Raw genomic sequence first — 144,179 nt, 5'->3', positions numbered from 1 at the left:
AAGATCAAATTTTTCAGGTCTAACAATGGAGGAGAATTTACTTCAAATGAATTCACTGACTTTTGCAAGGATGTTTGAATCAATAAGGCGACCATCGTACCTTATAAACTTTAACAAAATGTTGGAAGCTTCAAGAAATAAAGGTACTTTTGTTGGTTATTGTGAAAATTATAAAACTTATATAATATATGTATCTGGTCAAATGAATATAGAGTTTAGCATGGATGTGACATTTGACAAATATGCTACTCTTGGGAAAACAAGAGACACTCCTCCCCTACCAATGTTAAGAGAAAGGATGATTCCATGGATGTACAAGAAGAGCCTCCTATGCCTGCGCCTAAACTTGATCTTGTTGATGACCCCTTAGAACGTATGGACCCCTTGGATCCCCCTTTGTGTGATCCTTACTCTACAAGAAAGAGACCATTATGTCTTCATGACACCTTGAAAAATGTTGAGAGACATGCTGCTACAAGAGGAACCTTTAGAGAAAGAAAGAATCCATGTCAATATCAAGGATATGTTTTAGTTATGAGCAACATTATACAAGCTAAACCATGCACTTTTGAAGAAGCAGTGAAGGAACAAATATGGAAGGATACTATGGCTGAAGAATATGTGTCCATCATGAAGAGCGATGTGTGGGAAGTGGTTCCGAGACTCAAAGGGAAGTATGTCGTGACTTCTAAATGGATATACAAAATTAAGCATGGTGTGGATGGAAGTATTGAGAACTACAAAGCAAGATTTGTTGCTAGAGGATTCTCCTAGAAAGAGGGAGAGGACTATGATGATATTTTTGAACCTATTTCCCTATATACTACCATTCGATATATCGTTGCTCTTGTTGATAGCTAGGGATGGACACTTCATCAGATGGATGTGGATACTTCCTTTCTACATGGAATTCTTAAGGAAGAGGTATACTTGGAGCAACCACATGGATTTGAGGAGCATAACAGTTAGACTCATGTATGCAGGTTGAAGAAATCTCTTTATGGATTGAAGCAAGCACCTAGGACTTGGTATGATCGCATTGATAACTATCTGATGAAGCTTGGATTTACGAGAAGAAATGTTGATCCAAATATCTACTTCAAATACATCCAAGGTATACTTTTGATTCTTTTATTATATGTTGATGATTTATTCTTGACAGCTGGGGAACCCCTTATTCTCCAATGTAAGATGGAACTAGGCTCTGAGTTTGAGATTAAAGACCTTTGTTTGATGCACTACTTTCTGAGCTTAGAGGTGTGGCTAAGGCCATGTGATATTTTCCTTTCTCAATGGAAATATGTTCTCAAGTTGTTGGAAAGATTTGGAATGGTGGAATGCAAGTCCATGGCCACACTAATGGAGATGAATTTTAAGAATTTATGTGGTGAAGTTGTTGGACCTTACTTGGAAAGTCCTTCTAAGTATCGTCAGATGATTGGGGCACTCATGTTCTTAGTGAACACCAGACCATACATATGTTCTGTGGTCAACACGTTGAGTCAATTTAAGATGGAGCCACTACATGCACACCGGTTTGTTTCTAAGCATGTGTTGAGATACCTGCATGGGACTATTAATCATGGATTGAGATACATTGTTGGAGACATGAGACTTCATGGATACACTGATGTTTATTGGGATGGAAATGTTATTAATAGGAATAGCACATTCAGGTGTTGCTTTATCTTGTGGTATGCAATGATATCTTGTATTAGTAGGAAGAAAAAGTTCGTTTCCCTTAGCATAGCTGAGGTTGAGTATGATTGTTATTAGCATGGCTAGCTGTGAGGTCGTATGGTTGAGGAAGTTTTTTGGAGATCTATTTGAGCAGGTACTGGATACAACTATGATATATTGTTACAACAAGAGTGGGATCTGAATTTCAGAGAATCCCATGTTTCACGATAGGTCCAAGCACATTGAGATTATATATCACTATATCCAGGATATGGTGCAAAGAGGACTTGTAAGGCTCCATCACATTTCGAGTGATGAGAATATAACCAACATTCTTACCAAGCCTTTGTTGAAAGGGAAGTTCTTTATCTTCAGAGAGTAGCTTAGACTGGTGGATGTGACCCTTCTGGGAAGGGGTCATGACTGATTAAAAAAATTGTGCTATGCTCTTCCCCCTTGTCTTTTGAATTCCATTAATTTGTGGTGGGGGGGAGGGGGATGGAGCCAGGGATCTCTTGGGGTTGTCGGAACTCATGGAAAATAGGATGTGTATGATCCTTACTAGAAATTGTAAGTGGTATCTTTCCTATTGTCACAGTAGGATGTGGTTGATCCTTACCCCTCATGGTAAGTGGTATCTCCCCTACTGTCGAGTATACCCTAGTATGCATCTACCCACAAGCTCGACTTGTTGAGATTTCCACCCATCTATCCAATGGGTGAGGAGACTTGGGATGTGTATGATCCTTAACTCTCATGATATGTGGTATCTCCCCCAAGTTAGTGGATGCAGGTGTTCTACCACTTGATTCTTGAGGATCAAGGTGGGAAGATCAATAGACAATAGGATGTGTTTGATCCTTACCTCTCATGGTAAGTGGTATCTCCCCTATTTTCATTAGATATTGGGTTGGAGATTGATCTCTCCTATGATGATTATTCTTCTTTGGATCGAGACATCATTGTTCTGAGATGATAAGAGATGAGCATAAATGAGATGTGAGATGATGCAACGATGTTGAGACATGTACTTACAAGATGACAGTTATGATGCAGTCGGAAATTCCTCCCTAACTGAGAGGGAGTGTTGAAAATTAACAGTTGAGAGATAAATTCCCTCATTGGAGAAGCCCAACAGGCCCTAAGGAGACCTCTCTTGTACTTGGAAAAATTAAATTTGCTCATGGAAAAATATTATTTTTAAAGTCAACACAAATTTGTCAAGTCAACCTAGAAGAGAAATTCGACCTCCTAAATGACATATAAATTGACTAATGTTGACTTTAGTTGGAGGCATCTCATCTCACATCACATCTTCTTCATTTGGTTTGATCTCTTCTAAAAATTGTATGGCATGTGCGAGAGAAGGAGAGAGAAGTTTTGTTGACCTATTTTGGGATTGCTTTAACTTGCTTTGACTTTGCTTGAATTGAGCTAGTTTGGCCGAATTTTGATCTGATTTTTGGAGACCAAATTTAGGGAGATCTTTGACCGAAGTTCTGGACATGTGTTGACTGACTTTACCATAACTTTGTTTAGGGTTTGACCACTTGTCTGACCATAGGCTTTCTCTCTCCTTTGACTGAGTTTATGTTACTGCGTTGACTAGGTTTGATTGAGGAAATAAGGCCACATTTATTGTTGTGTTGACCAAATTCATTGGAGATGATTTGACTCTTGAATTTGGTTGGCTAGGGTTGCGTTGATTGCTATTGACTGAACTTTGATAGGGCCAAAATTTACAGACTGGTACTTTTACCAGATTTGACTTTATCTCTCATATTATGATTAGATATTGGATTGGTTGACTTGAAAGTCAAGGCTTTAACTTTGACTATTGTTATTGGATGTACTTGGACTATGTATCCCTGCTAAAGATTTGATGAATGTCCAATAGAAGAAGAATCTGGTTGAGTTTTCTCCCTTGTGGGGTTTTCGTTGGTCTTTAACCTAAATCTTTATGTCTCATTGATCTTGTTTATCTTCTATTGTGCATATTGTTTACTATTCTATCTACAATTGCTTACTTTTATTGGGTGATTGAAAATAAATTGGAAAAGTGATTGTTATTGAAAAAATAAATTGTCTAAGAGATTGTTACAACATAGAACATTGAAAATTTAACATGGTATCATAGATGAGGTGAAGACAAGCCCAAGGGAATTAGAGAAATCACCCCTTTGAAGAGATCTTACCTGTTGAAGTTAATTTGACTTAAGTCAAGATGTCTACCTCATACTTCAAGATTGAGGAGAAGTTGAATGACTCCTCCAATTTTTCTCCATGGGGGGCTAGGCTACATTTGACTTTGGAAGAGAATAAAGTTATGGAATATGTTGAAGCCAAATTACCTAACCCTCCAAAGAATGCAACTGTTGTTGTCAAGTCCAATTACAAGAAAGGTGAGACCAAAACTAAAATAATCATTATTGATTCATTGAATGATCATTTGATTACTTATGTATATAATATGAAGAAGTCCAAGGAAATGTATGATAAGTTGATTGGGATGTATGAGGTCAACAAATTGAGCCACGTTCTTGCCTCGAAGAATCAACTCAAGGACATCAAAATGAAAAAGGGTGAGAATATTCAAGCATACTTCATGAGGATATCTCATCTCAATGATCAACTTTTGACTGCCAGTGAGATTGTATCTAATAGAGAGTTGGTGTTGATCACCCTTGTAGGTCTTCCTAGGATGTGGGAGACATTTATTACATCCATTAGCAATAATGATGAGTTTCCCTCATTTGATGAGCTACTAGGCAAATGCACTCAAGAGGAGTCCACGATGATCTCTAGAGGAACAATTCAAAAGCATGAAGACGAAGAACCCACTACTTATTATGTCCAAGCCAAGAAGAGGAAAGGAAGAGGAGGACCATCTACTTCAAGTAATCTTGCTCCAAAATCCAAGGACTCCAATAGAAGATATAGAAGGGACTTATCAAAATTTAATGCTACAATTTCCATAAGCATGGTGACTATGCCCGAGATTGTCTGGAAAATAGAAGTGCTCCAAGGTCCAATTACAACAACTGCGGAAACAACGACAACAAATATAATAATAGAAGAAGAAGAGAAGCTTATGCTTCCCATGAACAAGGTCACCGTCCTCAAAAAGAGATCAAGGAATCCAAGGTATGATAATAATGTAACTTAAACTCAATCTGAACATTACTTATTTCTTCTCTTTCTAGTTCCTCTCCTCTGTATTCTTTAAAAACTTGGTTATAGATAGTGGGGCTTCTAGACAATTAACTGGTTATCGTGAAGTCATCTCAATCATGGGTGAGAGGGAGTCTGATTTGAAGGTCATTGTTGGAGATAATACTACATATATTATTAAGAGGTCTAGGTTTGTTTCTTTTCATTTGGATTTTGGTCAAATTGTACATCCACGAGATATTTTATATGTGTTAGGATTGAAAAATAATCGTGTATCTATATCAACCATGGAAGACAAATGATACAAATTTTTTTTCATAAATGGAAAGGTCCTTGCTTTTCCAAGGAAGTCTAGCTTGAGAGATGCATTTAATCTTGGATCTATAATTGAAGGGATTTACAAAGTCAATGGAAGACTGAGATGAGCATTGGTCAATGATAGTACTCATCAATGTGAATTGTGGCATCATAGATTTTCACATCTTCATTACAGAGCTCTACCTAGTCTGACAAGGATTGTTTTAGGGATGCCTGAGATTCGAATAAAGCATGAAGGTGTCTATCAAGGTTGTGCAAATGGGAAACATGTGTAGGGACCATTTCCTTCTAGTAGCGACAAGTCTAATGGAATACTTCAACTCATACAGTTTGATCTTTGTGGACCCCTGCCTGTGAGATATCTTGGTGGCTATTTTTATTGTATAACCTTTGTGGATAACTTTTCTCACAAGACATGGATTTTATTCTTAAAGAAAAAGGACCTAGGATTTGACATGTTTAAGGACTTCAACGCACTGGTGGAAAATAAAACTAGAAAGAATATCAAAATTTTCAGTTCTGACAATGGAGGGGAATTTACTTCAAATGAATTCACTGACTTTTTCAAGGAACCCGAAATCAAGAACGATACCATCATAGCTTATAATCCCTAACAAAATGGTGTATCTGAAAGGAAGAAAATGACTATCATGGAAGTAACTAGAGCTATGTTGCATGATCAAAAGCAACCAAAGTTTCTTTGGGGAGAATCTGCGAACACTATTGTCTATGTTCAAAATAGGAGTCCTCACCGAGTCTCAGGTGACAAGACTCCTGAAGAAGTTTTTATAGGTGTGAAGCATGATATTGGACATTTGAGGATCTTTGGATACCCTGTCTATTTTCAGGTGCTGAAGGAGAAGAGGACCAAGTTGGAAGCTTCATTAAAGAAAATTACTTTTGTTGGTTATTGTGAAAATTCTAAATCTTATAGAATATACGTACATGGTCAAATGAATATCAAGTTTAGCAGGGATGTGACATTTGACGAAGATTTTGCTCTTAGGAAAGCAAGGGACACTCCTCCTCCTACTAATGTTAAGAGAAAGGATGATGCCATGGATGTACAAGAAGAGCCTCCTATGTCTGAGCCTAAGCCCGCTCTTGCTAATGATCCCTTGGAACCTAGGGACCCTTTGCATCCCCCTCAGTGTGATCCTACCTCTACTAGAAATAGACCATTATGGCTTTGTGACACCTTACAAGATGCTGATAGACATGCTTCTACAAGAGGAACCTTTAGATAAAGCAAGAAGCCATGTTGATATTAGGGATATGTTGTAGCTATGAGCAAAATTATACAGGATGAACCATGCACTTTTGAAGAATCAGTGAAGGAAAAAGTGTGGAAGGATGTTATGGCTGAAGAATATGAATCTATAATGAAGACCAATGTGTGGGAAGTGGTTATGAGATGCCAAGGGAAGTCTGTCATGAATTCTAAATGGATATACAAAATTAAGCATGGTGTGGATGGAAGTATCAAGAAGTACAAAGCAAGATTTGTGGCTATAGGATTCTCCCAGAAAGAGGGAGAGGACTATGATGAGATTTTTGCACCTGTTGCCTGATATAATACCATCTGATCTATCATTTCTCTTGCTTCTAGCTATGGATAGACGCTTCATCCGATGGATGTGAAGATTGCATTTCTTCATGGAATTCTCAAGGAAGAGGTATACTTGGAGCAACCACAAGGGTTTGAGGAGCATGATAGGAAGACTCATGTGTGTAGGTTGAAGAAATCTCTTTATGGATTGATGCAAGCCCTTAGGGATTGGTATGCCTGCATTGATAGTTATCTGATGAAGCTTGGATTTACGAGAAGCAATGTCGATCCAAATATCTACTTCAAGGCCATCCAAGGTATGCCTTTAATTATGATATTATATATTGATGATTTATTCTTGACAAGTGGGGAACCTCTTATTCTCCAATGTAAGAGGGAGTTGTGATCTGAGTTTGAGATGAAAAACCTTGGCTTGTGCACTACTTCTTGGTCTTAGAGGTGTGGCAGAGACCTAGTGAAATTTTCCTTTCTGAAAGGAAATATATTGACAAGTTGTTGGAAAGATTTGGAATGGTAGAATGCAAGTCCATGGCCACACTAATGGAGATAAATTTTAAGAAGTTGCGTGGTGAATATTTTGGACCTGACCTAGAAAATCCTTTTGAGTATCGACAATTGATTGTGGCATTGATGTTCTTAGTGAACACTAGACCAGACATATGTTTTGTTGTCAACATTTTGAGTCAATGTATGATGGATCCACTACATGCACACTGGGTTGTTATTAAGCATGGGCTGGGATACTTGCATGGGACTATTAATCATGGACTGAGATACAATGTTGGAGATGTGAGACTTAATGGATACATTGATGCTAATTTGATTAGAAAATTACTGACATGAAGAGCACATCCGAGTGTTGATTTAGCTTGGGGTTTTCCATGATATCCTGGATGAGAAAGAATTAGAATTTTATTTCCCTTAACATGGCTGAGGTTGAGTACATTGATGATAGCATGGCTAGTTGTGAGGAAATATGGTTGAGGAAGCTCTTTGGAGAGTTGTTTGAGCAGGTATTAGATACGATTGTGATATACTGCAGCAACAAGAGTGGGATCTGACTTTTCGAGAATCTCGTGTTCCATGACAAGTCCAAGAACATTAATATTAGATACCACTATATCCAGGATATGGTGCAGAGAGGAGTTGTAGGGCTCCATCACATTTCAACTGACGAGTAGATAACCGACATCCTTACCAAGCCTTTATTAAAAGGGAAGTTCTTGGTCTTTAGAGAGTGGCTTGGACTAGTGGATGTGACCGTTTCGAGAAGGGGTCACGACTTATCAAGAACACTGAGATATGTTCTTCTCCCTTGTATTTTGACTTCCATTAATTGGGGGGGGGAACGAAGCCATGGATCTCTTGGGGTTGAGGGAACTCATGGACAATAGGATGTGTCTCATCCTTATCATAAGTGGTAAGTGGTATCTCCACTATTGTCATAGTAGGATGTGTCTGATCCTTACCTCTCATGGTAAGTGGTATCTCCCCTACTGTCGCATATACCCTGGTATGCATCCTACCCACAAGCTAGGCTTGTTGGGATTGCCACCCATCTGGCCAATGGGTGATAAGACTTGGGACATGTATGATCCTTACCTCCCATGGTTAGTGGTTTCTCCCCCAAGTGACTTAGGATGTGTCTGATCCTTACCTTTCATGGTAAGTGTTATCTCCCCCAAGTGACTTGGGATGTGTTTGATCCTTACCTCTCATTGTAACTGGTATCTCCCCCAAGTTAGTGGATGCAGGTGTTCTACCACTTGATTCTTGATTATTGAGGATTGAGGTGGGACGATCAACGAACAATAGGACATGTTTGATCCTCACCTCTCATGGTAAGTGGTATCTCGCCTATTGTAATTGGATATAGGGTTGGAGATTCGTCTCCCTTATGATGATTCTTATTCTTTAAATTGAGACATCATTGTTCCGAGATGAGCAGAGATGAGATGAGATATGATGCAGTGATGTTGAGACATGTGCATCTGAGATGAGACTTATGATGCAGTTGGAAATTCCTCCCTAGTTGAGAGGAAGTGTTGAAATTTGATAACTAATGTATCAATTCCCTCCTTGGACAAGCCCAACAAACACTAAGGAGACCCCTCTTGCACTTGGAAAGATTATTTTTTCTCATGGAAAATTTTATTATCAAAGTCAACATAAATTTGTCAAGTTAGCCTAGAAGAGAAATTTGACCTCCTAAACCATATTTAAGTTGACCAAGGTTGACTTCACTTGGAGGAATCTCATCTCACATCACATCTTATTCATTTGGTTTGAGCTATTCTAAAAATTGCAGGGTTGAGTTCACACATGAGGAGGAGGAAGAAGTTTTGTTGACCAAGTTTGATTTCTGTTTTGGAACTGCTTTGACTTCGCTTGACTTGAGCTACTTTAACCGAATTCAAATCTGATTTTTGGAGGCCGAATTTAGGGAGAATTTTGACTGATGTTCTGGGCATGCGTTGACTAGTTTTACTGCAGATCAGTTAAGGGTTTCATCGTAGGTATTGTAGAAAATTTGTGATAGGTTAACCCGATAATGAAATATAAATCAAAGCAGAATATTATAACCTACTTCTACTATCAATTTTCGGAAGCTTAAAGATCGAGCTGAACAATATAACCAGAAGAGGAAGAATCAATGACACAATACACATGAAAATATTCTTGGCGAAATCCTCAGATAAAAACCCCACACTATTGTATTATCATACATGGTGGAAATACATAGGAATTATACAAAGCCTTAGCTCTCACGGCTAGCCAGCTCTTAGTATAATCCTCACAGATGCTCACAGGCAATCTTGGCTTCTCTCTAGCCTTCCTCTCTGCCCTCCAAGCTCCTATTTCCTTGCGTTGTTCCTTGTGGATGATTTTCCTATTACCAAGTGGAAAACCAAGCCTTCAAAACCGCGCAATCCTCAAGGAAGAATCCTTGACTGCATGCATGAGTTTTCTCCATGAAAAAACACATGCAACTGATAGTACACTGTCCTTGAACATTATTCTCAACTGGGTCTTTCTCAGAATAGACATGCATGACTTTCTGATGAGGGAATCTTCAGTTAACTGGAATAGCACTAGTTGAGTGCATTAATGCATCAACTGACTGTTAACTCACTATTAGTTCCTCAAATAGTTTGGAACTAATTTAACTTAACTTAACTCAGTAAACCGAGTTAACTAATTACAACTTAAATATAACTCAATCTTATCTCCTTAACTTAAGGGATAACTCTTGCATGACTCCAGAAAGACTTCTAACTTGAATTTCTCCAACTAATTAATTTAAAATAAATTAATTAATTATTTCCAAGTAGTTGTTAAGACTAAATTCGATTTTAATTCACAATTTAATTCAAGGACAAATTAAATTGGAATATTCTTGTTGCCATATTTCAATACTCCCTCTCAACAAGAAAGGGATTATCTGCCACCCCGATCCTGTCTCTATGGAACTCGAATTTACACTTTGACAATGCCTTTGTCAAAATGTCAGCATCTTGCTCCTCTGTCAAAATATACTACAACAACATGATCCTCTTGACCTGTGAAAAGCCACGGGAAAAAAATCTTTCCTTATGCTTCTCCACACTACCATCAGTAGCTTGCTTTACCTTGTAAAGCCAACAGGAACTCACAATTGACTTGTTCTCCGGTCTCGGAACCACGTCCCAAACAGTGTTACGAACTATGGAGTCATACTCCTCCACCATAGCATCAACCCAAATTGGTTGTTGCATTGCTTCCTCAAAGGAAGATTGCTCGGTCTCAACACATTTCCCAGCAAGGGCCATGTATCTAGTGTACCTCTAAGGTGACCTCCTCTTTCTGCGTTGAGAAGATGGTGCTCCCACATTCTCTCTTGCGTCCTCCAATGATCTGTCAGCTTCTCTTGTGCGCTTTCGTCCATCTCTGGAAGACTCTGCTTGAGTGGATGTCTCCACTCTTGGAACCTCTGCATGCGGCTGCTCTGCATCAGTCTAAGGCTCCTCCTCCTTAGGAACCAAAAGTTCCTCCATAGCCTGTAGTTGGAGCTCCCTCTCAAGGGAAACTCGCATGGTCTTCTGCTCATCAAACTTGAGATCTCTGTGAACCACTGTCCTCTAACTGGTAGGCAAGTACACCCGATAGTTGTGAGGTGTATCAGTGTACCCCACAAATATCCCCAACTCTGTTGTCAGCTCAAGCTTCTTCCGTGCATCCTTTGTCACATGGCAATATACCGATGAGCCAAAGATCTTGAAGTGACCCACATCTGGTCTCTTACCGGAGAAAGCTTCCTCTGGTGTCTTCATCCCAAGTATGTGATGTGGGCTTCTATTCTGCAAATAGACCGTTGCGTTGTATGCCTCAGCCCACAAGTGAAGTGGTTGGCCTTGGTCATGCAACATTGCCCATGCTACCCCTACAATAGTTCTGTTCTTCCTCTCGGCCACCCCATTCTGTTGTGCATTATGAGGTGCCATCAACTCTCGTTTAATTCCTTCCGCTGCACAAAAGTCCTTAAAATCTTGAGAGAAATATTCTCCATTGTTTCCACTCCTCAAGGCCTTGATCTTGTTCCCTGACTCTTTCTCGACCAAAGCTTTGAACTCACAAAAATTTGTGAAGGTTTGGTCCTTCTTCTGCATGAAATAAATCCAGCATTTATGAGAATAGTCATCAATGAAAATCACATAATACCTTTGCTTCGCTGTGGATGCCATCGAGAATGGTCCACACAAATCAGTATGAACTCGCTCTAAGATAGCCTCTGCTCAACTGTCTCGATCATGAAAGGAAGAATTGGTGTACTTTCCCAAGGTACAACCTTTTCATGTGTCAACTTGATGAAGTTTACCTTTGGGAAGTCCTGTAGATATCTGATGCATTATCTTCAAAGCCCCATGATGCAAATGGCCCAATCGCCTGTGCCACAACTCACCAATGTCTTGGATTTGCACAAATTCTTCTTTCGTACTCAATGCTGCACAACCATCTACCTCTAGTTTATAGTGATTCTTCACCCGAATCCCTATCCTCTTGGTCTGACCCATGGCTATGTGTCTTAGGAACGCCTTTCTTTTACTGAAGACAACATTGTAGCCTTTGTCCTCCAACATTGCGACCAATACCAAGTTCTTCTTCAGTCCAAGCACATACATCACATCTGTCAAGGTGAGAGGAGCTCCATGCTCCCTCTGAAAAGCAACTGTGCCTACTCCTGAAACATTATACCTTCCATCGTCACCCATCTCTATGCGCATCTTGAGGTCTTTCTCCTCCAAGGCACTGAATACATTTTTATCACCGGTCATGTGGAATGAGGCTCCACTATCAAGATACCAGACACAACCCATCATCGATGACACCATGCATGCAATGAGGGTAAAGTCCATTTCTAACTGAGAGGCTAATGCCTCACCTTCCGATCCTTCCGAGGATTCCTTCTTGGACTTCTTTGATGGGAAATTAGTCACATAATGTCCCATCTTGTGACAATTAAAGCATCTTACTTTAGACATGTCACCCTTCTTCCCTCCATGAGGAGAATTTGATTTGAAATGGGAAGCCTTCCCCTTCCCTTTCCTTTCCTGACTTGCTAAGGCCAGATTTTCTTCATCATCATTCTTGGATGAAGAACCATCTCGTGTGCTCCTCTTGATCTCCTCCTGCATAAGATCCGACCACAGTCGTTCCCAATTCAACAGTTTCTCCCTTCCATTCACAGAGTCCTGGTAGCTATTCCAACTCTTTAGAAGGCCGAGAGCGAGGCTCACCATATCATCATCGGCAGTAGTTATTCCCACACTGCCAAGCTCATCTCTACAGGTGGTGAGCTTGTTCAAATATGTGGAAATAATATTGCCCTTCTCCATCTTGATTCTTCGAAGCTTATCCTTAAGCGCCAATTTCCTCTGGTCACTAATGTTCTGGTAGAGGTCCTTCAATGTCTTCCACATTGAAAATGGAGTATCCTTCCCATGGAGACTCAAGACAATATGGTCTTGAACTCCCTCAAGGATGATCCATCTCACCTTCGCCACACACTTCTTCCACTTAGCCAAATCTTGTGCATTATTTGAAGCTAGCTTTGGGATTTCTTGGTCAATGAATTCCTTCAAGTCATTGCCTTCTAATATAGCCTCCATTCTATCTTTCCATGCTATGTAATTTGAGCTACCTTCCAAGGCATACTCGAGTCTCAAGCCATAGAATGCCATTGACCAACCTTGAAGTGTGATATGAATTCGATTTGCACCTGCAACCCCGAACTTTAAACTTCCAATTCTCTTCTTAGTATATTGTTCACAGCTCCGATACCATGTAGAAAATATGTGATAGGTTAACCCGATAATGCAATATAAATCAAAGGAGAATACTATAACCTACTTCTACTATCAATTTACAGAAGCTTAAAGATTGAGTTGAACAATATAACCAGAAGAAGAAGAATCAATGGCACAATACACATGAAAATACTTTTGGGGAAATCCTTAGATAAAAACCCCACACTATTGTATTATCATACATGGTGGAAATACATAGGAATTATACAAAGCCTTAGCTCTCATAGCTAGCCAGCTCTCAGTACAATTCTCACAGATGCTCACAGGCAATCTTGGCTTCTCTCCAACCTTCCTCTCTGCCCTCCAAGCTCCTATTTCCTTGCGTCGTTCCTTGTGGATTATTTTCCTATTGCCAAGTGGAAAACCAAGCCTTCAAAACAATCCTCAAGGATGAATCCTTGACTGCATGCATGAGTTTTCTCCATGAGAAAACACATGCAACTGATAGTACACTGTCCTTGAACATTAATATCAACTGGGTCATTCTCAAAATAGACATGCATGACTTTCTGATGAGGGAATCTTCAGTTAACTGGAGTAGCACTAGTTGAGTGCATTAATGCATCAACTGACTGTTAACTCACTATTAGTTACTCAAACAGTTTGGAACTAATTTAACTAGACTTAACTTAGTAAACTGAGTTAACTAATTAAAACTCAAATATAACTCAATATTATCTCCTTAATTTAAGGGCTAACTCTTGCATGAATTTAGAAAGACTTCTAACTTTTCTTTTGTTGTTTTGATTGGGTTTGACTGAGGAAAGAAGGCCACATTTATTGTTGGGTTGACCAAATTATTTGGAGTTGATTTGACTATTCGAGTTGATTGGCTAGTGCTGCATTGATTGTTGTTGACTAAACTTTGACAGGGCCGAAATTTGCAGACTAGTACTTTGACCATATTTGATTTAATCTCTCATATTTTCATTGGATATTCGATTGGTTGACTTGAAAGTTAAGGCTTTGACTTTGAATATTGTTACTAGATGTACTTTGACTATGTATATTTTCTAAACGTTTGATGAACATCTAATAGAAGAAGAATATGGTTGGGTTTTCCTCCTTATGGGGTTTTTCCCTGGTCTTTGACCTAAATCTTTGTGTCTCACTGATCTTGTTTATATTCTACTATGCATCTTGTTTATTGATCTATCTACAAGTTTCTTACTATTATTGGGTGATTGAAAATAATTTGGAAAATTGATTGCTATTGAAAGAAGAAATTGTCTAAGTGATTGTTACAGCGTAAAACATTGAAAATTTAACTAAAGAAGCATTTGTTCAAGGAAGGAACAAGCTATGAATTAGATGGAGCAGATAGAGACATAACAAGGGGAACGAAGGTGAAATTATATGACATGAAAAGAAATGATCAAGGCTAAAGAGTCAAAGTATGATTTTATATCTTTAGTAGCAGACAGAGCTCTCTGCTGAGGAAGTCTTCTAAGGTTGTAAGGGTTGGGCATACTTTCCTTTTATTTATGGTTCACTACAAAGACAGGACAAGTTTTTTTGAACAATAAGAGTAATAGAATAGGCCTTTTTTTGTTTGGAAGTATTCTTAGAATCTGTTCTATAGGGCTGCAACCCTAGAAGAAGGTCAAAGAAGTCAGATTTGTGAATAGACTAGACTGAGAGGAATCAAGAGTAGGCCACAGTATGTTCTGTGATAAGGAGATAACTCTAGGAGAGGGCCGAGGGCCTCAACTGATGTGAATAGGAGGGTTGAAGTACCACGGGCCTGTGGAAAGACTAGCAGAGGTAGTAAGGAGGTCGTTGTTATGAGATAGGGTGATATGTTGAGTTATGTAGGGTTGAAATAAGTGAAGCTTGTTGAACAAACAAGGAGTTGATAGCAGAAGGAAAGGAGTTGATATTTGTGTGATAATTGGAGACAAAGGATATTTAGGGATAGTGGAATCTAAATATGACTATATGAATGTTTGACGCAAACGGAACACAAGTTGGAGCTTGAGAAAAAAAGGGTTGTATCCTCCTTCCTATTGTTGTAGGAAAACCTAAGGGAGTTGGTGCTCCTTATTAGTTGTACCTGAAAAAATCCTAGGAGGTTGTAGCCTCCATTGAGTTGAATCTCATAAATTTGAAGATCGTTCTCTCCTCATGCATATGTAATTAATTATGGTTTTATCAATACAATCTCATTATTGAGTTTCCATGTATATTTTGATGTATTCTTGTTGATGATTTCTTGCAGACTAGTTTATTGATTTTTAATGAAGTAAAATATTCTAAAGGTGCTCAATACTGATTCACCCCCCCTCTTAGTATTGTTGATATTTCCAACAATTGGTATCTTTGCAAGTTACCCTCAAAATATTATAATCTCTAGAGGGAAGATCGTGAATAAATACAGATCAAATGGAAATCATCTCTTGAATAACAAGTCAAGTATTTAAGTATTTGATGGAAATGATTATGAATTATGGAGCAATAGCATGGAAACCTACTTAAAGGCTTTAGGAGTGGATGTTTGGCTCTCTATTATTAATGGTTATAAAATCCCAAAAAATGCTCCCCCTGATCCTGATGAGAATAAAGTGTTTAGCTGTAATTCAAAGGCTCATCATGCCATCACAAGTGGATTGTCAAGAACCATTAATATCAAGGTGATGATGTGCACCACAACTAAAGAGGTTTGGGATAAGCTTAAAAGTGGCTATGAAGGTGATGTTAAAGTAAAACATGTCAAACTTCAACGATATAGAGCACCGTTTAAAAATATAAAAAATGGATGAAATAGAAAACATTACAAACTATTTACTCAGAGTAGACGAAGTTTTCAATGCCTTCAAAGGATTAGGATAAAAAGTCAAAGAATATTGTGTCATACAAAAGGTGCTAAGATTGATTCCTTTGAGATACGATGCCAAGATATCTGCCATAGAAGAAACCAAGGATTTGAACAATATAAAAATGGATGAATTACATGGCACCCTTGCAACATACAGAATGAGAACATATACAGAAGTTGGACAGTTAAATAAAGAAGCAAATTTTAAAGCCACAAAGAGGAAAATAAACAAAGAACTCAAGGAAGAATGAATATTATGCGATGAATAAGATGAATAAGAAGCAAATTTTGACAGAAAGCTCAAGAGGGGAACTTGAAAACACAAAGGTGAATTACCCTTTGAAAGCTTCAATTACGGAGGAATAGGTCATTATGATAAAATATGTCCTTTTGGGGAAAAGAAAAGCTTCCACAAGAAAAATCTTTATTCTAAAGAAGACAACAACTCTTCAAATTAGAGTGATATAGAAGAAGGGGAAGCAAGATAATTTCTCTTTATAACTCAAGAAACCCAAAATAATGTTCATGATGTTAATATTAACAAAGAGGTCATTTATCTAGATGAAGAAATAAAAGAACCAAACATGAAAATATATTGTTTTTGGGGACTCAGAAATGATACAAAAACTGAACAAGAAGATGAAGATGTTAAGAAAAATTGAATAAAAAAGAAAAGTAAAATGGAAATCTTAGAAACAAAAATAGAGAATTGAAAAGGCTACTTAAAAAATATGATGAAGAAAATATCTCTTTAAAAGTCCAACTTGAAGAAGAGAAAAGAGTTGAGGAAGTAATGAAGATCCAGATGGTGGAGAAAGAAGAAGATTGTAAGAAGTTTCAAAAAGAAGTTGTGTCATTGAGGGTTGAAGTTGACAAGCTCTACAAGAACTTGAAGAGCATGAAAGCGTTGGATGGAATTCTAAATTGTCAAAGATCACCATGCGATAAAATATATCTTGGCTATATAGGTGCATATTCAAGCAAAAGAGGACACAAGTTCCAAGCCTCTAAAGGGAGATACTGAGAAAGAATTTAGAAATGTTTCCCATCACAAAGAAGATAGCAATGAAATCAAGGACAAATATCAACAATGGATTGAACCTCCTCCAAGGAAGAACAATTTTAGAAGATCATCATGGCAATCCTACTTTCCAAGGTATGAAACTATTTTCTTGGACATTGTTACTCTTGTAGAAATTTCGAGCATAAAACAATTCATTGTAAAATCAATACAATATGCAACTATACAAGAAGAAAGAATGATTATGGATATGCAAGAAATTACCATAGATTAGGAAAAGTTTGTGGATCTACTAATAGAAACTACAAGCCATTTGAACCACTGATGAATCAAAACATTGTATTTTACAAATGCAATAATCTTGGTCACAAAGCACAGGATTGTTGGAAAAAAATGTTGAAAAGGTTGAGAAACTAGGTTCAGACACGGGGGAAAACAAAGGGTCCTCATAGTCTAGTGTAACGCCAACATTTTCACCTTACTCCAGAAGAGTAAAGCATCTCACTTGAGGCATTCCACGACCTTACTTAGTTGAGGGGTTGGAACCAAGCATCAGGAGAAATCATAGGAAAGCGACCAATACTCATTAAACCAAGAACCAAGACATTGAATATACAATCATAACAACTTAAGCATTCAAAAGGACATGTAATATGCATATGCATTCATAACAAAATTTTTTGAAGGGGGAACATAAAGTCACACAAGAAGATTCTTAAACATCCATGCAACTTATTATTTTATTAGTCTGATATCATTACATCAGTACATTCGGATCCAAGCCCTCATTGATAGAATAAAGATTAGCAATATGAGATAATATATGACCAAGAAAATATAAAATCGAGTGGGCTCAAGAGGCTCTACAATATCCTTTCAGTACTCTTCTCTCTCCCCCCCTTGCTCTAGCTTTTCCTTCGACATTTCAAACACTGTGCTTGCCTGAACTGCTGCTTTCCTCCTCAGATGCTACATCTGTCTCTTTTCAGCTGCCTCTATTACTTGGTTGTGAATGCTTCCTCGGCTGTTAGTGAATGTTTGGGATTGACTGTGGCTACATGTAACTTGATTTCTCTGGCCGATCCTTTGTAACTGTCAGTCTTTGGCAGGTTCCTTCTCCTTCGTTGGTTGTCTTCTCTGCAAATTTCCAACGATCATCTTTGGTCAAAATGTGGTCAACGAAAAAGCATGAAAAAACTTAATTCCTCAAAATGAAGGACCCAACAGGCCTCAACCATAGTTCATTGACTCATCCCCAAGTCAATCATTTGATGGTGTTGCTAGTGCGGTGCCCGTACTAGTGCTTCTCCATCTTGCCTTGTTCCTTCAAATGAAGGACCTAACTATAGAATAGACTCAATGGTTGTGTTCTTAAACTTTGTGCATTTAGCAAGTGCCATGTGCCATGAACCTGTGAGGGTGCTTGCTTGATCGAGGAACTGTGTTGTGAGGTCAATTGTTGGTTGGGAAGGACGTGTCATCAAGAGGGTGTTCCATTGAGTTTTTCCCTTGTCACTGATTTGTTGTAGCTTTTGAAAGTGACCCTGTGAGGGTGGCTTGAGATCCTCAAGCAAAACCTTAGTCTTGCTCGATTCATCCTCGATTTGTTGAATATGACTCTCAAGGGCATTAGCATGTGCTAGGAGCTCCTATTTTTGGATGTGGTCTTTGGTCACCATGGCTTTATTGAAGAACTAATTAGCATTTTGGTGCAAGGGGTAAACCGGTTGATTTTTATTTTCTAGGTAGCCTAACCAGTCTCGAACTCATGCTAAAATTACTTTAGCTTTTATCACAGCCTGAATGATAGAGGCTTTCATACAAGCTACTTCGGTGATTTTTAGCTCGATCTCGTTGGAATACTAGGATTTTGTATCTGGCAATGCCCTTTGAGTGTCAACAATAGTTCTTTTGAGCTCTTTGTTTGTCAAGACGAGGTCGATGCAAGTTTCTTTGATGTGATCACAAAATTCTAAGAGAGTGCAGGCTAAAAAATCTTTTAGCGCACCTATGAATATCTCGACAACCGAGGGCTAGAGATCTTGGAACTTTGCGCTTATTTCGTCAACCGGGTTCTGTAGAGTCTGCTTCTCTTGAAGAATGTGATCTCATTCTGCTACAAGCGAAATAAGTTTTTGTTGTTGCTAATCATGTTCTACTGTCAAATTGTTGTGCAACGCCTCCACTTGCCGTGGAACTAGTTGAATGAAATTAAACAATTGAGACAAAGACCATCTCTGGAGGCCATTGGGGGTCATAGTAGTGGGTGTAGGGAACTGACTTTGTAATGTTGTCCATTGGAAACTGATTTCTTAGATTTCCATTGGGTTGATGCTTCTTGCTACGACGGCTCGGTGCGGTGAGGACTGGTATGGTTCGGGTTGGATGGCGGTGGTGGAAGCGAGGTAGGGTTGGAAGTTAGGGCCAAGGTGTGTAGGGATTTTTTGCCCGACTTCTCAGGACTAATAGGCTTATCATTTTCCATGAATGTTCCATGTGATAGTAATAGAGATATTAGAGATGTAGTAACAGACTTTGTGCCTGTAAGGGGAATTGGGAGTTCCTCATTGGTAGTGCCTGTGTTGGACTGGGTTATGGAGGCTACCTCCATTTCTACATTGACACTGAGAATATTTCCATATGGGGGAATGTCAGAGATGGTGGCAAAGGTGGAGGTTGTTCGGGGTGATGGATTGTGTGACATTGGGAATACAGAGGATGTGGGCGGTGAATTTTCTTCAATGATGGGTGTGCGGGCATGAGATTGGGGTTCCTCGACAATAAGATCAATTACTAGAGTAGAGGTAGTTCTAATCGGTTTCTTGGGGATTGATGGTGGCTTGGTTGTAAGTGGGCAAGTATTCCTAATGGTGGATTCAATATGATAATGGGGGCCCACCAGTGGAATTGAAGCAATGGCTGAGCTACAAGTCAAGGAAGTGATTGGCGTAATACTGACAAATTCAAAAAAGGAAGGGAAATGAGTTACTGATGCCCCAAGATCCTCAGAAGTGTTGCGGAAGGATATCATCTTTCTCTCGAGCTTCTTGATGACTGGATTCCGTTTTTCTTTAGTCAGTCACTTCTGAAATGTGTATGGGTTGATGCACTTAGGCTGAACCCAAGTGCTTCCATGGCTAACTCCAAACCATATATCTTTCAAATACTCATCTAGGAGTGACGGTGGGATCCTTGGCCTAACGTTGGAGACAACCAAAATTTTCTGGTACCAACCAACAAAAGAAGCTTTGTTAATTTCCTTACTGCTGAGATCCCCGGAAGTCTGCCATGGTGAATATCTTGTAGGTTTAACCCTGTATAGAAATTACCTGCAAACAAATTCTTTAAATAGAAAAATAAACAATGGCGAGAATCAAAAACAAATATAGATAGAGATTTTCCCCTGTATCCCTAAACTGGGACTACCAAATTGATTTTTCATTATATTCCTTTCAATGTTACAATATGTATATATACATGTCGAAGCATTCATAAACCCCAATCCATTAACCATGGATTAGAACATAACCGTAGTTCCCTTGAACGGATCTACAAAATACCATGGGAAGAAAAACATCATGCTCAAAACCATGTGAAAAATCCATGAACAAAACCATGGGTAGGTCCGCCCACCATCTTTAGGTCTGGTCCCCATCCTTGGGTCCTCCCAGCTATTATTGGGTTTGCTTAAAAAAAAAAATTCTCGAGGCACTGCCCCAGACCCCATGCAGGGGGGTGGTCCACCTCCTGCAAACCCCCTGATAGGGGGGTCTACCAGCCCCCCCGCTACACCCGATGAAATGTACAACCCTTGGGGCTAGTCGTGGAAATAATATAACACATACCCAACATATATGAGTGCAAGGGCTGATCCTCAACAACCAGTGCCATTTCTTTGCCTTCCTGATGGGAACCACTTCCACACAGCTAAAGTGAAAATATGATATCCATATTTAAAATAAGTTTCCCTCATGTAGACATCTTCGGAGGCTTTAAAGAGCTCATTTAACAAAAAACTGCACCAATTTAACTGTGCGCCTTGTACACAAGCTTCCGCAACTGAGATAATGTCCATTGTGCATTTGCCCCTTTAGAAATGGTGCATGAGATTTCCAACAATAGTATAGTAGGAAAACTTAATGGTGGGCTTGTTAATTGGTTCAATAAGGGCTCCTTTACCTCCACACTGAGTCTCATACCTGTTGTAATAGTTTTCATCGCCCATCTTCTTTCTTTGTTTTGAAGTATTTTGGGATGTAGTTGACACCACAACTCCTACAGCAGACAACATTGTGAGTCTGTGAATGCCAATGACATGGATTGGGTATTCCTTATCAAGCCATAGAGACCCTCCAGGCATTATGTTGATGTGGAATTTGGTACATTGCATTGTTGCTCTCGTAGTGTCGAACACTGGTGGGCTTCATAAATTTATTAGCATTGACCTCTGAAGCCCTCTTTAATTCTTCACAACTGACTTCCATCTGATTTAGCAATAGCTTCTGTATAAAATTCACACTTGAGCATTGGAAAATGGAAGGATTATGAAATATCATTATCCACGAGTGCAAGCTTGTCATATTTGCAATAGAGAGGCTCAATTTTAGTGATTTTGGAGTCGATTTCAGGTGCTAGAACAAAGACTATGGTCTTATTCATGGTTGTAGTTCAACAATGATACACAATATGTACAGGGTGTTTGAATTTGGGTTGGGGACAGGGGAATTCGACACAAAATCCAAATTGGGCAATTCAACCACCTCGACTTTTCTACTAAAGAACTTATTGTTTCCATGCAAACTAAATATAAAAGAGTTGACACGATGTTTTATTAGATCATATAACTAATTAATAGGAAAAAATCCTATACTTGATTGAAATTGTGGCAATAACAGTGGTCGTGATTTAGACCTGACTCGGATGGCGTGAAAAATGAAAAGGAGGGTGGGGATGATGGGTAATTATCATGATATGATGGAAAGTTCCTAGAAGTTGATGAACGAATTGTGTCAGGGGTATTACAGGAGAGATTTAGCCCAAATTCAAACTAATGCAGGGAATTATTACTAATTATTATGGATAAGATGACTGACACGTGTGACTCCCCAACCACAAGAAGTTGCAGATGGGTGCACTTGAATGATGCTACAAAAATGACTAACAGAAATTTATTCTTAGTCGACTCGACTAAAACAATTGGCTGAACTAAAATAACTAATGAAACTGAAATAACTGATTGACTCTACCTAGATCTAACTATGATCCCCTTCTGGAGATAAAATCATTTTTATGTAGAAGTGGTTGTGTCGTGGAAGGGCTTCATGCGTGCACCATTAACCCAGCTAGACAATAAGAATCCATCCATTTGTGCAAGCTTGAAAACTCCTAATTCATTTACTTCTGCAACAGTGAATGGTCCTAACCAATGCATTCTTAACTTTCCAAGATGTTTTGAGAACTTACTGCTGTATAGGAAGTCCTGATCTTCAACTACAAAGGATTTCCTCTTTATGTGTCGGTCGTGCCATGCTTTCTACCTCTCCTTCTCGATAGTTTGGTGGAAATTGGCTAGAAATCTAGCTTTGTCCAACTCCTAGAGTTCATCCAATCGTTTTGTAATTGATTCATCTTTTGTCATGTGTGTAGCCTGTGTAATGAAGAGGTTGGGGATGATAAATTTGGTGGGTACTATAGATTCTCATGCATAAACAAGTTGGAAGGGTGTATTCTTTTGCAGGAACTTGATAGTTGTATGATAAGCCCATAACGTGGTTGGCACTCATTCATCCGAGTCGATTTTGTGAGGCCCCTCTCTAGGATTTTGTAGAAAGCTTCACAGTACCATTTGCTTGAGGGTGGTATGGGTTTCTCTTATGGTGTTGGATCATAAAGTTCTGCAGCAATGAAGCGACTGTCTCATTAATGAAGTGGGTCCCCTGGTCACTTGTGAGGCTTTGGGGGCATCCAAACTGAGTGATAATATTCAAAGATGAACTTGGCAGTAGTGTCTACAATGCAATCAATACCTAACGTAAATTCATCCCATCTAGTAAGGTAATCTGTGGCAGTGATAATGTACCTTGAATGGGAGTGATGCGCCGGAGGATTAATGGGTCTCACAAAATCGATTGCCCACTTCTAAAATTCTTGTAGTGCATGTAATAGTTGTAAGGGAATCTCATCATAATGTGATGGCTGCCCCACTCATTGGAAAATATCGCATTTATGAGCGTATTCCTTCACTTCTCTAAAAAGTGTAGGCTGCTAGAGTCCTTCCTACAACACTTTCCTTGCGATGGCCTTCCAACCCATATGTCCACCCACAACTCCCGAATGGAATTCCCACACTACATCCTATTTCTCATGATCAAGAACACACCTTCATAATATCTGGTCAAGGCCCATCTTTTACAACTAACCGAAAATCAATTGGTAGTCTGGAGCTCAAACCACCATATGCCTCCTTTGCATCACTATGTACTCCTTCGGGAATTTACCTATGGATAAGAATAATTAAATGTCCTCTAATTACTTTGGTATGGTCTCAACTCGGAATAGGTTGGCATCTGGAAATTAATCATCTACTGATCCCCTGGCTTTACCTGACTCTAGCAGGGAAATATGATCAGCGCCCACATTCAACTTTCCTAACTTGACAATTACTTTGAATGTGAATTCTTGGAATAGAAAAACCCATGTACAAATCCTTTCTTCGAGTACAGGCCTGTTCACTAAGTACTTCTGGGCAAAATGATCAGTAAAGAACTTGAACGGCTTCCCTAGAAGATAATGTTAGAATTTTTGTAGCAAATACACCATCGTATGTGCTTCGTTCTCAGTTGTGGTATAATTCCATTCCACCGTGGACAATTTTCTTCTAGCAAAGTAGATTAGGTGATCAAGTTTTCCATCTCTGGGTTGAGCTAAAATAACTCCCAAGGTGATTCCCGATGTGTCAATATGGACATGAAATTTCTTGTTCCAATCAAGATAGACTAGGATTGGTGCACTTACCACTTTTTCCTTCAGCACATTGAAAGCAACTTCACATTCATTAGGGGATTTTTGAGGTCTAAAATGGGCCTCCTAAGGAAATTATAAAATAATATTGGAAATAATAAAATAAGATTATATTACATCATCAAATTCTAAAGGAAAAAAAAAATATATATATATATATATATATATATATATATATATATATATATATATATATATATATTGAACTCGTATTTTCATCTTATCTCCCTATGGGTTTACTCAAATTTCTAGTGGCAACACTCGTTGGATGCAAAATTTTATTCCTCATCCAAGGAGTACCCATGTTGCATACTTTTGATGGACCCTGCTACATGAAAAATGAGAAATACACGAAATATGTGATTGCAATCATATTTTTTCACGTATTTCTCATTTTTCGTGTAGCAGGGTCCATCAAAAGTATGAAACATGGGTACTCCTTGAATGAGAAATTAATTTTTGCATCCAACGAGTACTCTCACTCAAAATTTGAGTAAAAGCGTAGGGATATAAGTTGAAAATAAGAGTTGAAAAAATAGCTTTATTATTTTATTATTTTTAAATATTTTTCCTTTTTTACTCCAAAAATGATGAATCATCCCCCATGGTAGACATCATCATCTTGAATCCTACTGGTTCTTAAAATTTTTATTTTGGTTGTACATTTTTCTTAGGAGGCCCATTTTAGACCTCAAAATTCCTTTAATGCATCAAACCATGCAAACCTTTCAAATTTCTTCAATAACTTTTCCAGTGGTGCAGTGACCGAGGCGTAGTTGTGGATGAATCTATGGTAATATCCAATATGGCAGAGGGTGGATCTCAACTTCTTAACACTTGTCACTGGGGGCATATTCATGATTACTACAACTTTAGTGGGAACAACACAGATTCCCTCTTTACAGACTATATGGCCTAGAAGCGTTTTGAAAGGAATGATGAATATGCACTTCTTCAAGTTTAAAGATATGTGTAGTTGTATACAATGGTCAAACATCACTCAGAGAAAACTGGAATGTCCTTTTAGAAAACTGTAGATGGTCCAATCATCCATGTAAACCTCCAAAAACCTGTGAATATAATCCTGGAAGGCAACGATCACAATCCTCGAGAACACTGCCTGTGCATTCTTGAGTCCAAAAGGCATGACATGGTAAGCATAGGATCCCCATTCAATTGTGAATGTGGTTTTCTTCTTATCCTCTTCCGTAATATGGACTTGGTGGTAACCAGAGAATCCATCTATAAAAGAATAAGCTTTATTTCCTGCCACATTGTCTAGAACCTCATCACTGAAAGGGGTGGGGAAAGGGTCATGAACACAGGTATTGTTCAAACTCTGGTAATCCACAAAGGCCCATATTTCTTTAGAGTTTTTTTTTTTTTTTGTATAAAAATTGGACTGACCTACTCTGCCTCATCAACTAGGAAGATAAGCTCTTCTGGCAACATTTTTTTAATTTCCTTCTTCACCTTCTCTTTAACTCTCAGGTTCATTCTATACAGTCAAAGTTTCACTAGATTTGCATAAGGATTAAGCACAATTTTCATCTCCCCTATATCCCCTTTAATCCCCTTAATCTTCGCAAAAGACGAAGGGAATAGGTCTTCGTATTCCCTTAGGAGATCAAATATTTCCTTGGTACTCTGCTCATCCCATTAATCTCCAATCAAAGCTACTTTAAGCTTCTCATCAATACTGATATCATGCTTTCACAACTTCAGAGGTAGTCGTTACAGACTATTGGTTATAGGCCCATTGTTGACACTCCTCTCCCCTTCATATTCCTCAAATGTCAAATTCCTTAGTTCCTCTAAATCATCCCCATCATGTTCTAGGTCTATCTTTCCACAGGCCATGTCTTCATGGAATCCTGACTTGTATATTTGATCCAAGGCATTCTAATCTAGGTAGCCCTCAGTCAGTGGTCCTACCAAGAACAATACCCTTTTGATAGCTTGTAGACTAGTTGTTATCCTCTTGTTGTCATCGGTGAAGGAAAAATTGTTGATAAACTGAGCTGCCATACAGTCCCATTCACTGGTATGTCTTCTTATTTCTTCATTCACATACCATGCTTGTAGAAATTTCCCTAGAGTATGGACAAAGCTATGCACCCATAAGTTTTCCATAATTCCTTCTTTGATCCATTTTTCCTTACAGTTTTGTAGATGTTATTGAGGGTTAGTTTTCCCTCGATACTTGGTGACATTGGGTGGGCAGTCCTTCGAATACCCAAACCTAGTCACCAATGTTGTATTAACCTCTTTCCACTCTCTAATATGGTTACGGTGAGAGCCCCACCACCTTGTTGGCGTCGCTTGGAGGGTAACATCTAGTAAGGGTACTTTGTGTAATTCTGGGATAGTTGAATCAACTTCATTAATAAAATCAGTGATAGAACCCATACCATTAAAAGCGGGAAATTATCATACCTCAGTACCAACCCAGTGAATACGGTGGATCGTGGCACAATGCCTAGTGTCAATCTCATGTCTTCTCTGCTACCAGTCATCCCACGTAGCCTCAGATCCGACTTTAGAGCTTTGAACACCTCTCCAGATGATTGATCCTCCTGCTGTAGGATTAATATAGTCTTCCCATTTTCCCACTGTCATCTGATATAGCTGGTCCAACAATTCAGGTTCTTCTCTGCCATCCGTTGGCTCTATGAACCTCGACCCTTGATATGGATCCAGGGGCTAGATTACCCTAACTCCCTCAACCTCAAAGGTCATTGTCTCCTTCTTAAAATTAGTTACTACATAATTTTGAAAGTCCTAGTCTATTCCTAGCAATGTCGGATAAGGGTCTTTAATAACTCTTTATATCCCATAATATCTATTACTTCAAAGTTAGCATAAGTCTTTACCCTTGCTATGTCAACCTCTACATCCTCTAGATGTCCAACAGGGAGTATATGATATTGGTTCTCCATGCACAACTGAATTGGAGAGAACACCAACTTAGGCCTTCCTAAGGCTTCCCAAGTTTTCCTCGGCAAGATATTCACATTTGAGCCTAGGTCTAGCATTGTATCCTTGATCTAAAAGCCTACTATCTGTCCATCAATCCAGAACTTCCTCCTCATTCTCTTGTTTTTCCTGTGCACCTGTCTGGAGTGTCTTTCAGGTAGATTGGTGGAAATTATTCCTTCCCTGTCCATCCCATCTTTAATGACAACTTTAAGATTTTCCCTCAATTGTCTGAGCATTTGTTCATCGCTCACAATCTTCAGAAACAACTTGAACCATTCAGCTATAGGTTTGGAGTTATTTTGAAAGGGGTTCGGGCTTCTAGCTTTTGAAGGCTCTAGTTGTTCTCCTTGGAGCTCAAAAGCTAGAGTCAATTTGATAAAAAAATTCGAGGCCTCTTTGTAATACTTCTTTTGCTGGTTGGAGTCATAGAAGTGCTTTAGTGAGGTTGAATTTATAATTCTTGGTTGTTCAATGGTTCCCAAGTCAGATATGGTCTTCTTCCCTCCCCAGGTGACTATATTAATGTTTGAAAAGAGAGTTGTCTCGATTTCCCTTGGTTCGACATTAATTAAATTTTCTCCCCATTGGTGGTTGCGATCTTCCCATCTGGAGATAAGCTCTGGATAGTCTTCTGTTGCGTGTGTGTTGACCCTGCACTAAGAGCACCAGGGTCTTCTGGACAACAAACAATCTCTTACAACATGCCCTTCTTGATCACAATTGTAACAATAGATCAGACCTCTACCTCTTGTTCTTCCCCCCTTGTTCCTCTGCCTCCTCGTCCTCGAGGATCTTCATTGATCCTGTAAAAAGAATAGTCTAGCCGGTCAACTAAGTCATCTAATGGCCTACACTGATAAGTGTGGTGAGTAGGCGATCCATAGAACTCACATAAGACATTGTTTGGGACATTTGAATACTTCTGTAAAAGTGGACAGAGGCAAGGGAGATGGCCATATGTCCTACAAATTTCACAATATTCAGTTGGAGCTACAACCTGTTGATTAGGAAAAGTGTGGAACTGCATGCGACCTACATATAACCCTTGCGTACCAACTTGTGCAACTCCAATGACGGGTAAATATGTAGAGGGCCCCGCAGGTATGGAGGGAGTGCTCAGGCCTCTCAATCGTGGGCACTCTGTGGCATGATGCCCCTCGACATGGAATTTGGAACACAATATGTGCAGTCACGATAGTCACACTAGCTGCATGTCCCTTAACTTCTCTGTCAGATCAACAATTTGATGCTACAATCCTATTAGAGTAGGATCGTGGGAGACCATTCCACCTTGATGTTCATGTGGGTATCCTGCCATGGCCTCAATTCATGTCACCTATTCTAGGGCATCCTACAAAGTATCAATCTTCTGTTGAGTAAGTGAGGTGCAGGTGAGTGGTAGTAGCACCTTGATAAACCAATCCCACTGATGGTTGGGGTCAATAGGGTAGCTTAGCTTGCCAATGGAATGCTTAAATATTTGCATCATCTCCTAGGAAGTTTCACCCTCCCTCTACTTAACTTCTCATAATTATAAACCCCTTGATGGTTAGTTTGAGGGAGTTTAAACTCTTGGACAAACTCCCACTAGACCTCATCTATCATCGGATTATGTTGTAATGTGGACCACTTGATGAACCATCTCAGGGCTCTGTCCTGAAGAGTGGTCTAGAATTCAATAAGCTTCGTGGCATCTGGAGTATGGAAAGCTATCCATATGGTCTCGTACATATACCAATGTTGTTCAACATCTTCATTCCATTTCCCAAAGAATTCAGGGTATTCAGTATCCCGCCATGTTACTAGCCATACACGATTGAACTGACATAATGAGTAAAAATCCTTGGGACCCCGGTTGTGACGATCCTTGAGAACCCAAGCTGTAGTTACCATTGATACCAATAGAGGGACCAACCTTGTAGGCAATGTGTGCACTGTGGACTTTAATAACTTTAACTAGTTTAGACAAAAATTGACCAGGGTTGTTATAAAGTACTAGGGGAAGGTTGGGGCAGGTACTATTCGAGTTGTTGGGAAATAAATTTGTACTCGTGGGAGATACATCATTCTTAGAAAATAATATTCTCATAGTGAAATGCGTGTCATCATCTGTGATTTCCTTGGGGCCTCTATGGCCTGATCTATCTGGCATTCCCATCTTTGCTGACAGGCTAAAATTTCTATTGGTTCTTTGAACCTATCTCATTGTGACAGTCTCGACATCTCCTATTGGTCCAGACCTCACTCTAGCATCATATCCATTGCTCCACAACCTCAATAGATTTATTTCTCCTTATTGCACCCTCAGACTGCTCAACACTGCTCTTGCTTGGTGTAGTTCCTTTTGTCGTCTATGAATCTCCTGCAAAGATTTATCTCGCCATTCTTCAACTATATGTGCTCTCATATATCTATCTTTCCATAAATCATCCACATCCATTTCTCCAATGGTTTTATAGCTTCCATCGAGGTAGCATCCCATCCCCCTTTAGGCACTTCCCCTAATACCAGAGCTTTAAGTTACCATGGGTGGATTCTGGAACACCAACAAGTTTTCTTCTACCATTAGAACTTTAATCCACAACGAGATTTCCTTCAACAGTCTCCCTCATAGCCCTAATTTGAACATGACCTAATCCTTAGAGAAGGAGTGGTGGCCCTCCACAACAAACTCGATAATGTACCCTTCTAGAGTGGCCTACACCCAAAATTCGATAGCTCGCGTCAGATATGTGTTGAGTTGATGTAATTCAACAAGATCAACTTCAGTCCAGGTATAGGGAGATCATCTTTGGCCACCAAGATTTTCTTTTATCTGTAGCCTCAACAACCAATTATAGATCTCCTATGGGAACTTGCACCAAAATATCTCGTATTGATTGCTTGCAGGTTCCGCATACATAATTTCTTCCTTCAGCCGCTTCACACTTCAGTGATGGAGCTGAGCTTTTTGAGAAGCAAACCACTCTACCTATTCATGTGATCAATCTTGCATATCCTTCTTAAAGATGCTTGACACCATATTCCAGACCCCTTTGGGAATTTTCAGGTCTTGGCAACGAAACGATTTGTTGGCGAAAAATGGTGAATAGGTTGAGATCCTGGATTTAGACACAGGGGCCAACAAAGGGTCCATGGTAGTCTAGCATAACATTGAAATCTTCACCTTACTCTGGAAGAGTAAAGCATCTCACCTGGGGCATGCCACGACCTTACTTAGTTGAGGGGATGGAACCAACATAAAGAGAAATCATAGGAAAATGACCAATACTCATTAAATCCAGAACCAAGACATAGAATATACAATCATAACAACTTAAGAATTCAAAAGGACATGTAATACACATATGCAATCATAATAATTTTTTTAGAAGGGGACACATAAAGTCACACAAGAAGACTCTTAAACATCCCTACAACTTCTTCTTTCATTAGTTCAACATCATTACATCAGTACATTCAGCTTTGAGGCCTCATCGAAAAAACATAGATTAGCAATATGAGATAATCACCAGTACAAAATGACTAATTAGTCACTAAAAAAATAACTAAAATTTGCATATAAACGACCATTTTTCAGTCGGTGACCAATAGTAGCTAATTTACCATATCTTATAACACGACCAACTTTTAGTCATTTTTAGCTTAGTCATTAATTGATTTCCTCAATTTTACCATCTAGTAGTATATTTAGTCATAAATTTTTGATTGGTTTAGTCATTAACTGTCGTAATTAATGACCAAATATATAACAAAATATATTACTATATGAATCCTTGAGAAAACCAATTAATGACCAAAGAAATATGATCAAAACGTTGGTTGTGTTATAAGATACTGTAAATTAACTACTAATAGTCATATATATGCAAATTTTACTCATCATTTAAAACCAATTAATGACCAAAGAAATATGACTAAATTTTAGTCGTGTTATAAGATGTTGTAAATTAGCTACTAATAGTCGTATATATACAAAATTTAGTCATCGTTTAATAATAAATTTTTTTCATTTGCAGTAGTCATTTATCTTTTTTTGGTATTTTCATATTCATTATATAAACGATTGATTTAGTAGTTTCTATTCATTTCATTTATTCATGTTCATCATTAATTAATATAAACTACTAATTTAGTAGTTTTATATTGATTTTATGTGTTTATTATTAATCACCATAAATTAATTAGTATGATTTTGTGACTAAATTTTAAGAAAATGTCATACAATGTGCATGTTTATCCAGTATGATAACACAAAGTTACATATGTTAATTAGAAGACTAAATAATATCAAGTGCAAATAAAAATAATTTCAACCATATAAATTTTATTATATAAAATATCAAGTATTACAATATGAGTTTCCAACTTAATATGGGTTGGACTACAATTTACACATGAAATATTGTTTCATCATTTTAAAACATTATCATTGTGTTGCCAAAGAATTGCAAATGAATTCACCAACTCTGAAGGTTTGACCATTAGTTTCTATGAGTATGTCTTTTGCAAGATATTGGCTCTAAGGGTATCACTAGACATATTCTCTTCTCTCTCTCATTTTTCATTTGTCACTCTATTGTTATTGTTCTCCTCTTTCTTCAATTGTTGCTTCTTACCGTCAATATTGAGTTCCTCTCTTGAAAATGAAAGAAGATACAATACAGAGTATAAGACATGAAAGACGATGAATACTTGAATATAAAATAAAGTAGACTATAAAATATTTATATGACATATACTTCAACATTTGAGAGTGGCCACTATGTGGCTAGATGACTTGTATAAACAAAGAAAATAAAATGTCACCATAGAAAATGGAATTGGAGGGGGATTCATCATGCATGCTAGAATTTTTTGTGTATAAACACATCATATAGCTCACTTCTAATTGTATAGAAAACAAAGAGTATGCACAATGACATGTAGTGACATGTGGGTGTCTATTTGACTCAATGATATGCTTGATTTTTTAACCCATTCCAATCTTACTACGATGAAATTAAGAGAGACAATGACACAAGAAGGACTATCAATAAATGAAATTAGAGACTTTAGAATGCAACTCAATTGTACCTGAATGTAACGATAAGTATTTGCAGCTTCCTGGTCACTGATGAGCATCAAATCACACTGTGAAAAATTCTTTGCATTATGATAATTTGGTTGCACCCTGCACTAATCCTCTGTAGCAGTCCCTTGACTTGCATATAGATATAATTTTAGAAACAATCCTACTACTGCAATTCTTCTCTATATGGATCATCTTTCTCCCCCCCTATTGATAGTTATTTTTCAAGGCAACATAATAGAACTCTCCAATTGCATCATTTCATTTCAAAACAAAGCTTGAGTATTTCCAGGAGATTGTTCAACCAGTGTCTACTTAGGTCCATGAAATCCTTGATTTGTCTCCATCGCAAAAACCTCTTTTCGTAATAAAATTATAAATCCCACATTTGCATTCCTCGTCCCCGACATACCGATTCTTTAAAGTGGGATACTTTATCATTGCTCCATCGGTGCAATAAAGATCCACTATTGTGGCATGGAGATGATTGGTGTCATAAAATGGTATAGTTCATTCTTCAATATATGTCACAAAACTCCTCTCATATACAAAAATAAGAGTCCTCTCAAAATGCCTGGTCTCCATCTCATTCATCCTGAAATAAGTGGATATTTCCATGGGTGAAAAAGTGTGCTTGGAGATTTAATAGAAAGAGCTATCACTAAAAAAATAAAAATAAAATGCAGCATAATAGTTATCAATAGGAGAAACAACCTTGCCAAGCTACTTCCTAACTAGATAAAGATACTACTAAATTACCTCTTATAACAAACAAAAGATAACCTCAACTACCTATAGAGTCTACCTATGCATGGTAGCAATGAAAACACTGTCGAAAACAACATCTACAACAATGTTGGTCAATCTCTTCTTCTAGTCAAGGGCATGCCCAAATTTTGAAAAGTATCAAGCAGGTCAAGGTCCACCTCATCCAGGCTCCTCTTCTTCTTCTACTCTCTCTGTTTAGGTTCAGAATAATACCAAAGGTCTTCGAAATTGATGGGTGGGTAAAATTTATCAGACCATTGAGTTCTTCCATTTTTAATCATTGTTTGTAAGAATTGAATCTAAATTGCAAAAGTTGTTCAGGTTCCTTCTTTTTAGCTAAAATTAACCTAAGCTTTGGAGAGTTGTAAGGTTTAATGGATCTAAGTATATTCTACTTAAAATATAGTAACATGGTTTAAAACTATAGGCATTGAGATCAGAATCTAACGATGAAACAGAAAAGATTGTATGTTCATGATTACAAGAAATTTTAATTTCATGTAACAAAGTTTGAGGAAGGTCTAGCATTTGCATCTTGCATCACTTGAGCCCTTTTAAATAATTTGGGCATGGTAGAGTCCACTACATAAACAATCAAGCACTAAAAAAAGGGTGAAAAGAAAAAATAAAATTTCATGCATTCTGACCCTAGAAAAGTTAGGGAGGAGCGAACTGATTTGTACAATAAGGACATGCAAAATGCTTACTTGTCCATTGTCTTTTGATGAATTGTTGGCCGCAATCAAGATCTGCATTATCATAATCATTAAACCCTTTGTACAATAAGGACATGCAAAATGCTTACTTTTGCATTGTCTTCATAATCATTAAACCCTATGTACATTAAGGACATGCAAAATGCTTACTTGTGCATTGTCTTTTGATGAATTGTTGGTCGAAATCAAGATCTGCATTATCATAATCATTAAACTCTCAACTCTAGATAAAATTTATGATTTGATCTTACAAACCCTCAAAGTTATTTACCCATAAGAACAAAAATACTCTTTAGTAAAAAGGAAGAACATAGTCAAAATTCATACCCATGTACAAATTACCAAAATATCATAATCATTAAACCCTCAACTCTAAATAAATTTTATGCTTTGATCATATAAACCCTCGAAATTATTTACCCATAAGAACAAAAATTCTCTTTAGTAAAAAGGAATAACATAGTCCAAATTCATACCCATGTACAAATTACCAAAATATCCACACCCAATGACCTTTCCCTTATCATAATCATTAAACCCTCAACTCTAGATAATCATAATCATTAAACCCTCAACTCTAGATAAAATTTATGCTTTGATCATATAAACCCTAGAAATTATTTACCCATACAAACCAAAATCCTCTTTAGTAAAAAGGAAGAACAAAGTCCAAATTCATACCCATGTATAAATTACCAAAATATTCATGCCCAGTGACCTTTCCCTTGCTCCATCTAATCATTGATGCTCTCCTAAGGTGTTTCCCATGCAAACTCCATGGGGTTCGAATCCCATGAAATCCATAGATCACTTTGATGGTCTTCCTTCTTTTGGAATTTCCACGATATAGACAAGGAAGAGAAAAATGCAATGCTACAATGTGATGTTGTAATCCGTGAATATTTTATATGAACCCAACGCTAAACTAGAAATGAAAAAGAAAAGAAATATTTATAATAGGAAAAATAAAAAGAAATATTTATAATATAAAATAAAATATATAAATTGCAGTTGGGTTAAATGATTTATTTTTAATAACAATTTGTTATTTTTTGGTAAGACGCTAAATTAAAATGAAAAAGAAAAGAAATATTTATAATAGGAAAAATAAAAAGAAATATTTATAATAGAAAATAAAATATATAAATTGTAGTTGGGTTAAATGATTTATTTTTAATAAGAATTTGTTATTTTTTGGTAAGACGCTAAATTAAAAAGAAGAAGAAGAAGTTAAAAATGATACTGGGATGAGCGTAAACATTTAAATATGACCTCAATTAATAATAAAAAGTTAAATTAATAAAAATAATAAAATTTAATTTGTTATATTTTGATTTTATTATTAACTTGTGAATAGGCTTTGTTACAATACCATGGGCCAAGCTTTGTTACAATATCGTGGGTCAATACCATGGCTTATCAATACTACAAGTCCAAAAACTTAACTTATTTCACAACCAAAATATTTTACAACAATATGACAATATTCTTAATCGTGGATATTCACCCCTTCATTATGGTAGATATTATTAACTTGTTAAAAATAGCCTTTGTTACAATACCATGGGTCAATACCATGGATTATCAATACCACATGCCCAAAAAACATAAATTATTTCACAATCAAATATTTTATAACAATATGACAAGATTGTTAACCATGGATATTCACCCTCACTTTACCATGGATATTAACTTGTAAATCTGTTTTGTTACAATAGCATGGGCTAATACCATGGCTTATCAATGCCACACGTCAAAAAGCCATAACTTATTTCATAGTAAAAATATTTTATTAATATTCCCATAGAAATTAAAATAAGGTTTTAATAAAATTAAGCTAAGATGGATCTATGTTGGTTCTTTATATATATATATATATATATAAAGAACCGATATCGATCCATAATAGCTAAGGATCCAAGGGATGAGAGCAAGCAAATTGACTAATTATAATAGATTAAATATAGTGCATGATTTTTAAAAGTTTTTCATTATTTTATTTTCTTTGACATGATTGATCCAAAATATAGGTTTAATATTTTACAACCAATTAAGTTTTTCTAATTTAGATAATTTCTTAAACACAATACAATGTGATCAAATTTAAGAGAGATTTGGGGAGGGGGTGGAGAGAGGGAGATGGTGAAAAAGTTTGAGGATAGAGAGAGAGAAAGAGAGAGTGATGGGGGGAGAGAGAGTGAGGTGGGAGAGAGGGAGCGAGAGAGAGAGAGAGAGAGAGAGAGAGAGAGAGAGAGAGATGGAGTTAGAGTGGGAGAGAGAGGGAGGAAAGAACAAAGACATAAAGAGATAGAGGTGGAGAGAGAGAGGAGTGAGAAGGGAGAGATGGAGAGAGAGTGAGGGAGAGAGGGGAGGAGGGAAGATAAAGAAGACGAGAGGATAGAGATAGGGAGAGAAGGGGAAGGGAGAGAGATGGAGACATAGAGATGGAGAAGGACAGGGAAGGGGGGAGATAGTGATAGAGTTGGACGGAAGAGAGAGAGAGAGAGAGGGAGAGATAGGGGGAGGTGGGAGATAAGGGATAGAGAGGAAGGAAGATAGAGATGAGGAGAGAGAGATGGAATTGGAGGGGGTAGGAGAGGGAGGGAACAAGAAAAACATAGAGGGAGAAAGCTGGAGAGGGATAGGGGGTGACAAGGGAGTCAAGGAGAGAGAGTGAGGGAGAGAGGAGAGAGGGAGGGAATAGATAGAAGGATATAGATGGAGAGGGAGAGAAGGGGAAGAGAGAGATATATAGAGAAGGGGAAGAGAGGGAGAGAGAGTGTGTGTATGTTTGGGGGGTGAGATAGAGAGAGGTAATAACAAAGACACACAAATACAAATATAGAAATTATATAGTATTATATAACCAACCTAGATCCATATTAACCCTATAACTATCAAGTGTCGAGAGGGATCCAATCTCTCGAGGTGAAAACATTTCCTCAAGTTTTGCACTAGAAAAAAAAAATTTCACCTCGAGAGACTGGACCACTCTCAATGCTTGATAGATACGGGGTTAAGATGGATGTAGGTCAGTTAATATGAAATTAAAGTAGTTTTTATTTGATATTATAGTCTTAAGAATTAAAATTTCCCTTTAAATTAATTACAAATTAGAACTAGATCCAATTCGATTCAATGAATAGATTTAAAAAAAATACATAAAATAATTTTTTTTATTAAAAAATATATTTTTAAAATTACAAATTATTAGAGATACATAGTACAAAGTTGGCTCACCTATACACCATGTGAGGATGAAGAAGTGTTTAAGGAAGGATAACCGTTCAACCAATCTTTAACAACCTTTCAATCCCCTATCACTTGCAAGTTTAGATTACTTGACACAATTAAGATGACTAACATAAAAAACTTATTCATATTATTGTAATACTTGTTAGGTAGTTGTATTTTTGTTCTTAGACTAAATTAGTCATTCATGTTAGTCATTTTTAGTTGTATTGCTTATTAGCTAGTCACATATTAACATAAAAAACTTATTCATATTATTGTAATACTTGTTAGGTAGTTGTATTTTTGTTCTTAGACTAAATTAGTCATTCATGTTAGTCATTTTTAGTTGTATTGCTTATTAGCTAGTCACATATTTTAACCTGTGACTAAATTAGTGATTAATGTTAGTCGTTTTTAGTTCGGTCACTTAAGATTGCTCATTTTTGGTAGTATTTCACTTGGAAAAGTTATGGTGACTAACATTTTTAGTCACCTAGTCACTAATTGCTCATTTTTTACTAGTGAATACATGACCAGGAAAATACATAATCAAGCGGGCTTAAGAGGCTCTGCAACAACATTTCATTACTATTCTCTCTCTCCCCCCTGCTTTGGTTTTTCCTTCGATATTTTAAACACTATGCTCGACTGAACCACTGCTTTCCTCCTTGAATGCTCCATCCATCTCTTTTCGAATGCCTTTGTTACTTGGTTGGGACTGCTTCCTCGATTGTTAGTGAACGTTTGGGCTCGGATGTGGCTGCATGTGCCCTGATTTCTCTGGTTCATCCTCTGCAACTGCCGGTATTTGGCAGGTTCCTTCTCCTTCATTGGTTGTCTTCTCTGCGACTTTCCAAAGATCATTTTTGGTCAAAATGTGGTGAACGACAAAGCATGACAAAAAATAATTCCTCAAAATGAAGGACCCAACAAGGATTATAGGTTTATGAAAGAAGATACTCCAAATATAGAGAAGCCAACTATGATATGGGAAAAGAAAAATAAGGAATATTGTAATTTACATTGATTGTTGAAGATAAAGAAGATGAATGGTACATAGACAATGGGTGCTCAACACATATGGTAGGAAATCAAGCCAAATTTGTCAACTTAAAATGAAAAATAAGAAGTGTTGCATTTGGAGATAGCTCCTTTGTCAAGATACTTGGAAAAGGTGTAGTAAATCTTGGAAGTGAACATGTAAAAGCGACTAATGTTTTGTTAGTTGAGGATTTGAAGAAAATCCTTCTCAATGTCGGTAAAATGTGCGATCAAGGGTATAATCTCTTGTTTAATTCCCAAAAATGTGAAATCAAAGCAGAAGACTCAGTAAGATTGGTTACAATAGTTACAAGAACACCAAATAACATATACATCATAGACCAAGTAGAGCAGAAGAAAATTGTATCCAAGCAAAAGAGGCTTACGAAAAAAAGAAGAAAGGGTAAGAAGACATAAGTACTATTGAGTGCCATATGTTAAGGGGGAGCAACCCCAAAGAAACAAGTCACCCTTTTCCATTGATGTCAAAGGGGGAGAGAAAGGAAGTGAAGCATGGAGACAAGGGAAGTATGACAACAGGGGGAACATGAGTATTGGAACCAATGACAAAGGGGAAGATTGTTGGAAGAAAGTTGTCATTGATTTCAAAGGGTGAATTGACCATTGATGAGTTTGGAAGTATCCTTAAGATACTTGTATTTGTTTGTCGATATATGTGCAACATTATGTGAATTTGGATGTTTGTCTATCACCATTTATTTTCCTTCATCATGCCATTTCATTTGATAGGCTGCATGCCTCGTGGGTCCTCTTGGTTAGAGAGATATTCAAGTTGAAACTTGTTCAAAATATGCCCCAAATTTAAATGGGTTTGACCCCATAAAATGCATGATAAAGCAAGTCTAATAACTCATTCATGAAATCTTAAAAAGAGTGGTGTACTAAGCAGTCTTCTCTATAGCCACATGTGGCTTTGATTTAAACTTAAATTGAAAGTTTTATTATGAAAAACTTCAAGTCACATCCAACACCAGACATGTCTTTTAAAGGGACAAATTTCAATTTTTTAAAGTTCAGGTTGGCCCTAAAATAGGCTTCCCTCAAATTGTATAAATATCCCAACCATGGGAGCTTAAATAGGAATCCATTCAAGAAAAGAACAAGCTATGAATTCACTGGAGTATGCAGAGACACAAAAAGGGGAAGGAAGGTGAAATTCTATGACATGAATAGCAATGATCAAGGCTAAAGAGACCAAGTATGTTTTCTGATCTTTAACAGTAGACTGAGCTATCTACTGAGGAATTCTTCTGAGGCTATAAGTGTTAGAAATACTTTCGTTTTGTATTTGGCTCGCTATAGAGACAGGCCAAGTTATTTGAACAAGACGAGTAATAGAATACGTCTTTTGTTGTCTAGAAGTATTCTTATAATCTTTTTTTTAGGGTTGCAACCCTAGAAGAAGGTTGAGGACCTCAGATTTGTGAACATACTAGACTGAGAGGCATCAAGAATATACTAAACTCTATTTTGTGATAAGGCCACAACTTTAGGAGAGGGTCAAGGGCCTCAGTTGATGTGAACAGGTGGGTTGAAGTACCTTAGGTCTGTGGAAAGACCAACAAAGGTAGTAAGGAGGTTGTTATTCTAAGATAAGGTGATTTGCTAAGTTGTGTAGGGTTGAAAGAAGTGAATCATGTTGGACAAATGAGGTGTTGATAACAAAAGGAAATTAGTCGATTCTATGTGATCATTGGAGGAAAAGGACAACGAAGGATGGTGGAATTTGAAGATGACCATATGAATGTTTGAAGCATACCAAACAAAATTTGGAGCTTGAGAAAAAAGGGTGTTGTAGCCTCCTTCTTGTTGGTGCAAGAAAGCCTAAGGGAGTTGGTGCTCCCTATCAGTTGTAGCTAACAAAATCCTAGGAGGTTGTAGCCTCCATTGATTTGGAGCTCATAAATTTTGGAGATCATTATCTCCTAATGCATATGTAATTAATTATGGTTTTATCAATATAATCTCATTATTGAGTTTCCATGTATATTTGAGGTATTCTTGTATATGATCTCTTGCATACTAGTTTATTGACTTCTAATGAAGTACAAAGTTCTAAAGGTGCTCAATAATGATTCACCCACCCCTCCTCCTCTCAGTATTGTTGATATTTCCAAAAACTTTCTCACATTCTGTAACTTTCTCCACCAAAGAGTCAAATGTCATAGATTTTAGTTCATAACTAGCTTGCAAGGATTCAACATAGTGAAAGCATGTAGGATAGATGGCCTTGATGAAGGCTATGAGAGAAAGGTTTATCTTTACTCCCATGGCATCTATATCATACATGATGGATTTGGTCTAAGAAGCCAAGGCCATGGGATTGTCATCCTTCAACTCTAAGTTGAAGTTTTTTATCAAAATTTTCACAAGCTCTAATTTTGAGTGTGAGTTATACAAAATTTTTAAGTTTTCTAGAGCATTGTAAGAATCTTTAATGGAAACAATATAATGGCTCACCTCTTCACCTACTAATACAACAATCAAGGCATAGGCTTTATTGTCTTTATTCTTCCATATGGCTAGCTCTGTGTCTTATGTAGGCTTCTTAGGTTCATTGTGCTCCTCTCCTTCACATATGCCATTCCAAAAATCATTGAAAATGAGTGGGTTTGATCTTTTTGAATTGTTCCATATAGTTGTTTGTGCCAGTCAACACTACTTTGATAATGGAAATGAGAGAATGCATCTTAAAACGAAGCTCTAAGTTTTCAGGTTGAAAAATTGATAAGAAAAAACACTACACTAATAATAATAATAATAATCTTTGATGAATATTAGCATGTAGGCATATAGAGAATTGATAGGTGAGTGAAAATTCCTTCAAATGTTTGAGACACTAGTTAATTTCCATGTTGATCTTAGTCTAAATAAAAAATATACATAACCCCATTTGCATGCACTTATAAGACCTTTAGTTTGTATTTAAAATTTGAGATGAAACATATGCCTTTTATTTTGTATTCAAGATTATAGATGAAAGAGGAGACCTTTACTTTTTATTCAAAATCAAAGATGAAAGAGACAAATAAAAAGTAGATTTGATATCTCTCCAAATTGGGGATAGAGCATTGTAATTAGGAGTTTGTGCATTTTTCCATGTCCCTCTTCTACAATTTGAGCGAATCACCCATGCCTTCCTGTTAGTACATCAATTTTTGAAGGACAATATCACTCTAAACTTTTCGCAACCTCCCTTTTAAACCTCAAGGTTCGTAATTGTAATTAATACTTCTGATGTTGGGAATGGCTAGTGTGAACATCTTAACAAACTTTAATTTATGTAATATTCATTTTATCTAATATTTTTCCAAAAAATGAAGAAATGAGAAACCACCATGAATCCTAATTCCCGGTGGAAGATGTGAGGGGAAATGGGGAAATTCCCATCTTTCCTTAAATTTAATGTCTAGATTTTTTATTTGGTAGTTGAACTACTCAACTGTTAGAAGTGATGAGGGAGAAAGGGAGAGGTATGAGACTACTCCAAAAGTATGACAACATACCCATCTAGAGCCCTTGGAATTGAACATGCAACCAAGAGGAGACTCTGACTTTGCAAGAAGGGGATACTGGTTGGTCAAAGAGAGAGGGAAAATGAGTAGAGAGATTGTAGGGTATACGACTTGCAAAGAGGTGTGTGTGTAAACTTTAGTAACCTGTGGAATGAAACGGAACCACACCTAGATCTAAAATTGCGTCTTTGAATAAAAGGTGAGAAAAAAATCCTTCTGAGATGTAATAGCTTGTGTGGAGTTGTCATTTACTTGATTGGTTAGGACTATTTGTGTTAAAGCTTTTAGCCTAAGCTGAAGGGTTGAATGAATTGCTAAGAAATCTTGTTGTATCTATATACAATAACCACTAAGAGGAAGTACCAAGGGACTATTGGATTAGAAAAGGACTCCCTATGTGTTGTGTAGGCCCAGTGCAACAATACCATGAAAGATAAAAGGCCCTATTTTAGTGGCTAAAAAGTAGCACATTGAATTCTTGTGTATGAAGGAGAGTAGCCTTATGGCCTCTACTCTTTTTGAAAGGGGAAGTACCAAGGGACTATTTGATTAGAAAAGGACTCCCTTTGTGTTGTGTAGGCCCAGTGTAGCAATACTATGAAAGATAAAAGGCCCTATTTTAGTGGCTAAAAAGTAGCACATTGAATTCTTGCGTATGAAGGAGAGTATCCTTGTGGCATCTACTCTTTTTGAATATTTGATATCACTAGAGTGGATCTTCCTCTCAAGGCATAAGATCTAGCTTAGGGGTGGTTAGATGCAAGAAAATTATATTGTAGCTAAGCCTATTGTTGGGTGGAGAGTGGTTCTCTCTTATTTATTTTCTAGTAGAGCTTAAATAACTCAAATAAGTGTAACTATTTCTCTTTTAATGAAATGAAAATGTTATTCATAGTTTTCATTAAAGTTATTGTGTTGGTTTACTATGAAAATATTGTAACGATGAGCTAAACAATGTGTAAATGTGCTTGGCTACTAACTACTATTTTATTTATGTGTGAACCCTGTAAAGAGAAGTATTCTTTGAAATATATTTTCCTATGATGAAGGTGAGAGGTATAATGTTGTGAAGTAGAATGTACAAGTTGAATTGAGATCCAAGCTTTTTCAAAGCATTTTGTTATGTGAATGGCCCTTATCGGGGCATTTGTAGTTGTATCCCTATTTGGTGATAATAAGACTTGAAGGTTCTTCTCTCTTGAGGGGACTCTATAGAAATAACTCGAAATTTGTAGTTGCTAATGGATTTTGACTTAAAACAATAGACACAAATTTCTTCTACTCAAACTATGGAAGGGAAAACATTCAATAGAAACATATGCAATCATTCAATCACAATGAACACAATATTTTTACTAGGGAACCCAACTGGGGAAAAAACCCCTCCTATGTTTGTATTATATCATATGAGACAATGATCAATAACAATGATTACTTCAATCCTTGAAGCTCCCTCTGCACTGCAATATTGATCTCCTCATATTGAGTCTGCTCTGCCCAATACTTACGAAAAATAGGCCTCCTTCTTTCTCCTATTTCCTTGCGCAATTCTTGCTCCTAAAGAATATGAACAACCCCTATTTGCTTGCATAATCCTAAGAGAATTCCTCACCTGCTACATGAAAACTCTGTACACTCAATAATATAGAATAATAATTGCTATTATTCCTTTTCCCTCCACTCAAATAGGCAATTTGAATTGCATGCATGACTAGGGCTATTTTTAGTAAATTGACTAGTTAATTGAGAGATCAGTGAGTTAACAACAGTTACAACTACTCAACTGAACTCATACTGACTCTATTCATGACTAGATATTAGATAACTAAGTTTCACTAACTATAACTCCACTAGATTTATATATCTTAGCAATCAATTCATGCACAAATATACTTTTTTCCCACAAACTCGAATTGGCTGACTTAACTAAGTGACTTGGCCATGTCACTCCTACTAACTGCAACTCAAGTCATCCTGCTGATGTGGAAATTTAAATTTCTCCATTTGACTAAGGCACAAGTCAAATGAAGCCTTTTCTTGCTACAATTTAACACTCCCTCTTAGCAAGAAAATGGTTATGCACAACCCCAATCTTTCTCTTGTGGAGGAATGTATTGTAACACAACTAACACTCCCTCTCACTATTTTTGTTGCTACTGCAACAACTACAATTGAGAAGCATCCAAAATACTAAATCAATTGTGTCTCTGAGCTGCAACTGTCTCCTGAGTCTTTGACTGCTACTAGCCTCTACAACTATCGCTCAAGATCTGACTGCATCAACTGACACTGATCCTTCTGCTACTGAATATTGTGGGCCCCTGTAGCAAGGGTAATGATCCATGAGAAGAGTATATTGCAACTGCTACTGCTCTCATATGGATCCTACCCAAATCTTTTCAACTCTAAAGCTAAGGCTCTATATTGCCCCACCTCACTCCTAGAGGTATAGTTGCATGCATGTCGAAATCTACCTCTAGCTTGTAGATATTTTTAACTCGAACACCAATTTGTTTTACTTGTCTAGTAGCAACATGTTTAAATAATAATTCCTCTTACTAAACACCACATCATACCTGTATCCTCAAGTACAACTACAAAAACTAAATTTTTCTTTAGACCAGGCACACACATTAAATTCTTTAGGTGAAGATGAGAGCTTGACTCCCTCTTAAAGGTGACAGCTCCAATCCCTGCTGTACTATACCTCCCATCATCTCCAAGTTCTATGGGTAATTGTAGGTCCTTCTCCTCTAGGTTGCTGAAGAACTCCTTTTTCCCTGTCATATGATATGAAGCACCAAAGTCTAAGTATCACTTTGTTACACGTCATTTTGTCACATTAAGAAAATGATCATTAAAATTGGATCTCTTTCCATCCATCCAAGTGTCATGAAACACTCCCTTGCAAGTCAACAACTTATATAACTTGAATAAAGTGGAATTTCTAGATCTCATGGCACAAAACCCTATTTTTGAGCATCTGTGCAGTTTTTCTGAATAGAATCCACACATGTGCAGTTTCTTCCACTATAATATGCACAGATCTGCACACTGTCTTCCACTATAAACTGCGCAGGTAAATCAATAAAAAGTAAAAGTAAAAAGTGAGATCTAAAAGTATTGTTTGGCAAATCATTCCAACAAAAAGCCTCGAAATCATGTTTATTTGAGCCTAACCTCATTTTTGATGGAACTAATTCCCATTCTTCAAGGATCTCTCATCCCTCTTTTAGTGGATCTCATCCTTGGACTAAAGATCTCAAAATAATTCCTTTTGGCCTATTTATCAAACCATAGGTGGGGGAATTGAGGGAGGCTGCAGAGAGTAAGTTTATGCTGGGATAACCAAGTTGGAGAGCTTATCATTCTTGGAGAGGATTGAGATCAATGGGAGGAGCTTCACAACATCAAGGCACAACTTCTGTAGCTCCTTTATGTTTACGAAATTAATACAAATAAGAATTTCTTCTCACTGCATTATTTAATGGATTAGTTGATGAATTTCATGGATGGTTTATGTTATTTATATTTTTCCATTGGAATGATGTTTGTTATTAGTCTCCTTGATCACTAGTTTGAATTATTGAATCATTTATGTTGCATATGCCTTTGATCCTTTGTCATTTCCATGTGTGTAGGTCTAGATTCAAGCATGGAAGAGATGCACTGAAGCACAAAGGGGGATCTTCATCAAGCATGTTGTAATAAGGTATGAATTTCCATTTCTTACCTTGTTAGCTTATGATTCAAGAAAAGATAGATTGAGGGAAGGAATTAGCTTGATTCTTTGTTTGTTTCTAGTTTCTGTCTAAGATCTAGGGAGATCGCTCTTATCACCAAGAGGGATTTATCGACCTAACACACTCACTCCCTCTTACTGTGCTTGCCATGAAAGTAATGAGGGTGAAATCCAACTCAAATAGTGATGTGAGAGCATCTCCTGTTGCTGCTGCAACATGCTCCTTATTGGATTTCTTATGTGGACACTTGGTTGCATAATGTCCATACTCATGGTAGTGAAAGCATTTAATTTTACAGAGATCTTTCTTCTTGCCATGGTCCTCGATTTTATTCTGCCTTGCCTTGGACCTTCTTTCCTTTGACATTCTTTCCTTTGCCAACTAGAGCATAGTCTTCCTCCTCATCACATCTGAATGAGACCCCATATCTAGCGTTTCTTCTAATCTCCTCCTACACCAAGTCAGACCAAATTCTCTCCCCATTTGGGAGATTGTCTCTTTCATTAACTGAATCCTTATAGCAGTGTCAGAACTTCGAAAGGCTAAGGAGTGCTAAGCTCACAAGCTCAGATGGTGGCACAGTCTCTCCTACTCCTCCAAGTTCATCTCTGACCTGAGTGAATCTGGATAGGTATTGAACAATGGTTTCATTTTTCTGCATTCGAATGTTCTTGAGCTTATCTTTCAATGCCAATTTCTTGGAATCATTGCTGCTTTCGAATAACTCTGTGAGGGTTTTCCACATTGCATAAGCAATTTGATTGCCATGCAAACTCAAAACCACATGGTCTCTGACTCCCTCCAGGATAATCCACCTAGATTTTGTTGTATCTTTCTTCCACTGAGTCAATTGTTATGAATTTGATGTTGTTGGTTTTGGAATATCAGTTTGTGTGTACTCTAGTACTCCATTGTCATCGAGCACAAACTCCATCCTATCCTTTTTCCAAGCACAGAAATTTGAAGTGCCCTCCAGTTCATACTCAAGCCTAAATCCATTAAAAGAAATTATTCCTACACTAAAGAAAATCTGCACCAAAAACTCTGCAGTTCGAAATTTCTCTAAGAGAATATCTAGAACCTAGTTTCTATGTAGTCTTCAATAGCTCTGATACCATGTAGAAATAACTCAAAATTTGTAGTTGCTAATGAATTCAGACTTAAAATAATAGACACAAATTTCTTCTACTCAATCTGTGAAAGGGAAAACATGTAATAGAAACACATGCAATCATTCAATCATAATGAACACAATATTTTTACTAGGGAACCCAACTGGGAAAAAAACCCCTCCTCTATTTGTATTAGATCAGATGAGATAATGATCAATTACAATGTCTGCTTCAATGCTTGAAGCTCCCTCTGCACTGCAGTACTGATCTCCTCCTCCCAAGTCTTCCCTGCCCAATACTTAGGCAAAATAGGCCTCTCTCTTCCTCTTATTTCCTTGCGTGATTCTTGCTCCTAAAGAATAGGAAGAACCCTTATTTTCTTGCACAATCCCAAGAGAATTCCTCACCTGCTACATGCAAACTTTGTACACTCAATAGTATACAATAATAAATACAATTATGCCTTTTCCCTCCACTTAACTAGACAATTCAAATTGCATGCATGACTAGGGATACTTTTAGTAAATTGACTAGTTAACTGAGAGATCAATGAGTTAACAACAATTACAACTACTCAACTAAACTCATACTAACTCTATTCATGACTAGAGCTCAGATCACTAAGTTTCACTAATTATAACTTCATTAGATTGCTAGATCTTAGCAATTAACTCATGCACAACTATACCTCTTTCCCACAAAATCGAATTGACTGAATTAACTAAGTGACTTGGCCATGTCACTCCTGCTAACTAAAACTCAAGTCATCATGTTGATGTGGGAATTCGAATTTCTCCATTTGACTAAGGCACAAGTCAAATGAAGCTTTTTCTTGCTACAATTTAACAAAGTTTGTTTACCTATTGATAAGCCAAAATGTTGTCCTCTCTAGTGTAAGAGTTGGTGTTATAGTGTGAGGTTGCAATCCCAAAAAGGTGAGCAGAGACTCACTCCATGGGGTGAAGTGTGGATTTTGCCATTGGCTACCTTGTGTTTTTCTTTTGTGATGATGCTACATTGAGGATAATATTTGGGATGTCTTCATAGGTTGGAGAAGACTTTTGTAATTTCAGAAATCTTATAGGAAAGTATTTTTCCCTATTAGAGTCAGTGTCAATGTTTTGAAACATGATTAGGTACTTAACAAAAGTTTAAAAATTCGGGGATTTATCCCCTTGTTTTCAAGTTGATTTGGAAATTTGGGTATTGGGGGATTTTTAGCCTAGCCCCTAGTCATATGGGTCGGTGGGGAGGGTTGTGTCCAAGAGCTAGTCGCAAGGGGTCTTATGTTTTAATTCCATTAATATGATTGGCCTCAAGCTTTCGATGTTGTTTTTCAATCTTCACGGTCGCAAGTGGCCCAGTTAACATAACTACATATGACAAAATCCTCAATCAATGAAGATGGGAAGCTTGGGATTTGTCAATTGATAGGACTAGTGATTCATAATATATCAAGGTACAAACTCTCTAGATTGTTGAAGATAGATGTTAGCAAGCTTTGTCAAATGATAGATCGAGGATCAAAAATCTGTTGAGATCCAAATATCTGGGCATCTAGAAGAATTTGTAATTAGCATTTAACAAAAATTATGTATGCCAAATGGGTCGGATGGCGGAACCGCAAGTGGAAAAACTTTGTGTGGAGGAAACTTGATATCAAGATTGTCAAGGATCCAAATATCCAAAAAGAAATCATAGCTAAGACTTTCAGAAAAACCCAAATGTCAAATGCCATCATAGAAAGGCATGAGAAGGATACATGGAGTCCATGTGCACACCCTAGACCTTACAAGTTAGTGAGTGCTAATGTGGGATGTTGATGTGTCACATTGATGTGGTGCATAGACTAGTCTAAGATGACATGGCATACCAACATGCCACGGGGAAATGGAAAACTAGGTACATAATAGTTGATGTGGCAGCCAACATGCTACATATAGTGGCAAGTGATGTGGAATCTAAAAGTTTGGAAATATGAATAATTGTGAAATAGGACTAGAGGTGCTCCAACTCTAAGGTGGAGGGCAGGTGGTAGTCTCGTGGATATGACGTGGAGAGTATAATCTTGGATATCATAGATCCAAAAATTTGGAAATTTAGTTGAATGAGACTTTTAGAAATTCCCATATTAAAATGTTTGGGAGTCGACTTGTTGACCACAATAGAAAAGAGAAAACCATATTTGGACGAATTTGGATGTTTTGGAAATTTTGGATATATTCAAAAACTTGGAAATACAAAATTTATTATAAATGAGACAAGAAAATCTTGGATCTAGATGCAAGGGGAGTGTCGTTGACATGTCTAGTAAGGATGTGACCCCACATAGTGGTGACACATGGGAAAAGCATTGTCACATGTCAACCATCTACTGTTGACATAGGGTTGTATGTTGATGACACATGGGAAAAATGCCAATAACATTTTTAATGTGTGGTAATGGTAAGGTTGCTAAAACAACCTTTGAAAGGGGTGAATCCTTAGAAGGGTGCAATTGTGTATCTAGAGCTCAAATTTGGAAGAAATTTATATCATTGGAAATCTCTCGATGAATAGAGGATGATGGAGACCTCAAAGTGGATGAGTAAAAGAAAGAAAAAAATTATAACCCACCTCCTTAAGATGATTTAAGGGGTTGGGTATGTTATTCTGACTAGATTGTCAATTAGCAAGCATGAAAATCATGCTGACAAAGAAATGTTGTCCCTCATATAAACATGGATTTTAGACCCCTAAGACCAACTTTCAACATTTGTGGTTTGCAAGAATGTCCTATTAGCAGGGATCTGATTCATTGAGAATTGAAGAGTCCTAGCTTGACTCATACGCAAAGAGGGTTAGCAGGTCGCAAACAAGAATGTGCATGGAAGATTGGAGGAAGAATGCATCTAGGGTTTCTTCAACGTCGAGAGAGAGAGGATGCAAAAGAGTTTGCAGCTGAAAGAACCCTTGAAGGACTAGATGTTATGATTTATTTTCACAACATAGAGGCGAGTTGTGAAGATTCAAAGAGTAGTGCATGAATTTTGGGGAGTTACTAATAAGTGGAGCAAAGGGATGGGTTGTGTTGTCTGCAGGCATGATGCAACAACGACTCAAGTCGAGGGTTGTCACTATGATCCTCGACCTCTCTGTTCTAGCTGTCTCCTAACAACAAGCTATGGAGTGTAGTCCCAAATGCAAGACTTGTTGGAAACCAACAAGTCTGGGAGACACGATTGAATGGCCCAGCCACTTGGTTGATTTAACAAGACTTATAGATTAGATTAGATTTATATGTGAGACTAGTGCCTTATGGATTCAACTTCTTTCTTATTACCAATTAGATGCCAAGTAACCGGATGAACAATCACTGCTTGGATGCTTGACTATCCTAGAGGAAGTGCAAATCCTACAAGCTAGGTGAAATGCAGAATCTTGGTTGATTTTAAGTTAGATGCCTATTCTAAATGTAACATTTCTATTAACTATTTTGGAACTAGTCTCCAAAGTAGGTTGTGGGATAGAAGCCAACAGGAAGCAAGCAAATGCTTGATTAACAACAGATCCCCCTGTGTTTTAACCCCTGATACCTCCGACACTATAGAGATTGTGGCTCTGATGACTGCAAGATCACCATCTTAACCACTAAAGAGGTGCTAATTCCCTCAAGCTAAAGTGAGAAAGGTGGTCCTACTGTCTATCAACCAAACTTATTCTTGGAGGTAGGTTATTAGATGCAATACTAGTCCTAGAATGAGATGCAAGGATTATGAGTGCTTCTTGAGTTAAGATTGTTTAATGTTCTTTAAGTACTTAGTATTGATTTGATCTTAATTTATACCAACAAGTACTTATCAATAAGATCCAATCTTAACCATGAGAAAATGTGCCAAGTTATGAAGTGCCAACAATAAACAAGAGATGTTAATGATACAATTGCTCAATAACCACAAGATGCAAGATCATTAATGTGCCACAGACAATAGATGTTAACCTTAAATCACAATTTTAATGACAATTTGGAGCACTTGTCCTCTTAGAACAATTAGCTAATGATTATTAGACAACAAGATCAATTCTCTTTAGACAACATCAACAAGATATTCAATTAGATTTAGCAAGTTCTTTGGCTACTTAGATTCTTTGCTCAATAATTGATTATCACAATGCCAATTAGATCACAGCCAAAATTCTTTATAGATCACTAATAAAAACCAATTGGAACAAATTACTTCAGAGTCAATACTCAAATATCTTAAACCATTCAACACAATTATGAGATTAGAGCTTAATGCTTCAAGTGCTTTATGAGTGAGTCTATTAGTGCAAATTTTATAACCTTTAGAGATTATAAACTCACAAGAGACAAGCAAATATTAGTATTCTTATCCAAGATTACCAATGCCAGTGATCTTCTTCACAATAACAAAGCATGAGCTAGAGAAAACACTTCAAGTTACTTATGATCTATTGATATTTAGTGGGCAATAGGACAACAATGAATTATTTGTGAAGTCGGTGAGCTAATTAGTGCCAAATGCCAAAACAGACCTAAACTTTCAATCTCTCTTAGTATAGAATGCAATCAGTGAGGAGACACTTATGTCACTGATATAATTTCAGACCTTATGATGCATATATGTCAATCACCAGAACTTGAAATCTTACTCAAACAATAATGCCAAATTTATTCAATTAGTTCCTTAATGTGTGAAGCAATTTATGAATGATTCTTTAGAGCATTTTCATAAGTACTTTATCACTATTAGAACAAGATTAGACTGTTGTGGGTAAACAATGAGGTGAGTAAGGGTTTGAGAGGCAAACCAATGGCCCTAGGCTTAGAAGAAGCTTGCCAAACCTGCCCCAATTTTGTCAATGATTGGAACACATTTGGTTGCCAATAAGTCTTGCATTTCTATCTTTCATAAAGACTACCCCCCATAGCATGTTATTGGGAGACAACGAGAACGGATAGGTCGGGGATCATAGTGACAACGCCTGACCTAAGTCGTTGTCGCACCATGCATGTGCAATCTGAGCGACAATAGGCTGGACATAGTATGAGAAAAACACCAACTCTAATGAATGATTCATAACGCTCAACTCTTATGAACACTCAAAATAACACTTAACTTCGATGAACATTCAAAATAATGCTCAGCTTTGATACCATTATCAAACTAAAAGAATAACCCCACCAATGAATTTTCAATAATCTTAAACTTTGCATATATACAAATGGTTGTCTACTCATTTCATCTACAATGAGGGGCTCTTAGTCTTTCTCATGACTCAATTTTGTCAACATTCTTATTATTTATTATTTATAAAGACACAAAAATTTCAATGGGCTATGTATCCAACCCCTTTAATATGGAAAAAAATTTATTTTGAAACAAATTTCCATTATACATGGAATTTTGGAATTTTGATTATAAAAACCCCAAATGAAATTTTGATTTAGTTTCATTATAAGAACAAAGTTTTTAAAAACAATGTTTATGGAATTCTGATCATAAAATACTCTAATTAAAATTTGAAATTGGATTTTGCTTAAAGTGAAAAAAACAAAATTAAAACATTGTTCCATTGTGGAATTTTAAAAACAATGTTTATGGAATTTTGATCATAAAATACTCTAATTAAAATTTGAAAATTGGATTTTGATTAAAGTGAAAATTGGATTTTGATTAAAGTGAAAAGAACAAAATTAAAACATTGTTCCATTGTGGAATTTTAAATGGAATAATTTTTGTTTAATGTCCATAAAATTTTGAAATTTCGATCATGGAAAACCTTAATTAAATTTTTATTTAGTTTAAAATGAAAAAAAAATTAAAGTTAAAATTAAAATTACATCACTGCAAGTTTGATTGATTATAATAAAGCTAAGTTCATGTTGGATTTTTTTGGGTTAAATTCATCTCCGAAATTACACATAAAGTTCATTGTTACTGCACCGACGTTCATTTCTCCATGTTTTTGGACATTGTACTCTGAATTTATATGGTAAACAAATAAAAATTTACGAGACATTTTCAAAACTACAGAGACAAGTCCATTGTCACTGCACCCACGTTCATTTTTCCATGTTTTTAGGTGTTGTAGATTAATTTATATGGTAAACAAACATAAAGTTTACAAGACATTTTCAAAACTACAGAGATAGATTAAATGGAGTAGGAATAGACATGAAAACGAAGACAAGTCCATTGTCACTGCACCCACGTTCATTTTTCCATGTTTTTAGGTGTTGTAGATTAATTTATATGGTAAACAAACATAAAGTTTACAAGACATTTTCAAAACTACAGAGATAGATTAGATGGAGTAGGAATAGACATGAACCCGAAGAAGAAGTGAACAACGTATTACACCAAACAAGACAAAAAATAAGCACAGTACAAGCGAGATTAGACGGAGTAGGAGTAGACATGACCCGTGAAGAAGTATTAGACAAATATATGACACCAGACAAGACAAAAAATCAAGCACAGTACAAGTGGAATTAGGAGTTGAAATATTCTGCGCTGTGATCCAATGCTAGAAAATAAATTCACCATAAGCCGTGGACCGACAGAGCAAACCCCGATAGCCACTCAAAGCGACAACTGCAACCCATTGCCTGTACTCAATAACTGTATGTGGCAATTTAAAAAAAAAAAAAACATACCAGGATGGTCCCAAGTCCTCGAAATTTACCTATTTTATTTGTTTAAAGCTAGTTGAATTTGACAGCTTTCTGGGCTTACAGTGCTCTGTGCAATAATGTAAAATTGAGGGTCATAGCTCTCCACAGATAATGATATGATGGAATGATGCATAATATCTTAATCTTATGGCAGTCCCTCATTTCGGCAGAAAACATTCTATACCTCATTCTGCAAAGCAGCAATCGTCTCGGATTCAAGGCATTGAAGAGCTGAAGCCAATGGCATACATGACATATTTCAGTTTTGAGATCTGAGTACAGTATGTAAATGGTTTCCACTACCTTTTCCAATCACTTATAGCAATTCAGGTGAACATGTGTAGCATTGATAAGATGGAATAAAAGACAAGAACATGAAAGAAACTTTTTAACTCCCAACCTATGTCACAAGGTTCGTCGAACTTTAACTTCAAGTTTCGAATTTTGGTGAACCTTAAAAAAAGTTTGAGGTTCAGGAATCTCATCAAACCTCAAAGCCATTGATGAAATCCATAGACCAAAACTCATAACTTCATGTCACAACTCAAGCTTGTAATTTATCCTTGCAGTTTCCATGCCCATGATAGCATGCATTTTTGATGTTCACTGATGTTGATTTCTTACTATTTTATCCTATAATTCATTATATATATATATATATATACACGAACCTAATGGCGAACCTCATCCGAAAATTCAAACTCAAGCCAAACCTAGTCATTGTCAAACCCGAACAATGTGACATTGCTCCCAACAACTTCCAAATGAATGATAGCTTTCAGGCTTCAGCATATTCAGTCTCAAAAGGGGGCTTGATAAAGAGGTTTATTTGTAACCATCCACAATTTGAAAGATGCCAAGCATTTCTTCATCGAGGAAGATAGCATCAGCATAGAATTCTGAAACAGAAATGGTCCATTTTGACTTTTAACTCCCAAGATCTTCCAAATGACTGATAGCTTTCAGCATATTATGTCTCAAAGGGGCTTGATAAAGAGGTTTATTTGTAACCATCCATTAGATGAAAGATGCTCAGCATTTCTTCATCAAGGGAGCCAGCATCAGCGGAGAATTCTGAAATAGAAATGGTCCTTTCATTTTGTACATAATTCTAATCAATGTTTATGTGGCCCTTCATTTTGTACATAATCCTAATCAATGTCTTATGTAACTTAATGGTGTAAAATCATACATTGTAAAATTGTCATCAGATTTATCTTCAAGCATGAAATCTTGAGTATGAGAAAGAAACTTTGTAACAATTGTACTTTTATGTACGGGTGAGACTCTCGGATGAGGCTCAAAACAAACTATGTACCTCAGTTTCCTGCTCCAGAAGGCCATACAAGTATTTTGGCTTTTATTTGACAAAAACAAAACTATTGGGATCAGGGTGCTGACCTTCCATGTGTCCTAGAACATGACAAAGGGATTCAAATCCTAACTCCAAGAAATTTGATACAAGTTGATAATACTAAAGTCTCACCTTAAGAATATATTTACAAATAAAATGACTAGGACTGATGTTTGTATTCAGCCTTGAACTTGGTCCTCGAAGGAGCTTTGCACTCATTATTTTTGTTCTTCATTATGGCTTGTTCATGTCTGATCCATTTCTGCTTCTTCTGCTCTGATTTCTCCTCCTCTGATATAGATTCTTCCTTGATGGTTGGCAACAACATCATTGTTGTTGCCATACCAGAATTCACTTGGGCTTGACCTGTACTGTTATTTATTGCCACAGCCACCGTTGATGCATCCGATCTCCCATTCAATGCCCGGTGATTATCACCTCCTGTAGTCAATAACAATGACATATGTAAGAAATGATTACCTTCAAATTTTAGTTTGGTGTATACATATACACACATATAACCCATTGAATAGTACAATTTAAGAGAGTCATAATCTAGAACTAAATCCCATGACAGGGAATTTGGTTGGAGGGTTTACTTTATTCTGGGCATTTTTTTGGTTAACAAATTTAATGTAATAATGGAGGAATCATGTTGAAAAAACCTTTATGATTAATGAATTTAATTCTGCAGGAAGAATTGGCAACAAATAATCCATCAAATTCTGGTAGTCAATTTCCATGCTAGCTACTATGATTCCGTGCTTGGTATTTCTACTATGGACTCTGTTGTCTCTGCGCCTGGTGGTACGTTTGAATAACATCTTCATATATTCTACTTGTACCCTACTTCAAAGATTTCCCTCAAATTTGAAACGTAAGTAATGGATAAAATTGGGTTAGAGTGATATATAAATACAAACCTGCCTTAGATGCAAATGAAGATAACTCGAGCTGATGGGATTTCCCGTTTGCATTTGCATTTTTTGCATAATCCTGGTGATTCTGGGGGCTTATTGCAGTTGCCCCTTCAGAGCCTTCACTCACGGTTTCCCACTCTGATTCAGCTTCCCCTTCTTGTGCTTCTGATGGTAAAGAAGAAGAAGATGATGACGACTCAGATTGATTGTGATCCCCGTTGAAGACCGATATATTTCCATATTTTTGAGCAGCATCAATGAAGAGCCAAGCTGCATGCATCTGCTTCCTCACCATTTGGGCAGCGTAATAAGGGATCTTAACATATTTTTTATCAGTGTAGCCATTCAAGATGGAGCACTCGTTGATGAACATAATAGCATCAAGCAAACTCTCCTTGGCCAAGCCTTTCATGTCATAGGCTTGAGCTCTTCTCCACAGGCTCTTGCTGTGGCTGTTGACCGGGTTGGAAATGGAAAGTGCTCTGGTTGTATCACTGATTGCCGAGTCTGAGTCATGTAGAAGAAGATGGCATTGTGCTCTGTTACTGTAGAGAACCACTCTTTCCTTCCTAATCTTCAAGGGGCACAAGGCTAAGGCCTCTGTGTACTTAGACACAGCTCCTTTGAGGTCCCCAGTCGAGAATTGTGTATTCCCTTCCAGTTTTACCACCATAGCTGCTGCTCTTTTTACACGCAGATCCTCTTTCGACATTCTTTGTTCCCATTTCATTCGTTGTCTTAAGCTCCAGAGCTCATCCAGAAATTGCCTGGTAATTGAGGAAGCCCTCTTGGAAGAGTTATGTGTATGTGAATTTGCACGTTTATGTTGTTTGAGTAGGACCTCTGTAATCATCTCCCCGACCCTTTTTTGGTCTCCTAAGGTCTCCATCTCTGCCAAATCTACAAGAGCTACTATGGCTTTGTCAATCACCTGTTTAAAAGAAATACTAAATCAGCATGCCAAGCAGCAAGGTAGCTAACATAGAAAGCACGCTGATATGGGCCTCCCAAGCTATGGTGAGGATATGGGTGCCTAATACTGAATCAGCGTGCCAAGCAGCAAGCTAGCTAACATAGAAAGCAGGTTGATATGGGACTCCCAAGCCATGGTGAGAATATGGGTGTCTAATAATAAATCAGCATGCCAAGCAGCAAACTAGCTAACATATAAAGCAGGCTGATATGGGCCTCCTAAGCCATGGTGAGAATATGGATGTCTGATACTAAATCAGCATGTGTAGCAGCAAACTTCGTCAATCATTTGTTTAAAAGAAATACTAAATCAGCAAGCCAATCAACAAACAAGCTAACATAGAAAGCAGGTTGATCTGGGTATTCTAAGCCATGGTGAGAATGTGGATGCCTACTAAGCAAGGAGTTATGACGAAGCCTCCAGTTTCACCAGCTCAAAATAAAAATGAACAAATGGAAAGGGAAAAAACTAGGGCGAAAAGAATTGTGAATTTGACCTTACCTTACTTCGCGTGTCATGATCCTGAAGCAGAAGTAGCAGGCACTCAATTGCCATGTATTGCCAATCATCTGAAGACCGCGCGGTATTACAAAGCCAATCGACGATCTCCCCACAGTCCGCAATGAAGCTTTTGCCCACTTTGTGATAACACAGAATCCTCAGAAGCCCAACACCAGCAGGAGAATTCTCATTCACCAGGCCACCCCACATCTTGGGCAGCTTCTTCAGAAAACCAGGCCTGCAAATGAAGGGAACGAACTTATCCCTGTAGGCAAAGCAATTGAGCAGATGTAGAGACCAGCATTGCAGCTGACTTGCCCATTCCTCAGCCTTCCTGTTCTCCATCTCCGTCCCACCCATCCCTCTGGTCAACAAATCACAATGATACCGCGGCCTCTTGCTTGGCGGGCATTGCAGGAATTGTGTATAGACAATCTCCAAACACCTGGATGACAATTCCATGGCCAATTCTACAATCTCTTTGCACACAGAGACTGCAATAAACGTGGTCTGGTAAGTAGCCAAATGTCCCAGAGCCCTCACTGCGACTCTCTGCTCTACCCACGTCATTCTCCCCCTCATAAGCTCAACCAAAGGTTGAATTACTCCTGCTTCCACTGCCATCTCAGCGAATTCCTCCACATTCATGCAGTAGGATCCAATTATATGAGCAGCATAGTAAGGAATATACACATTCTGGTCACTCAAAAGCCATCTCCTGTCCTTAAGCCCCTTCTTGATCAGACATGCCATGCACTCCATGATGCCCAATTTTGGGAATTCTGGATCATTGGGCTCTGCCATTGCTATATTCCACAGCCCACTCATCACCAGCACTTGCCCGTGCTCGTTCCTGGATGGCATTTCCTTGAAGTATTTGGCGATGGCGGCGCGCCGCTTGACAGCATTCTGCTCCTTCATGATGCAGAAGAAGCAGGCCGATGCAGGGCTGCACATGTCCAGCTTAGGACACACTGTGTTGCTGTGCAGGCCTTTCTTCTTCCCCATATAGTGGAGGGTTGGTCTTGCCTGAAAGCACCTGAAAGGCGCTACCAGGTTAGTCCTGGCCGAAAGGTTAATCTAGTTGATTCTGAAAACCAAATTGGTCTTCAAAGCTCAAAAAAGCTAGTCTAAAAGACCTTATTGGATTGGTCCTGACTGAAAGTTTCACCAAGTTAGTACTGGAGGGCCTTCTCACTGAAGGTCCTGCCTGAGAGGCATTATTGGATTGGTCCTGGTCCTGACTGTTCTGAAAGGCCTTATTGTAGTGGTCCTCACTGAGAATTGTTTTCTATTTTGAAGCTCAACCTCGACATAACTGTCCTTATTAGGCACCCAAGTCGCCCTGACTCTCAGGCCAAATACAAATTTTACGAAATGATCAATCTTCAATTACAGCAAATTGAAAAGCCACTGCTGTGCCACTGAAAGCAAGTAAACCAACAACCGCCTGAAGACTTTTGGGAGGTCTCTGTTACTGTTCATAACAATGACCTTTCCCTGTATTGTGACAATGGGCACTACCAAATTTAGCTTGTAGCCATTTCCAACCCTACCCATAACATTTCCCACTATCACAGACCATTATTTCTTTAATCAAATTCCTCCATGCGCCCACAATCCGTTTTCCAAGGCATCCTTGTTTGACTTAAACAATAACAGTACATCTCTGACTGTATATCAAAATATTGTGTATCAGACGACTAGTATTGCTTTCAGCATATGGGTTGCTCGAGACAAATACTGCACATATGATATGTATATTCATTGAAAACCATGAAACCAAACAATGATGCATATGCGTTGAAAACCATGACAACAGGATAATGGCTCACTGAATTCCCCAGGAGAGGAATTATATGGAATTTGATGGAATAGGACGGTTGGATAGCCATGCCCATGCTTGCTTCTAGAAGCCCATTCACTCCTACCTGTAACGATGGGATTTGTTTATAGTGGCCCTCGCACCAGATGTTATCTCTTCTGAAATTACAGAGGAATAATATTTTCCCATTTGTGAACAAATGGGAAAGTGTTGCGTTAGTGCATGCATTCACATTTCTTGTTGGTTCGGGCAAAAGATGCCTTTTCATCATCCTCGTCATTTTCATTTTATTTCCTGTAGCTTGCAGTGCCACCATCAAGTTTTGTCGCCATCAACAAAAAGCAAAGAATATGGCAGTTCATTGGTTGCAGGGGATTCTCTTTTTATTTTCTTTATTCTATTTTTGTAAAGGGACCTGTTGTTAAAGCCATGATGGCAATCAGGCTCACCACACCCATAATATAAGTGTGTATAAGTGTGTTTTGTTGAGAGAGTGTTTGTAGCGTTAATTTGGTTTATTTTATGTTTAGTGGTCGGAATTTGATTTATGAGATTAGAGACTTTATTTGTTTAATTTTTTTTAATTTAAATATAACTTTTTTTAATAATATAAAATAATATTTCTCAATAATATTTTAACAAAAATAATTTTTTTATCTAATTTAAAATTATTTTTAAATTTATTTAAATGTTAAATAAAAAATTTCATGGTTATTATAAATTGGATGAAAGTGATGGATTAATGATCGATACCTTTGGTCAGAGTCTTAAGTTCCACAACTATTATAAAAGCTATCGATGGCTGATGAAAGTGATGGATTAATGATCCATGCTTTTGGCAAGAGTCTTGAAGCAAGACTCATGTAAATATAATTATATGAAATTATCAACTTTGTACCTTGTTGGTGATTATGGTCCTCTTCCACGTTGAATCATAATTGTGTTGTAAAAAATGTGGTGACTTTGTAATTATGGTGGTGGATATTGATAGTATTTGCGAATGATGCAATTTAGAAGAAGTGGCCTTGCAGTTATGGTGGTGGATATTGATAGTATTTTGGGAATGATACAATTTAGAGGAAGTGGCTTTACAATTATGGTGTGGATATGATAACATTTGGGAATGATGCAATTTAGAGTGAGTACTCTTGTCGTTGAAGAAATTCAATTCTTAAATCTCCATGTTCACAAAGAAGATCGCTCACTTGGATTTCTCCAGTGTTGGAGAGGACACATTAGACCTGATTTCATTAAGATGGATTCTCCATCTGATAAAATGTGGACTCTTTTAGCTTTCAATTTCTACATTAAGAGGAACACAATTGTTATCCAAGAAAATGACAGAGCTCAAAGTCATAATAAATTTTCAAATTTTATGGGTCTTTTAGTTTATTTGATTGTGTCATATGATATGATATGCATTTTTTAAATGACCAAAAGTAATCCTAATATGTTAGTGGTTTGGTTTAGTTAATAACAATAGCTATAAGATATGATATGCATCTTTGAAATGACCAAAAGTAATCTTAATATGTTATTGGTTTGGTTTTGTTAATAACAATAGCTATAAATGAGAGATCATATTATTTTATTATAAAATAATAAAAATATTTCTCTAACCCCCTCTCTCTACATAATTATTTTATTATAATATAATTTATTTAATATTGTTTTAACTTCATTTAATAATTTAATTTTAAATATTTATTTAAATTTTAAAATGATATATAAAATAACTATTATTTTTTTAATAAAATAAAATAATATTTATTTATGTTCAAAAATATAAAAATTTAAAAGCAAATCTATTAAATATTTAATATTCAACTTTTATTTGTTAAATTACAATTTTCATTAATGAGTTTTCTAGTAGAAATAATGTATTTTATTTTTATTTTTTATTTCCAAAGGAATGTTGTTTACCTTGTTATTAGCCTAAGGAATATGATCCCTAGAGTAATAATAGGGTTAACAACATTACTAGAAATACATGATGTCTCTTCATCCACCTTATATTATTTTTAGATGAGATAACCAATTGAAGATAGGTTGTCTAATCATACCATGTTTCTCATAAGGTAAGGCATGGTCTTTGTGGATGATAGAGTGTTTAAGCTCTCTGCATCTTTTTAGGAGAATTTTTTTTGAAAATTGGTTTGTGTGTATGGTTATTAGGTTTTTGTTTTTCATTTTTTTTCTTGTAATAGTTATTAGTTTTTGTATTACCTTTTTTCAAAAAATTTGAAAAAAAAACAATTTTTAAAAGTTATATAGTTATTTAAAAAAGTTATTTATATTAAGCATTAAATAAACTTTTGCATATATAATAATGCTCACTATATCATGAGAGCTGCTCACATATGACTGCTTATATTTTATGCCAAACCATTATATGAACATATCTTTCGCATGGAAACATCATTTATTATGTTTGGTATATTTGGGCTTTTATTCCTTTTTAACGTATTTTAATTAAGTCAATTCAAGTTTATTAGTGGGTGGGATGAAAGGTGAAGTTGTGCACTTGCACGCTTTCACATTGTAATCTCCATGTTCAATATCACAATCATAAGGAATTAATGCATACCTTTATCCCTTACTATCACCCACATGCTCACTCATAGGAGGAGTTAATGTACACTTTTAACACTTATTCTCATTCTAACCTTTTTTTGGGTCATCAAAATGTCATTTTTGTACCAACATTTTTCTTGATTTTTAACCATTTTCCGCTTGTTAGTAACCTTGAATTAAAATCATTTTAACGATATATGCGGAATTATGTTATATATTTTCCAATGCATTTATTTTAGTATTTCTAAGTGAATTTATGATTAAATATTAGAAAAATAACATGTTTTCACTTATATTTGAAAGTTGAGTGAGTTTTGTGATGATTGTAGGCATATTTGAAGATTTCAAACAATGCAATTTTTTACCACTAAGGTCCAAATTCAAATTTCATCTTCAACCTTTGAAGATTTGATGAAGATTTGGGAAGATCACTCAAGTATATTGGATGGAGAAGAATCATGGAAGATTTACTATCAAATATTTTAGAGATATTTGTGGAAAGATCTTTAAAAATATTACTTGTTAGTTATCAACAATTGGTCGTAACCACATGAAATATTTGTGGATCTAAATTTATTATTGGTTATCTTAGTTTTTCTTGTATAAATAAGAGTGTCTTCTCCATTTCAAAGAGAGGGCTCTTGGAGCATATGTCCATATTATGATGGAATAAATAAAACTTCTTATATTTCTTTTCACATAGTTTGTATTTATGATTTCTTGTGAAAAATAGAATATCTGGTCTGAGCGCAGTACTAAGAGTTTCATAGGAAACAAGGAACCTTACAACAAGGATCCATTGCACAAGGACTTCCATTACCATTCATTTTACTTTATGTTTTGATTTCAATATTTAAATTTTGAAATTATTTCTTGCTCTTATAATTTAGTTTGTATATTACAATTTACTTTATGCAATGTGTTTTATTTATGCAAGGTTGTTGTTTATGTAAAGCATGTTTCATTTAAAGAATTTATTTATTTATGAAATGTTTTCTTAGTTGACTCTAGTGGATAAGATATGAAACACAATTATCATTGCTTTTACGCAATTTTAGAAGTTACAACATTTCACTTGCTCAGATTAAAATTGTAATTGAGTGTACACATTTAGAGAGGCCACAACATTTCACTTCCTGAGATTAAAATTGTTAGATAATTGTGAACTACACTTGCATCATAGCAATAGGTTTTCTGTTGCAGTAGAATGTCGTTTAATTTCATTTGGTAAATGGATTCCTACAGATATTGTGCTTATGATTCGTAAGATTATGAACTTTGGTTGGCAATTTAACTCAATAATTTAAGTTAATTAAATTACCTGACACCCTCGCCCTCATGAGTAGTCATTTAGAGGTAAAGATGGCAGTAGGTTAACATATGATTGATGTTTAATTCCCTAAATATATGAATAATCATTTAAAAGTGGATGTCAATTGGATTTATCTTGGGTGGTTGGGAGGAATGATTATTATCTTGTCTCCCAAATTTTAATTCCCACATGTGACATGATGAGCTTTGTTGTCATGGCTTTGAACCTTGTTGTTGAGTCTGAGCAATCCCTTGAGGACCATACATTTTGAGTAATTTCAAAGAATAATGAACTTCCTAAAGGAACTTTTTTAAAGTAAACTAATGATATGATTGCATTGAGAGTAGAGAGGTGCCTTATATCCTAGTAAAAATAAACTAGTGTGAATCCATCATAAACCCAGATCTAACAGGCACCAAGCACCAAGAGGGGTCAAATTTCTTAGGATGTATTTTTGTCATTTAATATGAATGAATTAATACATGGCATTGAAACAAATGATTAAAAAAATATACACCTGAAGAAATTGGATCCCTCTCAATACTTTTAAATTTTGGTTTAAGATAAGTTTACATTGGTTAATAAATAAATTTACGACAAGATTTAGACATTCAATATACCTATATTAGAAATAAGTTCAAAAATTTATAATTAAACATATTGTGTGTTCAAAGTGCACCATACATGAAAGAAAATGAAAATGTGGGAAAATAATACAATAGAAGCATGATCAAAAAAAATATCCAAAACAAATATTTGATTAAATCCAAGGAATATTGCAATACTTTTGACATTGTTATAAGAATTGTTCAATGATAAAATCTAACCCAATACATTTATAACATACATTGGCATGCAATATCATTCTTAGCCTCACTACACTCAAATCATTGACCTAAATTACCAAATTAGAATCACATCTCCCTTGTCAATTGACATAAGCCTTGCAACATTCTCTCATGGTTGATGAGTCCATAGACTATTCTTCAGGGTTCTAGATATGTTCACAACCTTTAGAAGTGGAATTTGGATAAACTTCAGTCATTCAAACTTGAACCTTTCGTGAGTGTTGCAACCTCTTTTATTATCCTAACACTAGCCTAAATTCATCTTGATATCCCTTTATATATCTTCCTATGGTGATGTAGCATTCATAATTGTAGGATGTCAACAATTGATCTTGGAAGACAACTTTTTTCTTATCCTTATTCCATACAATAATGATAAACCATAAATTGTCATTTCCTTACCAATGATGTGCTGCAGAGGGATTATGAACCATGGCAAATCATTGAGGTCAAACAATATCCAAATCTCCATCAAATAGTGATGATTTTAAGTAAGTGGTTTTATTTTTGGGTGATCAAGAATTTCCAGCTATCTAATGACACCTATCGATAAACATTAAATACACATTATTCATTATATACTTCCAATGGAACTAATCCTTCATTAAATCCATCTTCATCTCACCATTCTCTTTGGTTGTTGGTACTACTTTCTCCACATCTTTCAAACTACATGGTCGTAACTCACCTTTGTCCTCCACCTGTATCATTGTATATGAATTCAATACCTACACCGTACTTATCTTCTTCAAGCAAGTTCACCCATTATCCTTCCTTCACTCAACTCTTTCATTTCTCTCGATTTTGCAAGTTGCACACACACCATTCTTTATAACATTAGGTTGTCTCTATCAAGGAATCTTTATTAAATCACAACATGGCCTTGTTTTCTTCCTTCCCCTTATCCTTCATATGAAGTAGCCTATATTTTTTGCCTTCTTTCTCAAATTGGTAAGTGTTCCATTTGCCATCAAGTTATATGACATGATTAAACTACTATGGCTTTTTCAACAAGTTTTGGAAGATATCCATTGGTGTCACATCATACAAAACATCATCATGATAACTTCCAATTTTAAAATTTATTATACAAAACATAGTTACCAACTTGATGAGAACTACGACCTCAAAACAAGAACTCTAGCCCTAAAAACCCATAGTTTTAGGTCAAAAACATTGAAATCAATGCCTATTTTGTAAAGTGGTTCTACTGGTAGCACCTAATTTTCTCTAAAGGTTAATATTAGCACCTTTTGCAAACATGGCCTTAATAATATCATAATTTTTTTGGAAAAAAAAACCACCATATTGAAAGTTGCACTGACCATAGCATCCTTTTAATTTTTTAGGTTAAACTCTAACTCCTTTGGTACCTCTAAACTTAACAATTTATACCATTACATCCAAAACCAAAACCTTGAAATCAACCCCTAAATTAAAAAGTGGCACTTCTAGCAACATCCCCCATTAGGTTTTTGAAATTGACACTGACAACTAGGACTCTAGATCCAAAATCTTAAAACCAACCATATAATAAAAAAGAGTATCAATAAAATCCTATTTTTAAAGGCTTAAATTTTTAACATTTTAAAAACCATAACCCAAAAACACCATTGTTGTGAACAAAATAAAAAAATAAAGGGGAGAGAGACCCCAAAAAAGCAAAAATTACCAAATGAATAAAAAACATCATTTTAAAAAATAAAAATGTTTTTATTTATTTCAAATAAATATTTTAAACAAAAAATTTAAATAAAAAATCAAAATAATTAAAATAAGATTAAAAGGAAAAAAAAATAAAGAATTTAGCAAAATATATTATTATTTTATAAAATATGAAAAGAACATATTAATTTTTTTTTTTACTTGAAATTAAAGCATGGTGATGAGCCTCGGTATTGCAACAAGAATGTTGCAACTCCCAAGGCTACCAACTTTAATTATCAACCCGGGGTTCGTACAAACTTAAGAGGTATCGGCACTATATGTGCAACATACAATGTGTCCTTCCTTTGTTGTCATGATGTAATGAAGTGCATGTACTGAAATCAAATTCCAAACTAATTGCAGAAAATAAACTGCTTGAAATGGAAACCCTAACCTATTGCAGGAAATAAAGTTCAAGGAAAGAAACATATTCTAATTACATAAAGATCATGAACTAAATATAAAAGAAACCTAACTTAACCCTATTTATCACATGTGATGATTTAAGCTAACGGAGCATGGAATCTGATCTAGGGAGTATTAACTATTGCATGCATGTGGTAGTTAAGAAATAAAAAGAACTATTTTTCTTTATCCTTTCATTTTATAAATGCAAATGCTAATCTTTCCTTGTTCTTTGGCAGGGAAGACATGTGTGGAGGAAGAGGGGTACAATGGTTTTGATGGCTTGAAGGTCAAGTAGAGGCCTAATCCCAGCTTCAATGATGATTTTTCTCAATTCGGGCTCAAAACAGACCGCTACAAGATTTCCTACAGGATGTCTACAGGATCCCCTGTTTTATTACAAAAAACATGCCGAAAGCTTAGGAAGTGGTCTAGAAGGTGGAATGGAGCTTGGGAAAGGTGGATAATGGAAGAATAAGGCATGGAGGTGGTGGAAACTACCCAGAACTCAAGCAAGGGCTTCAAGATGGGTAGATTTTCTCAATGGAAATGACAATTTTTGCTTATAAAACAAGAATTCAGATTGAGACTTTAGTGGATTTTGGCGACATGGGTGGATGAGGCGAACGAGATGAGGTCTCCCTGCAATGTAGAAGCTCCTGCAACAACACATATTATTTTTTGCATCTATCTACAAATTCATCTATACATGGGAAAGATTTATTAAATAACGAAAAATTACTAGTCTAAAATCTAGAAATTCGAGAACTAGTGAGCTAGTAAATCTATCAAATGCTTAACCTAATCATGTGCAAATGCAATGGGGTAAATTTGTTATTAAATAGAATGTTTTTTTGATCTAATGCAAATGGAATCAACTTGATTGAAGCTCATTAGCATGCAATAAAAAAATAGCAGAAATTTATTGTTCTTTGCTACAAAGGAGTTCCAGAAATCTAGATTTGGGAATAAGAAAACTAATCCAAGTATCTCAATGATTACTATGACATTCCAAAGATTTTCCAAGGATGAAAGATGCTTTTGATCCTGCAAAAGAAATTACATCAACCATTTAACCCAATCCTACAACAAGAAATCATTAATACTAAATGCAGAAATAAAAAGAAATAAAAACAAGAGATGCATATGAATAAGAAGTGAAAAGAAGGAAAGAAAATGATACAAAAGGGCTTTGAGGCTCCTGGGATGACCAAGCCCAAGGAAACTCAAAGACCTATGAAGGAGAACAAGATTTAGAAGTTGAACATGACACCAATCTTCATTATTTTCATCAATACAATTACATCCCTGCAAGAAAATACAATGGAGCTGCAAAAATACAAGTTCTCTCCACAAGAAGACTAATAAAAATCTATCCCTAGAGGCAAATTCGACTTGGTACTTATACAAAATGATTAGGAATCATTCCCCATGAAAGGAGGAAGCTTTCCCCACCAAAATCCTTTGATTAGTGGATCTGGTTCCCAATACTAGGAATCTGCATTAAATGGTAGGGAACACATTCCTAGATTTTCTCAATCATTGGAGTTCCACAATCTGTGTCATAATTCCATAATATCTTGTTGATTTATTATTTAATATTGATCCTCTTGTAGTAGGGAGCAAGTCCTTAAATTATCTCCTCCAAATCTTCATAATCTGTCCAATATTCTCATAATATTCCACAAAAATAAATAATATTAGGCACAAACATGCAATTATTCATAAACCTTTCTAATGAATATATTAAAGTTAAAAATACACTATCTAATGAAAAAAGAGGTTTAATGTGCTGAAGGATAGTCAGATGGGCTTTAATTTATGTTTAATTCAGAGGCATAAGCCTTAATTTATGTCTAATTTCGAGGCCCATCACATGGGAAACTTCAGAGTACTTCCCAACAGATCATGATTGGTAATCTGGGTAAATCACTGGCCTTTATTTCAAGATCTCACTTCAATAGAATCAAAGAGAGTCGAACTCTTCATCAACAACAACTAGCAACAATATCAAAGAACTTCATGTTTGGCTCTAGACCACTTGAGCTAACACTTGGGGCTAAAAAGAACACATTAAAATGATTAAAAAAAACATTAAAAACATTTTTAAAAATCTAATATAATTGTTTTACATAATATAAAAATATTAACAAAACAAAATTATTAAATAAAAAGTAAAAAGAAAGAAAAAAACACTATATTAAAAAATGTAAATAATAATTAAGAAAATTATTAATAAATTTAAAGAAAATTGTAAGCTAAGTTGTTCTATTAACATTAGGGTAAACATGTGAAGCTAGGTTACACTTTTGTAAGAAATTCCCCTGAAAAATTCAAAATCGCACTTTTTCTGCTGAACAAAATTTTATTTTCATTTTTATTTTTAGTTTTGCCGAATTAGTAAAATTAATTTGGCCGAACTATTTTTGGCGTTTACATTAACGCTGACCATTAAATGGATTTTTGGCCGGAGGTGGAAAAACCAACAATATTTTTTTTCGTTCGAAATAATAATTTGATCAAAATAATAATTCAATCGAATCAATAATTCAACCAAATTATTGATTTGACCGAATTATTGGTTTGACCGAATTAATGTTTTATATATATCATGACCTTGAGGTTGTAGAAAGATTTTATGTGTTGTCAGTTTATCGTTATTGTTCATTCGTCGATGGAGGAATTTTATGCGCTATCGGTGCGCTGGAGGAATTGATTTGTTGACAACGTATGTGTTAGCCTAGAGGTTATTTCAGTTTTGTTGGTTTTTACTGGATTTTTAATGTTGTTTATAATTTTTTAATGGTTTTTTTGCAGGATTGGTTGGTGCCATTCGTTGTTGTTGCTGGAGGAATTATGCATCCTCTTCTTCCTCATGTCAGCCTCCTCGTCCTCTTCCTCTTGTCAACCTCCTCACCATCCAAACTAGGCATGCAAGAAACAAATGTGAGCAGTGATCAAATTTGAATGGATGGTCTTAATTTCAATTAGAAACATATATTCATGTAGCCTTTCCATAATGAAAATCTTAAAAGAAAATTACATTTTGATTGACAAAGGTATATTATTCTACATTTCATTTTCAATCACTTAACTAAAAAGGTAAGCACTTTTAAAGAAGGTAGCTTATGGTTGCACGTCAACGTGAGTGAATCACTGGGTAAAACACATTGACCGAGTGAAACAAAGGTCACAAAGGTCTCAATCCAAGTGACTATTAAGCATAGCATATAGAGGTTAACTTAAATGGCTCTATTTGTGTGTTTTTTAGATAATTACCACCCCGACCTACAACACTTCCCCCATTGTGCATACATATAGAAATGAGCAATATAGTTAAAATCATAATTCATACAGTTAAAGTCTTATTTCAAATTTTCAAGTCCAACTTAATTATAAAAAAGTCATATTCGATTTGGTGAAAATAACATTTTATTCCCTGTTCAAACTAGCATTTCTAATAAGAGAATATTATTTAGAGGCCCTCATTTAGTTACTTATTGGGTTGAGGGCCGAGGTTAAAGCAATAAATTCTTCGAAAGATTAACTTCAGTTATTAAAAAATTGGAGCCTAATGTAGAAATTTCTAAAATCGTGAGAGGAAAGAAACTACTCAGAAAGCTTGTTCACTTTGATTTGAAGTTGAATTGCAGCTTCACACCTAGTTGGTTACACCTCATAATATATTTTTTACCAGGTCGGTCGCATATATGTATTTTTTACCTTGAGGATCTACTCTGTGTCACCCCTGTGGCCTAGTTTAACTTGGATATGGGAGGGCCACCAGGATGTAATGGTCCAGTCATGCTATTGATTTGATCTCTTCCCCTGTTGGGGCATAGTAAACAATGTCATCCATCTTTTGGGTCCCCTTCTTCTTGGGAAAAACCTTCTCTAACCACCCAATTCTATTTGCATCTCCATATGGTGATAGTAGTGAAATAGAAATGATATTTTTGTTCTATATTATATAGTTAGTCCATGCAATAGGTTCCATTTCAAGCCTTAAGTCTTAGACTTAAGAGTTCAACCCTTAAAATGAGAATTTTTGATGATGTATCCCTTGGTATAACCTGTCTAAAACATGGAAATAATATAATTACATAATATCAACTCATAACCACATGATACTGTCATTGTATATTTTTCATGACTACTCTTCCTACTTGATTCCTCATGAACCAGGAACCTCTTCATGCCATTTAGTTGCGTAAGAAATCATTCCTCCACATAACAATCCCTGAAAACCCTATTAGACAATAACATAGATACGTGGATACATACATACTTATATAAACATTAGCATAAAAAAATCATAATCCTATCAGAAAATGACATACATACATACATACATGTATACATATAGAAACATCAACATAATCATGACCATAACCAAATTACCAGATAACATAAGGTCAAGGTTAAGAGAACTTCCTTTATTCATGCACGACATGCATCATGTTGAGAACAATAGTTCCCAACATAGTCAAGGCATATAATGCCTCAGATCCATTTACTTTACTTTTCTAGTTACCTTTCTCATGTCTGTACTGCCATGGTCCATTTACCACAATGAAGCCAACTAGTCCAAACGAATGTCATAGTCTTACCTTCCATTGCGCTCACTCATGCACGGAGATTCATTTGAGTCTTACATCACCTGTTGGGTACCACATAGCTCTCCTCGAGCTACATTAACTTTCCTCTTTCCCAACCAATTCCCCAACCCAAAACGTTAAAAGGAAAGAATGGAAACAACAACAAGAAGAAAACCATGAAAACCAATAACAACACGACTCCACAAACAAAGTCGCATAGATATGCACCAGACACAAACAAACTTGCAAATCAAGCGCAACAATCACAAAAGACCAAAAGCACAAGACTAACAGCAAAAACCATGGCTCGATCCCCATGGTTCCCAGGAAAACTCAACTAGATCCTTCTTCAAGATTTCATGACAGACTCTTGCCATGTAATCCCTTGCATCATACTACCATAAACACATAATTGTCAGTGCATAAATAAAATACACCATTCACCTTATCTTGTTGTGCCAAGCACGTTGCTTGCAACTGAACACATCCATGCCATCTCTCAAGGGACTCCAATCCTTTAATAGATCCACCTGTAGCTAAAGACTAACTAATATATCTTTCAAGTACATGTTGATGAACATAGCATGTATCCACGGTGGGTGATTCCCGGAGTCTGAGCGCGATGAACAACTAGGGTTGAAAGTCTGTAGCAGGCATTGAACTCCATGGAAGGGCAGGGTAGTGGGAGCTCCACTCCCTCCTACAAGCAAGCTATTGCCTGCCGAGGTAAGAAGCCAATGGAAGAGGTCAGAGGTCTTGCTAAATAAGGGAAAGAGAGCAGGGAAGAAGAGTAAGAGGGAGCCAAAGATCAGGAGAATAAATGCACAAAAGAAAAGGGGGAAAAAGACAAGGAAAAGGGAGCAAAAACCAAGGCACAAAAGGGACCTTGTAAACCCAAAACCGAGGTCACACCCAGAGTAGTTCTGAATGATCCTGCTCTGCAGGCACACAGGGACCACATGCGGACTTACGCTATCATTTGTAAATTCATGGGAGTATGGCCCACTGAAAAATCTTTACAGACATGGATTAAATACCATTGGAAACCAAAAGGGAGCATCGACCTACATCTTGGGTCAAAAGGATTCTTTACTATGGTCTTCACAAACATTGAGTATAAAGACAGAGTGTTTAAAGGAGGGCCCTACTTCTACACAGCTGCTGGCCTCTATATGAGGCCGTGGATGATGAAATTTGTCCCGGAGCGGGAGGCTTTCACATCAGTTCTAGTTTGGGTAAGAATTTACTCCCTTCCTCTTGATTACTGGCAAACAAAATTGTTAATAGCCATAGGTAATAAATTAGGACGTTTTGTCAAAGCTTCTGAAGCCACTAGAAAAGGAAAATACACTTCCTTTGCACGAAAATGTGTGGAAATGGATCTCTTTGGAGCTCTACCGGATGAGGTGATCTTAGAAGTTTTTAATGAAGAATGGGTGCAAACAGTCCATTATGAACATATTCCCTTTAGATGTCACAGATGCCATGAGCGTGGACACCTTTTCAAGGATTACCCTCTCAGTAAAATAGAGAATAAGAGCAAAGCTTCCACAATGAAAGATACGAAAAGCTTTCAAAAAATGAGCCATCGAGGAAAAGGGGGCAAAAGGGGACTTCAGCAACATCAAGCAGAAGGGCCTCAAGTTAAGTTGAACACGTTCCAAGTTCTCAAGGAAGAAGATGAGATGACAAAAGTAGATCAGGGAATGGAGGAAAGTCTAGAGGAGAAGGAGAGAGGAATACAAAGACCAAACAAAGAATAATAATATACAGAAAGAGGCTATGATGAGCGATGTAGAACTAGATATGGACTAGGAAATGACCTAGAGCGAGATGGAAATAGAGGACCACGAACTTCAGGAGATTCTTGATAGAGAACACCTAGATTTGGAAGGGTTCTTGAAACAGGGAACCGCAGGAGGGTTAGACTCGTTACCTCAAGAAGAGTTCTCTAGAGTACAACACCTGTACCTATGGAAAACCCAGGCTAAAGGGGAGGACAGGCAAGGTAACATGGCAAAACAGGGTAACGAAGGTGTGAAATCTTTAAAAAACACCCCAGGATTAGCACCTAGAGGCCCAGGAAAGAAACGAGGTAGAAAAAAGCAGAATGAGCTGCTAATGGAATGTGGAAAGCTAATGATAGATTTAGGTAAGATGAAAGACCTAACCAGTTACTCTTTCACAAATCTTTAATGATGAAGGTCACTTCTTGGAACATCAGGGGTCTAGGTAGTAAAAGGAAGCAAAGACTACTTAGTAACAAAATGAAATAAGAAGCTCAAAATATTATTTTTATCCAGAAAACTATATGTTCCATTCAGAGAATAAAAGAACTTTATAGCAAATGGCTCAATCTATTTGAGTTTCTAGAAGTCAAGGCAGAAAACACAACAGGAGGCATTCTTACTCTTTGGAATCCCCTAAAGATTGGTATAATAGATGTTGAGGCTTCTAGAAATTATTTATGAGTGGTTATTCAACCTGTGGGGGATAGGGAAACCTATCTATTCACGAATGTTTATGGCCCTCAGAGAATGGATGACAAACTCAGGTTTCTAGATTCTCTTATGGATCTCAGAGAAAGATATGTAGAGATACCATGGATTATGGGTGGGGACTTCAACATGATCAAATCACTATCGGAGAAAAAAGGGGGCACCAAAACTCTAAACGAAGATTCCTTAGCTTTTAAATCTTTTATGGATACTATGAAGCTGGTTGACATGGTTTCGAGTAAGGGTCTTTACTTGGAACAATAGAAGAGGCAGAGAGTCCCTTGTTGCCTCAAAGTTAGACAGATTTATCATCTCAGAGGACCTTATACTCAATGATAAAGGAATGGAAGCAAGGATTCTCCCCTATGGAGGATCTGATCACTGGCAAATTCAATTGGATATAAAGGCATTGGTACTCCCAGGAATAGACCTTTTAGATTTGAGAATATCTGGCTCACCCATCCAGATTTCATCAGCAACATTTCAAGTTGTTGGTCTGAAGATTTGCATATTTATGGTACAAGCATGTTTCTTCTTCACAAAAGACTAAAACATATCAAGCTCAGGCTAAAATATTGGAACAAGAATGAATTTGGCAATATTTTTGAAGGAAAAAAAGCTGTCGAAAACAAATTACATATTCTCAACCAATCCCTTATCAAAGATGGCTTTGATAAAGTCAGCAATGATAGAGCCACCATACTCTAGCAAGATTGGGAGAACTTATGTAAACAAGAAGAGATATTTTGGAGACAAAAATCTAGAGTGCAATGGCTAAAAGAAGGAGAACGAAACACTAGATTTTTCCATAGATCAACCTTGGCAAACAGAGTTCATAATGGAATCTCTTCGATCAAGGATAAGGGAGGGCAACTGCTTAGCACCCATGAAGAAATAGAAGCTATGTTAGTTCAGCACTTTCATGGGATTGTAAAGGAAACCATTCCAAACAGAGAGCCTTTCATCAAGGATCTAACAAGACATATACCAAGATTAGTGTCCAGAGAGGATAATTTCAACCTTAATAGGCCAGTAACTGAAGAGGAAATCAGTGAAGTCCTCAAGGAAATGCAGAATGGTAAAGCATCGGGCCCTGATGGTTTTAATGTGGATTTCTTTAAAGCTTGTTGGAATATTGTTAAACAGGATATTCTGAATGTAGTAGAAGATTCCAAGAGGAATAGAACTATTTTGAAGGCACTCAACACATCCTTCATCTCTCTGATCCCTAAACAGGACAATTCCCTAACTCTGGATAAGTTTAGACCCATAGCATTGTGCAATGTGGTTTACAAGATCATATCCAAGGTTGTGTCCAATAGACTCAAACCTCTTCTCCCCACTCTTGTGTCTAGGGAACAATTTGGTTATGTGGAAGGCAGATAAATTCTCAACAACATCATTCAAGCACAGGAGGTGGTGCACTCAATGACCAACAACATGAAGGCTGGAATGATCATGCAACTAGGCCTAGCCAAAGCCTTTGATAAGTTGAACTGGACCTATATAAGGAGGGTTCTTATTGCTTTTGGGTTTGATCATAATTGGGTTAGATGGGTCATGGCTCTGGTTACTTCTTCCAGCTTTTCAATTTTGGTAAATGTTCCTCCCTCCGAGATTTTTATTCCCTCAAGAGGCCTCAGGCAGGGAGATCCACTCTCTTCCTTTCTCTTTATACTCATGATGGAAGGACTTGGTAGATCAATTAAGCAGGCAAAAGAAGAAAGCAAAATCAAGGGTCTTCAACTTTCTGAGAATGGACAGACCTTGACTCATCAACAATTTGTGGATGATACCATGCTATAAGGAATCCCTACAGTCAAAGAAGCTTTGGCATACAAGTAACTTCTAAGTGACTTTGCCATGGCCACAGGTAAGGAGGTTAATCTTTCCAAATCTAAGATCTTTTTCTTTAATACCAATATTGCTATTCAAAGGAATATCTCCAGAATTCTAGGCTTTCAAAGGGATTCTCTACCTTCAAAATATTTGGGAGTCCTTCTAACTGCTAAACCTATAATAAGAGGATATGGGAGCTAGTGATTAATAAGATGCAGGATAAAATCAGGAATTGGACCATTAGCTCTTTAAACTTGGCTGGCAGGTTGGTGCTTACAAAGGTTGTTCTCTAATCTATCCCAGTTTTCATGCTATCAGCACTCCCATCACCAAAAGGAGTCTTACAACAATTCAAAACCATTCAAAGATACTTCCTCTAGGGTAAGGGGGAGAAAAAAAGGAAATGGGTCTTGGTTGCTTGGGAAAAGATTTGCAAACCCAAAAATCATGGAGGTCTTGGTTTGGATGATCCATAGGTTCTAAACAGGGCTTTAGGGGCTAAATTATGGTGGAGATGGGTCAAAGAACCAAAGGCTCAGTGGGCTAGTATCTGGACAGAAAAATATGCCAGTACTTAGAAAATTAACGATCATATAAGGATGTCTGGAAATATAAAGGGCTCATATATCTGGAATAAGGCCTGGGAGAATAGAGGCTTAGTAAAAAAGAATAGCTTCTAGGAAATCAAAGAGGGTGATCTGGCACTATTATGGGAAGATAAGTGGCAACAAGAACCAACACTGCTAAAAGAGGAATTTGTGGACCTCAAGAGAGAGACAGACATCATAGGGTTATCAAAGGTAAAAGTTTTTTGGGACCAAACCAATAATGTAGGCAAATGGAGAAATTGGAGAAACATGGTTTACAGGGAAGATAGCCCCTTGAAAGCTAAAGCAGAGGCTCTTATGCAGATGTTGGAACAAAGGAAGATTCTAATGACAGGGGGGCATGACCAGTTAAGGTGGGGCAACAACAATGAGGGTAAATTTAATCTTAAGGAGGGAAAACACATACTCCTTGAGATGGATTCTCTTGCTCCGGATAGAATTTGGTAGAATTTGTGGAGACATCAAGACTAGATGAATATTAAACTCTTCATGTGGCTAGTTTATCACAAGAAAATCCTGACATGGGATAACATAAGGAAAAGGGGTGTTCTGGGGCCTTCTAGATGCCAGCTCTGTGAGGCCCAAGAGGAAACCATGGAACACCTCCTCAATAATTGTATCTTCACCTCTAATTTGTGGGATTCTTTCGCCAACATCTTCCAAAAGACTGACAGGGATAAAGGGAGTATCATCAACACCCTAACCAATTGGAGGCGAAATTTTTCAGATTATGAAATTCTTGGCTCAACTTGGGCTCTTACACCCAACTTCATTATTTGGAATATCTGGAAATAAAGGAACAAGAGAATTTTCCAAAATGAAAAAAGACCCTTCCAATGTCTTTTTGAGCACCTTGGCTCAACTTAAGGAAATGGTTGGTACCATTGTGCGAAATCCCCCTAAGAATCTAGCTACAGATGCCGATATGAGGATTCTAAGACAGTTTGGTATGCAAGGGCTTATTCCGCAGGGTCTGAAAAGAAAGGTTAAGTTAATGGATACTGAGTAGGACTTATGGCATCCTCCCCCTATGGTCTTTCTGAAATATAACATAGATGGGGCCTCAAAAGGCAACCTGGGCACTGCGGGCTTTGGAGGGGTGTTAAGGGATGAAACCGGTAATATTCTTTCCATCTTCCATGGCCATTTGGGCAGAGCCACAAATAACATGGCAGAATCCATGGCTATGGAGCAGTGCTTAGAACTCCTGGTGCAGGATAATCGGCAAAATGTGATTATCGAAGCTGACTTTGAGTTAATCATCAACACAGTCAAAAGAATTAGTTGGGGCTCGGAGCCAGAGAAGGTTTCAAAACACTGGAGGTTGATCTAGGTCTTTCAAAGGATCCAGCTCCACCTCAGAGGCCTACGCACAGTAAGTTTTAACCATGTGCGTAGGAAGGCCAACAAATTGGCGGATCTACTGGCTAATCAAGGAGTGAAGTGTACCAATAATAGGGTCGAGATGGGTTGGCAAGGGTTGCCTCAAGATGGTCTCAAGGATCAATGCGACTGCCAAGCTGACGAAGATATGAAGGTGTATCATAACCATACCATGGCGGCTCTGTCCAGTTAATTTGGTTTAATTATGAGTTACAAGTTTTTCCTATTTTTGTTCTTTCTTGGGTTGCTCAGCGATTTCTGCTGCCCGAGTAGTTGGCTGGAGGGATGGGGTTTTACTTCACATGGGCCCACAAACGGGTGCAAAGGAGAAGGTGTGAGCAGCCGAAATCCGGGCACAAGTGGCAGCCAGAATATTCCTGATTCTCTGTACAAGGACGCCAATCCGCCCACAAAGTGGTTTTTGGTGTATCAGGGCCTCTCAGGTGGCAAGCGGTTTTTAAGATTTGGGTGCAATCCCACTCATCGTGCTACACGTGGCCGAAGGGTGGGTTAGTTTACCACCCTTATCGCACGTTAACTAGTAGCACTTTTGATCCGTGCGATATGATCCTCAGCTGTCGGATCAAGCACACAGATCAACGGCTAAGATTCATCATGCATGTCAGTGGGTCCATAAGGTTAAAAGGCAGACTTCTAAGCATTGCGATTTTTCCTCTACCGTTGGATCAAGTTGGGAGGATCTACAGTCAAGAACCTCCGCGCATGTTGGTGGGTCCAAACTGTTAATTGGTGGAAGTCTTGGCACAATGATGTCCTCCTCTGCCATTGGATTGGGCAAGGATTACTAATGGTGGAGATCAAAGGCTTTGTCCCTTGGTACTTTTTGCTTTTGAGGGTGGAGCTGTTTTGTGGGTAGGGTTTAGAGTTATCACACTTCAACTCAATACCCTGGGTTTTTTAGAAAGTAGTTTTGGCTAAGTCCATGAACCCACGTGGATGGTTGTATTCTATGTAAATATTTCTCTGATTTAATGATAACGGAGGTACGACTCTTGCTTTAGCAAAAAAAAAAAATAGCATGTATCCACATAATGTCAGACTAGATTAAGGTTAAGAAGACCTCTTGTATACAAAGCAATCATTCGTTTGGAATTAGGGTTTCCAAACATAGCCAAAGGAATTCTTGTCCAATTCCTTTCTTTTACCTTTTTACCTTGCTGCAAGCGAGTCTTACCATGTACTGTCACATCACACAATTGTTAGTTATATAAACACATCAATTATTACCTTGTCACACTATTACCAAGCATGTTCCCTACAACTTCCCACACATGTCAACCACATGTTCCAAATATCAAGGCAGTCATATCTATCAATTTGAAATCAACCATTACCAAGACTAACAATCATGTCATAATCCATAGTCGACTCACAGTCATTAGTCATAATACTACAACTATCAACTACATTCAATTACATATCAACTGTATCAACACATACATGTTAGTACAATCACATTAAAACAAAATCATTTGAAAACATACTCATATTAAGCAATTCATCAATCATTCAACCACTTGCAAACATACCATGTTAAATAAATCAATTAGATGACATAATAGGGACAAAAATATCAAATAGACGACATAATCAACTATGAAACACCAAGTATGATACATAAGAAACCTCATAACTTAGTGTACCTCAGGGGAGGCTATCTTGTCTTGATAATCAATCTAGTTAGTGAGATATAACTTTACAACATGTCAACATAAATCATGATATCCATAACTGTAACTAACTAACATGTTCATATTACAAGCTCATAAGAATCTGTCATTCATGCATAATAATCACATATGTATGATCAATCTAAATTAGTATGACACCACATCACAAATATGTCATCTCATACCTGAGTATCGCAACCATAACCATCTGCGTAGGTCAAACCAGGTTAACACAACACATATAACATCAAGATCTTCAATGCAATGAACATAACCATCACGCATATGACCAATCCAAATTATAACATTAATATCTCAATGAAATGACCCCAATCATCAAGTTAATAGCATATAACAACAATAAGCTATATCATACTCATCAACAACATACAACATAATCATCAGGTTATCTAATTTAAAACAACAATAGCAATGCATACAACTACAGGTTACTATCATTCTTGACAATCTGAAACATGTGCATATAACCACACTAATCATCTAAAATCTATCATGAATGTAACCATAACATCAAATACATATTTATAAACCTAATGTATATAACCCTAATGCATATAATAATCCTTAACTTACATACCTGCATGCCAAACATACACTACCTGTATGACGATCTGCTCTTATCCCAAAGTCTAATGTTGCAACCTCATTATGATGATCTGCATCCCTTGCTCTATCTCAACTATCTCATTAGCATCATAACAACCAATAGCATCATGATGACCTAAATTGCATACAATGACTTCACAAGGCATGTTTGACCTACTATACATGCATAATCATAGCCACGACCATACATGCATAACAACAACCATTACTCCATTGTACACATTGCCACATGCAACATAGAGTATTCATAAGGAATGCCAATAGCATCATGATGACCTAAATTGCATACAATGACTTCACAAGGCATGTTTGACCTACTATACATGCATAATCATAGCCACGACCATAGATGCATAACAACAACCATTACTCCATTGTACACATTGCCACATGCAACCTAGAGTATTCATAAGGAATGCCAAATCAACTTCACCTACGCATAAACACATGTAGTCAAACATAAGCGATCAATTTTTGTAATCAACCTACAAGATTGATACACGTAATAAAAATATTCAAAAATGTAACCTAACATACAAGGATGTAAGTAGGTATCATGAAATCAACATGTAAGCGACATATAATTCACACACAGTTAGTCACATGTTCCAAAAATCAAGACATCGTGTCTATTAATTTAAAATCAGAATTCACCAATACTAACAACCATGTCATAGTCGGCAATCAACTCATAATCATAGTCATAATACTAAAACTAGCACCTATTTGCACACAAGTGCACATCAGTTGTCTCAACACATATTGTGTTAGTACAACCATATTAAAACAAGATCATTCCTTCATACAATTTTATAAGAAAAAACACATATCACACATTTAATCAAGCATTCAAACAACCTATAAGCATACCCCCTTACTATCCATGGTCCACACTAAGGTACAAGGAGGAAGCTACTATAATGGCTCAATCTCCAATGTCCAATTATGGAAATGGGATCTCCAAAGCTCTACTAAATTTAACCACACTTGAAAAGAAAATCATTTTCATTTCTCATACATTTGTATGAGATTAAGTAAAAACATTGCACGTATTCCACTTGTAACATAATACTAAATACATGCCACTTTTCCATTTCCTTACATGCAACTTTTCAAATTCCTTGCATGCAACCTTTCAAATTCCTTACATGCAAATCTTCAAATTATTTGCATGCAAATAGGCATATATCAGATACATCCATATTATCATACTACAATACTATCCCATCCAAAAAAAAACATTTTATTCAAACAATTACCATACTTTTATATTTTCTTCAAATAACTACTATACTATTACATTTGCATGTAATCATTCCTTCAAACACTTTACATGCAAACTAATATAGAAAACTATTTGCATACAAGTAAGCAATATTCAACTACAACAATACTATTACACATCATTACTATCCCCAATTGCAAACAACAGACTCATTGGGGCATTTTATCAAACAGTTTGTATGCAATTAATCATTGAACCATTTAAGCATTTCATCAAACACTTTGCATGCAAACTAATATAGAGAATGATTCAATGCATATATCCTAAACTATTGTAGCACAAATTATGGAAACTGGACCATATGATCAGCGGTATTTTCCCTCACTATGGTTCAAGTGTCAACTTTCGAGATTTCATAGATGACAGGTTATAACAAAATACCAACACAATCCTATTTGGTGCACAATTCTAGGAGTATCCTGAAATCTCGACTTACACTGGTCATATATCCTAAAAGATAACTAATAAATATCTGAAATTTTTATCACAATATCAGTGGGATTTCCCCTCATTGTAGAAAATTTTAAGCTCCTAAGAGTGCCCAAAAGAGAAGTTATAACATAAATTTCAGCATGCCCTGTTTGTGGCCTGAGTTTAGGAGCATTCAGAAGGCTCGACTCCCTCTACTCATATATCCTAAAGTGTTGCAACCCAATATATGAAATTTCTACCACATAATCAATGGTATGTCCCCTAAATGTGGACAATTTTTCAGCGTCTGAAAGCCTACAGAAGATGAGTTATTGCAGAAATTCCAACATGATCGGTTTAAACGTGCATTCAGGAAGATCATACTTCCTAAAGTATTGTGAACCAATATCTGAAATTTTTACCACGTTATAAGTGGGAGTTACCTTCAATATGGACAAATTTTCAACTTCTAATATGCCATAGAAGAAAAGTTATAACATATATGAAAGAAAGGTCTAAAATTTAACCTTTGTTCTTCATTTCACCTATGATAGAGCCCGTCCAGTCCAAGTGTTTAAACCATGCTTTGATACCACTCTGTAACACCCTCTGGGGTGAAGGTGCATATAAACCAACATAATAGGAACATAGATACAATAAACATATCATCCATCAATATATCTATATATATATATATATATATATATATATATATAGAGAGAGAGAGAGAGAGAGAGAGAGAGAGAGAGAGATATACATATACATATCTATATATCTATATATATATATATATATATATATATATATATATATATATATATATATATCACTACATTTTCACATGAAAATCAAGCGAATGAATTTTTCATTAATAAATACAATGAACCAACCGGTAATGGGACTACCATGTTCCACCCGACCATAGACTGGCTGAGCCAAGTCTCTCTTCAACCAATCACCCCTGTGACATATTCCAAGCATGAACGTGGGACTCATAGAATACATCAAAAACACCAATCAATGTGGATGCCACCAGAGTTCTCCACCTACACCATGAGGAATTTGAGTGCCTCCTAGTCTCTCAGGCTTTAGCATGCATCTGCAGTCTGATCCAAGGATCACTAGGCCCTACATCGAGACATACTCTCCAGGCTTTATCATGCATTCCATCCCAGAATCACTAGGCCCAACGAAGAGAAAATCCACTTCTTGGCTATACCGTATATCCCGCCATTCATTGACAAGGATTCTTAGGCCCACCGAGGCACACAATATGGCTTTACCGCAACCCACAATCTGGTTCAGGGGTTACTAGGCCAGTGGCTTCATGCATCCTCAATCTGGTTCAGGGACCACTACCACCATGTGTTTTTCAATTCGGAGATCCACCCCACTCAGCTTCGAATCTAATCTAGCCATCCCCCACAAAATGCATGAGAGAACCAATCTCATCAAAGCTATCAGGAAATGGCAAGGCTATGCTGAAAATACTGTCACACCTAGCAAGACCCATGCCATGGTAGAAAATAAACACATGCAATCCCAAGCATGCCAAATCTAGCAAGGAAAACACACATGCAAGTTGATACCTGCAATGAAGCCTATTGTAGTTGCTTGATCCTGCCTTTCCCTGCTTGATCTTTGCTTCCTCTTGCCTTCTTTTCCTTTCTTGCTCCAATGCCAAAGTGCTCCAAGAAAACTCTACGTGCCCAAGAGTATGAGAGAGAGATAATAATGAGAGATTTCCAAAACTAAACTGACCAAGTCTTGCCCACTGATCCTCAGAAGCCTTTTTATTAATGAGGCCTCTATTTTCTTCATTTTCCATTATTTTCCTTCAATTTCCTCACATGCAACACGTGATTTCCCGCCTTCCTTTTCTCCTAATTTCCATTATTTTCATAAATAAATGTGCCAAAATACCCTTTTTCCTCTTTAATACCTTAGCCATTGCCTTAGCCATAAACAACCAAACGAACACCCCCCTAGGATGTCTTTCCCACCATCCAGCTTGGAATATGTGTCCCATCATCTGTGGTATTTATATATTTTTACATGGAATTTTCACCAGGTCTGTTACATAGCTATAGCAATCCACCTAGATGTTTACACTCTGCTTTCACTTGCTGATAGTTGAAACATTTAGCCACAAACTCTGCTACATCCCTCTTCAAGTTTGGCCAATAATAATATCTCTTCATTGTTGTCAGTGTATTTTGATAACCTAGGTGACCTGAATATGGTTTCGAATGAAACTCCCTCAAGATCACCTTTTTGAGCTCACTACTATCTGGTACATATATCCTATCTCGCAACTTGACCAATCCATTTGTTGTAAGATAATATTCCATGCCCTGTGCACCTACACTTGTACATGTACATGTACTACCACCTGTATTTGTACCACTACATGTACCTGTACATGTGCTTGTATCATGACCTGTACCCTACTGCAACTTGTGCACAATTTCCATATACTTGACATCCCGTTGTCCTACCTGCAAGATCCTATCCTATAAGTCCATCCCATAGAAGATCATAGCTGCCAATTGATGTGCTTATATCTGTCTACTGAGAGCATCTTCCACCTTGTTCTCTTTCCCTTAATGTACCTGATTTCTAAGTCAAAATCGTTGATCATGGCCAACCATCTAGCCTACCTAGCATTCTGATTCGGCTAGTCAAAAAATACCTCAACCTAATGTGATCACTCATAAACACAAACTACCTGCCAAGAAGATAGCGCCTCCACATCTTTAATGCATGTATAATCACTGCTAACTCAAGATCATGTGTTAGGTATTTTTTCTCGTGCTCATTGAGTTTCCGAGACTCATAACATACCACCTGTCCATCCTGCATAAGGACTCCACCAAGCCCTCTCTTGCAAGCATTTGTGCATACCACAAACTCTTTGTCCGGATTTGCAATTTGTAGTACTGGTGCATGCTTCAACAACTGCTTAAGCTACTCAAAACTAGCTTCAAACTCCTCTGTCCATTCAAACTTCTTACCTTTCCTTTGCAATGATGTAATGGGATAAGCAATCAGTGAGAAGTTACCGATGAACCTCCCATAATAGCTTGCTAGACCCATGAAAGATATCACCTCATCCACATTCTTAGGAGCTACCCACTCCATGATGGCCCTTATCTTCTTTGGATCTACTACAATTCCCTCCTTGGAGACAACATGTCCCAAGTAGTGCACCTCAGTCTAAAAGAAACTACACTTGCTAAGATTAGCATACAGTTGATGCTCCCTCAACAATCTCAATATTGGTGATAAATTTTTAGCATGCTCTTCCTCATTTTTAGAATATACCAGTATATCATCAATTAGCACAATAACAAACTTATCCAAATATGGACGCAACACACTATTCATAAAACACATGAATGTAACTGAAGCATTAGTTAAGCCAAATGTAACAACAAAAAACTCATAATGCCCATACCTGGTCCTGAACACAATCTTGTAATGGTCCTCCTATTTGATGTGTACCTAATGGTATCCAGATCTCAAGTCAATCTTCGAGAACACTGCTACTCCGTTTAGCTGATCGAACAAGTCATCAATCCTCGACAAAGGATATATGTTCTTGATAGTCACTTTTTTCAACGGCCTGTAATCAATGCATAATCTGAGGGTACCATCTTTCTTCATCACAAACAAGACCAATGCGCCCCAAGGTGATACAGTTGGCCTAATGTATCTTTTGTCCAATATTTCCTTCATCTGCAATTTTAACTCAACCAAATCAGGCGTGCTCATCCTGTAAGGTGCTTTCAATGTTGGAGTTTCCCCTCGAATTAACTAAATTGAAAAGTCTACCTCCTTGTGAGGTGGTAACTCTATAATGTCTTAAGGAAATACATCCCAAAATTGCTGCAAAACTGGGTACTTGTTCAACACATCTGCATCCTCAACCTTATTACCCTTATCACTAGAAATATGTATTGAAAATAGCTTTCACCCTTTCTTGCAGCTATGCTTTACTTGCATGGTTGTCACCATCCTAATTAATGTGGCTTTCTTCTTACCTTACAAGACTCGTGGTTCTCCATTGCCATCAACACACTCAATAGCTTTATCATAGTAGTCTACCTTGGTTCTATGTAGATACAACCAATCCATGCCCAATAACATAATGTTTGAACCCAAGGGTAATACATTTAAATGTGATGTTGTAGGCATACCATTTAAATAAAATGTGCAAGATCTTATCCAATGATGAACTCACTTCTGTGTACCTATAGCCAACTTCACTAACCAAGACTCTGCACGCAAATCTTCATTCAAACCACACTTATCAACCAAGTCAGGACTAACATAGCTATAATTAGATCCAGGGTCAATCAAAATAGAAATAACTTGATCACAAAGCTTACCGTCCATCTCAATGATAGATTCCTGGTGTTCTGCTTGCTCATTTTCCACTGCTACATAGATACGTGGAATACTCTAACCAACATCGCCAACAGTTTGCACCTCTTGTGCATTATATATCTTAGGACTTCCACCTTGATTCTATGAACAATCTCTCCTAAGGTGTTCTCCAACACATGTCCACCACTCCAACTGACCAATGTCCTCACCTCTATGTTGTTGCTACTGCTATGGCCCATGTCCATGTCTAGCTGCATTAAATATATTTTGCAGTGCCACATTTTCTTTCCCATCTACATGTTGAGGCCTTGTCCTCTTAGGCTTCCAATTATTTCTACCTTTGTCTTTTCCTTTCCATCCATGCTAAGATTCATTCTAACGCTTTAATTGCTCATAACAATGTTTCAGTTTCCCAATAACTTCCTCAAGTGACTGAGGCTCATCATACTCAATTTGATCCATAAATGCTAATGGCAAACCACTAACAAATATCTAAACTTTATCCTTCTCATCAGGAATATATAATACATACCTCAATAGTTCCAGAAACTTGGTCGTGTACTCTTCGTTTGTCATTGGTCCCATATTTAACTCATAGAATTCATTTTCTTTACTGTCGTAGTACCTTTTTGACAAGTACTTCTTCCTGAAAATCCTCTTGAATTCCTTATAACTCAATTCATATGTTCTGATGTCTCTAACTCGCTTAACATCTTCCCACCAGATGTTTGCTTTACCTTTCAAGCTGAAGATAGCTATTCTAGCCTTCATGTTATCTGTGTACTCATGCAACTCAAATAATTTGTTCATCCCAAGTATCCAAGCCTTTGCATCTTCCGTATTCTTCACATCTCCATAAAAAGTAGGTGGTTTTGCTTTCTTGAATTCATCTGGTAAGTATCCCCTATCATTCCTCTTGTAAGGATGATAGCGACAATGATCATGATGTCTATCAGAACCATAACTAGAATAATACATGTACTCATCGCCCCTCCTTTTCAGAGTGTCCAACAACCTATTGGGTTGTGTTATATTCTTTCCACGACTAGCCCACGTAGTTAACCAGGGGTCAATGGGGGGGAGGTCATAGGGGGTTTGAGGGGTACCCGTAACCCCACTTTACAGGGTTTGGTTTTGGACCCTATGTTAGGTTGGGCGGACCCACCTATGGTTTTGTGCATGATTTTCGCACATGTTTTTTGGACGTGATGGTTTTCAGTCCATGGTTTTGGATGCGATGGTTTTCGGTCCATGGTATTGGATGCTTCGGCATGTATAAATATGTATTGTAACATTGAAAGGAACATAATGAAAAATCAAGCTGGTAGTCTCGGTTTTGGGATCCAGGGGAAAATCTCTGTGTATATGTGTTTTATGTGTTATGCTCTCGCATTGTTTATTTTGTATGTTTTAGAATTCGTATGCAGGTAATTTCTGTACGGGGTTAAAACCTAAATTTAGTATCAGGGTAGTTTTGGCTTCAAGTGGGCGCCTTTGTTGCTGAGGGGTTTCGCTCAGGCCTGTGGTAGACCCTGTTCAGTGGGAGATCTGCGAGATCGATTCTGGTGGTGAAAGAAGATGGCAAGCAGTGGAAAGATAGAGATTGAGAAATTTAATGGTCAGAGTTTTGAGTTGTGGAAACTCAAGATGGAGGATCTGTTGGTGGATAAAGATTAGTGGATCGTAGTAGATCTGGGGACTAAACCAACAGGAGTGTCCAATGAAGAATGGAAGAAGTTGGATCAGAAGGAAAAGAGCCCAATATGATTGTGTGTCACAGATTCAGTATTGTTGAATGTATCAAGGGAAGCTACGGCGAAGGCTTTGTGGGACAAGTTAGGGACTTTGTACCAATCTAAGTCTCTGGTGAATAAATTGTTCTTGTGGAAAAAGCTGTATAACCTGAGGATGAAAGATGGAGACTCGGTGACAGAGCATCTGAACACATTTAATACTGTGGTAAGTCAGTTAGCATCTGTTGATATTAATATTTCAGATGAAGATAAGTGCATCAGTTTGTTGTTTTCTCTACCAGATTCGTGGGATAGTTTGGTTATTGCAATAAGTAGCAATGCAACTGCCTTGCAGTTTGATGAAAGAGTCTCATCCTTGCTGATGGAGGAGATGAGATGAAAAAATATAGAGAATCGGAAAGGTGATGCTTTGTCTATACGAGGTCGGTCCCAGAACAGAAACAAAAATAAGTCATCGAGTGGGAGATCTACATCTAGAAGGAGATCTAAATCTCCAGGAAAACTTGTAAAGGTGGTGTGCTAGAAATGCGGAAAGGAAGGTGTTGTGGCCACCAACAACCCCCCTACTTCTTTTCAGTATTAGCAATAACGCTAAAGAAGTGGGGACCCTTAGTAATAAAAAAATCCAAAAAATATTTTATAAATTTTTTTTGTATTATACTCCTCAAAGATACATCGCACGGAGAAGAGTCAAGCATTCCTTGATGAGCACATTAAAGCAACTGCAAAGAAGCGGCGCGAAATTCATCACATCGCATACATTGAGAAGCACCCATAAATGACTAATCTTAAGAAAATCTCCGATGGCCGATATGCGATATCGCATATCGCAACGTCGCATAAGCAGCACACGAATAACTTGACAAATTGCAGCAATCTACGATCTGCGATCTGCAATGCCGCGACACTGCGATAACTGTGATAACTGCGATCAATGCAATCTGCGATCTGCGAGTCGCAGAAATCACCCATCGCAAATTTCCTCGGCTCAACACCCAAGAAAATCTGTCCCTAAACCAAAAATTGAGTGCACGGCTTAAAGAAAATTAATGAATGTACGCCAAGGTATTCATGGAGGACAGTTTTGTGTTTTTCAAAGAGTCAGTTCACTGTGGGTGTCATAATTTTACACATTCGTAGAACTTGAAGCTTTCATGTCAAAATTTATTATCATTACTTTTTCCTTTGCGTGAACTGCAGGAAACATCTAAGGAAAAAGGGGAAAGCGCCAATGCTCGGAGAACAGAGAAGAGATGTTCTCATACACGGATGCCGCATACAACAGAAACGCAGATTTCAGAGTGTTACTAAACAGATACTGATATCAATAGGTGATTCGACACTCAAGGTCAAGAAACTCACAAAAGCAGCATGTTTACAAAATTCTGAAGTTCATGCCCGATAAAGGAAAAAGCGCTAAAGACAGAAAACGCACCAGAAAGGCCCGGATCAAAGAACGGAGGCAGTTTTTGATGCGCGCATCGCTAAGAAAATTGTTCAGAAAGCAAAGTCCCTAACTTGCTTAGTCATCCACGAGTCTGGAAAGCCTAAATAGCAAAAGCAGAGGCAGCTAAGAGGAATCTGGTTTGTTACCAAGCATACATGCAGTAAATTTGCTCAGCCAGGAGATAATTCTCAAAAATATCTTCTAGTTTACTAAAAAGAGGTGCCAGCGCTTGCCATTTCTATTTTCGTAGCTCAAACAAAAGCAAAAGACGACCAGTCGACTCTTCCTAGGCAAATGTTGCATACTCACAACACTAAGGAGCGAATGCAGAAAGAGTTAGAAATTAGATTCAATTTTTAGAAATAAGTTTACTTAGATAAAGGGCGGTCATTTTGAACCGTATCCGAAATTCATGTAATTAAGTTATTTAGTTAGCAGTATTTAAACCCTTGTCATACATTTGGAGAAGGGTCCAAAAATTTGTCAAAAACTTGTCCTCAGAACATGCACTTCTGCACCCTCAGAGGAGGTTTTGATGAATGGATGGATCGAGGTTTATTAATGTTTGCATTTGATGTCTGCTACTGATGTTGCACTTTTGTACTCTTAATAGATGTTAGAACAAGTAGAGATAAATCATTTTTGCTTGAAGCTTATGAGTAGGACCAGTCATAAATGGTACTTTTATCTCTTGGCCATTTCTGCTTATATTCTTAAAGTGATATACAGTTTTTAGTTGTTTATATGTTATTGCATGAATGTGTGAGTTACCATTTGGCACTTTTGTACGGTGGAGTCATTTGTTTATGTTTGATATATGAATAACTTATTATGTGATATGTTGTTCACAATTGTTTTGCCTAACTTTCTATGCAAAGTGGTTCATCTTAATTGATTTCCATTCTTATGATAGCTGAATGATCTTTATTACCAGTTATTGTTTGAAATCTCTTTAGATCACATAATAGAAGAAATACACCCCAGGTTAGCATAGATTAGATGTGCTGTTTTCATTAGATTACAATTGCATAGAATTAGATTAAAATAGCTTAGATCAGAACTCTTAGATCAGCATAATCCAACTCTGCACACACACACACCCTTAGATTGGGAAACTGGTCCCATTATCCCCAGTCGGACCCGCTATACCAAACGGATAAGGAGCTGCCAACCAAGGTCCGGACCGGGTGGGTATCCCCCTTGTTGTCAACCCGATTTTTGGGGCCTCAACATATTTGGCGCTAGAAGGAGGGCTCGAACTATGAATGGCACTTAAATCAAAATCTAAATACCATTCTGAGAGTAAATCGCCCTTATCATCTCCCCCGACTTCTCCAGTATATTTAAATCTAGAGTCGGAAGTCACTCGAACATCAATCGCTGCTGCACACCTTGATATTTCAGACCAATTTACCATAAAACCTCCCGAAGTCGAATCTCTGATTCACAAACTTCAGGGATTTTCCATTTCTCCTCAGAGGTCTGATAAATCTCAAAGCAGTGTGACTTCGCAGTACAATCCTGCTCATCCCCTAACCAGATTGAAAAGCGAAAAATTTGGCATCCAGCCAACTGAGTTGCCTCTTCCCACCAGGAAAAGAGCGAGGAAATCACCACAAGAGTCTGACAGTGAGACTCTTTCGTCTACATCACCCATTTCAACTACTCCACTGCGAAGTCAACCACCCACACCTCCATTCCCAACCATCATTCATTCATCTACCATAATCCCTCTTCAATCATCCACGATCATAGTATCCTCATCTTCCCAATCACAGAGATCATCTCCTGCACTTTTCTCTACTAGCAGCTCAACGATGGCCCAATCTCCATGGAACAACCCTGGGGCAGTCTTGATGCCTACACCCTTGAGCCCAATACCAGCCCATCCTGAGAAATGGCTACCTAAATTCAATCCAGAAACAGGCATGCTAGCAGAAGAACACATAAACAATTTCATGCTTTCTATCAATCTCAACAGAGTTACTAATGAAGATGCTGTCGTTCGGCTTTTCCCCTACACACTGCAAGGAACAGCCGGGTCATGGTATTTTTCATTACCTTCCGGGTCTATCACAAGTTGGGATATCTTCCACAATCAATTCCTTATCAAGTTTGGTGATGACAGATCAACAGCAACATTAATCAATGACCTATCCAATCTCAAGGCCCAAGCTAAAGAACCTATCAAAGATTTCGATTTACGGTTCAATAAAATTCTCAACAAAATTCCTACTGCTTCCCAACCCAGCGAAGAAGTACGATGTGAATGGTATATTACTACTTTACCATCAAACATAGCAATCTTCGTGGATAGAGCAAATAAAACAACTTTAGTTGAAAACATGACAGAGGCGATAGCAGTAGAGAAACGCGTAATAGCCCTGGAAAAGAGATCCGCGATAGAGGAACGAAAGTCTAAAAAAGTCACCTTCAAGGAAGATCCCAAGAAGAAACAAACAAAAGACCCTTTCGATTTGGAAGGATTGCAGAAAGTATTAAAGACCATGTCTAATGAGATGATTGACATAAAAAAACAAGTAGCAGAAACTTCTTTAAAAAAGCCCTACAGAACTTTTAAAAGAGGTCCTTCAACGGATACAAAACCACCCAATGCCATCTCCAATGCTGAAACTGAGGAAGAGGAAGAAGAAGAAAGTGCCACTGAAGGGCAAACCGATGACGAAGAAGTTGTGGAATTACAAGGAATGTGGGATTTCATCCTCCCACAAGAAGAGGATCAAGAAATATTTCTGGTTAGCACACGAAGCAAAAATCAGCTTGATCCTCCCCAAACTACCCCTAAGCAGAAGGGCGCAAGCCCTACAACAAAAGATAAAGTCGCAACAAAGAAAGCAACAACTAAAGTGACTAAGCCTAGCCCAGTCCGAGTAGATCAAACAACTCCATCAAAAACACTGATAGTGTCGGATGAAATGGAGTACAATATTGTTGATGACATGAAAAAGACTAGGGCTAATATCACCCTTTATGAATTGAGCAAATTGAAGCATCAACAGAAGATAATGATGAAAGAATTACGCGCTGTGCCTATTGTACCTTTGCCTACCGCTGTACTCTCTCAAGCTTCCCATAACATGGGAAGACCTCCAACTAACGCGATCGATAAGATTGATCCAAATGATATCGCCTTAATTGGAGGAAGATCAAGATCTCACACTCCCCCGTTTCTTCTCACTTACGAGATTTTCAACAAAAATGTGCACAATTGTTTGGTAGATTCCGGTGCTTCTTCGAATATTTTACCCAGATCAATATGTGCTAAGCTAAATGTTCAACCACAAAAATCCGTAGTGCGTATAGTTCAGCTTGATCGATCTCAAGTCGAAGTGATTGGTGAAATTAATCAAGTAACCATAAGATTGTCATCTAACCCGAAGGTATGTCAGGTTATTGATATTCTAGTGGCCGATATCCCATAATTCTATGGATTAATTCTTAGCAGGGATTGGTCCGAGAAACTCCATGGATACTTTGCAACCGACTGGTCGCACATGTGGTTACCCTATAACGGTAAACCGAATCAGATAAAGGTTGAACGAGAATTACACCAGAAGTACATAGTAACGAAACTAGAGGGAGAAAATGAAGCAGTATCATATAACAGCAGTATCATAGGCAATTACTCGGTAGATTCTTTCCTCGATAATTTCAATGCTCACCCATCACCTTACTTAGAAAATTCAGTTTTGTCCCAAGTCGAAAATTTTTCCCAAACTGATAGTTCAAAGTGTGTTAATTTTGTAGATGAACCTGTAAATACATCTTTGTTTTGGAAATTATATTTCGATGGCTCTAAATCTAATGAAGGAGCAGGAGCAGGATGCGTTCTGATTAGTCCAGAAGGAAACAAGACCATGCTTACATGCAGGCTCGAATTCAATTGCACAAACAACACAACAGAATATGAGGCCTTGGTGCAAGGCCTATACAAAGCAATTGGGTTAAACGTCAAGTATCTTCAGGTCTTTGGGGACTCTGAGATTATCGTCAAACAGGTACGTAACACTATACATTGCCTATCAGGTCATTTAAAACACTATCAATCTTTAGTACAAGATCTGACTGAGCATTTCATAGCATTTAATATCTCTTCAATCCCGAGACTCCAAAACGCGAGTGCAGACCTTTTGGCTAACGTAGCCTCTAGGCTTATTCCCTCCGAAGATTTTAGTCCAGATAGATTCTCAATAGAATTAATATTTAGACCATCCATCCCTGACAACATTACAAATTGGAGAGTATTCAATGATGATCCTGATATTGTAAATTTCCTCACTTCTGAAGGATCCTACTCCAATCAGATAATTGACGAAGACCATCACGATTGACAAACACAACAAAATAGCACTGATATTGCTATACCTAAATCGGTGGTTAAGTTAGAAGACTTGTACGATTTAAAAAATTGGTTTAAAAGGTCTACCAATTCAAAGCTCTACAGTTCAACTCTGAACTACGAATTAGTAAACCTAGGAACCGATGATAAACCACAAAACATTAATCTAGGCATAGGTCTGGCCCCTGAAGAAAAACTAGCGTATATTCGTCTTTTGAGACAATATAAAAATGTTTTTGCCTGGAATTACGATGAGCTGAAGACATACAATACTTCTATCATTCAACACACTATTCCTATGATTGACAACGAAAAACCTGTCCAACAGAAACTGAGGAAGATCCACCCCAATTTAGAAAATCAGATAAAGACTGAGCTAAATAAGTTATTAAAAGCCAGAATAATTTTCCCCGTCAGACATTCCAAATGGGTCTCCAATATGGTACCTGTTAGAAAGAAAAACGGAGATATCAGAATCTGTATCGATTTTCGGAATCTTAACAAAGCCTGTCAAAAAGACAATTTTCCTCTTCCACCTATGGAACAGATATTACAGGCAGTAGCAGGCTCAGAACTAATGTCTTTCTTGGACGGATTTTCAGGATATAATCAAGTGCTGGTGCATCCCAATGATCAGTTGAAAACCACATTCAGAACTAAATGGGGCACATACGCATATCGGAAAATGCCATTTGGTTTGATTAATGCCGGCGCTACATTTCAAAGAGCCATGGACATCGCATTTAAGGGTTTAGTCAACAAATCTGTAGTGATTTATTTGGATGATATAACAGTGTATTCCAAGAAGCGAAGCGACCATCTCAGAGATTTAAAGCAAAATTTTCAACGATGTTTAAGGTATGGGATTTCACTTAACCCGAATAAATCTTTTTTCGCATTAAGTGAAGGAAAACTTCTAGGATTCATAGTGTCCAAGTCTGGTATTCACATTGATCCTGACAGAATCAAAGAAATCTCAGAAATATCCCTACCTCATAATAAAAAAGCCATGCAATCTTTCCTTGGTCAAATCAATTTTGTAAAAAGATTTGTCCCAGATTTTTCACGAATTGTGTCTCCTTTGCAAACCGTGATTAAAAAGAATTCAACTTTCAAATGGGGTCAAGATGAACATGAAGCATTCAACCTGATCAAACAAGCTATTATTAATGCTCCATCTTTAGCAACCCCGAATTTTTCAGAATCTTTTGTTTTATACACATTTGCCTCAGAAAAATCATATGCTGCGATTCTAACCCAAGCCAATCAAGAAAAAACAGAAGCTCCAATTGCATTTTTTAGCTCGAATCTACAAGGTGCTAAACTCAATTATTCAGACGTAGAGAAATAGGCCTATGCTGTTTTCAAAGCGGTTAAATATATCAGACCTTTCTTACTCAAAACCCATATTAATATCATAGTACCGTTTCCAGCAGTAAGAAATCTTCTAGTACAGAAGGATATGGGCGAGAAAAGAGCGAATTGGATCACTGCTTTACAAGAATATGATCTTGAGATCAAACCAGCAAACATTGTAAGAGGTCAAGGCTTCTGCAAGATGTTAGCTGGAGCATCGAAAATCCCTGAAATGCCATCCGAAGAGGTACAAATGTATGAGGTAAGCCTTAACGATGCAGAATCATCGTATGCTGATATCATTTATTATCTTAAGAACGGGTATGCTCCATCACACCTGGATCACACTAAGAAAAGAGCTCTGAGATTGAAAGCTAAACAATATCAGCTCATAAATGATATTCTCTTTAGAAAGAATTATGATTCTGTTCTTCTTAGATGTCTTGAAAAAACTGAAGCCGAAAAAGTTTTGCAGGAACTCCACGATGGACCAGCAGGCTAACACTATGCTGGAGATGCTACTGCACATAAAATTTTATGTGCTGGATATTACTGGCCTACGCTGTTCAAAGATTCACACGGTTACGTGAGGAAATGTCAAGTCTGCCAAACTACTGCTGGAAAACAAAAGAAGCCGTCCCTGCCACTACAACCGGTAAACATCGAGCAACCATTCAGCCAGTGGGGCTTGGACATAATAGGTGAGATCGTTCCTCACTCTTCTAAGCAGCATAGGTACATCCTCACGGCAACAGATTATTTTACTAAATGGGTAGAGGCAGTTCCTCTCAAGACAGCTAATTCTGAAAATATTATCGAATTCATAGATCAATTTATAATCACTAGGTTTGGATTGCCAACGGCTTTAATATTTGATAATGCATCATACTTTTCTGGAAATGCAATGACTGAGTTCGCACTTAAAAGGGGATTCAAACTAAAATATTCGGCCAATTACTATCCGCAAGGTAATGGGTTAGCTGAGTCAACAAATAAAAACCTAATCAGGATTATTAAAAGAACGATTGACCAGAACCAAAAGAATTGGCATAAAGCTTTGATAAACACTTTATGGGCAGATAGAATAACAAAAAAAGGTTCGATCGGCACTTCCCCCTTTAATTTAGTTTATGGGAAACAAGCAGTTCTTCCAACTCACTTAGTCATTCCCTCTTTGTCTTTAATACAGTACATTGATGAAGTACCTACTTCCTCCATACAACTAAGACAAATGGAAATAATCAAATTAGAAGAACAGCGAGAACAAGCTAAAAGAACCCATTCTCATCATCAAGTGCTAATAAAATCCTCTTTTGATTCAAACAAAATGACCAGAAAATTTTTTCAGATGGGAGATTCAGTTTTAAAATGGGATAAAGCTCATGAAGAAAAGGGCAAACATACAAAATTTCAAAAGATGTGGCTTGGTCCTTTTCAGATTGTTGAAGTCATAGGTCCATCAACGTTTGTCTTACAAGATCTAGCAGGTAGAAGGGATTCTTTGCCTGTGAATGGTCAAATCCTTAAAAAATATTTTCCATAGAAGATTATTCTTCTATTTTGTAGAATAGTTTCGTTTTTTTCTTTCTTTCTTTCATAATAAAACCGGTTGTTAATGGTTACTATCGGTTTTTGCGAAAAAGGCACCAATTCTCTTTCAGATTTTGAGCTTTTCGCTTTTATAAATAGATTTTTTTTTGAAAATATGATCTTTATTATTGACAGACACAGTTAAAAACTTTAGCCTAGATATGATATTAGTTTCAACTTCAAAAAATTCGATGAAAGCAACCTTTAGTGAAGGAATTGTTTTATATCAGCACAATGAAAGGTATCAATAACAAAATAAAGATTCTCTGTAAAACTACTATTTGCAAACTCTATTGTTGTCGTCTGGAGCTTTCTTAAGGAAAACAATGATATCCTCCCTGTTAAAGAAAATCGCAGCATTCAGAGGGACAATCCAAGAAACACTATATCTCAAAGAATAAGAGGTCTCATCACGAGCCGACTTATCATGATCACAGATATTATAACTTTGCTGACTTTGCCAAACACTGTCCATTAAAACAGGGCAATGACTCAAGATTATTGAAAATCAAAAGACAAGGGGTCTCATCACGAGCCAGCTTGTTCAGCAAAAGTGTAAATCAAGTGAATGACTGTGTCATAATTTGGCTACCAAACCAAGACATTGTTCTTTAAGAATAAAAAAGGAAAAAGTGTCAAAATGGATTTTCCTTTGAGGGTTATAGGTAACCTTAAACAGGATAAAGGATCATTGCTAGGTAACAGGTAACCCTGTCGAGGCTATGGATGCCTGCTGGCAGTAGAGGCTCTACCTACGGCAAACGAGCATATTTTAAGGCTAGCACATAGAGAATTTTTTTTTTTTTTTTTTTCTTTACATGACCAAGTAATGGCTGATGTAGATACAAGGACAAGACTGAGGAAGCAAACAATTAGAAAAGAAAGAAGTTGAAACAAAATATCATTGATAGAATAAGGCATAATGTACTCTGTCTGTCCATAACAAAGTTTAGGTTTATGAAAATTTTTCTGTTTTGGAAGTTTAAAGAATTCAATAGAAAAGCAGAGATAACTGGTTCTTCCAAGTGAATCGCCATTGTTGTGGCCACCAACAACCCCCCTACTTCTTTTCAGTATTAGCAATAACGCTAAAGAAGTGGGGACCCTTAGTAATAAAAAATCCAAAAAAGATTTTATAAATTTTTTTTGTATTATACTCCTCAAAGATACATCGCACGGAGAAGAGTCAAGCATTCCTTGATGAGCACATTAAAGCAACTGCGAAGAAGTGGCGCGAAATTCATCACATCGCATACATTGAGAAGCGCCCATAAATGACTAATCTTAAGAAAATCTCCGATGGTCGATATGCGATATCGCATATCGCAGCGTCGCATAAGCAGCACACAAATAACTTGACAAATTGCAGCAATCTGGGATCTGCGATCTGCGATGCCGCGAGTCCGGAAAGCCTAAATAGCAAAAGCAGAGGCAGCTAAGAGGAATCTGGTTTGTTACCAAGCATACACGCAGTAAATTCGCTCAGCCAGGAGATAATTCTCAAAAATATCTTCCAGTTTACTAAAAAGAGGTGCCAGCGCTTGCCATTTCTATTTTCGTAGCTCAGACAAAAGCAGAAGACAACCAGTCGACTCTTCCCAGGCAAATGTTGCATACTCACAGCACTAAGGAGTGAATGCAGAAAGAGTTAGAAATTAGATTCAATTTTTAGAAATAAGTTTACTTAGATAAAGGGCGGTCATTTTGAACCGTATCCGAAATTCATGTAATTAATTTATTTAGTTAGCAGTATTTAAACCCTTCTCATGCATTTGGAGAAGGGTCCAGAAATTTGTCAAAAACTTGTCCTCAGAACATGCACTTCTGCACCCTCAGAGGAGGTTTTGATGAATGGATGGATCGAGGTTTATTAATGTTTGCATTTGATGTCTGCTACTAATGTTTCACTTTTGTACTCTTAGTAGATGTTAGAACAAGTAGAGATAAATCATTTTTGCTTGAAGCTTATGAGTAGGACCAGTCATAAATGGTACTTTTATCTCTTGGCCATTTCTGCTTATATTCTTAAAGTGATATACAGTTTTTAGTTGTTTATATGTTATTGCATGAATGTGTGAGTTACCATTTGGCACTTTTGTACGGTGGAGTCATTTGTTTATGTTTGATATATGAATAACTTATTATGCGATATGCTGTTCACAACTGTTTTGCCTAACTTTTTATGCAAAGTGGTTCATCTTAATTGATTTCCATTCTTATGATAGCTGGATGATCTTTATTACCAGTTATTGTTTGAAATCTCTTTAGATCACGTAATAGAAGAAATACACCCCGGGTTAGCATAGATTAGATGTGTTGTTTTCATTAGATTACAATAGCATAGAATTAGATTAAAATAGCTTAGATCAGAACTCTTATATCAACATAATCCAACTCTGCACACACACCCTTAGATTGGGAAACTGGTATCCCCAGTCGGACCTGCTATACCAAACGGATAAGGAGCTGCCAACCAAGGTCTGGATTGGGTGGGTATCCCCCTTGTTGTTGACCCGATTTTCGGGGCCTCAACAGAAGGCCACTTTAAAAGGGACTGTAAATATAAAGCTCCTGACAAAGGAAAGGGATCTGATGAGGTTCCTTTTGCAGAGGCGAAAACCACCTCAGATGAAGGTGGGTATGTGTACTTGGCTTCTTCAAGTACACAGTAGAGCATGAGGCATGGTTGATTGACTCAGGTGCATCCTTTCACTTCACTCCCCATAGAGAGTGGTTCTATGAGTATGAGAAATATGATGGTGGTGATGTCTTCTTGGGGGATGACAGGAAGGATAGAATCATTGGTTGCGGAAAAGTAAATTTGAAGTTGCAAGGTGGAAGGGTTAGAACGCTTCCAGGTGTTCTACATATTCCTGCATTAGCCAGAAATCTGATTTCTGTAAGCAAGCTGGATGATGCAGGTGTAAAAACAGTGTTCAAGAAGGATACCTGCAAAATGGTTCGGGGAGCATTGGTATTGATGCATGGAGTTCGGATTGGAACTTTGTACAAGCTGCAAGGTAGCACTATTATTGATGGGTGCAATAGTTCTATGGTTCCTGAAAGTGGAGCAGAAAATCTAGTGGTCTCTGGAGAGAAGACCATGCTATGGCATCAAAGGCTTCGACATATTGGAGAGAAGGGCCTTCAAATACTTCATGGTAAAAGTATGGTAGAAGGTATGAGTAATAGCTCTCTGGATTTTGATTTCTGTGAAAATTGTGTGTATGGGAAGCAGAATCGGGTGAGTTTCCCCTCTCGTGGTAAGAGGGAGAAATAGATATTAGAGCTTGTGCAAAGTGATGTGTTTGGACCTGTGAAGGTTCCATCACTGGGTAAGTCTATGTACTATGTATCATTTATAGATGACTTCTCAAGGAATACATGGATATATTTCCTTAAGAAGAAATCTGAAGTCTTTGACGGGTTTAGAGAATTTAAGGCTCTGGTGGAAAACCAGACAGAGAAGAAGATAAAGGTGTTGAGGACAGATAATGGTGGAGAGTTTTGTAGCAAGGAATTTGAAGAATTTTGTAAGTGTGGTATATCACAGCAGAAGACTACTCCATATACACCTCAGCAAAATGGAGTTGTAGAAAGAATGAACAAGACGTTGATGGAAAGGGCAAGAAGCATGCTCAATGGTGTCGGGTAGGACAGGAATTTTGGGCAGAGGCAGTGGATACTGCATGTTACCTGGTCAACAGGTCACCTTCATCAACATTGGAGGATAAGACTCCACAAGAGGTATGGACTGGTAAGAAACCCTCTCTTTCACATCTAAGGGTATTTGGATGTGATGCATATGTACATGTTCCAAAGGAGAAAAGAGCCAAGTTGGATAGTAAATCTGAAAGTGCATATTTATTAGGTATAAGGATGGTTTAAAGGGTTATAAGCTTTGGAACCCAGTAATAAGGAAGGTTGTGTACATCCGAGCTGTGGTGTTCAGAGAGGTGAAAGATGTTATTAAACATGAAGTCCAACCAAAGGAACCTGAGAAGATAAAGTTTGAGCTAAAGGAGGAAGAATTAGACTCTACAACAGAGGAGGAATCAGAAGATGAAGAGCCACAAACTCTGGCTGTGAGAAGATCAGTTTGAGAAAGAAGGCAGCCAGAAAGGTATAGTCCATCTACTTACTATTCAAATTTTGCTTTGTCTGTTACTGATGATGATCCTAGAACTGTGAAGGAAGCAGTGGATTCAGAGGATGGAAAACTCTGGAAAGAGGCCATGGTTGATGAAATGGCATCTTTGCACAAAAATGAGGCTTGGGATCTAGTGGAGTTGCCAAATGGAAGGAAACCCATTGGCAGCAAATGGGTGTTCAAAAAGAAGACAAATGCGAAAGGAAAAGTAGAGAAATACAAAGCTCGGTTGGTAGCAAAAGGTTATTCCCAGGTGCTGGGAATTGATTTTGGTGATATTTTTTCTCCTATTGCCAAGGTAACTTCTATTAGATTACTTTTATCTGTTGTTGCTGCTTTTGATTTTTAGGTAGAACAGATGGATGTAAAGACAGCATTTCTTCACAAGGATCTGGAAGAGGAAATCTACATGAAGCAACCTGAATGCTTTGCGGTGAAGCGTAAGAAAGAACTGGTATGCAAGTTAAAGAAGTCTTTGTATGGGTTAAAACAGTCACTAAGGATGTGGTATCAGAAATTTGATAGATTTATACGGAGACTTGGCTTCACCATAAGCAAAGTAGATCACTGTGTGTCTTTTAAATTAATTGGCGACCGTGTTATTTATCTGGTCTTTTATGTGGATGATATGTTGCTAGTTGGAAATGACAAAGAAATTATCCAGGATTTGAAGATCCAATTGTCCTCCAAATTTGACATGAAAGATCTTGGTGCTACAAACTATATTTTGGGCATGGAAAGTAAAAGAGATCGGGCAAAGAGGAAGCTCTGGTTAAACCAGAGGAAGTATGTCGAGACAATATTGCAGAGGTTTAATATGCAGGATAGTAAACTGGTGAAGGTTCCTATTCCTGTAAGTGTGAGGTTATCTATTGAACAGTGTCCCAAGACACAAGAAGAGGAAGAGGACATGTCCCGTGTTCCATATGCAAGTGCAGTCGGTAGCCTAACGTATGCAATGGTTTGTACTAGACCAGACATTGCACATGCAGTGGGAGTATTGAGAAGGTTTATGTCAAAACCAGGAAAGGAGCATTGGACAACAGTGAAGCGGGTTTTCAGGTATTTGTGTGGCACTAGTGATTATGGTTTGTGCTACCAAGGAAGACCAGGATTGGACAGAGCGTTGGATATTCGTGGCTTTTTTGATGCAGACTGGGTTGGAGATCTAGATCAGAGAAGATCTACAAGTGGGTATGTGTTTAACCTATTTGGAGGTGTAGTCAGTTGGATGAGTAAGAAACAGTCTATAGTGGCACTATCAACTACAGAGGCAGAATACATGGCAGCCACTCATGCAAGCAAGGAAGCAGTTTGGTTGCAGAGATTGTGTTCAAGTATGGGGTTAGTACAGGAAGCTATAACGATAAACTGTGATAGCCAAAGTGAAATTTTCTTGGCAAAGAACCTCGCATATCATTCAAAGACAAAGCACATTGATGTTCAGTATCACTTTGTGAGGGATATGATAGAAGACAAAAAGGTGTTACTGGTAAAGGTGGACACTTTGAAGAATACCGCAGATGCATTGACAAAATCTGTGAGCTCTGGGAAGTTCTCTTGGTGTAGAGAAACAATGGGCATTGCAGGGCTGGATAAATGGCTAAGCTCTCTTGTGGCCCCCTGTGGAAAGAAAACAAAAAGTGGGAGAATGTTGGGTTGTGTTATATTATTTCCACAACTAGCCCACGTAGTTAACCGGGGGTCAGTGGGGGGGAGGTCACAGGGGGTTTGAGGGGTACCCATAACCCGATTTGGGAAATTTTGGTTTTGGACCCCTGTTAGGTTGGGCGGACCCACCTATGGTTTTTTGCATGATTTTTGCACATATTTTTTGGACGCGATGGTTTTTGGTCCATGGTTTTGGATGCAATGGTTTTCGGTCCATGGTATTGGATGCTTCGACATGTATAAATATGTATTGTAACATTGAAAGGAACATAATGAAAAATCAAGCTGGTAGTCCTGGTTTTGGGATCCAGGGGAAAATCTCTATGTATATGTGTTTTATGTGTTATGTTCTCGCATTGTTTATTTTGTATGTTTTAGAATTCGTATGCAGGTAATTTCTGTACGGGGTTAAAACCTACACAACCTGCCATCTCTCATTGTATCAGATCTATCTAACCTATGTCTACCAGGATATGTACTGCCATATGCTCCATTAGTCCCATCTTCATGTGCATGGTTGATCCGAAGTGGCCCTTGTCACTGCAGTTTTGACAAACTATGAAGAAGTATAGCATTGACCTCTGCTTGCTTCTCTTGTGCCTGTATGATCCGATCATTATCTGCCTTACAACTCCTTATCTCTTCCTTCAAGCTTCTCAATGTATTGACCAAATCAGAAGTATGCCCCACACCATGTTGCTCATCTGATGCATAGGGAGATTCTACGTAGTCTACCACCTTGCTAGCCATTTGATCTTTCTCTTCCTGCAATGCATAATATGTCAGATAAACCAAATCATAATAAACCAGTGTACCCCAATATATCTCGGGGAGGATACCTTGTCTGCAAGATCACCAAATCATCGTGATACATGTATAACATAATCATAACAGTATATCGACACATGCAAGTAAATGTATCAACATATAAACATCACTCTAACTAGGGTCCATTCATCAATGCAAGGTCATATCAACAATGCATGCTATGAGCTCATGCATGACAACAACCATTACTTCATTTTACACATTTCTACATGAAACTGACAACATGCATAAGCAATTCCTAACCAACTACACATACGCATAAATGTAGGTAGTTGAGCATAATCAATCAGTCCTTGTAATCAACCTCCAAGGTTGATACATGTAATCAAAATATTCAAAATGTAACCTAACATACAAGGATGTAAGTAGGTGACATAAAAACAACATGTAAGTGACAACTAACCATATACAATCATCCACATACTCATGTAAAATACTCTTCACGAAATCAACATCAAATTCTCCATGATAACCACACTAAAACCCTAATCCAACATCAAACAATTGCAACAGTTATATAAGTGTAAGAGACACACATGCAACTGACATGCATGCATTACTAACACATTCAACCCATCCAGTCCGAGAGTTGAACCATGCTATGATACCACTATGTAACACCCTCCTCCTACATTCACCCAAGTAACCATGCCAACCGAGGTAAACATGAGACGAGAGGCTACTATGATCATATTTGACCTCCTAGGTAACCTTAAGGAAGTGAAATCGACAGAAAATCACACCTAGTCATCCAACACCATCAACAAAACCTTCAGGAGACTAGTCAACGACTTAGACAACCTATTCCTAGGTTCCACTGTTGTTCTGGACCTCTTAGGCCATAGTCAATCTCATGTTATGGGCAAGAGAGAAACCAGAGTCCTAGAGTTGCTCTCATAGGCCTACCTGCCAGCGATTGTGGGCAAAAAATTCAAGTTCTGTGCCGAAGACCTCGGGAATTAAGCCACTTTTTCAAGCCCAAAGCCCAGGCCACTACCCATAATGGAATGGAAGCTTAGAATCAAGTAAAGTACATGGAAACAATGATGCAAAAGTAAATAGTTGATCAAGACCTTAACCAGACCCCTACTAGCCATGATAGGAATTTCATCAAACATATCATAGACATGTAACCTATAGGTATAAACAACATAATTAAGTGTATGGATCTCATACTTATCTAAGAATCACCATGAACCATTGTTTCCTCATGTCTTTGCTGCCTTATCACTTATTAGGTCATAGATACAATGTCCATTCAAATACAAGTAAAAACATGCTAAGACCCAAACATAGTTGTTGGCATAAAATGTACATATAACCACCATAATTGGAACATAAATACAATAAACATATCAGCCGTCAAAATCCATATATACACCAGTATATTTACACATGAAAATCAATGGAATGAATTTCTCATTTATCAATGCAATGAACCGACTGGTGATGGGACTACCACGTTCCACCCTACCATAGATTGGTTGCGCCAAGTCTCTCTTCAGCCAATCACCCTCGTGACATATTCCAAGAATGAATGTGGGACTCATAGAACACATCAAAAACACCAATCAATGTGGATGCCACTAGAGTTCTCCACCTACACCGTGAGGAATTTGAGTGCCGCCTAGTCTCTCAGTCTTTACCATGCATCCACAGTCTTATCTAGGGATCACTAGACCATACACTGAGACATACTCTCCAAGATTTACCATGCATTCCATTCCAAAATTACTAATCCAAATGGAGAGAAAATACACCTCTTCGCTTTATTGTATATCCCGCCATTCACCATCAAGGATTCCTAGGCTCACCGAGGCACACAATTTGGCTTTACCACAAGCCATATTCTGATTCAGGGGCTACTAGGCTAGTGGCTTCATGCATCCTTAGTCTGGTTCAGGGACCACTACCACCATGTTTTTGTCAATTCAGAGATCCACTCCACTCACCTTTGAATCCAATTTGGTCATCCCACATAAATCATATGAGAGAACCTATCTCATCAAATTTATCAGGAAATGGCAAGGCTAAGTTGAAAATATTGTCACACCTAGAAAAACCCATGCCATGGTAGAAAAGAAACACATGCAATCTCATGCATGCCAAATCTAGAAAATAAAATACACATGCGAGTCAATACCTACAATGAAGCCTGTTATAGCTACTTGATCCTACCTTTCCCTGCTTGATCTTTACTTCTTCTTGCCTTCTTTTCCTTTCTTGCTCCAATGCCAAAGTGCTCCAAGAAAACTCTAAGTGTCAATGAGTATGAGAGAGAGAGAGAGAATAATGAAAGAGTTCCAAAGATAAACCGACAAAAGGTAACCAACTAATTCTCAGAAGCATTTTTATGAATGAGACCTCTATTTTCTTCATTTTCCATTATTTTCCTTCATTTTCCTCCTCACATGCAACCTGTGACCTTTCGCCTCATTTTTCTCCTAATCTCCATTATTTTAATAAATAATTGTGCCAAAATGTTATTTTTCTTTTCCAAGGCCTTAGCCATTACCTTTGTGAATTTCCTTAGCCATAAACAACCAAATGAACACCCCCTAGGTGGTCTGTCCCAACATTCAGCTTGGAATAAGTGTCTCATTCATCTATGATTATTGTTTTTAACTTTACCTTCGACCTCTACAAATAGTTGTTCAATGTGTTTTCTTCCTCATTTATTTTGCATTCTCTTCCCTCTAACCCATGCCTCATATCCCCCTTATCTTCCTTCTTCACCTTTACGTCATCTTTGCATCAATCACCTCCTTCTTGGTGATCTTCTGAGTCCACAAATAGATGGGGTGGCTGATAAACTTAGGATGCTTTTAGATACATTCAAGTACCCCCTCTCTTCCAATTCTGAAACCTTGTTATTTAAACTAGTTGTTAAGTTTTTCTCCTCCACTCACGAAGATGTAAAAAGCCATTTATGTACATGTTGATATGATTTGTTGATAGACTATAGAATTGACAACTTATGGCTTTCTTCATGGCAATGAAAGGAGCTCCTCATTACTCATAGATGCTACTCGTGTTTTTTGTTTAAACATTTCAGGTTTGTGAGAGATATGATCTACATGGCATTTTCTTCTACATTTATTAAATTGTTTGAATTGTTCATACAATAAATTAGATCTAATAGTTGAATGGATGTCACATGATTATTTACATTATTAAATTGAGAACCCAACCTAATCTCTTCCCAATTTCTTTACAATGCATAAGGCTAGGTCATAAATTAGCTTGTGCGCTAGTAGAACCCATGCAGTGGTCCATGCTTTCCAATAACACTAGTAAACAAAACTGTAAGTAGTAGCACTCTTGAGCACTAATGAAGATGCAAAAGTTTAACATATTATCCTAGATTGGTTCCAATAAATAGAATTATTATTAGAGTTTTGAAAGGAATAATTGTATTGTTACTATCAATATAATAGTGTAACCATAAAATATGTCCCTTTAACTCTTTAATAATAATATAACTATCTATATTTTAACATCTCTTAATAATTAATTACACTATTATTTATATATTTAATCATTTTTAACTAACTATTAATTTATTTATTTTAAGTCCCTTTATTTTAAGTTATAGTTATAGTTATTTATATATTTAAATAACTACTAATATAAAATAAATTTATTTTAATATATATTTCGAATTGTAAGTTAATAAATTATGTCCCTTTAACTTTTTAATAAATAATATAACTAACTATATTTTAACATCTATTAATAATTAGTTACACTATTATTTATATATTTAATAATTTTTTAACTAACTATTAATTAATTTATTTTAAAAATTATTTAACTTAATATTCATTGGAATTATAAAAATAGAGGTCTTGCCCTTAATCCTGTTCAACTAACTGTTTCTCAGTCAAACTTAGTCGTTAGTCCTTATTGTCGTTGCTTGGTCAAGAAATATAGCCGTTGGATGTCCTGCTCAAACTATTTAATAGGCAAAGCTAGATCTGTTTCTTCAACTTGTCCTGACGATGAACCACACTTGTTGGTTCGAAACGCATTGACAAATGAAATTTCATGTGATTTACGCCGAAAAATTTCTCATAAAAAAATACTTTTCTTTGAAAAATTATGAAATTCTTCCCAATTTCTAGTTTTATATTCTAAATTATGTACAGTTCTAATCTCCTCCCACCATAAAGATGTTTTTCCATGTATTTGATAAGTTTCTAGTCTATCCTTTAAATTATTAGGATACTCATAAACTGTGAAGTATTAATTTATGACTCGACGTCAAAGGTTGGAGGTATAATTTTCTTGAGCTCCCCTTCAAGCTCTACTTTTAGTTTTTTCCTTTGACGAGGAGGCATTTTAGCTGAGTTACATTCCTTTTATTCTTCAGGTCTTTCATCTTTATTTTCATCCACACTATTTCGGTTCTTACGTTTGGATGACTCTCCCCTATCTTCCTCTTTCACAAATGGTTCTATAGTTTTTGGATTTAACCTATCTGTTAATTTTTTTTATAATTTTTTCTTGCTTGGTATTAACTTTTAGAAACTTCTCATTATTTAATCGAATAATGTCTAACACCATCCTCAATTATTTAACGACATCTAATAACTCCATTATAAGGGGTGGTGTTTCTCTTCCCAACTTTGTTCTCCTATATGTGTTCTTATAGGTGATTCTATCATCATTGTTCCTTCTTCTCTTATTTATTGCATAGGATAGAGCATTTAATTTGTTGGAAAAAAGTTGGGGTTAGGTTCATGAACCAAAATGTTGTAGCTTATTGCTCTGATACCACGTGTCATGTACCTCAAAAAAATCCATTCAATAATTACATCATAATTTTATTTTATTTTTTAAACTATATACTTTTTACTAGTTTACAAAGTCTTGCTATGCCATGGGGAAAACAAGTGTATTTAAATAAACCAAAGTTCCTATTCTCACATTTTCTATTTTATGGCCATCACTCTTTCACTTGTTAGAATCATCGGGTTCAATTCTTACATTTATTATGTTGCTATTGATAAGTAAGGTGTATCTTTTTCTAAGGAACCCACACCTAATTTATCTTCCTTAAATCTCTATTTGTTACTTCATGGATCTAGAATGCCTCCTTTTCCATTGGTACCCTTTGGTTATAATATCAAAATGGGTTGTTTTAAGGTATTTGATAACATGTCATAGGTTATCACCACTTATTTGTTTATATATATATGGTCAACAAACCCTTCTCAAAGGTTGATACTATAACATCACTATTGAAACACCCACGATTTACCATCACGTTATTACTATTCGTTGTTATGATTTCGATTACATATATTTTTTAAACCGTTATATTAACATGTTTATCATTGTAATTTATTCAATTTTTTTATGATAATGCAAATATTTCATACCCTAAAGTTTACACATAAAAACTCGATTCCATGGGCTTAATTACACCCTAGCTAGTGTACATTCCTAGCAATATGGATTGATTCTGTGGGGGGCCTCACTTGGCCATGTGATCTACCAAAGTGAGAATGGTTGAGATTTAGGTTAACAGATCCGACGGTGGTCATTACTTTGGTTGGGTAGTTAGGGTAACTATCCTCCCCCCTTCTCCATCTCTACCTTCATTCACATCCTGGTGTTTTGTTGTCAGGCACTTTGTGAGGAAAATGAGGGTTTGAGATTGTAACTTTCTCTTGGTTCTACAACTTGCGACCAAACCTTTCCCAGGCAAGGTTCTACTCTTACTGAGAATTTTATTAGGGTAAAATGTTGTGGTTCAGGGTGGCAAAGTCTTTTTCACCACAAGTACCAACCATCTACAATTTTTTTTCTTGGGTTATCAAAAGAGAATTTGGTCCTCTCTATTGTTTTTGTAGTTTTCTATTCTTGCAAAATGTTTAGACTGGTAACTAATAATCTTTATGTAACTGCCTAGGTCTATGACTTGGAAGAGGATTAATTTTTTAAAAATTTATCCAGCTCTAATTTAGGTTTATTGTATCTAGCTTCCAAAATCACGGTATGGCTTCAGTTCATCTACCTAACAGAGGCTCCTCAGGTAACTTCACCAGGGTTTCCCTTTTTCATTATGTATTTTTTTCTTAAGTTATATCTGAAATATATATATATGATTGAGGATTTTATTTATATTTTTCTTTACAAATAAAAAATCCTCTCACTAACCTATTTCTCCTTTTTACTTGAACATGTTCTAGTTTGGTGTTCTTGGTCACAGCTATCAGGAGTTGGGATTTATGCCAATTTCAGGTATAAACTATAGAATCTCTTATAGTTTTTAAAACCTTGAAATGGTGAATCCCTTTACTTCTCTAGTTATTATACCTTATGTTATATATTATTGTTAATAAACCTTATAACCCTTCTCACTTACGAAATTGGTTTTGTGACAAGTTAGAAGTCTCGGTTAATGGATAGATTTCTCTCAGGTGAGTTGTATAACCCTATTTTGTCTCAAGGTTTGTTTGAATTTTCCTCTTCTTTAATCATTTATGATTCTAATTATAGTTATTTATTCCCTTGTTGCAAGTTAGTTCATGATTTCCATGCCAAGGGGGGTTTCAAAAATAAAGGGGTTAGGGTTTCTCACAAACTAATTTTCTCGAGGTACTAAATTACCTGTCAACTCATTTCCCTCAATTAATTCTAATGCGAGGTTGTTGTTATGGAATTGTTGAATATGGGTTGGTTATGGCCAAGCCTAGCATTGGCTTATTTACCCCTGTCACTAAGAAATTTTATATAGTCATGCACATATTTCTTGGTGGCCAAATCTGTGGCTATCCTATTTAAAATATAATTTTATAATTTTATAATTTTATGTATACATTGGAATAGGTCCCCTTGTACCTATGTCTTTTGAAGTTTGGGTACATGAATTGTTGTAAAAGTACTTTCCATGTTCTTGAATTATAAAATAATTCCTTTGTTTCCAACAAAGATTGGAACCATATCATTCTTGTATAATTATTTCTTTCTAAATTTATTTTATTTATATTTATGTAATAGATGAATGACATTTTGCCATCAAGATAAATGTATTTATGCCAATATTTCAAGTAAGCACAAATCTCTTGATCTCATTTATCTTTAAATTACTATGTATATTTATGTTTCCAGTGTCTTACTTTCTGCTTTAATTCACATGGTTATGTTTTAGTATATTCTTCTAGTTGTCTATATAGAGCTCTACTAACTCTGACAAAATTATTTGTATTTACTCATTTTCATACGAGTTTTAGACCTCCTATTCAGTTCTTGGTCGGGAAAGAGCCTTGTTGGACTAGGAACTAATGATTCCTGGTTCTCGGGTTTTTTGCAAATTTTGTTCCTGCAAGATTCTCTTTTTACATAAGTAGGGACTACATGTTGTTAAAGGTTACCCGGAAGGTTTCTTCCTTAGTGTTAATCAGGATCCATGCTAACCCTATTGTAAACATATTACAATAATCAAAATAGTTACTACTTTACCCAGATTATTTATATAGAGTTGATTTATAAGAGAGATTATACATTTTTGTCAGGGAACCATATATCAACTAGATACTTCCTACTCATTCCAATCCTGTGCATATAAACATAAATAATCCTAGTACACAAATTCTTAACAGATCATAATCAACAATCTAGTCACTTATTTGAGTGTTGGAAAATATAATACGGGCACCATGCTCCTCCCAACCAGTTAACTACTTCCTTAGCAATCCCCCTCGAACCTCAGGCAATCGTTCTATCAGGAACTGAACCAATCTCTTTCAAAAATTTCATTCTCAAGCCCTAGGAGTGTCCTGCTAGATCTGGGTTGATAATATTTTATTTTTTAATGTCTAGTCATTCTTTCTCACCAAAACCTCAATACTTAGATTTCTTTTTTCTACTGGAATGTCTCTTTTTCCTTCCACCCGTGACCTTTATCTCTCACCATGTTTATCCTGGTGGTGGGTTTTTTCTTTTTTAATTGTGACAACTGTCACTTCAAAACTACCCTTTCTTGGACTACAATTGATTCTTAACCGTTGCCTTACAGTTGGAAGCTTGACTACTCACATGGTGGGTCTTTTTATATTTCCAAATAAACAATAAGTAAAATAAACAACATTTCATTATTAATATTAAATATCTATATTTGACATTAAAATGTTAAATTTTAATTTTGGCCTCATGTCCAATATCCAAATTTAATTATCCAAATTTAATTGTCAACATGAAAGTAAAACCATAAAAATTTAAGAGGAATTAATTTCATCAAAGACACTACATAACTATTCTTAGTTTTAAACATCATTATCCAAAATCTAGCTAAATCATAACGCGCTTCCTTGCTACCATGAGCAATCTCATGAAGCAATACAATCTATATCCAATCAGTAAAGAGTTACGAGACATTTTAACGTATGGTTTAATTTTTAAATCAGTAATTTTGAATTATTAACTATTCTTAGTTTTAAACATCATTATCCAAAATCTAGCTAAATCATAACGCGCTTCCTTGCTACCATGAGCAATCTCATGAAGCAATACAATCTATATCCAATCAGTAAAGAGTTACGAGACATTTTAACGTATGGTTTAATTTTTAAATCAGTAATTTTGAATTATCGTGATAAATTGATTATGATGAAAAGTATTTTAATATGGAGGTCATATAGAAATGATGTTCCATCATTATTAAAATTGAATCGTTATTATCCTGATCTTTTACTCTCACAATTTAGTATAATTAAAAGCTCAATATATTGTAGTAAGAATTAGTCACATCATTTATTTTTCTTATTCATATATATACATAAAACTTTTAAATGATATCACAAGCCAATTAAGTTGAAAAATATTGAATTTTGGGAATTCACTATTAAATGATTTAGGAAAAACTCTACCTTTAAAATTATCACTTTTTATCTTAAGATATTTTGAAAAGATTTATACGAGTTTCATTTCCACACATCTTTTGTGAAAGAAATCAATGAGTAGACACTTTGGGAAAAGTAGGCATCCAACTTCCCTTTGGATTGTAGGAAAAGGGAATAATGGTTTCTCCTCAGTCTTGTTTATAAGATTTTTCCTTTTCTTTTATGGATATTGTTATTTTGGTTTTTGAACAAACTTTATGGATCAATGTGTCCTTTTTGGAGTAGACAAAGATTTTTTATAATTGGTTTTGACTTAATTTTGTAGGAATATTTTCATCCTATAAGGATGTAACTTTATCCTATAAGTTTTTAATATGCTTACTTAGATATATAGATGTGTTGTAGGATGCTTACTTAGATATATAGATGTGTGTTTAAAGAATAAATAAAGGTTTTGAGAATGTTATTTATTTTGTAAGAAATTTTTCATCTTATAAGTTTGTTGTGCCATGTTTACTTAGATATATATATAGAGGTGTTTTTAAAGAATAAAGAAAAAGTTTGGGAATGTTGTTCAAATATTGTGTTTTTAAACATATGATTATTATTATTATTTTAAAAAATGTTATAAAAATATGTGATTGTTATAATTTTTAAAGGACAAATTTTTATGTACTTAGTGTAATTTATGGATTTTGCAATAGGTATAATATAATGGTGGTGTTTGTAATAGGGTGTTTATGTATCTCTAGTTATATGCTACTTTTTTGGTGATTCCACTAGGGAGTTCCCATAAATCTTTTAGTCTCTGAAGCTAAGGTTCTCTCCACTTTTATGTCTCTTTCTTTTCCATTTTTCCTTAGACTATGGAGTCCTCTTTCAACACTTCTAAATTTCCCCTCTCCCTTGCTTATATGATTGTTTAGATCCCTCAAATCCAATGAGAGCTCTTTTAGTAAGTTTCTTAGCTACAAGCCCTTTTACTTTCCTAATTTGTATCACTTTCCTTGACCTCACAACCTGGGTTCCCTCTCTATCTTGTTACCTCATTTCATCATCTTGGAGCCTTATTTAGGAATATCTCTTTGTCCTTCACTCTCCCATATTTAGAATTTTTTTGGAACCTCACATTTCTATCCTTTCCCCTTCTCAACATGAGGACCTACCCACCTTATCATTAGTAGATCATGGAGGTTCCTTTTCTCCTCTTCCTTTCCTAGTCTCCATGGTATATGTGTTACCATTCCACCATATGGTTTCCCCTCTCTCCACTATAATGGCTCCCCTTCCTCAACCCAAATCTTCAAATTGGAAAACATTTCACTAATGTGGTGCTTAGTATACACTGAAGTACCATGATGCAAGAACTCACACAAGATGGGTTACTTGTTATCTTCACTTCAAAATTGCCCTCTCTTTTCCTTCTTAGGCCTAATCTCAGATGTGGTGCTCTTGATGCATATTGGGCATTGTCCATTGGACATAATACTTATATTTCGTAAAGAATATTAATTCCACCACATCCATTCTAAAATATATATTATCGTGTTTCCTTAATCCAATATGTGCTCCTCATGGAATCAAAATCCTAACCTAGATCACATGAATGGATTAGTACCTCTCTATCTCCTTGTTTCCTACATTGACTCTTCTAAAGAAATATTTTCTCTACCCCTCTTTTGGATTTTTGTGTTTTCCCTTGGTTCCCTTCCCTCTCTCTCCTTTCCTCATCTCTCTCTTTCTTTACTCTTAATACTTTTTCATGGTTGTCTCTCTCCTTAATTTACTGGTTGGTGATTGGTTCTATCTAGGTTGTTATCTCATATATGAGCCTATTCAAGATGGATTCTCCCTAGATAGAATTGATAATTGCTCCTCTAGGTCTCTACCTCAAGATATTGGCCTTAGTGGTAGCATCATGTAACATGAAATGATTGAATCACTTATATTTCTGTAATGCATCCTACTTATCACCTCCTACCTTTGTTAGTTCAACCTTAACATGGTTTATTGTTACCTCTCACTTGTCAATTCTTGTCACCCCTTTTCCTTATTGGTGCTCTGTAAGCATCATCACCTCTTACATCCTTGCTATCTCCTTGTTTATGTATGTCACTTCCCATGTCCTCATTGGTGTTTAACTTGTGTAATCATCTTGTATGCTTATACTAGCTTTGTGTTGTTGCAATGACATGTCGCTCACATTAACCCCATGTTGATGTATGTTGTCAAATGTCTTCACTAATGCCTTGGTAGTGTTATCACATCTGCACTTTTGTCAACTCTTTTCCAACATTTCCATTTCATGTCATATCTTATGTTGCATCAACATCTCTATCCTTCACCTTATCTCCTTATTTTCTCTATTTGCCTTCACTTGCTTATTGTCTTTACCTGAGAGTTGGTATCATTATCCTTCCCCTACATGGGCCAAATAGTTAACATTTTTTTCTAGGTATATATCTTTCATGTGTACTAAGATCATAATGTTCATATCTCTCAGAACTTGCACTACCATCTCTCGTGATTATGTTTGTGCAAGGATTATTGTCTTACTCTTACACTTATATTTCGCCTTCTAATATTTCTTTTATAATCTAAAATTTTTATTCTTTCCATCATAGTTAGATTCATTGCATTTACTTTCATAGTAATTTATAGACTTACTCATTTTTCTTTTCATAATGTAGTTTGTATTTCACTTACATGGTTATTATATTTACTTACATCTAATTTCATATTTTAGCTATAACTTTTCTTTCTTAGTGGTTAGTATAATCTATCTTCATTCTCGACATTCTTTACTTATCATTAATTTCATTGCTTCCCACTCTTTTTCATTTTTTGTTAATCTTAAACATGGTTTATATGATGGTTCATAGGGACATGTGTTGCAACTCTACTTGCTTGAACTAATTCTATGGTTATGGGGTCGCATGTCAGCATTAGGCATATGGTGTCTAAAACCCTATACAATTAATTTTTGCAAATATAATCTTAATAAAATAGAAAAAGATGCAATGAAACCCACACACACACTAAAAAAACACACATTTAACACAAATATTTTACCTTAGAAACCCAAAACTAAGAAAAACATATATTTCTTTTCAATATATTATTTCTTTCCATTGTTACAATACAATATGTATATCCCGTGACATCTATAAACCCCCAATCCATTAAACTTGGATTAGAATACAACCATGATTCCTTAACTAGAATTATAAAACCATGGGTTGAGCCATCGTGCACCACAAAACCACTAAAAGCAAAAACATTGTGTCGAAAATCACTAAAATGGATGGGCAAAACCACCCTTTTTTGGAGTGGGAGGTTGGGAGGGCTCCACCTTGTGACTATCCCATTATGTCCAACACATATGAACCATGTTGCATGGAGCTACTCATGCAAATAATAGAACACATACCTAACATTCTCCCACTTGATGCATATAAGGGGGCACAAAAGTACATCATCAACAATCCAAGGCATTAATGCTCATTGTTTCTCTATACCAAGAGAACTTCTCAATGATAATAGACATTGTTAGTGACTCTACAACATTCTTCAATGTGTTCACTTTCACCAACAACACCTTCTTATCTTCAACCATGTCTCTCACAAAGTGATATTAGACATCAATATGCTTTGTCTTTGAATGATAAGTTGGGTTTCTCTCTAGGAAGATTACACTCTGACTATCAAAATCCATCCTTATAACTTGTTGTACCAACCCATTACATAAACACAATATTTGTAACCACACTGCTTCCTTTCTTGCATGAGTGGCTGTCATGTATTCAACTTATGTAGTTGAGAGCACCACTATAGAATATGTCTTACTTAGCCAATCTACTGCTCCTCCAAATAGGTTAAGCACAAACCCACTTGTAGATCTTCTACCATCCAGGTCTCTAGCCTAGTTTACATAAAAAAAGACATGTATGCTTAACATTCTATCCAATCTGAACTTCCTTGGTAGCAAATCATAATTAGTAGTGCCATGCAAATACCTTAAAACCCCATTTACTGCTACCTAGTACTCTATAGTAGACCCAACCACCAAGGTGACTTTTTGGAAGTGGGGTATAAAAAAAAATTATTTTCCCATAGCCATCTTGGACCTCTTTATTGAATTCACCATCATCTTTTGCTCATTGAAAGCTTTCCATTTATATAAATTTTATTGCATTCCAAGCTCTAGGCACAAATTTATGTCCTCAAAGGATTTACTAGTATATGCCATGTAATTAGCTTCTGTATAACTGACATGTGGATGAAAGATGGTATCCCCTCCACATATCGCTTACATATTATGGAACATTTTCATAAAAAAATTAGCATATTCATGCATTTACCTTTACATTTAACAATGCTTGCAAATATGTAATGTATAAGCATACCTATATCTATGTTTTCCATTGGTACATTTAAAATTTATTCATGCAAATTTATGCAATGTATCCTTGTGTTGTTCTCTCTTTCTCGTTTTTGTTTTGTCAATGTACCATTTCATAGGTATGTATCTTGAAATGGTGCATTTGGAAGGTCTGCCTAGCACTCTAGTGCCTCATCCACACACTTCCCTACTATTTGCTTAATTATTTGAATGACTTCCTCCTCAATCCAAACACAACACCAAGGACTATACCCCTCCAGTGCTCTTTAGTGTTCCGAAAATGATTGTAGCCCAAGTATCAATTAAAAGTAGGGATGTAGCCCAGGGAAAATTTTAGTGGTTAATATTCGCAAGTGGGCTAATTTTCAATGCCTTTTCAAAAAAAAAAAGATTCATTAATTTCTACTTATTCTAAAAATTATTTGCCCAAATTTTATTTTGTAAAATTATTTTAACTTAAAAATTGCCAATATTTTGTAGAGACAAATATAAAATTATTAGAAATTTCAACCCTTTTACAAAAGTATTGCCAAACATTTTATAGATTGCATACTAGGGAAAAGTAAGATTCATCAAGGTTTCTAAATTTTAAGATAAATTTCCATCCTTAAAATTTTCCCTAGGGATGCCTCTAGATATTGGTGTAATGTTGTATATTTTCCCTGGCTATCCACTTATGATTTCATACATGTTTTAACTGGTTGATAATCATTTCATGTGTACTTAACTCATCCTAGGGATTCAAGTATTTGTATATACAATAGCATTTCATATAATCAATAGTCACGTGTACAATACTATTTCAAATCACTTATTATTGGGTTATGAAATCATTTGCTTTAGACCTAAAGCCCTTAGGTAATACTCATGGCTTGAAGTGCACAATGAAACTTGTATTCACTTCCTAGCTCAACCAAACCCAAAAATTCCTTGAATGCATTCTCAGATAGAATTTTATTAAAGTGTGAATGTATTACTCACTTACACAGTTGTTTCCCATCATGACATCTCTCATATACACAAGTTTTTAGGAGTTGTATAATTCCCTAAGTATTGGTAGCTTCCTTCCTTACCATACCCATCACGTGCATCCATGCAACAAATGCATTCAAGCAATCACATTAAAATTTTAATTCAACTTTAGAGGAATTCTTACCCAATTCCTTCTACTTATGAACCATTGTAACAAGCCTAATTTATGTACTTACATGGCCACCACTACCATTTTTATCTAGATGAGAAATTTTCTCAAGGAGTTCACTTGGATCCTTCTTGGAGGAATGATTATAGCAGAGAAATAACTATTCTAATGTAAGAGCAAGAAAAAAATAAGAACAAGGAAAGGGGGGGTGGGGGTGGCTAGGACCTGGAGGGTGGGGGGAAGGGGAAAAAGAGGAAGAAGAGATGAACAAGGGGGAAAGGGAAAAAAAACAAGTTCAAATAAAAGGGAAAGGGGGAGACCAGGGGGGTGAGGATGACATATTAATGACTTAGTCTATGGATAAGGGGTTTCAAGAGGTGTTGAGTTTATAACCATCTTCTCTATTGAAGTTTTCAGGGTGCTTTTCGATCTTCAAAGCTTGCCAAATAAGACGGGTTGAATGGAGAGGGATAGGGGAAAGGCTTTTGAATGAGGTGCTTGGTTTTGAAGGAGTCTTCAACTAGAGTTAGCTTTGAGACCTGGTTGTGGGCCATGTCAACAATGTGATCCTTCAATCGAGCTTTAAAGGACCTACCAATTTGGCCTATATAGGATTTGCCACAAGAACAAGGAAAAACTCTACCTTTAAGACTATCACTTTCTAGCTTAAGATATCTTGAAAAGATTTATACAAGTTTCATTTCCACACATCTTTTGTGAAAGAAATCAATGAGTAGACACTATGCGAAAAGTAGGCATCCAACTTCCCTTTGGATTGTAGAAAAAGACAATAATGGCTTCTCCTTAGTCTTGTCCATAAGATTTTTCCTTTTATTTTATGGATATTTTTATTTTGGTTTTTGTACAAAATTTATGGATCAATGTGTCCTTTCGGAGTAGATAGAGACTTTTATAATTGGTTTTGGCTTAATTTTGTAGGAATTTTTTCATACTATAAGTTTGTAAGATGTTTACTTAGATATATAGATGTGTTGTAGGGTGTTTCCTTAGATATATAGATGTGTTTTTAAAGAATAAATAAAGGTTTTGAGAATGGTATTGATTTTGTAGGAAATTTTCCATCTTATAAGTTTGTACCATGTTTATTTAGATATATATAGATGTTTTTTTAAAGAATAGGGAAAGGTTTTGGGAATCTTATTTAAATATTGTGTTTTTAAATGTGTGATTATTATTATTTTTAAAAATGTTATAAAAATATATAATTGTTATAATTTTTAAAGGACAAAATCTTATGTATTTAGTGTAATATATGGATTTTGCAATAGGGTATAATATAATGGTGATGTTTGTAATAGGTTCTTTATGTATCTCTAGTCATATGTTACTTTTTTGGTGATTCCACTAGGGAGTTCCCATAAATCCTTTAGTCTCTGAAGCGAAGGTTCTCTCCACTTTCATGTCTCTTTTTTCCTCCATTTTTCCTTAGGCTATGGAGTCCTCTTTCAACACTTCTAACTTTCCCCTCTCCCTTTCTTCTATTATTGTTTAGATCCCTCAAATCCAATGGGAGCTCTTTGTAGGTTTCTTAGCTACAATCCCTTTCGCTTTCCTAGTTTGTATCTCTTTCCTTTACCTCAAAACCTGGGTTCCCTCTCTATCTTGTTACCTCATTTCATCATCTTGGAGCATTATTTAGGAATATCTCTTTGTCCTTCACTCTCTCATATTTATATTTTTTTTGGAACCTCACATTTCTATCCTTTCCCCTTCTCAACATGAGAACTTGCCCACCTTATCATTAGTAGATCATGGAGGTCCCTTTTCTCCTCTTCCTTTCCTAGTCTCCACGGTATATGTGTTACCATTCCACCATATGGTTTCTCCTCTCTCCGCTATAAGGGCTCCCCTTAACCCAAACCTTCAAATTGGGAAAAAAAATCGCTAATGTGGTGCTTAGTATACACTCAAGTACCATGATGCAAGAACTCACACAAGATGGGTTACTTGTTATCTTCACTTCGAAATTTCCCCCTCTTTTTCTTCTTAGGCCTAATCTCAGTTGTGGTGCTCTTGATGCATATTGGGCATTGTCCATTGGACATAATAATTATATTTCGTAAAGAATATTAATTCCACCACATCCATTCTAAAAGATATATGATCTTGTTTCCTTAATCCAATATGTGCTCCTCATGGAATCACCATCCTAACCTAGATCACAGGGATGGATTAGTACCTCTCTATCTACTTGTTTCCTACCTTGACTCTTCTAAAGCAATATTTTCTCTACCCCTCTCTTGGTTTTTCATGTTTTCCCTTGCTTCCCTTCCCTCTCTCTCCTTTCACTCATCTCTCTCTTTCTTTACTCTTCAACCTTTTTCATGGTCGTCTCTCTCCTTAATCTAGTGGTTGGTGATTGGTTCTATCTAGGTTGTTATCTCATATATGATCCTATTCAAGATGGCTTCTCCCTAGATAGAATTGATAATTGATCATGTAGGTCTCTACCTCAAGATATTGGCCGTAGTGGTAGCATTGCGTAACATGCAATGATTGGATCACTTATATTTCTCTAATGCATCCTACTTATCACCTCCTACCTTTGTTAGTTCAACCTTAACATGATTTATTGTTACCTCGCACCTGTCAGTTCTTGTCACCCCTTTTCCTTATTGGTGCTCTGTAAGCATCATCACCTCTTACATCCTTTCTATCTCCTTGTTAATGTATGTCACTTCCCATGTCCTCATTGGTGTTGAATTTGTGTAATCGTCTCTTATGCTTATACTAGTTTTGTACTGCTGCAATGACATCTCACTCACATTATCCCCATGTCGATGTATGTTGTCAAATGTCTTCACTAATTCCTTGGTAGTGTTATCATATCTACACTTTTGTAAACTCTTTTCCAACATTTCCATTTCATGTCATATCTTATGTTGCATCAACATTTCTATCCTTCACCTTATCTCCTTATTTTCTCTATTTGCCTTCACTTGCTTATTGTCTTTACCTGAGAGTTGGTATCATTATCCTTCCCCTACATGGGCCAAATAGGTAACATTTTTTTCTAGGTATATATCTTTCATGTGTACTAAGATCATAACGTTCACATCTCTCAGAACTTGCACTACCATCTCTCGTGATTATGTTTGTGCAAGGATTATTGTCTTACTCTTACACTTATATTTCACCTTCTAATATTTCTTTTATAATCTAGTACTTTTATTCTTTCCATCATAGTTATATTCATTGCATTTACTTTCATAGTAATTAGACTTAATCATTTTTCTTTTCATAATGTAGTTTGTATTTCACTTACATGGTTATTAGATTTACTTACATCTAATTTCATATTTTAGCTATAACTTTTATTTCTTAGTGGTTAGTATAATCTATCTTCATTCTCGACATTCTTTACTTATCATTAATTTCATTGCTTCCCACTCTTTTTCATTTTTTTTTTCATCTTAAACATGGTTTATATGATAGTTCATAGGCACATGTGTTGCAACTCTACTTGCTTGAACTGATTCTATGGTTATGGGGTCACATGTCAGCGTTAGGCATATGGTGTCTGAAACCCTATACAATTATTTTTTGCAAATATAATCTTAATAAAATAGAAAAAGATGCAATGAAACCCACACATGCGTGCACACACACACACACACAAAACACACATTTAACACAAATAGTTTACCTTAGAAACCCAAAACAAAGAAAAGCATATTTTTATTTTCAATATATTATTTCTTTCCAATGTTACAATACAATATGTATATCCCATGAACCCATTAAAATTGGATTAGAATGCAACCATGGTTCCTTAACTAGAATTACAAAACCATGGGTTGAACCATCATGCACCACAAAACCACTAAAAGCAAAAACCGTGTGTCGAAAATCACCAAAATGGATAGGAGAAACCACCCTTTTTTGGAGTGGGAGGTTGGGGGGTCTCCACCCTGTGACTATCGCATTATGTCCAACACATATGAACCATGCTGCATGGAGCTACTCATGCAAAGAATAGAACATATACCTAACATTCTCCCACTAGATGCTTATAAGGGGGCACAAAAGTACATCATCAACAATCCAAGGCATTAATGCTCATTGTGTCTCTATACCAAGAGAACTTCTCAATGATCATAGACATTGTTAGTGACTCTATAACATTGTTCAATGTGTTCACTTTCACCAACAACACCTTCTTATCTTCAACCATGTCTCTCACAAAATGATATTAAACATAAATATTCTTTGTCTTTGAATGATAAGTTGGGTTTCCCTCTATGAGGATTACACTCTGACTATCACAATCCATCCTTATAACTTTTTTTGCCAACCCAATACCTAAGAAAAATATTTGTAACCACAATGCTTCCTTGCTTGCATGAGTGGCTGCCATGTATTCAAATGATGTAGTTGAGAGCACCACTATAGAATATGTCTTACTTATCCAATCAACTGCTCCTCCAAATAGGTTAAACACAAACCCACTTGTAGATCTTCTACCGTCTAGGTCTCTAGCCCAGTTTACATAAAAAAAGACATGTATGCTTAACATTCTATCCTATATGAAATTCCTTGGTAGAAGTTCATAATTAGTAGTTCCATGCAAATACCTTAAAACCCCCTTTACTGCTACCTAGTACTCTATAGTAGACCCAGCCCCCAAGGCGACCTTATGGAAGTGGGGTATAAAAAAAATCTCTTCCCATAACCATCTTGTACCTCTTTATTGAATTCACCATCATCTTTTGCTCATTGAAAGCTTTCCATGTATATAAATTTTATCGCATTCAAAGCTCTAGGCACAAATTTATGTCCTCACAGGATTTACTAGTATATGACATGTAATTAGCTTCTGTATAGCTGACATGTGGATGACACATGGTATCCCCTCCACATCTCACTTACATATTATGGAACATTTTCAAAAAAAAATAACATATTCATGCATTTAGCTTTACATTTAATAATGCTTGCAATTATGTAATGTATAAGCATACCTATAACTATGTTTTCCATTGGTACATTTAAAATTTATTCATGCAAATTTATGCAATGTATCCTTGTGTTTTTCTCTCTTTCTGGTTTTTGTTTTGTCAATGTACCATTTCAGAGGTATGTATCTTGAAATGGTGCATTTGGAAGGTCTACCTAGCACTTTAGTGCCTCATCCACACACTTCCCTTCTACTTGCTTAATTATTTGGATGCCTTCCTCTTCAATCCAAACACAACACCAAGGACTATCATCCTCTAGTGCTCTTTAGTGTTTCGAAAATGATTATAGCCCAAATATCAATTAAAAGTAGGGATGCGCTGGATGCCTCTAAATATTGGTGTAATGTTGTATATTTTCCCTAGCCATCCACCTATGATTTCATACATGTTTTAACTGGTTGATAGTCATTTCATGTGTACTTAACTCATCCTAGGGATTCAAGTATTTGTACATACAATAGCATTTCATATAATCAATAGTCATGTGTACAATGCTATTTCAAATCACTTATTATTGGGTTATGAAATCATTTGCTTTAGACCTAAAGCCCTTAGGTAATACTCATGGCTTGAAGTGCACAATGAAACTTGTATTCACTTCCCAGCTCATCCAAACCCGCAAATTCCTTAAATGCATTCTCAGATAGAACTTTATTAAATTGTGAGTGTATTACTCACTTACACAGCGGTTTCCCATCATGACATCTCTCATATACACAAGTTTTTAGGAGTTGTATAATTCCCTAGGTATTGGCAGCTTCCTTCCTTACCATACCCATCACGTGCATCCATGCAACAAATGCATTCAACCAGTCACATTAAAATTTTAATTCAACTTTAGAGGAATTCTTACCCAATTCTTTCTACTTATGAACCATTGTAACAAGCCTAATTTATGTACTTACATAGCCACCACTACCATATTTATCTAGATGAGAATTTTTCTCAAGGAGTTCACTTGGATCCTTCTTGGAGGAATGATTATAGCAGAGAAATACCTATTCTAATGTAAGAGCAAGAAAAAATAAGAAGAAGGAAAGGGTGGGGGTGGCTAGGACCTGGAGGGTGGGGGGATGGGGAAAAAGAGGAAGAAGAGATGAACAAGGGGGAAAGGGAAAAAAAACAAGTTCAAATAAAAGGGAAAGGGGGAGACCGAGGGGGTGAGGATGACATATTAATGACTTAGTCTAAGGATAAGGGGTTTCAAGAGGTGTTGAGTTTATAACCATCTTCTCTATTGAAGTTTTCAGGATGCTTTTCGATCTCCAAGGCTTGCCAAATAAGATGGGTTGAATGGAGAGGGATAGGGGAAAGGATTTTGAATGAGGTGCTTGGTTTTGAAAGAGTGTTCAACTAGAGTTAACTTTGAGACCTGGTTGTGGGTCATGTCAACAATGTGATCCTTCAATCGAGCTTTAAAGGACCTACCAATTTGGCCTATATAGGATTTGCCACAAGAACAAGGAATTTGGTAAACTCTAGGGCCAAGCATTGGATCTAGCTTATGCTTAGGAGACCTAAATCATTTTTTTAGGATTTTACAAGGTTTAAATAAGGTTTTAATGTTCTTTTTTGCTAAGAATCTTGAAATGTTACCAAATTCATTGTTCTTGTGACGAGTCCTATATAGGCCAAACTAATAGGCCCTTTAAATCTCGATTGAAGGAGCACATTGCCGACATGACCCATAACCGAGTCTCGAAGTCAGATCTAGATGAATGCTCCTTTAAAACCAAACACCTCATCAACTTTGACCAAACAAAAGTCTTGGCCCCTTCCCTTCTCTAGTCAACCAGTCTTATTTGAGAAGCCCTCGAGATCAAAAAACACCTTGAAAACTTGACATGGAAGATGATTATAAACTCATCGCCTCTTGGAAACCCCTTATCCACCATCTAAGTCATTAAATAGTCGCCCCCCTAGTCTCCCCCTTTCCCTTTTATTTAAACCTGTTCTTTTTCCCTTTCCCCATTTTGTATCTCTTCTTCGTCTTTTCCTCCCCCCCCCACCCATTTTTTCCTATCCCCTTTCCTTGTTCTTATTTTTTGCTTGCTCTTACCTTAACTAAGTTATTTCTCTTCTATCATTATTCCTCTCATCTTTCATTTTGATAATGTATAATATTCATTATGTTAAAGTTTTTATTTTTCTTATTATTCCAAATTCCTCTATTTCTTTCCTTTTAATTAATTTTGTCCCCTTTTGGTTTGTCATTCCCATCCCTATTCTTTACTTATAATTATTAGAGTAATTTGTGTTCATCTAATAATTAATTGCATTGAGAGGCGCTCTCTAGTATGGAAGAGATGTTGTAATGTCCTTTTCCGTCTTATTATGTAAACATTTTGACTCGGTCAAATTACATAAAGATTGAAATAAAATAAAATAATAAGAAACACAAATATAGAAATAAAAAATTTTAAATTAATAAGTATAATTTTAACTATAAAATTATAAAGTTAAATTAAGTTATCATATTTTTTCCTATAGTGTTTTTCTCTAATGTAATCTATTTAAAAGCATAAAATTCCAATAAGAATAATTAGAATTTTAGAAATTCTTCCTGCTTTAATGATTTTCTTTTTAAAAAAAAACTATATACTGTTTAGTTTATATTGTGAAATTATTATAAAATTTTATAATATTGTTTTTATTTATTTGTTTAGTCAAATCAACTATAAAGTTAATTAAAATATCCTAACCTATGGTATTCAAACATAAAGTTTAGAAATGATCCAAAGAAAAGTTTTGAAAAGTAGACTGTCCTGCAATAGATTCTGCAATTAGCATGTCCTGATGTGAAAATTTTCATTGGAAACACTAGCATAAAGTACAAGTCCTGGGCATAAAAGAGATAAGTACTTGATATCCACGGCCACTGTATTTGAGCTGGCAATCTTATAAATCTGGCGGTGCTTCGTCTCATCGGAAAGGCCGGAGATGAGTCGAGTCATCACTAGAAATTATTTTGAAATATTTTTCCAGTTGTAATTTAATCATATTATGGTCTTTTTAAATATTATAATGTAACTTTTTATTTCAAATAAAATAGTATATCATAAAATTTTAAAACACCTAAAATTTTAATTAATAAAATATAGTTTGAATATTACATATTATATTTTCAAAAAATGATATTTAATTTTTAAACAATTAATAAATATTATAATATTAAATTACTAATTTAGATTTATTTTAATTTTAGATCTACCGAGTTCTAACAAGGAATACATCTCTTTTTACTCTAAAAAAATATGATCCCTCTAGATGGAGTTAAGATGGATATAGACTAGTAATAATATTTGTTCTATTTACATATTTTTTTATTCATCTAGTCTATTTAATAATTATTATCGATATTATGAACAATAAATTATTATTAAAATCATAATAATAATAATAATTTAATCCAACTAATTGAATCATTAATGTTCTCCTCTTTCTCTTTGCGTGAGACAATGTATTTGTATTAATAAAAGAGAGTGAGATTACAAAGATGTTGAATAGAGGATGAGGGATGGGAACTATAAGCTTCTCCATGAATACTGAAACAAGATAGCCTCATTTTTTATTTCAGTCGATACCAAAATTCTATATCTATATGTAAAATTTTTCCAAAATGTGCCTAAGAACAAAAAAACATTTGGAATACATGCACTTGTCAATTAACAAGACCAGTCCTGAATTTTGTCTTGTTCTGATCTATGTGCTGAGTTTTGTTTGCCATGGGATTTTTCATGGAAGAGATTCAATGCTGAGTTGAGAGTTCAAACATAAAGACCCTAACCCCCTTTTGCATGCTTGGTTGGCCAAGTTATCAACCTCTTTATTAAATCTTCTTAGAACATGAAACAATGAAATTGACTGAAATTTAGTCATCAATATGCGAATTCGGGATAGAACAACAACCAATTACACATCCTTGGGCTTGCGATCCATAACTAGAGCCCTTATAATATTATGTGAATCCTCAATTACAACAATCTGTGAAATTCCTTTACTGTGAGCAATCTTTAGGCCTTGAAACAAGGTGTAGCCTTTTGCCATATTGTTAGTTCGGTGGCCAAGACTCAATTCATACCTATCCTCATTTTTTCTACCAGGATCAAAAGTGACCCTCCCCCCCCCACTTGAGACCTGCCACCCCTAGATTTACTTTTGAGGCTCCATCAAAAAACAAGAGAAAACTATTCATTTATGCTTGCCACTAATTGAACTCTTCTTTTGTCATTCGTAGTATCCAATTTCTCCGTACTGAATTTATGGCTCTCAAAGAAGACTACCCTTGGAGATTGATTTCCACTCTATTAATCCAGTCTCTCTCCTCTAGTCTTAACATCAAAGATTTTCCATTGTTTTCTTGGTGGGATTTGATAGCCTATAGACTAAGAGCCTTGTTAGCGGTCACCTCTAATCAATTTTCTTTTCTCTAAAAATTGCATGGTCTCAAATGAGTGAGATCTCCCAACACATGAATTTCAGGAGGGAAATCTAGACTCGTTTGAGAATGGCCTTGCCTTTGAAGGAGCCCTAGTAATGAATATGCCAATTCTTTAATATAGCCTCCCAATCATTGGGGAAGCAAATTTTGTGTCTAAGGCCTATGATCGAACACTACCAAACCTTCCTTGTGAATGGGCAGCTCTAGAAAAGATTTGGAATATTTTCCAATTGATTATTGCACATAACACACCATGAAAGTCCCTGTATGCCTTGTTTGCACATATTTTCAGTTGTCAGGATTTTAGAATATTTTTTTAATTATATTGTGCATGGCCAAATCTTTTGCCATTGCCAATTTTTAATAATGGCTTCTCTATTTATTCAATCCATTTAATGTTCACTCTTCCTTTATAACCATCCTAGCACTCTTTTTTGATCCACTATTATTTGCTTGAGTCCTCGATGATGGGTGATAAAGACTACTCAAAATGTCAACTCAAAACCTGCACACAACAAATATTCCAGAAATTGGCATTAAACATGATTTCGAGTTGTGGAAATATACACAAATAAGTTAGAATTCATTTAATTTTTATAATTTTATTCAATCTTGAAAATGTGACATATATCATCAAATAAATGTTTTGATGTTTATATGATAATGTCATTTAGCATCAAATATGATTTTGTAAATTTATTGAAATAAAAAACAAAATTATATTAACAAGTGTTGCAAGCAGCCTAGTCCCTTCCACTTAAGTGGATGTTATGCTTTTAGAAAAATGGAAATTGACATATGAAATAGAAACATTAATTGCTTAATAAGGGAATCTATGGACTTGCATGAATTTTTGGTGGGTACTAACCACTACTAAGTTTGCACATTTACACTTTTACTCCTACATGTTAAAGCATCTAAGAAAATACAAGTAATGGTAGGTAGTAACTAGGAATAGGTATATTTATTTCCATTTTGTTTCTATTCATTTTTTAAGCAACTACTTGCTTAAATTATGGTGAGACATTTAAATTGATGGTAAATAGGTTATTTACGTGAGTATGAGATATTTTCAAGGATTTTAATTATGAACTTTAACCATAAATATTATGATAACTTAAAATGTTCATTATATTAAAGTTTTTATTTTTCTTATTCTTCCTTATTTCTCTATTTTTTCACTTTTAATTAATTTTGTCCCCCATTGGTTTGTCATTCCCATCCCTATTCTTTATTTGTAATTATTAGAGTAATTTGTGTTCATTTAATAATTAATTGCACTGAGAGGCGCTCTCCAGCTCAGTGTGGAAGAGATGTTGTAATGTCTTTTTAGCACTGAGAGGCGCTCTCCAGCTTAGTGTGGAAGAGATGTTGTGATGTCTTTTATGTCATGTTATGTCAAATTACATAAAGATAGAAATAAAATAAAATAATAAGAAGTGCAAATATCTGCATAATAAAAAAAATAAAAAATTATAATTATAATTTTAACTATAAAATTATAAAGTTAAATTAACTACCATATTTTTCCCATAATAAAGTTAAATTAACTACCATATTTTTTCCCATAATATTTTTCTCTAATATAGTTATCTAAAAGCATAAAATTCCAATGAGAATAATTCGAGTCTTTGAATTCTTCTCACTTCAATAATTTTCGTTAGTTTATATTGTGAAATTATTATAATATTGACAGGAAAATTTCATTCATTCCTTCATTGTATTTGTTTAATTTCATTCATTCCTTCATTGTATTTGTTTAGTCAAATCAAATATATAAATAATGTTTGTTTAATCAAATCTACTATAATAAATAGTCCTTGCAAGTTCCTAGAGTGAACTAAAATATCCTAACTATATAAGTAGTCCTTGCAAATTCCTACAGTGAACTAAAATATCCTAACCTATGGCATTCAAACATAAAATTTAGAAATGATCCAAAGAAATGTTTTGAAAAGTAGAGTGTCCTGCATTAAGGTCTGCAATTAGCATGTCCTGAGGTGAAAATTTTCATTGGAAGCAACTAGCATAAAAGGTCTGCAATTAGCATGTCGTGATGTGAAAATTTTCATTGGAAGCAACTAGCATAAAATACAAATCTTGAGCATAAAAGAGAGAAGTACTTGATATCCACGGCCACTTGTAAAAATCTCGCGGTGCTTCATGTCATCAGAAAGGCCGGAGGTAAAAACCCAAAATTAATTTATTTTTTTTACGATGGATTTGCTGGTGATAATAGTGTTGACATTGAGATTCTATAGGTATGTAGTATTTAAGTTTTGTGAAATATTTATTTATAATTATTGTTTTAAAATTGCGGTAAAAGTTGATTGGTTAGAATTTAGTGATGATAAATTAGTAAAAATTAGAGTGTTATAAATTATTTTGAAATATTTTTCCAGTTGTAGTTTAATCCTATTACATATTATGGTGTTATAAATATTAGGGAGTTATTTTTTTATTTCAAGTATAAATTTATAAAATAATTAATAAATATAAAGTTTATGGGGTTTTGGATACATAGTGATTTGTGTTTTGTTAAGGTATTTTTTGATGTAAAGTAACTAGTTCAATTTTCTTCTTGTGATTGGGCCGATATATTGGATATGATGAAGATGTAGTCACACTAAGCATATATATATATATATATATATATATATATATATGATATTTAATTTTAAAACAACTAATAAATATTACAATATTAAATTACCAATCTAGATTCATCTTAACTCAAGATCTACCAACCTTTGAGGGGGAATAAATCTCTTTTCACTCAAATAAAGGTTTGCACCTCAAGAGATTTGATCCCTCTTCGCCCTTGGTATATCCAGAGTTAAGATGGATCTAGGCTAGTAATATTTGTTCTATTTGCATATTTTTTTTATTCGTCTAGCCAATAATTATTATCGATATTAAAAAATAAAAATTAAATAATCCTAATAAAAATAATTTAATCCAACTTATTGAATCACTAATGTTCTTCTCTTTCTCTTTGGGTGAATTTGTCCTTTTTTTTTTAAAACCGAGACACTGTATTTGTATTAATAAAAGAGAGTGAGATTACAAAGATGTTGGAATGAGGATGTGTTAGGCCCCTATACTACTAGTGTAACCCCTTATTGTTATTAGTATAACCCACTTATTATATTGATGTACCCATGTAGTGCCCATATTGTTACTATTGTGCCCCATAGAAGCCCACTATTGTTATTATTGTGCCCTTACATTATTATTGTTATGTCGGCTCTGATTATGTTATGACCCATTAGAGTCCTATATATAGAAAGGAGGTCTTTTCATTTGTATCATCAAAGAATTGTTCATTTATGTAATGTAAAGGAGGTTGCCCCCTCGAAGAGGCTGAATTCTAAGGCGTTGATCTATCTTTTCTATCTTTTCTTGAGCTGGTTTCATAACATTTGGTATCAGAGCTTTGGATTCTAGGGTTTCGCTGCTCCAAACAGGTCATCGTGGAATTTTCGCTATAAATTTTTTTCTGTGACGTTTCAGAAGTCGCAAAAAAAACTCATTTGAGAAGAAATCGCACTGAACCTTGGGTCCGAATTTCAGAGCTTTTCGCGCGACATTTTCGGAGATATGATATGAGGAAGTTGGTCTTTTTGCAGACTCCTGAATTACATTCAAAACAGGTGACCTGGGGAAAATCGTCATAACTTTCTCTCTGGGGATCGGATTGAAATTTTGTAAGAAGTTAAAAAAAGAGGACGGATTGTAGTTTCTTGTATGCAGGTTTTAGATCCAAAGGTCGAAACAGTGACTCGTGGCACGTCGTACAAGTTCGTTCTACTAAACTAGTCTATAAGCAAGTCACTGTGGGAGATTTCACATAACTCTTCCTTGGAAAATCCAATTTGGGTCAGACTTGTGGCATTGGAAAGAGGACACAGAGGGCTACTACAGCTCACAAATTCAGAACTAGATGATTAGAAAGTACAGAGTTACAGTTGTTTCAAGGTCAAGCTCCTAAAATCAAGAAAAAGCAAGATGAGGAAGTTTGATGGCAAGGATCCGGTAAATTGGATACTTCAGATGGAGCAATATTTTGATCTACATGGTGTCCAACTATTACAAAAGGTATGTATTGCATCTTCATATTTAGAACCAGATCAATTTTTATGGTACGAAGGGCTTTGTTCTAGTAAACAACTTGTTACATGGTCAATTTTCACAGAGGAAATGATAGCACATTATGAGGATACAAAGAGCAACACCTTCTTTAGAGCAACACCACAACATTTGGAAAGAGTAAAAGGGCTTTGTGACATAGTGGAAAGCAAAATTATGGAAACCAGGAAGCGTACCCCTCACAACTATAAAGATGGAAGTGTTGTTTCTCCAAGCCTTCCACAACCTACAGGGGTTACGCCACAACAATTGGAAGAAAAAAGAGAAAAAGGGCTTTGTTACAATTGTGATAGCAAATGCACTAAAGGTCATAAGTGTGCTGAGAAAAAATTATTTTACATAGAATATGAAGAGGAGGAAGAAAAGGATCAAGAAACATCAAAAGGAGAAGATATATGCCAGGACCCCACCCCAGAGAAAGAAGAAATGAATCAGACCATATCTTGTAAAGCATTGGCAAGAATTTCCACTCCTCAAACTCTCAAGATAGAAGGACATATCAAGAAGAAAAAGGTGCAAGAAGTGAAAGATCACATCGAGAAAGAAGAAATGAATCCAACCATATCTTGTAATTCATTGTTCGAAATTACCACTCCTCAAACTATCAAGATAGAAGGACATATCAAGAAGAAAAATGTTCAAGAAGTTAAAGATCACATCGAGCATCAAGAAATGAATCCGACCACATCTTGTAAAGGATTGGAAGAAATTACCACTCCTCAAACTCTAGAGATAGAAGGACATATCAAGAAGAAAAAGGTTCAAGCAGTGAAATGTCACATCGAGCATCAACAACAAGTTCTCCAACTTTTAAAGGATAATGCCACTTCCATACAAAATCAAACGAAACAACAGGTAGATCAACATTGTAGTGAAAAATGTTTTGATGTAGGTGATTAGGTATTTTTACTGCTACATCTCAAGCAAGCTATTTATGAGAAGGAAATGTTGGCAATACTACATGCACTTAAAAAATGGCAACCTTACCGAATGGGAAGACTCTTCAAGGATGAGGATGTGGAAGCATTGTTTTGTGCTATTTATATTATCCAAACAGATTGGATAAACGAAGCAAGGGATGAATGGAAGAAGGACGAAGAAGTATGGCCACTTATTCAAAGGTTGCAAAAGATCCCAATTCAAACAATATTGCTAGAAATTGAAGAGGAAGGAAAAATCATATTGGAACCTGGAGCAGTCACAGAAACAAGAACTCGACAGCTACGAAATCGATCAATTTCAGAGTATCTCATCAAGTGGAAGAACTTACCCGCTGAATATTCCACATGGGAGGACAAGAATTTTATACAGAAGCATCAAGAACTACTCAAGCGTTGAGGACAACGCTTTTTGAAGGAGAGGGGCATGTTAGGCCCCTATACTACTAGTGTCACCCCTTATTGTTATTAGTATAACCCACTTATTATATTGATGTACCCATGTAGTGCCCATATTGTTACTATTGTGCCCCATAGAAGCCCACTATTGTTATTATTGTGCCCTTACATTATTATTGTTATGTCGGCTCTGATTATGTTATGACCCCTTAGACTCCTATATATAGAAAGGAGGTCTTTTCGTTTGTATCATCGAAGAATTGTTCATTTATGTAATGTAAAGGAGGTTGCCCCCACGAAGAGGCTGAATTCTAAGGCGTTGATCTATCTTTTCTATCTTTTCTTGAGTTGGTTTCATAACAGGATGAAGGATGAGAACTATAAGCTTATCCATGAATACTGACACTAGATAGCCTCAATCTTTATTTGAGTCCATACCGAAATTCTATATTTATATGAAATTTTTTTCAAAAATGTGCCTATGAAAAAAAGAACATTCGAAATACATGTACTTGTCAATTAACGAGATGAGTCATGAATTTTTCCCTGTTACGATCTATGTGTTGAGTTTTGTTTTCCATGGGATTTTTCATGGGGGAGATTCAATGTTGAGTTGAGAGTTCAAACGTAAAGACCCTACCCCCCTTTTGCATGCTTGGTTGGCCAAGTTATCAGTCTCTATATTAAATCTTCTTAGAACATGAAACAACGAAATTAACTGAAATTTAGTCATTAATGTGTCAATTCGGGATAGAATAACAACCAATTACACATCCTTGGGCTTGTGATCCATAACCAAAGCCCTTATAATATTTTGTGAATCCCCAAATACAATGATCTGTGCAATTCCTTTATTGTGAGCAATCCTTAAGCCTTGAAACAAGGCATAGTCTTTTGCCATATTGTTAGTCTGGTGGCCAAGACTCAATTCATGCATATCCTTCTTTTTTCTACCAGGATCAAAAGTGACCCCTCCACCCCACTCAACACATACCACCCCTAGATTTCCTTTTGAGGCTCCATAAAAAAACAAGAGAAAATTATTCCTTTCCACCTGCCACCAATTGAACTTCTCTTTGTCATTCACAATATCTAATTTCTCCGAACTGACTTTATGACTCTCGAAGAAGACTACCCCTGGAGATTGATTCCCACTTTGTCAATCCAATCTCTCTCCTTCAGTCTCAGCATCAAATATTCTCCATTGTTTTCTCGATGGGAGTTGATAGCCTATAGACTAAGAGCCTTGTTAGCGATCACCTCTAATCGATTTTCTTTTCTCTGAAAATTGCATGGTCTCGCACAAGCGAGATTCCCCAACACATGAATTTCAGGAGGGAAATCTAGACTCTTTTGAGAATGGCCTTGCCTTTGAAGGAGCTCTGGTAATGAATATGCCAATTCTTTAATATAGCCTCCCAATCATTGGGGAAGCAAATTTTGTGTCTAAAGCCTATTATTGAACACTGCCAAACCTTCCTTGTGAATGGGCAACTCTAGAAAAGATGTGCAATATCTTCCAATTGATTATTACACAGAACACACCATGAAGGTCCCTGTATGCCTCATTTGCACATATTTTCAACTGTCAAGATTTTAATTTTTTTTTAATTATATTGTTAATGGCCAAAATGTTTTTCCATTACCAGTTTTTAATAATTTTTTCTCTATTTATTCAATCCATTTAATGTTCACTCTTCCTTTATAACCATACTAGCACTCTTTTTTGATCCACTATTCTCTGCTTGAGTCCTTGATGATGCGTGGTAAGACCACTCAAATCCTGCACACAACAAAAATTCTAGAAATTGACATTAAACATGATTTCGAGTTGTGGAAATATACACAAATAAGTTATAATTCATTTATTTTTTATAAAAAAAGTTTAATCTTGAAAACGTGACATATATCATGAAATAAGTGTTTGATGCTTATATGATAATGTCATTTACCATCAAATATGATTTCATAAATTTATTGAAATAGAAAACAAAATCATATTAACAAGTGTCGCGGGCATCGTAGTCTCTGCCACTTAAGTGGATGTTATGCTTTTAGAAACATTGCAAATTGACATATGAAATAGAAAAGTTAATTTCTTAATAAGGGATGTGGACTTGCATAAATTTTTGGTGGGTACTAACCACTACTAAGTTTTCACATTTACACTTTTAATCCTACATGTTAGAGCATTGAAGAAAATATAAGTAATGGTAGAGCTATTTTCAAGGATTTTAATTATTATTATCCAATTATTATTGATTTTTGAGGTCATGGCCAAGCCAGACACCAAATTGGTGTATGAGACCCCCTTGTTTGTGGGACAAGGGACCCACCTCTGCATAATGATTTAATTGCTAAGTCTACGAAGGCATACATACTCTACCCCCTCTGGTTTTGAACATGTGACCTCTTAGGAGGAAACACGTGCTCTTAACCATCAGGCCCTCTTATGAAGTTTAACAATGAAAAATCATTGCACCAATATTTAAAATCATGACATAAATATTACAAATACATCCATAAATTATGGCAAAAGAAATTTGAGGCAGTTATCCACATGGCACAAAGAATGCAATAAGACCTTCAAAGTTATGGTCCAATGAAATGTTTGAAAATTATTTTTTTTAATAATATTGACAAACAAATATTTATTTTTCAAAGTTAAACATTATAACTTGGAGTGGTCAATGTTGAACTAATAGTGATCAACAGACAAATCAATTGCTATAATCCTTCCATGGCAGGGACTAATACTAATTAGGATTTTAAATATATCCAAAATATTTAAAAATAAGTAAAGTAATAAAATTTTCTTCTTATTCTTATTATTATTTTTATTTTTATTATTATTTATTTTATTTTTACATTTTTTACAGAAACGGGTATGTTATATTCATTCCAAGAAATAAGATAGAAGAGCTCCCCATTACATATAGGTTGAAGCGATCAATGGAGACGGAGAGACAAAATTCATGCATGATCCTTCCTTTTCAACTATTACATTTGCACTAAAAGTTTCAAAAGTATCTACTACATTTTACTTGAAGGATCTAACAAACTGCTTGAGAAGCATAACACAGTTGCATAACATATGAGAAAATTATATATGATATAAAGCCAAGAACAAGAGATATCTTCTGATGATTTGAGAGGAAAGCCATATCGATCCATGTGTTGAGATTCCTATTAGTCTTTGTTGAATGACTGTTCCTCTGTCTTCTGTATTTTGCTGCCACATTCCAAAGAGTTTGAACATTCTTCTAGTTTTTTTGCAACCATCTCTTGCAGCACAGTTGTTAAACACACACATGGCAGAGACAAAATAGGAAAGATAAGCATGAGATTGTATCTATTATTAACAAATGATATACATTTATAGTACATTCACATGACCTTTGGTTTCGTATTCCAAGGTCTCTTGGACTTCCTTAGACTATTCAGCTTCCACACCAACCCTTTGGTGTCCAACATTCCTCCCTTAATCAGAAGGGGTATGTATGAGTCCAAGAAGAGAGATGAAATACAAAATGTGCAAAAATGCATGGTAGCACTAGGCTGAATGTGCGCTCTGAAATGCTGGTATAAAGGGCAGTGGTTTAAGGATGACTACCAACACTGGAACATTTAGTGCAGTTCCTGGAATTCTTCCAAGTCTCGCATGAAGCTCAGGTCTTCTGCTAGAGGAAGTGCTCCTGATGTTTTGAAGAGGGAAACTTTCAACCGTGAAAGGGAGGTCTCACCCGCATAAAAGGGAGAACCTCAACCTGAAAAAGTAGGTCTCAACCTGTGATGGTTTAAGGATTACTAACAACTCTGGAATGCTTAATGCAATTCCTAGAACTCTTCCAAAACTGGCAAGAAGCTGAAGTTTTCTTCTAGAGGAAGTGTCCCTAATTCTTTGAAGAGGTATCACCGACTGAAGGGATGCTCAGGGCCATATTTGCCTCTGGCTAAAACTCTGAATCTGGTATGGAAGGTTGTGGCTCAGGCTCGCTTGATGTGGCTTTGAATCTTGTAGATGACCATCATTTCCCCCTGTCAGATACAAGGCGAGAAGATGAAGAGATCTCAACTGCAAGACTTTTCAATATTTGAGAACAAATCCTGTTGTATGAGCGAAATATCTTCTTGGTTGTTGAAGCCCATTGCCAAGAAGTGATCCATCCAAGATGAATCATTGTTCTTGCAGGATGTTTTTTTTTTGAAGCATCTGTTTGAAGAATGACTGGTTTTATGACAGTGCTTACATGGATGAAGATCAAAACAGTGATCTTTCATATGGCCAACTCGGTCACAGTGTTGGCATTTCACAATCTGTTGTTGTTACTGTGGAAGAGGAGAAAAATCTGGAACAGCTAAAGGTGAACTGTCATGAAGGAATCCAACACTCTGAAACTAGATGGGCTTTGAGTAATTTGGAATATGAAAGGACACGTCCTTGTCATATCCAAGACCAGTTCTGTGCTTGTTGTGGACAAGCTCTTCCCAAGGTCTGATGATGGGCTTGGGAAGTGCAAACTGAACTTTTGCATCTGCATGTAACTCTGTTGCTTTATTGGGCACTGGATCTATATCAACTGTAACATTATTGTCTTACTATTTATGGGAGTTTGTTTCAATCTTCTGAATAGAAACAGGTTCAAAATGATGACTCCACTGCTGTAATTCTTCCTGTTGTAGTTGAGATTCAAGCTACAAAAAATCAATATGTTCTTGTGCATATTGTAGACAAGTCTGAAATTCTGAGAGAGAGCCTTTGCTGATTTGGAATGTGTCATCAGAAGTAGATTGTATTAGAGTTTTCAAGAACTCTAATACTTCACCAATTTGAGTCATTTTCTCCAATGTCAAACTCAACAAATGAAAGTGTGAACTTGTGCAGAAAATGTGCTAGCAATAAAATAATCAATGAAATAAGTGAGTAACAAATTCAAGATATTTCTTTGAAATATCTACCATTATCTTGCTTGGATACTAGATAGAAGTCATGTTTAGAAACAATCTTGAATATATCAATGTTCCTCCCTTGTTCAAAGTGAAATGTTCAAAGGTTGTTGCCCATAATTTAGAAAATATAGAGAAACTTAGAATTTCAAAAAGGCTTCCATGGTGTTTTCTCTTGAAAGATAATCACCCATCTAGTCTCTGCGCAAACCCTGTCACTTTCTTGCCAGGAAATTTCATCTGTTGAAGCGTATGGTAGCTACTCTAGTGGTAGTCATTCGAGTGGTTTGTATAGGCGTACTGGATACAAGGTTATTGTGCATGGACTACCTAGCTCTGCATCATGGCAAGATTTGAAGGATCACATGCATCGTGTTGTTGATGTATGCTTTTCTCAAGTTTACCGCAAAGGAAATGACATGTGGGAGTTGTAGACTACACAAGCTACGAGGATATGAAAAATTCTATAAGAAAGCTTGATGATTTAGAGTTCCACAATCCATTTTTTCGATCGTGGGCGCAGTTATTCTCGAAGTTACTCAAGAAGTTAAAGCGAGAGAAGTGCTAGAAGTTACGATTCTCGTCAGAGTCATAGTCGAAGCCGCTCTAGAAGCCCGTCTGTATATTCAAGACCAATATCACGATCAAGATCAGCCTCAAAAAGTGCATACTCTCCCAATCGTAAATCTTACTCCCTTTCGAGCTCATGTTCCTTTTCTAGGTCTAGATCGAGGGCATCTTCTTACAAGAAATCAATTTCTCGAAGCAGGAGCTATAGTTTGACCATACCCCATAATACTGAAAAGCGAAGCATTAGTGCATCTCCATCTTGGTCTCGATCTCCATCTCCTTCTCGCTCTCGTTCACGGTCACGTTCACCTTTGGAGAAGGCGAATTCACGAAGCTGATCAGGATCGAGGTTCGATGCTGGTGTGGTGTCCACTGACGAATGCAACGAACATAGATCTTGTAAATTACCCATATGGTGTGATTGTTGTCATTCAGAGTGAAGGGTGTGACTGTTGGCATTCAGAGCGAAGGGTGCAACTGTATGGTGTGACTGTTGGCTACAGGCTCTCTAACGATCCAAACCTTTGAGGCAATGAAACGGTTGTCCTCTACCACGTGCAGAGGAGGAAAAGCAAGAGCGGAAATGGCAGATGACATCTGTATTATGGAAGTGGGTCAGCTCCCTCAAGGGAAGTAATTTCAATGGTTTCTACTTGTCACATATTTCGACTGTCTCGTTGTCACAATCCTCTACGACGCAGACTCAAGAGCTTCCTTCGTTCAAGTCCATACTTAAGCCTCTGCAGTACGCTCCAACAAATATTTAAAGAAGAGAACGTGATAATGCTCTATAATAAATTTTAGCAACAAACCATTCTTGATCTCAAAAAAACGCAGAATAAATTTCAAGTGTCAGTTTGTAAGGCATTGTCATTCATGTTGTAGTTGACATTCCTTTTCTGGATTGCTATGGAGTTTCTCGCTGAATAAACACACAGTCAAAAAATGCCTTCAAGAATCCACCAATGCTGAGCATATTCCATAAGCTCTTGAGAATCCAAGCGTATTTTTTAGAAGCTTGGAAATTGTCGTAGCAGCACTATATTCAGTCTGGTCTCACTAGGGTGTATCATTTCATATTGAAAAACAATATATCCAACTCCCACATGGGCTCCAGTTCACCACTATCCATGTTCACGTCCACCACTATCGGTGGCATTATCAGACTTCTGCGACAACACGGCACGATGTTGTCCAAGTTAGTGGCAAGCATCAGTAACAATGGCCTTCCACGGATCGAATATTCCACTTCTCCCATCTACTATGCAGAAGCTGTTGAGGATGACGGAGAGAAAAAATCATTCAAAGCTATCGTTGAAGCCATAGATGCCCACAACAACTCCAAAGCCTTATCAGGACCAACCATTACTATCATTTCCTCCATTTCGCTAAGGTGTTTCACTTGCAATTAATTCAAGAGAGTAATGCTGGTAATGGTGGAAATTGGAAGGATGTTCAAATCATCTATAATTATAAATGTAACAGTCTCTTTCACGTACCCTAGAATAATTTGATTGTGATTCACAGAAGAAGAGGGATGATAAAGAAAGTGCAATTCATTAGCTATTTCTTCGCCATAGACACATATCTGCCCGGGTCAAGTGCTAAGTTGATGCTGCTCCTCAAAATCGCTATCAACGTTGTAGCAGGAGATGTAACGTTCATGTTGTGTCAGCGCTGACAAGCTGACCAGAATGGAGTTTTTTGAGTACATTAATATAGAGAAACGACTGAGAAGATTCACAATGGCAAGACAGAATTGGTAGAGAGCGATTTTGAATTGGTTTTCAAAACTGTATGAAATATAGGTGAACAATATTCAAGGGAATATGAATCGACTCTTCAAATCCTTGGCGAGCAGTAATGATATTTTATGTCAGCGTTAGAGAATATTAATGGTTAGATGTAGTGTGGCAGAGTAATGCCTGGGTAGAAATATGATAGGTACAATTCTAAAATGCGTAGAGAGACAGACTTGATTTGCTCAGAAAAATTAAGAGAAACATGTCCAATGATTTGTGGGCAGAGATTGAAACTAGAATTTAGCTGAGAAAACATTCATGAAATGCAGAACTGACTTACATAGAAAGGCCATAAAACAAGTGGCTCAAATATGAGCAAGGCAGGATATTGCCCGCTCTGATACCATGTTAAACACACACATGGCAGAGACAAAATAGGAAAGATAAGCATGAGATTGTATCTATTATTAACAAATGATATACATTTATAGCACATTCACATGACCTTTGGTTTTGTATTCCAAGGTCTCTTGGACTTCCTTAGACTATTCAGCTTCCACACCAACCCTTAGAGGATTAGGTGTCCAACAACAGTGATAGAATTCTCCAAGTGCACACACTTGTTGTTGAGTTTCTCAAATTGCTTCATATACTCATTGCACTGGTGGTAGAGAAGTGTGATATCTGTCTTGCTCTTATCCCTATATTATGTGTGCATAGAACATATCTGGTCCAGAGCGATATTAAGGGATTTGCAGTGGGAGCACGTTTGAATATTTGGGAACATATTTGTTGGATCCATGAGGAATGAGACAGGGAAGCTGAGGGAGCAAAGAGGAGCAGAAAAGGAAGGGATTGGTGCTACGAGGGAAGAGGAGATGAAGAGCAAGAATGTAGAGAGAGAGAAACGTGGGGAAGGGGAGGTGAAGACATGAAGAAATAGATGGGGAGAGTCAAATGCGAAGTTCGATGGTCCAAGAGACCATGATTACCACAATGTTGAGAAGAGCGAATGAAAGAGGGGGGAGATCGAGGAGGGATGTGAATATGCATTGTGAAGTGAGCTATCGCAGGAGAGGAGGGTGAAGAGATAAGGATGTTGACCAAGGGACGAGGGTACGTAGGTAGAGAGGAGTCATATCCCAGCACGTGAGGATCAAGCATGAGAGGGGAGGGATGCGAGGAACTAAGGAATAACTTTAGAGAATATTTCATTATTAAATTTGACTTCTCCTTGAGGTTGAACAATGCATTATTTGCGTGTTTATCTTCCACCTTATTGTGCTCTCTTAGTACATGGAAAAATGAATCTTTTCCCAAAGCTAATGATGGAATTTAGTGACAATTTGACCAAGATCAACATTTTTAGGCTTTGTATTTGTAATCATTTTCTGAATTAGGATTTAGGAGTCCCCAATGATGACTGGGTTTATGAAGTTTCTGTTGTTTATAATCTGGGATCCTAGAAGAAACCCATATGCTTATTTTTTGTTATTTGATTCTATACCAAGTCCCCATTCAAAGGAGATCAAGCTTGCTTTTCTTGATTGAAATATAACCTCCAACACCTTCTCTACCAGGGTTGTATTTTGAAGCTCCATCGATAAAGAGACATGGTCTTTTTAGGGAATTTAACCGTATTAAAAATTCCTTGTCTTTCAGTCAGATTTTCCAATATTTTGGCTTGCAAATAATGGTTGTAGGAGGATTGCCCATAATTTGAGGTCTATCCATAATAAAATTAATTCATATTTTCTCTTCATAATGAAGGATACTCTTGTCCAACTTCTTTACTCATTTAGAAAAAATAAATTCATAAACTAAACCCAAGTTTTGGCTATAATTTTCCTAATTTCCAGTTTTTTTTTTCTTTGAAAAATTTGTTTATTTCATGCAAGCCATATTTGTTAGCATAAAAAAGGAGGGAGACTCGTCCAGAACCTCTTTATCAAGTTCTTGTTCTTTAAATACTAAGGGTAACTTCCTTTCCAGTTAGCATAGAAATCCGAGAGGGTGAGATTAAAGTTGATATTGACCTTAATCAAGTGAATCAACAAGAGCCAACGTTCTTCAGAAAATTTGCAGCTTAAGAAGAGATGATGAATTGTTTCTTCCTCATTTTGGCACAAAGGGAATCTTGAGGGCCCATGGATGCCTTTTTTTATGGATTTTATGCTATTAGGATCTTGCCTTTGTGCATTGTCCAGATAAAAATATTGATTTTTGGAAGACTTTCTGTTTTCTAGACTGATTTCCACAAAGGCCAATCCCGATGACCATAATATTCTTGAAGCTTCTCATAACCTGATTTTACATAGAAGTCCCCTCTTGATGGGTTCCATTTGAATTTGTCTTGTTGTCCAAGGATTATTGGTGCTTATCCCTTGAGGTTTGAAATTATTATGTTCCATTGATTACTAAATTCAGGAGGGAAAGTTGGAGGGGACCATCCTTCCCATGAGTTATCTTGTTAGTTCTATTAGTGACAGTCTTTCCAGCCTTCCTCCAGTGATCAAATATGCTCTTACAAAGTGATTTTGAAGTGTCAAGGTCAAATTTTGTCATTTCAGTGAGTCTTCAAGCAAAATTTGGTCACTAGGCATTAGGTCTAGGGTTTGCTTTTACTCTTTTCAAAGTTGCCCAAATGTCAGTCTATGTCACTATTCAGCTGAGTCCATCATCATTCATAGGGTTGTCATTATCATGTCAATGTCTAATGAGTCATTTTACAACTTATTCATGCTTCAGTTGTGCCTAGGCAAGGTCATTTCCCTCTCCTAGGGTTTTGAAAGCTAATTTCTCTTGGATGGTCAAATCATCGGCAAAACTTGTATCCTGATGTTCATACACCTTCCTCTATCCTTAAAGTACCTTATCAAATGCTTCCCATCACTGAGATCCCCCAAATTCCTCATTTTCGCACAAACCCTAGTTTCTAGCTACAACCTGGCAATTTTCTAGGTTGGGCCTGTGTTTTGCCCTTTTGGACCCCTTCCCCTCACTCAATCTCTGAGATTCCACTTTCCCCTGCTTCCTAACATCCCTCCCTACTCCCAAAAATTTCCTCAAGAATTTAGAAGCCCCCTATCCCCTTCATTTCACTTCATTTCGACAGAATTCCTTGTTTCACACATCGGGGCAAGTTTCACTCAAATGATGTTTTAGAGCAGTCAAAGATGAATTTTGGAAAACTGAGAGAGGTTTTTGTCCACAACATGCCAAGAAAGAAAAACCTCCTTCACTTTTTGCACAGGTGTCATGGTTTTAGAGAAATGTCAAAATTACAATCGTCGGATCCAAGGAGGTTGGCCAAGGCACTAAAACGACGGAAAAGGCCCGATCCACTCCAAATTTTGGCCAAAGCCTTTTTGACTGAGCATGGTACTTGATTGGGGACTCCCAGCCCAAATTTCAAGAAATTTGGAGAAAATTTTGTCATTTGTGAATTTTTTGTGCCAAACACAGGTTTTCCTCCCTGACGGGTCTCACCCTCCGCGCGACCCTTTCATTTGGCAACTCTGTTCCGGGAAAACTCAGCATTTCTGGATTTTTCATGAAAAGTTACACATGCTCACCCATTTCCAAGAGATTTTATGAAGTTTTGGGCCTCCTAAAAGTCAAAAAACAAGCAAAAAATGACTTTCTGCCACATTTTTGACACACAGAAAGCAGTCTTGGGAGATTGCAATTTTGGAGGGGCAAATGACCACCAAATTCAGAAATTCCACTTGGGTTGGAAAGTAGACATCCAGACCTTTCCAACAAGCCTACTCTTGCCTCATTTGGACACCTAGAAGTGCCCCAAAAGTGCTCTCAAAGGCGCGCGACCCGTCAGGATTTGGCGCGCGACCCATCAGGCAAATTTCACAATTTTTCACCTACAGCTCATGGATTCGCCCAGCTTTTACTAGTTTTGACTTTTGATGGGATTTTTCACCCTCTTTGATGTAATTTATGTATTTTTATGTTGATGTGACACTTATTTACCTATTCTAGAAGATTCATTCATGAAATAGCAAACATTTAATGAATGAATTGGTTTCCTAGCTTATAGAGGCAAGTTGTTTTGACTGCCTAGATTTTAGTGCTCAGTTTAGAATTGGTTGAAACAACTCCTAGAAGGATGAGCTCGAACCCTAGAGGCAAGGAAAGATGTTAGATTGCCTATATTATGTACTTTCTTGGTCATTTTCATGGTTGGACTCTGGAGGGAGAAGCTCTTATTGTATTATTCACTATATCTCTGCAATTTTTGGCAAAGGAAGACCAGGGTTTTGCAGTCCTTTTTGGGATTCTTGTGGTCACATGTATTTATGGTGTGTTTCTCTTTGTACTTGTAAGTGTGTTATGTGAATCATTTCCTTACTTTTCCTTCTGCAAATTAGGCAAATGAAGTGTTAAAGTAGAATTCATGACTGTCATGCTCTGCTTTTAAGTTTGCTTAATATCAATGTTTTCAACTATTTAAGGGGAATTCAAGGTTATTGCTTGCTCTCCTTAACTCCTCACCAGTCATTCTCATCCATCCATCTCTATTAAAGGCATCAATATTGTTTCCTACCTCGCCCCAAAGAACCCCCTGCGAAAACTGTGTCCAATCCCCGCACCTAAAATTGCCATTTCCCCAATTTTCCACCAAAAACCCTAAAAATCCCAAATCAACCCTTTTGATCAGTTTACTAGCCTAAAATCAGTGTTACCCTATTGGTTATCTCGCCCATTGAAGATCTTTATCGAGATAGACCGGAGAGAGCCCTCTCCTGCCCCGTAGGGCTAGCTACAAGGCTAAGTGGTTTGATGTTGCCTTGAGGTTTACCTTTCTCAGCCTGAGGTGAAATTTCAAGCGCTAACAAGTTCCAGAATGAGATTTGGTCAAGAGAATGTATTCCTTTGTTTTTCATCCAAGTCATGAGAGGTTGAATGTATTGAAGTTTAGAGAGAGGAGAAGATCCCATGATGCTATCTATCCATAATTTAATGTCATGTCCACCTCGCAGGATTCTGGAAGTGTTTTCCTTAACAAGAGGCAAGGATTTTCTAAGAAGATTCCAAATTTGCGAACAAGGTATAATGAGAATTTTTGTTGTAACAAAGTTCTGTCGTTAGGAACTCAAGTGATTTGCTTCAAAAAATTATTTCCATGAGGAGGGCTCCCCTATGACGAATCTCCAAATAATTTTTTTCTCCGAAAGCAGTATTCATAAGACCCAGAAGTCGAATGGAAATGCAAGCATCCTTATACAGAGTTGTTACTTGCTTCCAATTTATTAGACTGAATTGTTTTGTCTCTGTTTTCCCCCCTTGCCATAAGAATTTTATAATGATGAGTTCAATTTTCTTTTGAATTCGAATTGGAGCTTGAATGATAACAAATTTATATAGAGGAAGGGCTAATAAGAAAGATTTGATCAAAGTAACTCTCCCGGCTAGGTTGTACCAGAGCATGCCCCAATTCTAATTTTTTGTCTTCATTTTATCAATGGAAGAAATCCAAATTTCCAATTTTAGAATATCCTTAGAAATTGGAAGTCCCAAGTGCTTGAAGTGATCATAGTTTGCTTGAAAGGGACTCCTAGAATTGGAGAAATACGTTGAAGATTTATTGCAGTGGCATTTTAATCATAAATGTTGCTTTTTGGTTATTTAGAAGGAATATGGATACCTCCAAGAATTTGTCCAAGATGTTTTTGAATATTTTTGAAATAATGAATGAGGTTCCCCCTAAGAATAAGGTGTCGTCGACAAATTGAGAGTGGTTGATGCTCTTGAATCTACTAAAATAGATGCCAGTGATGGTGCCATTCTGTCTACTTGATCTAAGTTTTTACCAAGAGAATATGTCATGATAATATAGAGGAATGGAGAGAGCGGACAACCTTGTCTTAGTCCTCTTGAGC

The 144,179-nt window shown here is 36.5% G+C and overlaps 1 protein-coding gene and 1 pseudogene across 1 annotated transcript; one reads left to right on the top strand and one right to left on the bottom strand.

Moving 5' to 3' along the window:
• Positions 1-53,968: 53,968 nt before the first annotated feature.
• LOC149138956 (uncharacterized) lies at positions 53,969-58,490 on the bottom strand. The gene is made up of 3 exons (XM_089448498.1): positions 56,570-58,490; positions 55,099-56,026; positions 53,969-54,616 (listed from the first exon to the last, which is right to left on the bottom strand). Exons 1-3 carry the CDS (start codon positions 57,575-57,577, stop codon positions 54,336-54,338), a joined length of 2,217 nt encoding a protein of 738 aa, XP_089304624.1. The 5' UTR covers positions 57,578-58,490; the 3' UTR covers positions 53,969-54,335.
• A 17,758-nt stretch (positions 58,491-76,248) lies between these two features.
• LOC149138955 (uncharacterized) lies at positions 76,249-136,878 on the top strand (annotated as a pseudogene).
• Positions 136,879-144,179: the final 7,301 nt, after the last annotated feature.

The sequence above is a fragment of the Pinus tabuliformis genome, chromosome X (genome assembly GCF_031772625.1).
Source record: "Pinus tabuliformis cultivar Carrire ecotype Pingquan chromosome X, CPIR1, whole genome shotgun sequence".
NCBI classification, from domain to species: domain Eukaryota; kingdom Viridiplantae; phylum Streptophyta; class Pinopsida; order Pinales; family Pinaceae; genus Pinus; species Pinus tabuliformis.
Note: the sequence above shows the minus strand (reverse complement) of the source record. Positions and strands in the feature narration are given on the sequence as shown.

What these genes read in the sequence shown, in the direction of transcription:
- LOC149138956 (XM_089448498.1), bottom strand. Translation starts at nt 57,577, where the DNA reads ATGGGGAAGAAGAAAGGCCTGCACAGCAACACAGTGTGTCCTAAGCTG. An exon ending in ATCATGACACGCGAAGTAAG is followed by an intron (nt 56,027 to 56,569) that starts GTAAGGTCAAAT and finishes TCTTTTAAACAG; the next exon opens with GTGATTGACAAAGCCATAGT. An exon ending in TTCATTTGCATCTAAGGCAG is followed by an intron (nt 54,617 to 55,098) that starts GTTTGTATTTAT and finishes TATTGACTACAG; the next exon opens with GAGGTGATAATCACCGGGCA.